Source organism: Micropterus salmoides, unplaced genomic scaffold (assembly GCF_014851395.1).
Source record: "Micropterus salmoides isolate LMB-PRFRI ecotype aquatic unplaced genomic scaffold, ASM1485139v1 Ms_hic_scaffold_11, whole genome shotgun sequence".
Lineage (NCBI taxonomy): Eukaryota > Metazoa > Chordata > Actinopteri > Centrarchiformes > Centrarchidae > Micropterus > Micropterus salmoides.
The window spans coordinates 31,777,783-31,921,961 of NW_024040152.1; the positions used below are offsets into that span (position 1 = coordinate 31,777,783).

Sequence of the window (144,179 nt, forward strand, 5' to 3'; positions counted from 1 at the left end):
TTTTATTCAGGAAACTCCCGTCTGGCACGTGCAATAATGACGCAGTGAATGGTGACGATTCTCTCTGACCAATCAGCAGTCTGCCACGTCACATTTTAGTATCACCTCAGCTCGCTTAGAACCTCGCCGGAGGTGGTACGAAAAAAAGTACCCGAAAGCAGGTACAGGTACAACTTTGACACAGTGGAAAACCAAACAAAGCCGAGCCGAGTCGAGTCGAGCTGAGGCGAGCTGGTACTGTGTAGTGGAAAAGCGCCATAACTGAAATTTTCACTTCACAGGCAAGACTTTAAACTGACCTCTGCAAGTGTGAGGTTGTTTTTCCAGCGCAGGGTGTTGCAAAAACCCTCAACAGAAACCTGACACTCCAGTGACAGACAAACAAAAAGCTCTAGCAGAGGTATGGAGAAGGCTGTGTGGGGCTTGTCGGCTGTTGCCGGCCAGAGACCATACCTGAGCAAAGTACAGGTTTCTGGTTCACATGCACACATATTGACTGTGACGGTGCAGAGCCGTCCTGCCAAATAAAAAGAGGGAAATATATATATTAGAAAAAACATAAACAAGTACTACTATAGAGACTACCATATCAGCATAGACTAAATCACTTGAGTGTGTCACCTATAACACCATAAATCAGCAAACAACTTTTTTTTAACAAAATTGTATCAGAAATTTGATTAATTCCTTATAGGAAATCATTACTACACATGTATAGGACCGAATTCCTTAACCTGTCAAGAAAATTAAATACATTAAGATTCTGTATCATGTAAAATGACAAACCTGTGCTGACAATGACCTTCATGTCCTTTGTGTACACAGCATGGGTGCTATGGCCTTCAGGTAAATATAGGAATAACCCCAGGGAGGATGGCTCATAGTAGACATTCTGTAAGAAAGATTGATAGCTCTAACAATCTTTTTAAAACTACAAACTTGTGACACTAACGGTTGATAATACATAATGCTAGAACAATTTGAAGTATCTAATAAATCTGTTGAAATTACTGTAAGTTTGTTGCCTGTGTGTATGACTGCATGGTATTGTTCTTACATTCCACTTATCAGAAAGATGCAGTGAATTTCTGTGAGTCCTCTTCAGACAACCCTCACAAAACACTGCAGTGCTGCTGCACTCAATGCACCTGTAATCAGCATGTTCTAGACAGACAACACACTGGGTAGCGATTGGTGCTGAACATTCAAATGACACCTTAAGCATGTCATCCTTGACTGCATCCCAGGCATGTAGCTCTCTCTTCTTTGCCTTACTGTATGCACTCTCAGAACAAGAACTACAGCTCGGTGCCACATCATCGGGTTCAGCCTGTTGAGATGTAATAGTCGGGTCGGTCTGTTTGGAGTTGGGCTGGGGAAGACCTTGACTAAGGTAAGAAACCTTTGCAGGGCCAACGATACACCTCCTCACCACCTTAATCTTCACGCTCCTGGAACGTGTGGTCTTAATTGTTTTTCCCATATCTGAAATCAAAATATTTGGCAATTATTACATAAAGCAAAGTGCAACCTGTACTTCTTATCACAGCCTAAAAGACAGAAACACATCAGTGAACATGGGATGCAGACAAGGGATATGTATTTGGTGCCATAGATATGTCAATAAAAGTAAGGTTAGGCCTATGGCTTCACTGAAGCGTTAACGAGCATACAATATTATGCAATAAGCCTTACAGTGTGGAAAAAGTAATTTTTACAGGCTAACTTTGCGTTTAACTAGAAACTAAATTTCCCCATTAGCTTCATACGTAAAAACATACTTATTAGCAACGTTAATGCTCAAATAAAGCAAGTAAGTAACGTAATGTTGGGCTAATAACGTAACGTAATAGGGCCTAACGTTAGCCTATATAACGTTAGCCAAAATAATCGCAATACGCTTATCTCATGTCAACACTCATGTCACGCAACATTAAAACACATTTTATGTATTGTTTTCCCTTATTGACTAATTAATTTCGGTTTAAATGCTCGGTTTTATCATTTAAATGTTCTTACCTGAAAATATCAAGCGCGAAATATTGCGACGTCGCTGCGTCATTCAGTAGACCTCCGATTACCGGCGAGCTGGATTCCTCTGGTATTGGATCTGGAGTCTTCTCTTGTATTTGTCGGTGATTAACCATGTGGATGGATGATAACAGCCTTCTGAGCCTACCAGTAGGCGCAGCAGGCCCCTGCTGGCCCTTATATATGAGCTGATAACCACTGATAACGCCCATTCAATCGAGTGATAACATTCGAAACGGGTGGAACTTGTGGGTGTTACTAATCTTTATTAATAAAAAGGGAAACACAAAATTCAGGTGATGATTCCAAATATAACAGACTATAATGCAGTAAAGCTCTCAGGCACTCTGTGTTGCTTTTAGATATATGCTATCTTTTCTCCTGTCCTGTCATTTTACAACACAAGGCTGCTGTATAATGAAACAAAAGCTTGTAGTCCCTTCATGCTGCACACACAGAACTTGAATACACATTAAATGTACATTAAAATATTTTCTCATGTCTTTGTCTTTGTTTGGGGAAGTAACCTATGGCTGTGGAAAGAATTTTTGTTTCGTTTATCCACCTCCTCCTCCCAACCAGTAGTACCTACAGTCGGTTCTGAAGGGGCCAAGTCAGCAGAGCAACATCGCAGGCTTATGCACAGCAGAGTATAGAGCAGGTAGACTTAAAAGATAGTATTAATTCTCATAAATGATGACGTTGTTCTCATAAAATTACGACTTTTATTCTGGGCCTGTCAGAGAACACAGATATGTGCAGAAATTTTCTGAAACACGCGAGCTAAAGTGCAGGAGTTTTGGTTATCAAATGGCAAGTTTGAAATATGTTTTAATGATAATAAAACATTTATTTATCATGTAAATATATGTACAACGTTTTGTTATTTATAAAAGACAGTAATAAAGTGTGTCTAACTTGATCCCATTTAATGGTTGACCATAGACTTTGCATGGGCCCCCCCTAGGCCTTGGGCCGGGGTCATCTGTACCCTTTGACCCCCTGTGACAGCGGGCCTGAGAGCATACCACGTGCCTCTTTTCCGAGCATTTTGTTTGTTGCTGTTTGATGTGTTGTAGGAATATTTGTTTCGCCTCGTGATAGAGTAGATTACAAGATATCAATGTCCAAAGAAATTCCATTTCGGCATTTCCTTTATTTTTCCATGTTGTCCACATTGTCCGAGTGGCACCCGCAGAAGCCAACAGCAAAGCAGCAGCTTTATTTTTTTTTTTTAATAAAGCTTTATTTATTTATTTTCTTTAATAAAGCTGCCCAAAATAACAACGCAATTCTCTTTCCCAAGCTGCAGCTTATAAACCGTGTTGGTGTTTAGAAGTAGGCTAATAAATAGTGGGATGTTTTGAAATGTTTTTTTGAATGAAAATAAATCACAAATTTTAGAACTTGAACTTCTTCACTGCATTTGCAGGAATATTTTAATGGGCTACTTTAAAAAATAAACTCATCAAGGTGCCTAGTCTGATGCAATAGACAGTCCATTTTTACTCTGATAGCCATCTTGATCTTTCATCATGAGGACACACAGGGGCTGTGATCCTGCACAACAAAACATCCCCACGCTACCATGGATACTAGTGGTGAAATCCCTGGTATGGATCCCTTTCACACGGTCCGGATTGATTACAAAGTTTATGATGATTTATCCTGTTTGACCTCTCAAAATATCCTTTATTCTGGAAATGTCAGAGAACCCAGCTAGATTCTGAATGTGCAGAACTTTGAACATGTGCAGAAAACCTGCTGAAACACAGGAGCTATTAAAGTCCAGGAGTTTCTAACTGAATTAAAATGATTTTATTTATTATTGATGAGGTAAAATGGTGCCACATGCACATTTAAAGAGTTTACCTCAATCAGTCACGTCTGCGTGTGTGTTGATTCAGCAGTGATGATATTAAAAGTTGATCTACAGGAGAAACATATCTGAAAGCTGAGAGCTGCTCTGCATTATGTTCTGTTACAGTTTTAGATTTTAAATTGTTTTATTATACCTTTATTAAACCAGAAAATGAGTAAAGGCCATCTTCTATTATCTCTCCAGACTCTGTCAGGCTGCTGGACGGGACTAGTCTGTGCTCAGGCAGACTGGAGGTGAAGTCTAACCAGTCTAACCAGTCTAACCAGTGGTGGTCCTCAGTGTGTGAAGCTGACTTTGACCAGCAGGATGCAGAGGTGGTCTGTAGGGAGCTCGGCTGTGGGGCTCCTTCAGTCCTCCAGGGGGCGCTCTATGGAGAAGTGGAGGCTCCGATGTGGACCAAAGAGTTCCAGTGTGGAGGCCATGAGTCTGCTCTCCTGGACTGTAGAAGCTCAGGCTCAGCTAGAAACACCTGCTCACCTGGAAAAGCTGTTGGGCTCACCTGCTCAGGTAGAAGAGGAGCTGCAGCTTTGATTTGGTTCATTTCTGTTCTGATGAAACTCACTTTATTGTTTTACTGATGACTCTCTGGTTTCTGTTCAGAGCCTGATGATGTCAGGTTGGTGGGAGGAGCCAGTCGCTGTGCAGGAACACTGGAGCTGAAACATCAGGGAGAATGGAGACCAGTGAGTTACTATTTCTCTGTCTCTGACTGGACCCTGAAGACAGCAGCTGTTGTCTGTAGAGAGCTGGACTGTGGCTCTGCTGTTTCTGTAGGAGAGAGAAAGGAGTCCTCAGACAGACCTGTGTGGAGGATCAGGTCTGACTGTGTTCTGTCTGGATCTGCTCTGAGGGAGTGTGCAACATCAGGTTCCTCTCCCTCCATCCTGGATCTCACCTGCTCAGGTAAGCCCCTCAGTGACATCTTCTATGACATCATCTCTGACAGTAATGTACCCAGGTTGACACACACTCAGCAGCTAGAATGGCGAGAAGGGTCTGGCTGCGGACTGTAGCTTAGGGGGCGTGGCGTGAGCAAGGGGGCGAGGGCCGTGGCGTGAGTGGAAAACCACACTACAGGCCGATCCAACTTTGATGTAATGTCCTTAAAACAAGTCAAAATGAGGCTCAGTAGTGTGTGTGGCCTCCACGTGCCTGTATGACCTCCCTACAACGCCTGGGCATGCTCCTGATGAGGTGGCGGATGGTCTCCTGAGGGATCTCCTCCCAGACCTGGACTAAAGCATCCGCCAACTCCTGGACAGTCTGTGGTGCAACGTGGCGTTGGTGGATGGAGCGAGACATGATGTCCCAGATGTGCTCAGTTGGATTCAGGTCTGGGGAACGGGCGGCCCTGTCCATAGCATCAATGCCTTCCTCTTGCAGGAACTGCTGACACACTCCAGCCACATGAGGTCTAGCATTGTGTTGCATTAGGAGGAACCCAGGGCCAACCGCACCAGCATATGGTCTCACAAGGGGTCTGAGGATCTCATCTCGGTACCTAATGGCAGTCAGGCTACCTCTGGCGAACACATGGAGGGCTGTGTGGCCCCCCAAAGAAATGCCACCCCACACCATTACTGACCCACCGCCAAACCGGTCATGCTGGAGGATGTTGCAGGCAGCAGAACGTTCTCCACAGCGTCTCCAGACTCTGTCACGTCTGTCACATGTGCTCAGTGTGAAACCTGCTTTTATCTGTGAAGAGCACAGGGCGCCAGTGGCAAATTTGCCAATCTTGGTGTTCTCTGGTAAATTCCACACATCCTGCACGGTGTTGGGCTGTAAGCACAACCCCCACCTGTGGACGTCGGGCCCTCATACCCCCCTCATGGAGTCTGTTTCCGACCGTTTGAGCAGACACATGCACATTTGTGGCCTTCTGGAGGTCATTTTGCAGGGCTCTGGCAGTGCTCCTCCTGCTCCTCCTTGCACAAAGGCGGAGGTAGCGGTCCTGCTGCTGGGTTGTTGCCCTCCTACGGCCTCCTCCACGTCTCCTGATGTACTGGCCTGTCTCCTGGTAGCGCCTCCATGCTCTGGACACTACGCTGACAGACACAGCAAACCTTCTTGCCACAGCTCGCATTGATGTGCCATCCTGGATGAGCTGCACTACCTGAGCCACTTGTGTGGGTTGTAGACTCCGTCTCATGCTACCACTAGAGTGAAAGCACCGCCAGCATTCAAAAGTGACCAAAACATCAGCCAGGAAGCATAGAGAGAAGTGGTCAGTGGTCAACACCTGCAGAACCACTGCTTTATTGGGGGTGTCTTGCTAATTGCCTATAATTTCCACCTGTTGTCTATTCCATTTGCACAACAGCATGTGAAATTGATTGTCAATCAGTGTTGCTTCCTAAGTGGACAGTTTGATTTCACAGGAGTGTGATTGACTTGGAGTTACATTGTGTTGTTTAAGTGTTCCCTTTATTTTTTTGAGCAGTGTACATGTCTGCTGCTTCAGGAGGCCCCGGGGCCAACCACCAACCAGCCTGAAAGCACTCCTCCTTCAGCTTGACGGCTTTCTTAGCCACTGGTTTCCACCAGCAGGGTCTTTGGTTGCCTCCATAACAGGCACCAATGACCTGCCGGCCACAACTTTGAGCAGCTGAGCTCAGCCGGGAGCTCGTCAGTATCTCCACACCCACGTGGCGTCCTCCACCCTGGCAGCTCCTTCAAAGGAGAGAGTCCAGCCCCTATCCCTGTTAGAGCTGTTGGAGCATTTTCTAAGCAGCTTTTTCTTCTGGGTTACAGATCTTCATAGAAAATTAAGACAGAATGAAAAGTGTTGAACTTCTTTGTGTGGAGAGTAAAGATTGTGGAGTACCTGAGCAGAAGGAACAGAGCAGAGAAATGTGCAGATGATGATGTTGTGCTGTTGTTTGGAAACATGTTGAAAGTGTTCAAACGTGGAGAACAAGTGTGACAGAGTATTTTATGGAAATGTGCTGGTGAACTTGCTGCAGTCTGTGCTGTTAGAAAGATGTGTTCTGTTGTTAATGATGAACTGATGTTGGAGTTGTGCTGAGTCCAGTTTGAATCACTGAATTGTTGTTTCATGACATGCTTTTCTTTTGTGTCTGGTGCTTTATCTCTATTTCATCTTCTATTATCTCTCCAGACTCTGTCAGGCTGCTGGACGGGACTAGTCTGTGCTCAGGCAGACTGGAGGTGAAGTCTAACCAGTCTAACCAGTCTAACCAGTGGTGGTCCTCAGTGTGTGAAGCTGACTTTGACCAGCAGGATGCAGAGGTGGTCTGTAGGGAGCTCGGCTGTGGGGATCCTTCAGTCCTCCAGGGGGCGCTCTATGGAGAAGTGGAGGCTCCGATGTGGACCAAAGAGTTCCAGTGTGGAGGCCATGAGTCTGCTCTCCTGGACTGTAGAAGCTCAGGCTCAGCTAGAAACACCTGCTCACCTGGAAAAGCTGTTGGGCTCACCTGCTCAGGTAGAAGAGGAGCTGCAGCTTTGATTTGGTTCATTTCTGTTCTGATGAAACTCACTTTAATGTTTTACTGATGACTCTCTTGTTTCTGTTCAGAGCCTGTCAGGTTGGTGGGAGGAGCCAGTCGCTGTGCAGGAACACTGGAGCTGAAACATCAGGGAGAATGGAGACCAGTGAGTTACTATTACTCTGTCTGGACCCTGAAGACAGCAGCTGTTGTCTGTAGAGAGCTGGACTGTGGCTCTGCTGTTTCTGCAGAAGAGAGAAAGGAGTCCTCAGACAGACCTGTGTGGTGGATCAGGTCTGACTCTGTTCAGTCTGGATCTGCTCTGAGGGAGTGTGCAACATCAACTTCCTCTCTCTCCATCCTGGATCTCACCTGTTCAGGTAAGCCCGTCAGTGACATCATCTATGACATCATCTCTGACAGTAATGTACCCAGGTTGACACACACTCAGCAGCTAGAATGGCAGCAGACTGTCTCTGGCAGCCATGACGGAGTCTGATGAGCTGCTGCCTCAGTAAATCAGGAGCTGAATGCACCAAGATATATATATATATATATATATATATATATATATATATGAAACATGTCTGCTGCTTCAGGAGGCCCCGGGGCCAACCACCAACCAGCCTGAAAGGACTCCTCCTTCAGCTTGATGGCTTTCTTAGCCACTGGTTTCCACCAGCAGGGTCTTTGGTTGCTCAGTGCCCAACTAACACCAACATCCCACAGTTGGCAGTAGTTGGTTTCAATTTCAATTAAATTTTGTTTATATAGCGCCAGATCACAACAACAGTTATCTCTGAGCACATTTCATAAAGAGCAGGTCTAGACCGTACTCTGTAAAGATATTTACAGAAGCCCAACAGTTCCCAACAAGAGCAGCACTAGGCGACAGAGGCAAGGAAGAACTTCCTTTAAGAGGCAGAAACCTCAAGCAGAACCATGACTCAGGGTGGGCGGCCATCTGCCTCGACCAGTTGTGAGTGAGAGAGAGAGAGGTGAGGGAGGCAGCCTACACAATATCCAGACAGAGGTATTGAAAGTAAAGGTGAGGAGGAGAGAGGAGGGGGACGAGAAAGCACAAGACTATGGGAAAGGGGAGAAGTCGAGTTAGTAACATGCATTAATGGGATGAGGTTGTATACAGACGGAGAGAAAGAAGAGGAGAGAGGAGCTCAGTGAGAGCAGCAAACATGCTACCAATCAATACGCTTACCGCCACACGTCAGCACGCCCTCTGGAGTCTTTAGTATGTTCAGAAAACCATCTCTCAGTTCCTCACTGCCCAGACAGACTTTTGTAGCCTATTTATTCTTATTTAAGCCACAGTTCGAGGCTGTGGTCACTTTTTGGCCAGTGGAAAACTACCTATTACTGGCTGTATTGGCTCTTTAAAGGGATTTCAACAGGTTAAAAGGACTGGGTGAGCTATGATCAGCCATAACTCAAATATAACGCTCATGACTGAAATCAAGTCATTTTGAGAACCTTTTAGTCACAAGTTGTGAGGTGGAATCAGTTTTTTGGCAAGTGCTAAACTGCATAAGCTCTATGGGCCGTATTGGCTATTTAAATGTATTTCAACTGGTAACAATTTCTGGAGAAATTGCGGTGTGAATGCTGGCTGTTGAAGGCTGATGCTAAACTGGATTGCTAAACGTCATGCAAGCTTTCATTTCAGCCTTTTAAACAAGCAGTAGATGCTCCTGTCACTTTAAGACCCAAAGAGGACACAAACAGAAAATAGCTTAACTTCAGTCCACCAATCAGAACAGAGGACCCAATCCTTTGAACTTTAGCCACTTGGAAATGGACTGACCCGATACAGGGGACATAATCGATTTTTGCTGTTCTAGCTGTTTTCCTTCCAAAAACAGCGGCGCTTTGTGTCAACAGAGACCGTCTGGCGTGCCGCCTTCTTGGTGAGGTCGCCATAGCTCTAAGTTTCATTTCTGTGGTCAAATTGACCTACAGAAGAAGAGTTTGATTTGGCGGAGGCGGTCTTTATCGGCCTCTATCGGCTGTGATCCCAGATTATTTGTCTTTAAAATTTCTCTCTTTATAATACCAAACAGCTGTTTCCTGTGGAGGTTTGCCTCATTTCCCGTTTGACATTTCTAGTGTGTTTTCTTGATAAAACGTGTTTGGAGACCATCGTTGGGTGACAGAGCCGCTGTCAGCTCGTGTAGTGTGTGACCCCCTGTACCGATCAGTTACGTAGTGTGAACGCCACAACGACTTCAAGAATCCCCGTCGCAAGACGTTAAGTTGTGTAGTGTGAACGGCACGGCAAGTCGTGTAGTCTTTTTCTTCTGGGTTACAGATCTTCTTAGAACATTAAGACAGAATGAAAAGTGTTGAACTTCTTTGTGTGGAGAGTAAAGATTGTGGAGTACCTGAGCAGAAGGAACAGAGCAGAGAAATGTGCAGATGATGATGTTGTGCTAGTGTTCAAACGTGGAGAACAAGTGTGACAGAGTATTTTATGGAAATGTGCTGGTGAACTTGCTGCAGTCTGTGCTGTTAGAAAGATGTGTTCTGTTGTTAATGATGAACTGATGTTGGAATTGTGCTGAGTCCAGTTTGAATCACTGAATTGTTGTTTCATGACATATTTTTCTTTTGTGTCTGGTGCTTTATCTCTATTTCATCTTCTATTATCTCTCCAGACTCTGTCAGGCTGCTGGACGGGACTAGTCTGTGCTCAGGCAGACTGGAGGTGAAGTCTAACCAGTCTAACCAGTCTAACCAGTGGTGGTCCTTAGTGTGTGAAGCTGACTTTGACCAGCAGGATGCAGAGGTGGTCTGTAGGGAGCTCGGCTGTGGGGCTCCTTCAGTCCTCCAGGGGGCGCTCTATGGAGAAGTGGAGGCTCCGATGTGGACCAAAGAGTTCCAGTGTGGAGGCCATGAGTCTGCTCTCCTGGACTGTAGAAGCTCAGGCTCAGCTAGAAACACCTGCTCACCTGGAAAAGCTGTTGGGCTCACCTGCTCAGGTAGAAGAGGAGCTGCAGCTTTGATTTGGTTCATTTCTGTTCTGATGAAACTCACTTTATTGTTTTACTGATGACTCTCTGGTTTCTGTTCAGAGCCTGTCAGGTTGGTGGGAGGAGCCAGTCGCTGTGCAGGAACACTGGAGGTGAAACATCAGGGAGAATGGAGACCAGTGAGTTACTATTACTCTGTCTGGACACTGAAGACAGCAGCTGTTGCCTGTAGAGAGCTGGACTGTGGCTCTGCTGTTTCTGTAGGAGAGAGAAAGGAGTCCTCAGTCAGACCTGTGTGCTGGACCAGGTCTGACTGTGTTCAGTCTGGATCTGCTCTGAGAGAGTGTGTAGCATCATCAGGTCCCTCTCCCTCCATCCTGGATCTCACCTGCTCAGGTAAGCCCATCAGTGACATCATCTCCGACAGTAATGTCTCCAGCGTGTCCTCTCCTCTGTCTCAGTGTCTCAGTGGTTTCCATTGGACTGAACTGTAAAGTTCTCCAGGACAGTGACGTCCTAAAGTGTAGAGAGGTGGGCTTGTTTCTGTAAGCTTCACCTGACAGGACACACCTGGAGGAACCTGTCTGTCTGTCTGTCTCTGTGTTTGGGGACGTCCCACCAGGTAGATCCAGTCCCTCCTTTTACAGTCTGTCATCGCTCTGCTCCATGTTTGTTACCCGTGTCAGACCTGTGACATCACTTCCTTCTTCAGGGGCCATTTTGTTGAACGAATGTGACCTTTCATCATCTGTGTGTTTACAGACCTGCTGCTTCAGCCCAACATCTCTGTGTCCTCCTCCATGGACGGGGTCTCCGAGGCCCAGCAGCAGGGCTTTCAGGTGTCCAGGGGCTCCACCTTCACCATCAGCTGCTCCATCCAGCCACAGTACCCAGGAGGCTCCTTCCAGCTCGCCTTCACCTCCTCCAACACATCACACAACTACACCCAGCCAGCTGTCAATCACTCTGCCCACTTCCTGTTTCCTGCTGCACAGACCGCCCACCAAGGAAACTACAGCTGTGTTTATCACGTCCATGTTTTTTCTCATGACTTCTCCTCTGAGAGCCGTCGGCTGTCTCTCACTGTCTCAGGTAAGCTGAAGCAGAGCAGCTGAAACGTCACCTTCACAGATCTTCTTATTGATTTCACTCTTTATCATGACAGATTGGAACTTCATTACAAAGGCTGCAGAGATCTACTGATTAGTTTCTGATGACAGACTTGATGTCGCTGCTTATTCTGCTTCCAGACCATGTTCACCTGCTTCTCTCCAGCAACAACGATAAACACATGAACCCTCAAATAATCACGATTAACGTTACGTTAACTAGAAAAATTCACGGCAGAACATTTTAAATATATTATTATAAATATATATTTTAATGACTCAGAGACGCGTACCTGTCAACATCACTGCAGCTTGCAGCACACCTGAAGCTGGTAGCCATGACAACACTGTTCCACGGACCCTCCAACAGCTGGATTTGTGTTGCGTTTAAGCACAATAAATTATATTTGTTTAATGAACCCTCTTTAGAAACTGTGTAAAACATAAAAATCTGAGCAGAAAGTCAGGAACCCCTTTTCCACCACTGGTCCTAGTGTGGTAGGAAAACGCCCACATGTCAGCCCACATATAAAAGTCTCACCAGAGTCCAGTTTCATTTCTACAGGCCAGAATCAGATTCTTTCCAGAGGGCTTTATAATCTGTACAACAAATGACCCCCTCTGTCCTCAGAGCCTCGATCCAGATAAACAAACTCCACAAAAAGGAGAAGCATCAAGAGGATCAGCAGAGGAGAGATCCCTCTTTAGATCAGACAGGCAGGAAACAGATGTCGTCTTTACAGAGCAGACAGACGGACCAGTAGGACAACAACTATATGAACAAACTCAATGAAGATATCAAGTGCAAACATTTAAGGTGATATGAAGCGGAAGGGGCGGCGGTTAGCTCAGCTGGTAGAGAGCATGTCGAGTCCTTAACACAGCATCCCATCTCTCTCCCACTCTTTCAACTGTCCTATCAAAAAATATATAAGAAGTGAAGTTTAAGAGATGAGTCTGTCAGACCAACCTGGGAACCCATCGGCTGTAGACTGGAGCTGACCCCCTTTCAGCTGGAGGCTTTAGGCATTTGAACTGCTTTGCCCCTCTGGTTGCGACGGCTCTGCTTGTTTCTTGCCCCCAGATTCTGCGTTCAGATATAGAGCTGATGGTGTGTGATGTGATGACTGTCCATGTGTTTGATCAGATCCAACAGGTCTTCTCATCAAAGTGGTCGTCCTGCCGCTGACTCTGCTGTTGGTGATCGCTGCTGTTTGTTTCTACCGTAAGGTACTGACACATGTCTGTTGTTTAGAGACCTGAGATGAAGCACTCGGTCTGTGTTTACTGACCTGAAGAAGAGGAGGAGTGATGCACTAACTCACATGTGTTTGCTGTCAAGTCTCTCCAGGCCAGGCAGGAGGACATTGAGCTGGATTATTATAACCTGGGTGTTTCTGCAGCTGAAGGAGGGCCGACTGAAGAGGAAGGAGCTCAGGTAGCTGAGTAGGACCTCCGAGGAGCTCATCTCGGCTGCTTCACAACCCACCATCAGCTCAGTACAGGATTTTACACTTTTATACTGATGGATAAGTCTCTGGTTCTGGTTCTTAGAGGGCCTTCATAGAAACAGTTTGACTGCCTGACAGAGATGGGGACTCGAGTTTGAGACTCGGACTTGAGTCCGACTTAAGTCACACACACAGTGACTTCAGACTCGACTCGGACTCGAGGAGCGGGACTCGTGAACAATGTGCATTTTTAGGAAACATCTGATGAGCTTGCTGTTATTCCGCTCCCTCCGTTACCTGTAACCTGCCTAAGTAAAACGTACACGTAGTATGCTACGTGAGAGAGGACAACACACACCGGCAGCTGCTCCGCCATTCATCATAAACTTTGGCTTAAAAACTTCAAACAAGACCCAAACAAAGAAGCGCTGAACGCAAAATAACGTTAACTTGCTTCTTGCTTTAGTTACGACCTACAGTAGGTTAACACCGACTGTCGTTCGTTATGAAAAGATGAATGAGCGTTTCTTTACTTGCCAAACTTGTGGTGGTCAAACGTAATCAGTTACATCCCGCTGGCGGCCGTCATGTTAATTATTAACGTTGGCTGCAAACAGGCTACAGGTTGATTGTTGTTACGTTACAGTTTTATCTAGTTATAACGTTACACTGGTTTGAGAGTCTGCTGGTGTTGACTTACAGGAGTTAAAGCCACCCTCCAGATACATGATATTTCATATTTTTCTGAGTCATTTCCTTACAATGTTGATTACCCACATAGTTTGCCAAATATTTTTTGACAAATAGCTTGATTTTGTGCTCAAAGTTGCAAAAGTTGCTTACTTGTTAAAACCATTAATTCCCTAAGTCATATGTCATTGTCCAAGTTTCATGCCTCGTTAAAAAACTGTCACGCCGTCACGCGTTAAGTCTGAGCATCAAGCCGATTAACATCGCTGTGAGCTAGCTAACCAATTTATCATGTCATTTACTTGGAACTTACAGTAGGTATGTTCATTATGGCATCTGTGCGTGCGGTGTTGGAGGACAGTTGATGACAGTTGTTGGAGGCCGCACTTTCACCTGCCACCGTCTTATACATAGTCTGCAACATGCATTTTACTGACGGACGTTTTACCAATGCATCGGCGGAGGCACCCCCCCAACCCCGGGGTAAAGTAAGCGCACCATAAAACATAGTGGGAGTTATCATGTGCAGCGCGTGACAGGACCATCGACTGTATGACTGATAACAGCTGATAGGCGCACATTAATTTCTATCATAGGTAAGTAATGGCTACTCCTGCCAGACAGTAAAGTGTACTAAACTTTACAGTGGGTTCATGTTAACACAGCATACCGTTAGTGAACACTCCAGCTGGTCAGTTTTTGATTGTCATGGTAAATTAGAAAAGATTACACAATCACAGTTTGTTGAATCTACATGATATGTTTTATTCTTTGACTTGATATTTTTCTTGTTAATTTGTGACTAGAGCAAAGGGGTGTTGCAACTACTGGCAGGAAGTGTACGGTACCTATAAAGAAGAGGAAGGATGTGAGGTGAGAATGTAAGAACCAATCAGTCTGATGGCTAACTTATAGCAGCCAATGAACGTTTGGAAAAGGGCTGACGTCCTTCCTGACGATTATTATTTCAGTTGCTGACCCCAGAGCTCAAGAAGAATTAGGGGAAAATAAAGAAGAGGTGAAAGAGGAGAAAAAGGGGGAACTTTTGGGGGCTCCTGTTTTTGCATTTGTTGAAAATAAATCAGTTTCTCTTTGGGTGCACGCCTGAAGAAACTAGAAAGAGTTTTTCTTCTCTTTCTGTCTTAATTTTCTTCCTCCTCTTCCGGACTGGTAAGTTAGAATTCTTCTACTTTAACATCCACACTGCCTACATTAACAGCTCATTACAGATCAGCAGCAAACTGCTCCTTTAAGGAACTCTTTCCAGGTTATGTGTTCAGGGCCCTACTCTCCTGGAGTCAGACATTACAGACGGTCAGGCCAATACCTAGTACTAAAACTAGCTCATTATCAGAGGTCGCCCTTTTTCCTAAGTGCTATCTGAAGTCATAAGGGTGCCCGGAGTTGGTGACCCGAGAGAGCGGGGTTTCCTTGCAGAAGGGCCACTTGTCTCATTGTTTCATTTTAAAACTAAGTATCGGGGTCCAAACACCCGGCACAATTGATATCAGAGAAGAAACGTGTCCCAGAGCCTCCTGCTCCTGTATGTGTAGTTCTGGAGGCATCGAGGGCCGGTGACGCTAATTTGGTGCAGTTTGGAGAAAAATACAGAAGCGCAGAGATCAGAGTCGTGTAGCGAGCAGACAAAGTCCAACGTTAAAAATCAGAGGCTGTTCTGACTCCAGCTTCATCTGGTTAGAGAGACATGAACTTTCTGACTTTCCTTTAGCGCCCCCTTGTGGTCAACATGGCTCATTTTCTGTAGCGAGAAAGATTTGCTCCTCCAGGACCTTGAAAACATTTGTTCCTTCGATGGTTTGGCAGCAGGAGCACATTTAGCTCAGATCTGACTAAAAACCAGCACAATTATGAATTGAATCATTTAGTAATTAAGGAAGTCACTTATTTCAGAAGAATTTCCCTTTGCTTTTCACACTGAGTATGTGACACTTTCTCAAAGGTCACTTTGACCTCCAAAGAGGTTTTTAGCCATAATTTCAGAATGAATTGGGCGACTTCAGGTTTCACACATGATGACTGGGACGACAAAATGAGGAAACAATAACCAGCACAGTACAGGCTTTCCTCCATCTCCTCCATTCTGTCTTTCACTTCCTGCCCTGGATTCCTTTGGGCCAGTTTCGCCCTTCAAAATGGCGTCCACAGAAAGTGCTTCCTTTTGGTGCGGACAGGCTCAGACTGTTATACCAGATGTCTGACAGCATCATGGAAAGGATGGGAGTGACTCCCGCTTACATCCTTTGTTTCTAACAGGAAACTGAAGTCTCGCCAAGGACACTTCTGGCTCTGAAATCTTGTGAGAGGCGAATCTCACCGGAAAGGTGACGAGTTTGCATCCCTGAGGATTCTTCTTCCTGCAGAGCCACAGAAGAAATGCTATGTGAACAGAAACCCTTTCCCCTTAGTGCTGCTGCAGGGCCTCTGTGATGCCAGGGGCCTCAACTATGTGATGGTAAGATAAGTGATCTCTCTCTGCTGGAGCTGTGGCTGCCCTTTCAACAACAACATTTATTTATTTAATAAATAAACTTAAGGGGTTGTAAAAATATTATTGGTATTAAGGAAGTCACTGATTAACATTTTTTTTCAGCAGGCACTAGCGGTTTTAAGATTGCAACCAGGTGTGCGCTCGTACGCGTGCTCGCTTGAACTCATGAGGGAGCATAATCCAGAAACACAACTGCTTTCATACAGAAATCCTGCAATAAACGCAGGAACACCAGCATGCAGTCTGTGGCTTTTCTCCAGACATGTTCAGGCTCTGTTACTTAAACGTTCCCGGCTCAGAGGGAGCTCTTCAGCCTTCATGTGTCTTCAGCCTTTCTGAAGTTTTTACTCGACATCATCTGAATCTGTTTGGGTTGATGGGCATTCAGCACATAAACCTTTATTGTACTGTATCTTTACGTGGAGTCTGTGTTTTGCTGTGAGCTGGCTGTTTCGTGGTGTTAGTGGACTGCATGTCTTTAGCTGCGGTGTTAGTCGCTGTAGTCAGAGAGGCTCGGGAGCGCAGAGCTGAATCCGACCCGGTGTCCTCACATTAATAGCAGAATAGTGGCTGATGAAAGCAACAGGGAAAACAGGTGTGTGCTTCATTTCTAAGTGAGTTTTGACTACATAAATAAAAATCTAAAGCTTTAGGCTCTTTGTGATTCATTTGAATTTTATCATTCAGCTTTTTCACATGCTCATCCATTCATATCACTTCCTACTGGGCTTTGGAAAGAGAGTTATGTGCACACATGGGTCAATTTGATACTTGAGCGGGACAGCGCTTGTAGATGCAGCAGCTGGTAGCTCGTTCAAACTTTGCTACACTTCAGTTTTTTATCAGTTTTTTTCTACGACTTTGTTGCCAAAACATGCGTTACCTCTGATATAAATACAGTCATTGGAAAATGAAGACTAGTGATGTGCGATACCACTTAATTCCTATATGATTCAATATCAAGTAATACCCAGGCTGGTATTGCTGATACCGATACCAATACTTTTTACCTATTTTATTTCTAGTTTAATGCAACCTCCCTCCTCCCGTTTCTGTATTTATGAGAGAAATAAGGAGTGGGCGGCAGCCTTACCAATTCAAAATAATAGCTGCATAATTACAATAAAAATATCCTGCTCAGAACTGCCGCATCAGCATCATTACAGAGACCTGCCCCGTCAACATCCCGGATCAAGCACTTGGCAGGTGGTCCATGTTATGAGTTGTCAGCACAAGACTCTGGCAAGATGAGAGGAAGTGGACTTATTGTGAAGATGAAACTTTCATATTATCATCTGGTTGTTGCTGTTTACATTCACCCCAGATGCAAATTCAGAAAATGCACTGTGGAATAATCAGGGTGGATATGTGTCTGTATATATGTATATAAATGACTGCCTTGTTTTCTTTTCTTTTATATGTTACCATATTTTAATATAGGCCAACACTTAATTATATGTTGTGTGTGTAACATAAAGGAACTACAAATTTCGTTTCGTTATTCAGCCTTGTGCTGTATAATGACAAAAAAACAACCTTACCTTAAGTTGTGTGTTGGCCACAGGAATGTCCTCTCCATGATATACAAAGATTGAAGGATTCAAAGTGTTCATTGTCAAATGTTCAAGTTTCCCTGTACACTGACATTCTTACTTTGCTGTCCGCATCAAATGCCTAAAATAAAAATAAAATAAAAGTATAAATAAAATATAATAAAAATACAATAAATAGAGACATAACAATTATGTTCTCTAAATCTCTTATCCCCTAAACCCTCCTTTAGATGTTCCAGCTTATGATTGGAAGATTCACTTTGCTCTGGTAATTTTAACACATGTAGTGTCCCACATCTCTTTGCACTGAAACACGCTCATTTTTATTTAATCAGGCGTGACGTGAGTGTGAGTTTTTGTGATTTCCTGAATTTGTCTGTTTTTTAAATCAGGTGTGATGTTTTGATTTGGTCTTTACAGATCAAAGTCAAATAGTGACGTTGAACTTTCAAAATGTGATGCCACTTCCCACAATTCTTGGGAGTGAGTTCAATACTGAATGAGAGCTGGACAGGGGAAAACAAATTGTGCTCTATTTCAGTACATAGAACTTATAGAAATGGGAACAACATTAACTAAAGGGAATGGAGATTTTCAGCTTGAAGAATATGAGTTTCTATCAAGTAAATTAAGCAGGTACATGATAGAGACTGTACTGGGGGAGGGAAGTTTTGGAAAAGTGGCCCGGTGTATAAAATTAGACACCAAGGACACGGTGGCCGTGAAGATTGTGCGGAAGAATGTTGTCTGGGCTGGTTAAAGAGAGCTGGACGTGTTTAACAAACTCAGGAAGCTGGATCAAGACAAGACCAACCTGATCTGGTTTAATGAGCATTTTAAGGACACATGTATCTGGTATTTGAAATGCTGGACTTAAGTCTGTTCCACTTCATAAATCTGAGGAACTTCCATCCACTGTGTTTGTCTGAGATTAGAGTAATCACACAACAGGGCCCAGTTGTTCAAAAAGTTTAATCTGGATCAGAATGATCTGGATTTGGAAATCCCATGCTTTGCTATCCAGGATCATGTAACCCATCTTATTTTTGCGCCGGTTTTTCAAAACAACATTGGATTGGATCAGCCTGATCCAGGTTTGTGTACCCGTTGCTCATCACGCTGTCAGCGGATGTGTTTAGAGCTTCTTACTCGTGCTTCTGTCAGCCTTCCGATAATGGTGGATCAGTATCTCTTTGTTTGACTCTGTTGCTAATATACATCTGATTGTGCCCGACATGTAATCACAGGACTACAATGGTAGAGATCAGACTAAACAACTTCCTGTGTGTGGCTGCTGACAGTGGCTCCAGCTAAAATCACCACTGACTGTGACGATTACTTTAAATGCTGCTGCTGTGACTACAGTGTAGTGTTATCTCTGCTATCGCTACTGTACTAGTCTAACTGCTACTATTATGCTAATACTACTAGCACTACTACTACTCCTAGCGTCAGTTTGCACCTGTCATGTATTTCTCATTACTACATTATATTACAGTGTGATCATTACATTCAGAGTCATAGCTAAACATCAAGACTCCTCCTCCCTCTGCATCAAAAAATGTTTCTTCCTTGCTTTTTTGTACAATTGTTGAAAAATACAACCATGTTATGAAGTATTATTGGTTGGGTGTAGTAGAAAGGTATTATGGTAGTTGTTGCTGAATAACCGTCTGAAGAATTTACTATATCTTTCGAAAAAACAGAAGCTTAGCTTTAAGACAATGTTTTGATACTCATAAGGTGGTGCTATTATAATACTGCTACTACAACTATTATTTCTACTCTACTAGTAGTACTACTAACACGGCTACCATTGCTACTTCTACTATGGCTGTACTGTTGCCACTTCTACTACTGCTAGTATTAATACTGCTACTACATTTACATTTACTCATTTGGCAGATGCTTTTATCTTACATTTGAGGAACAACATACAAGCATTAATACAGCACGAGATCTACACTTTACCTTTTTGCCTTAAAAAACATGGCATTGCACCAATTTGACAAGTTCATTTTCATAAGGGTTATTCCAAAATAAAATATGATGAGTAAAAGAAAAATGTACAAAACAGAAACGTCAGAAATATTATAGTAAATGAGTAGTTGTTCCATTTTTAGAATGTTTGGTTCGACTTTATTCTTGACATACAGCTGGGACACTTTGAAATATATTTATCACCAACAAGGTCAAGAATTAGTACAACTCTGAGGTGTTTTCACTGTAGATTTTTCACAGGAGGCTACTGTAGGTTGATGAAGATATTGTAGCGGGAATCTCTTTAAGATACTCTGAAGATGATGAGACAAGAAATAATCTTTAATTAATGAATAATCTAAACTTTATTTTTTTTCTGTTCACCTTGAGAGCTAGCCTACTATGATTTGAAAAAATAAAAAAGCAAGTATTTTTTGTAGTTTTTCACAGACAGTAGGACAGTGAGACAGGAAATCAGGGCGAGAGAGAGAGAGAGACATGCAGCAAGGGTCAGAAAACCATGCAGGACTAACTACTGCAGAATTCTATGAAACAAGAATAAAAGTACACTCTTGTAGCACAATGATGAGGGGAAATGAGAACAAAAGAGCAGCCAAAACATGCAAAAATAATAAAGCGAAAGGACGCAAAGCTATCCCCACATTTCCGTGGGGACATGAATGCAGCACGGGCAGGTTGTGAAATTCTGGAAAGAAATGACGCCCTGAGTGTGAATACTTTCACTTCCCAAAACGAAAGGTTCTGTACTGCTTTACAGTGGGTACGCTGGAGATGTAATTTACATAAAGTATCGTAATGGGCATTTGTGGCATTTAAAAATAATTAGTTCCGTATAACGCTCGGTTTTACTTTAAAGTTCCCTGGTGGTGCTGACAAAACGCTATGGTAGGAAGCACTGCGTTTCTACTGGGGTGCACGCAAAACAAACACAGCTGATAAAGCCGATGATAATGACGTCTCCGTAGATGAAATCGGAGAGAAATCCACTCATTAACTTTGAAAGCTTGGACCACTGGAGTGCCAGCTGGAGGTGGCGTATCATTTTGAATTAAAGTCGGTTCCTCTTCACGGAGGAGGGCCATTTGGTAAACAAAGTGGGAAACGTTAAAAGATTGAGGAAACGGCCGTGGAAGAACAGAGGGAGAGTTTTGTGCAAATATTGGTAATTCCTTTACGACTAACCTAAAGATTTTAGCAGCAGTGACTTGTCATAGTGAGAAACCAGTAAAGAACCTTTGGGCAGCTGTCAGTCAAACTAAGTGCTTGATGGACGCAATTTATTTGTGTTTACTGAGATTAAGTACTTTTTTTGGGGGTGGGGCAAACTGATACTGCCAAGCTTTAACCAGTATTGATCAGACTTAAGTTTGTCTAATGAGTATTATTGTTCAGACCAAAACACAGTTAGATTACTGCAGTTATCACTGGGTATGAGAGATGAGGGGAATTACAAATGCAAAGACTGTATTCTTGAATTATCACTGTGGCTGGTCGTGCTGTAATTGAGTCTGGTGGATGTCTATTCTTCTTTTGCTTAAGCTGTTCATAATACCGTGTGCTTGTCCTCTGTTATCCCTCAGAGGTGACTGCTCTGCAGTAAAGATGGGTCAGAAAGGAGAAGCCAAGGTGTCTTGCCATAACATCCTCACCTACCACAGAGAGCTGCTGGTGTCCAGGTTGAGGAGTATTCAGTGCATCTTGGACAACCTGTCGGCCGGTGGCTTCGTCTGTGAAGAAGATGTTGAGATTGTGCAGCGAACGATCACCAAAACAGATCAGGTAGGGAAACCAAAATAACAAAAGAGGCAATTTCCAACTGTTTAATTTAAAGACATTGTATTATATAGTAAAAAATGAAGTAGATAGTTTATGAAAAACACATACAATACATATTCCTGTGTTTGTTTGTTTTTTGTAGGTGCGCAAAATCTTGGAGCTTGTCCAATGCAAAGGGGAAGAGGCCTGTGAATTCTTTATTTATATCATATACAAAGTATGCAATGCGTACATAGACCTCCAGCCGTGGTTGAAAGAGATTAACTACAACCCAAGCAATGATGTAACGGTGATGAAAGTGGTTAACACAGATCCCAGTAAGTATTACAGTCATTAATGCTGCTTTGCACTGCCAAGATGTTCTTTTTTATGCTTTATAGATTCCATTTAAGGGTGTTTGTGTCACTAGGAGGCCAATATGCTTGATGTCCACATGTTGGCCTGGTATGAAGAGGTAAGCCAGTTGTAGTTTTGCTCTGTTAGACTATGGTAAGATGTACGACTAAGAAATCAGTCACACCTGGCTCAGTTTATGGTTTCTTAGGCAAATGCTCGGTCACCTTTTGTTCTTAGTCTGGCTCCAGGAACAGACAGGAGGTCCTTGCCAGAAGATCTTAGGCCATGGGAGGGCTCATATGGAGTTAAAATATCTAAAATATAATCAGGAGCCAAGCCATGAATAGCCTTAAAAGTAATGAGTAAAATCTTAAAATCAATCCTAAAACAAACAGGGAGCCAGTGCAATGATGCTAAAACAGGGGTGATATGATCATATATTCTTGTCCTAGTTAGGAGCCGAGCAGCTGAGTTCTGTACGGTCTGTAATCTATTTAGGATTTTCTGATTATGGCAAGTGAAGAGGCTGTTGCAATAATCAATGCGTGAGGAGATAAAGCATGTATAACAGTTTTAACATTTAAAATAGGCCTTATTTTTGCGATTTTTCTAAGGTGGTAAAAGCTGGACTGGACCAGTTTAGAAACATGATGCTCAAAGCATAACTTACTATCAAATAGCACACCAAGATTTCTTGCAACAGGCTTCACGTGTTGTAGCAGGTAGCCAGAAGAGAGCAGAATTTAATTGCAGAGATGTTGGAGGACCTATAACCAGGATTTCTGTTTTATTGGAGTTAAGTTGTAGGAAATTATTCGACATCTTATGTTTTATATCGGTAAGGCAGTCCTGTAATGAACTCAGCATACTAAGGTTGGTGGGCTGTACAGGTAGGTATAACTGTGTATCATCCGCATAACAATGGAAGGAGATACCATGTCTGCGTATGATATCACCTAGAGGGAGCATATATATAGAAAACAAAATAGGTCCAAGGATTGACCCCTGAGGCACACCGTAGTTGGTGGTGGAGAAAGAAGATTTAAAATTATTTATAGAGACACAAAACTTCCTATTGGATAAGTATGAGGCAAACCAGTACCAGATATCCCCACCCAGTGCCTCAGTCTGTTTAACAGGACTGAGGCAGGATGCCATGATCAGTGGTGTCAAAGGCCGCACTTAAATCCAGCAGAAGCAGTATTGAACATTTGCCCGCATCAGCGTTCATTAGGAGGTCATTGGAGGTCAGTGCTGTCTCAGTATTGTGATGTTTACGGAAGCCAGACTGGAACTTTTCAAAGATACAATTGTTTTCCATTACAGCAAAGAGCTGCTTAGAAACTTCTTCTGTAACCTCTCAAGGGTTTTTGAAAGAAAAGGCAGTTTAGAGATTGGGCGGTAGTTATCAAGGATGTTAGGGTCAAGGCTAGGTTTCTTTAAGACAGGTTGTACACATGCCGTCTTGAAGTACACCGTGACACAGCCAGTAGATAATGAGCTGTTAAAAATTAAAAGCAAGTGTGGGCTAATATAATTCAAAACTTCTATTAAAAACTTTGCAGGAATCAGATCAAGAGAGCTAGAGCAAGGCTTCATCTTCAACATAATTTCCATAAGTTCTGCCATGGTAATAGAAGAAAAGGAACTCTAAGGATCCTGGGTAGGGTGCACAACATCTAAAAAGGCAGGGTTTGGGCTAATACTGGCTCTTAATAATTCCACCTTAGTGACAAAGTGTGTTAAAAATATCTCACAATCAGCAGAGGCACAGGGAGAGTCAGGGTTCACCAACAGATCGAGAGTCTTAAAAAGAAAACTAGGATTGTGCTGGTGGACAGCAATAAGATTTGAGAAATGGTGAGCTCTTGCATCTTTTACCAACCTATTGTACGAAGATCATCAGATTTCATGGCCGTGAAATGGACCTGGAGACCTGATTTTTTTCCATCTGCGTTCTGTTTTTCTGCATTCCCATTTGCAGCTTCTGATATCTGCATTAAACCAGGGTTGCTTTGCAGATTTTAAGTGTTGTTTGTTTTTGAGAGGCGCTATGAGATCAAGGGTTAAGGAACAGAGGGAATTAAAATAGTTGACAATATCATTAGTGGAGGAGATATCAGGGGGCACATGAACTGAAGAGGGCACCAAATTTAGAGGCGCTCTGCTCATTTAAACTGCGGTTTTGTTTTGATAAAGACTGGACAACACTACCAGCCTGTAGTTCACAGTGGAAATGAATGACATGATGATCAGATATAAAGATGTCCTTAATTTCTACAGCGGATATCTTCACACCCAAGCTAAGAACCAAGTCTAAAGTGTGGCCATAGTGATGAGTTTTGCCCGACACATGTTGAGTAAAATTAAAAGAATGAATGATACTTAAAAAATCAAGAGCAGGGAGATTTGAAGACTCGTACTTGAAAATTAAAATCTCCACAAATAAGGATTCTGTCCTCATATAAAACAAGATCAGATAAAAATTCAGGGAATTCCAGCATGAAGGGACCAGCTGGATTGGGGGGGCGGAAGATGACAGCAATTAGGACCAGTGGGGGGACACCAAGTTTGAATAAGAGCACTTCAAAAGAAGAGTAATCGATACACAGAGTTTTAGTGCATTTAAAGTGCTTTCTAAAAACAGCCACAATGCCACCCCCACGGCCACTCTCCCTGGGGCGGCTAAAATAAACATAATCCGGGGGGCATAATTCAATAAGATGACTGTGATCACCAGGACGTAGCCAAGATTCAGTCAGAAACATACCGTCTAAGTCAGAAGAAGAGATAAAATCATTTAAAATGAAAGTTTTGTTTGAGAGGGATCTAACATTAAGAAGAGCCAACTCTAGTGATCTATACTGTGGTAAAGCAGACGTAACGACCTGAGGCGAGGATAAAGCTTGTATCCTAATTAAGTTATTGCTATTGCTGAAACAAATGTGTCTGTCTCGATTTAACAGGCCTATGCGAAGTCAATACAAGGATTTTAGGGATGCATGAGGCAGCGATGTGACAAGCATGAACACAGGATAGAGATTGTTAGAGACTGTAGAGCCCTAGGACATGGGTATTCAAAGTCTGAGACGGTGGGCCTCCCCTCAGCTTGGAAATAGGCACCCCCTCACCCCCTTAGTTTACTTGCTTGGTTTCCCCATAGACTGTATAAAGGAAGTGGACATGGCCACCGTGACGACACCCAGCGGTTTGTGGACTGTAATTTTAAAGCCTTGAGTTTCTGGAAGCAAAACTGGCCAACTCAGCTGTGATTTTTGGAGTGCTGTACCATCCAGTGAGGTGTGTCTGCTATTTTGTCTACCTCCATTTAGATCAATGAGTACAGAAGTGGACTGCACTAATGTGTAACTAGCATTTTAATGTTGAAACTATTTGAGGTGAAGCTAAATTAAATATTTAACTTACCGTTTTTGGTACTTTTATAAGTAACTAGTAACTAACATTATAATTAAGTTGAATTATTTCCAGCTGTGAACTTCTCCTCTGATCACTTTGTGGAACAACAGTGTCCATCAAACAGCAAGAATAAGAAAAATCAATCTTTGAATATTATTAAGTCACAATAAAAGCATTAGGGTTTAAAGCTAACCTGCGTGTGGCCTTAATTATTTTTAAGGTACCAAATGAGATATATCAAAACCAGTTCAATAATGAATCCTTTCATGTTCTAGCAGAGTTATAGTCTGAATTGTTAACTTTTTTCATCAGAAACATTTAGCTCTTTCGAGATGAACTGTGGTGCCTTGTGAAACAGCTGAGCAGTGGTTTGTTCTTCTGCTTCAAAGCATGTTGTAAGCACTTCACTCCCTCTCTGCTTCACTCCCTAAAATTCTCACCGTGCTCTGTTCCAGATCTTTGTATATTTCTGGTGATTCATCCCATCTGGTATGTGTGCGCACTCGTCTTCTATTGGGTGTCAAATAACTGTAAATGAAACACCAAGCCTATCATGTTGCAAACCTTTCCAATCAGTCGGTCTTCACCTTTCCCTAGCCCACCAACGACTGGAATCCTGTCACCACTGCTGAGTTTATTTTCATATCATAGAGATTCTGTCTTATCATTCTTAAGGCGGAAGCTGCTCTAGCTGCCTCTAAAGCTGCTGAGGCCTGTCAAAGTGTGTAACAATAAGCAAGTTCTCTAGGATCATAAAACCCCCCAACACATCCATTTTTGGATTTGATAAAATGTGTCTGGTCCTGAATAGAAAATTATGAATCACTGATCCTAACTCTGTTTATAATTGCACCACTAAAAGCTTCTCTATTTCACTAATTTATTGTCTCTACCCCATCTAAGTCAGCAGGTACTGTGAGAAGTTGAGGCACGAGATGAGCCGGGACACCTGCTTCATCATGTCGTACGGCCAGCAAGAGGAGACCCGTCTGGAGGAGCTGTACATTGACACACTGATGGAGCTGTTGAACGACCGTAATGAAAGTCTGGGCTTCTTGGAGAGTCTGGACCAGCTCCTGGGAGACTCCGCGGTCTTCAATCCCCAAGGTGAAACCATCTATGTGATGGGGGATGCCGGTGTAGGAAAATCCATCCTCCTGCAGAAGCTCCAGAACCTCTGGTCCAAGAAAGAACTGCAGACGGACGCCATCTTCTTCTTTAAGTTCCGCTGTAGGATGTTCAGCATCTTCAAGGACACGGAACAGATCTCCCTCAGAGACCTTTTGTTCAAATACAACTGCTACCCAGATCACGATCCAGATAATGAGGTTTTTGACTACATCCTGCGCTTCCCTGAGAAGGTTATTTTTACATTTGATGGCTATGATGAGATTCAGGAGGATCTAGACCTGATGAATGTTCCTGAAGTTGTGTCACCAGAAGACAAGGCACACCCCCTCCAGCTGCTCGTCAGCTTGCTTTGTGGGAATCTACTCAAAGGCTCCCAGAAGGTGCTGACGGCCCGGACAGGGGTTGAGATCCAGAGTAGGGTGATCAGAAAGAAGGTGGCTCTGCAGGGGTTCTCCCCGGCTCATCTGAAGACCTACATTGATTTGCACTTTAAGGAACAGGAGCACAGAGAGCTGGTGTCTGTTCAGCTGGACGCTAGCCCCCACCTCTGTGGCCTGTGCTCCATCCCGCTCTTCTGCTGGATTGTATTCAAGAGCTTTAGACACCTGCACACCATGCACGATAGTTTTCATCTTCCTGAAACCTGCGTCACGCTCACTGGCATCTTCCTCCTGCTGTCTGAGGTGTTCCTCAGCCGCTCAGCCTCACCTGCACCATCACTGCTGAAGAAAAGAGTTCGGTGTGCCTCAGAGACATTCAAAGCAGGCCTCAGGCCGCTCGCAGCATTTGCCAAACTAGCACTTCAGGGTATGGAAAGAGGAAGCTTCATTTGCAGCCAAGAAGAGATCACTGTGTGTGGCCTGAAGGAGGAGGACCTGCCCCTGGGCTTTCTCAGACCTGTCAGTGAGTGTGATGCCAGTGGAAGCCCTGCTACTTTTGAATTCCTCCATATTACCCTCCAGTCTTTCTTGGCAGCGTGTGCTCTGGTGTTGGATGAGCAGGCTGCTGCCAGCTCCATTCTCAAGTTCTTCACAGAGTGCAGCAGGAAGCGAGATGCCTCCTGTCTGCCGTTTGACTTCTGTATCAGTGGCTCTTCGAAGCCCATTGAAAAGAATCCCTTTGCGAGCAATGAACACCTCCAGTTCACTAATCTGTTCTTGTGTGGACTGCTGTCCAAGTCTCACACGGGCCTCTTGGAGCATCTGGTATCTCCTGTGTTATTAAAAAAAAAACGGGCCTTGCTAAAATCCTACCTTTCCACCAGTGTCAAGTCCCACCTCCACGGCTTACCGCACTACAACGGCGATGATGGCAAGAAAGTTCACGTTTTGCCCAACTTCCTGTGGATGCTGAGGTGCATCTTTGAGATGGGGAGTAAAGACATCGCTCAGATAACAGCAAAAGGCATCACAGCTGGCCTCATCAAGCTGGGCTACTGTAACGTGTTCTCAGGTGACTGCACCGCCATCAACTTTGTACTGCAGCACCGTCAGAAGCTCCTGGGCCTAGACATGGACAACAACAACATCAGTGACTATGGGGTGAAGCAGCTGCAGCCCTCCTTTTGTAAGATGACTGTAGTGAGGTAAACAGTACAAACATGCTTTTAACTACCTTCTAATCTTTAGTGAGGGATATTCAGACTGATTTTCCAATGAACAGTTTGTAATTATCAAACATGGATCAATCTGCTCGTCTACAGATTGTGCGTCAACAACCTGTCTGACAGCAGCATTGAGGTTCTTGCAGAGGAGCTGTGCAAGCACAAAGTAGTGGAGGTCTTGGGGTGAGTAAACATGTCAGTGGTTCCCGTGTACTTCTGCATTCGTACACATTCTCAATGTACATGTGTTTCAGGGGTAACAGAAGTATTCGGATTGTTTTATTAAAGTAAAAGTACCAGTACAACAATCTAACTAGTACTCTGTTACAAGGTCTAAATTCAAAATCCTGCTTAAGTTAAAGAAACACAGTATTATCAGCAAAATGTCTTAAAACGCACAAGTACTTTATCCGCTGACAAATGTCCCTTGTGAGTGAAATATTTCTGTTCTAGATATGACATTATTACATTGTTAATACTGCTGCGTCAGTGTGAAAGCAGCACTTTACTGTTGTAGCTGGTGGAGGTGTACTGTATTTACATTTAGGTAGCTTTGTCCAGTGTTTCCCAGCCTAGGGTTAATGGAGTAGAAAAGAAAAAAAACAAAAACAAAGTTCTGCTGCTGTATACTTCTGTTGGACTCTTTTACAAGCGCTAACATCTGAAATGTGACAAGAGGCCCTAACTTGACACTGTTGGTTTTTTAAAATTTTTATTTTTATGTGCCAAAAATTTAAGGAATCATTGGTTTAGTTTCCAAAAATGCTTCTAAAAAAGATTATCATAAGCTTTTTGCCTGTTAATCGGAAGGTCAGCGGTTCAATCCCCGGCTCCTCCAGGCTGCATGTTGAAGTGTCCTTGGGCAAGATACTGAACCCTGAATTGCTGTTCCGCCAGTGTATGAATGTGTGTGAATGTTAGTTTTTGTTTGAGCACTTAGGCTCAGTGTATAAATATGGGGTGAATGCAGATGTAGTGTAAAAACGCTCTGAATGGTCGAAAAGACTAGAAAGGCGCTATACAAATACGGAGCATTTACATTTACTTTAAATTTAAAATCTTAATCTGAAATGTAGCTGTGAATTAAATGTATTGGTGTAAAAAGTACAGAATTTCCCTCTCAAATGTAATGCAGTACAAGCATAAAATAGTAGCATTAAATAGAAATACTCAAGCAAAGTATGAGTACCTCAAAGTTGTACTTTAACACAGGACTTTAGTAAATTTAGGTCCACTCAGTAAGCTGCTCTGAAGCTTTCAAACTAATCACTCAAACGTCTAGTTGGAGTTTAAACAGTTGTCATGAAATTGTATTTTCTCTAAATCTATTAAGGAGATCTTGTCCATGTTGGCTGATGTTGTTGACTTAAAAGTTCATTCTTGACTTTGGAAAGAAGGTCCTGAACTAACATACCACTGCTACCAGGGGAGGGACTTTTCTTTAAATGTTCTGATCATAGTCACAGTTTTAAGTCATGTTATTTCTAACGTGAAAAGTCGTATCCGTATCTTGTTTTTTATGTAAAATATATGGTTTCAGTTCCTGTCAAGAGTTTATGTCCTTTTTTGTGAAAAGAGGAATGTTTCCTTTGGAGTTTTGTGTAGTGGTAATATATAGTGGTTTGCATGAACAACATATGGAAATTCTTGTATTATTTCAGCAAATTATTATGTCACATCCATAAAGTTGGGTCCAGCTTGTAATGCGTTATAAATGTGTTGTCTCCAAGCCAAATCCAAGATAACCCTGAATATATAATCAGAAGAAGACATTATACAACTGTTACTGGCTGACCAGTAGTAGTTCTAACCATGACTAGTTAACCGAACCCCTCTGAGATAATTTATAATAGCATCATTTAAAGAATTAAGGTTACACTTGTAAAATGGTTCGGAGAGACACTGTGTCTGTGTAGATGACTTCATTGCTGTCAGGTGTGTGACATGGGAAACGTAATTGTATTTTTGGCTACACAAATGGTAGAGGTACAAAAATTCACTAGCAATTAAATAAGGGGATTCCCCCCTAAGAGTTAACGTGTCAGTGCTTAATGTTTTTCTGAGAGTGAAACAGAATCTTTAACCATAATTAGCATTTCTGTCCCCAGGCTTTACAACAATCACATCACGGATGTGGGAGCCAAGCTAGTTGCTCAGATAATTGAGGAATGCCCAAAGCTGCGAATTGTCAAGTATGTTTCTACAAAGAGAGAATCTGAATGTTATGATAATTATAATAATTGTACAATGAATATGTCATGGTCTTATGTCTATTAAATTGATGTTGACATTACTTTGTCCTCAGGATTGGTAAAAACAAGATCACTGGTGTTGGTGGGAGGTATTTGGCCAGCGGAATTCAGAAGAGCACATCTATATTTGATGTGGGGTAAGATTCCACCGCTGTTAAACTTCTCTGCTGTTGTAGATCATTTCCTCCAGAATATTCTTATCCCGCTGTGCTCATGAAAGCAGTGAGATCAGAAAGAGACGGCCAGTGTCCTATGTTAATTTGAGAGGCCAGGCAGGCTTAATGAAGGAAGGTTTTTTGATGGTACCAAAAAATGGGTTTTATCACCATCTCTCAAGTGACACAAAATATATGTAAGACATTATATTAAAGAAAAAAAATCAGGATTAAAATATGACAGACCAAATATTAGAATATGTCCATGTTTCCAGATAACTTGACAGGTTACCAGCTATAAAACATTGGTGAAAATCATATGGTAAATTGGAGGAGAGTTGTTTTAACATTTTAAATTAAAGCATGAAAACAGGCCATATGAATTGTCTCCTGGAGAGGATACTTTTGTGTTTTTCTATGCTTCCTGATGCAGATGACGGCTTTGATGTTTTTTTTTTTGCTGCAGAATGTGGGGGAACAGAATTGGCGATGAGGGAGCGGAAGCATTTGCAGAAGCTTTGAGACACCACCCACGTCTTACCAACCTCAGGTGAGAAGGCAGCTACTACAAATACAGCAAAAACCTACTGATTCAACCTCATTGAGTAAATAGTCGTTTTGCGTTTCTGGGTTCAAAGTCTCTCAGCCAATGGCATCACATCTGAAGGCGGGAAGTACCTGGCAGAAGCACTGAAAACGAACAACGTCCTCAGGATATTCTGGTAGGCATGCCGCTTAGTTTGAGCCAAATGATGCTGTTCTCACAGTGCTACTCTCTGTATAGAAGAACACGTCTGTGCTGTTGTAGGTTAGTGCAGAATGAGCTGACTGATGATGCCGCTGCACACTTGGCTGAGTTGGTCCAAGCAAACACAGGTTTAACACACCTCTGGTAAGGAAAACACACATGCATTAGCACACTCTGTATTTACTCGCATACCAGCATGGACGAGAACTTTGAATAGCCCGGTCAGACATTGATTGTCAGAAACTCACCTGCTTTGTATATTTGTCTGCAGGTTAATCAGCAACCAGTTCACTGTGGGCGGGATCAGACACCTTGCTGAGGCCCTTAATCACAACACAGCACTCAAAGAGATATGGTGAGGGTCAGGGGTTTTTCACAGCAACTTCAAATGGTGAAGATTTCCGAAAATGACAAAGCATTTTTTCAGTTGTATTAAATCATTCTACCAACGTATCACAGTTAAAAGTGAGACGATGAAACATTTGCTGAACAGCAGCCACATGTGACCTTTGCAGAATAATGCTAATACTAAAACATACTGAAACAGGTAGAAGTAGATAAACAAGTAGAAGAGAGACATGAAGTCAGTAAAATGCAGTTGTAGATCTCGTGCTGTATTTGATGCTTGTATGTTGTTCCTCAAATGTAAGATGCTTTGGATAAAAATGTAATGTAAAATGTTAGCAACAATATCTATGTCAAGTTTGCCACCATAAGTTATGGTCATACCAGACCAAGAAATACCAAAGCTAAAAAATTTTGGGTGTGGAAACTCAGAAAATTCTAAAAAATCTTGCAGATCAAAACATCAGAAATGTGTGGCGCGATTAGGAGACTGTAACCTTCCTCATATTAACACATGAAACAAACATAAATCCGATATTTTCAAAACGTTTTCTACATTGTTTCTCACCGTTTGAGGTTTAACTCGCACTTTTTTAATCTCGTTGCGCCTTCTTTTGTTCAATTTTGGGCTACATTTGGATGGATACCTAGCTAATTATTCGGACAGATACATTCCTTCAGTAAAAATGTTATCATACGGAGATCAGTCAACATAATACGTACTCACCTCTCTTAAGCCAGACATCATTCATTAATATCACAAACGGTCCACTGAGCAGTGCCGCATGAAGGCAGAACAGCATATTATACATTAACCACAACCACATACTGCAACAAATTAGCATAATACGCTGCTGAAGCTACATGTTGACAAGCAAACTGTTCTCACTGCAATAATAAAACAGGTAGCTCAAATCAAGCAATCTGATTGGTTCATAGTAGTGATAAAATGAGTGTATACAACGGGTATGACGTTGAATTTCTTCGCACAGATCTGTACCACTCCGCGACAAACAGGGTTCGAGTTATAGCCTAATCTGAGCTTAATTCTATTAAGGCTTATTTATTATTGCTCAAGGAGAGACGCAATTCCGCCCTTTCTGGTAGGTATAATAATAAAGTGTTACTATTTTACGCACTGCTGGCCGCCGGCACACAGTAGCAAGCCTTTTATCATATGGCTATATATAAGTTAAAGTTACCAAAGTCAATCTACTGGACAGTTTTTTAGTGGCTGCACAACAAACGGCAACGTGCAATTAGATAAAGATAAATAGTTCAAATTTTAGCCTTTGATATATGTTGCTTAGCAACCGTCATGCGCTATGTAGCCTGGTGGCATTACTTTTTGTTTTCATAAAGAAAATCTGTTGATGAAACTGTTAGCCTACTTTATTTTTGCCATACTTGGTAACCGTTTTATAAAAGCAATAGCTCACTTCACAGTTAAGGGGGTCAACGCCCCTTAATTGTGATATAACAAGTGTATATCATGGCCTGTTGTGAGCTATTTCTTAAACAAACCGCTCCAGGGTTCGTATGGAATCAAGCCGAGACCACCTCTTCTAGGCGATCTTGGCTCGGTTGTTTTGTTCGGGATCAGAGTGCGATTGTTGCGTTCACATAACGAGCCAGGCCAAAGGGGAAACGCCCCCTTGTTTCGGAACAGTGTCTCCAATCGATCCAGGTGTGAACGCACCTTAAATAAAATCTACTGATGAGAACTGTAGTGCATTTTTTGAATTTGCATCTGGAGGAATGTAAACAGCAACAGCAAAAACACCTGAGCATTCTCTGGGCAGATAGTATGGCCGGCCAATGATGATAAACATGTCTATCCACTTTGGCTGCGTTTAAGCACTAAGCATCATTTATGTAGACACACAGTCGCGCTCCCCTCGTCTTACTGGACTCCAGAGTCCTGTCTGCGCAGAGTAAACTCCTCCCATCAAGTGTTACAGCTTCCTCTGGTACGCTGCTATGCAGCCACGTAAAGATGAATGAATGTACTTCTGGATTCTGGGTGGATTCTTGGATGAAATCAGCAACTATAGTGCCGTATTTTGTTCTGAACAGCCAAGCTTTCTGAATTCACAACTGCTCTGATTTGAGCCTCTGACTCGCTGCTTCTCTATAGAAATGGTCAGATTTGTATTCCAACAGTGCAGACCAAGAGTACATAATGAAGGGGCACTGGAAAGCCCAAGCACTCAATGTATTAATTCTTCCTTTCTTTTATTAATTAAACAATACGTAGTTGTAAATTACAACAAGGGTTTGTCCCCCTAATGGTTATTACATTACAACTACTAATAACCATTAGGGGGACAAACCCTTCACAGCATCAGGGCCATTTCCATGTGTACTCGCTCTTTTTGCATGAACATGTTTTGAAGTGAATTAATGTCTGATCATGTTCCAACAGTGTGAAAGGGAACCAGCTGTCTGAAGAGGAAGAGAAACAGTTTGTGACAGAGAAAAGGCTGCAGTTCCACTGATTGGGCACCCATGTGAGAAATGAGTAATGTTTGTGTTGCAGAAAATATGTGGTGTGTATTCACAATATGCATGTATTATTGCGCCTGGCTGTGGGCACAAAGTCACACTATCTGCTTTAATGGACTGCTGTATATTCATTGTTGATGAAGCCATTTTTGCACTGAGGAAACTTTCTGTTTCATGTTTCTTGTATAGGGAATGTTTACGTGGAATTTTGACAAATGTTTGACAATTTTACATGCTCTGTTACATAAAAGGAAGTGGAAGCTTCCAGTTTGAAAAACAAGAAGAAAACTAACCCACAAATTTTGTATAGACTGTATGTGCATGTTTTCATTTGTATATAAAACAGTAACTTCATTTTATTTATTATATGACTGATACTCAAAGTGTTTTCCAAATCGCTGGTGGAATGTGTAGAGGTGCACTTCAGTGTGAAGAGAGTGAATGAAGGAAGACAGCATTATCATAATGGTAAAACATTAAACAACATCACAACATATTCTTGTCTTTATGTCCCTGAGCGTATGTTTCCCTCTATAGGAAAAGATCCAATCGTAACAGGAAAGGCACAGGCGGCAGAGATGATCACAAGTCTTTGAGCTAGGGCCCAAGTCAAGTCTCAAGTCTCTCATGATTATGAGTGTTGTATCACCTGATGCGTTCAATCCAGGCTCCTTAAAAAACTGCATAGCTATAAGGGATTCTGTAACTGTTACCTGTTTTTAACCAACAGAGCACAACCATGTAATGTGCAATGCAATTAAAGACACCTTAAACTACTGTAAGACAACACATGCTGCAGGCTCTCAAACCCAGTGTAACGTTAACTAAATAAAACTGTAACGTTACATGATCAACAATAAACCTGTAACCTGTTTGCAGCCAACGTTAATAATTAACATGACGGCAGCCAGCGGGATGTAAATGATTACGTTAATGGACCGCAACAAGTTTGGCAAGCAAACAAATTTATCTTTTCATAACGTCAGTTAACCTCCCGTAAGTCGTAGCTGAAGCAAGAAGCAAGCTGAGCTAAACTTGTTTACTCACTTGAGGTTACTAATCTATTTGCGTTCAATGCTTCTTTGTTTGGGCCTTGTTGTATGAAGTTTTAATGCCAAAGTTTAGGATGAATGGTGCAGCAGCTGTTGATGTTGTCCTCTCTCAAATGGGGAGGGAAATAAAATCAAGCCCATCAGACGTTAAAAATAAACATTGTTCACGAGTCCCCTCTTTTGAGGACGAGTCTCAAGTCGAGTCTGAAGTCACTCTGCGTGCGACTTAGGTCGGATTGAGTCCGAGCCTCAAACTCAAGTCCTCATCTCTGACAGGCGGAACTAAAATGAATAATGGCTCTGTCCCATTTAAGTGTTTCTACTGTATAACTGTAAGCCAGCATGGACAATAAGGCACCCTGAAACCCACACCTAAATGTCTGACGGCCATTATTCAGGTTGCAAATTACACCCGTGCTTTCTCTATTATATTTCAAAATGTCTGCTGTGACAAAGGCCTATTATTGTGCATCAAACTCTGGATCTGCATTTCTCATAGTGCCTCTCAATTGCATCTTTCATTGGAACCCCCCCGCCACTTTTTACAGGCTGAATAATACTACAAATGACTATTAAATTGACTTTTCCCTCTAAAATGCATGCAGTGCACCTTTTAATACTACTACTTGTGGGTTGTGGGTCTTGCTCTTTCTCAAGAGAGCATGCATAAAAGTAAAGGTATTCACTGAACTAAGTTTCATTTGACAGATACATATTTGTTAAATAAGTAGAACAGGACATTCTTCAGGTTGATTAGACAGCAGGATTTTTACTTAAAAATTTGGATTAGCATCAAACACAAAATATCATGGCATAAAAATGCAATAAGTACAAGAGGATGATTGGTATTCAAAGGACATCGTTCTACAGAAAAGAAATGTTATGTTTATGATTTTCTGTCATGTCAGTTACATTGAACAGCACACAGTCTTTGTTACATTTCATAAGGTAATGCTTGTTGGGGCTCACTGGCTAGAAATAAATTATGAAAACACCAAAAAGTCTGACTGATTCTAAAGTAGCTCATATAAGGCTCATAAGGACTGTATCCTCAGTACAGTTCAAGAATTAGACCTACAAATCTCCCGGTCCCTCCCAAACTTGAGCCAATACACAGTTTCTTTGAAATCACTTTGGCTCAAACACCTTTAACACTTACAGACAGGGGGTTTCTCTCTCTGTGTGTGCAAATAGGGGAAGATGGTGGTTGCAAAAGAATATGTAGTAGAACAGAAGAATCTGATGCCATCCAGTGACAGTCTTTACCAAACCCGGAGAGACGGGGGACAGACTCACTACAGTCATCATGACATCCTCACAATATATTGTATATGTTCTCTGTACAGATAGGATATGAACTTGTGTCTCTACCTTCATTTCTTGCTACAGACTGATTGGAAAGGTTTTCAGCTATTTGACAAAACATTCTCATCACATCATTGGTGTTTCGAAAGCTATCAGCCACGTCTTGTGGGTTTAGTTGGTTTTGGTCTTGTTGACGGACAGCTGATCAAAGTCATCAACCAGGAGTCAGCGGATGGCTGAAGAAAGATCAGGGGGACCAAAACTGCAACCGTCAAATAAAAACAACAATAAAACATCAACTTTAAAAACCACAAGGACAGAAAATTTAATGTTGTCATATCTATTAAGGCCAGATCTCTGTAACTTAATCCTCTAAAATTCACAATTCAAATGAAAATGAAAGGACATGACTAGTTGGTGTCACGCCTGCTCACAGAATCCAGCTGTATGATCAGATCAAGTGAGAGATGAAGGTACAACATGAGATGTCCATAAATCAGCCAAAGAGAGCATGATGAGAACTACAAGACTCTGTAGCACCGCTCTGTGGTGGGACAGTGTGTGACATGGCTCAGCTAATCTCCGTGTGGCTGTCAGGTTTTACAGTGTGATGAAACAGTAGTCATGAGTGTGTCAGGGAGGATCCCAAAACTCCAAAGTTCACTTGTTTGTTTCTTCCAGTGGCCCAGAAAGGATCCCTCAGTGTTATCCCAGAGAATGACATAAGTTGAAAAATAAAAAAGCACTTGTAGAGTTAAAACAGTGTAAACCAAGTCCAGTTGCCCTTGACTTTAACCTTCTTTGGATAACTACGACCTGGATGACTGAGTGTAAAGTATTATGACATATAGGATGAAGGTCCTTTAAAGGGATACTCCACTAATTTTATGTTGTATTTCAGTATTCCCTTTTATTGTTAAAAAAACAATTACATCAAAGATCAATACTTTGTTTTTTTTTGATGATTTGGAATTTGAAGTGGGGTGAAAATCGTATGGTGCCATCCGCTGCTACAGTCACCTTTCCCATTTCAGTCTGGAATAACAGTTAACTTTGTAGTTTTTTTTTAATTTAAAATAAGAGAGTGGCTGTTTACCATATTGTTTTGAGAAACTGGATAAAGTATATTGAAGTATTTCAGGGGGGAGGTCCAAAGAAAATATTAATCAGCCCCAATCCTCACTCGATTCCTACAGTCCCTACTTGACAGCTTCTTTCACGATGCCACGTTCATGTCATGCTGGATGGAAGGTAGAGATGGGAAAGATGTTTACATCATTCACATTGTCTTACAACTCAAAGGTTCAAAATCCTCTGCTTTGCCAACACAGCACTGTATCCAGAAAATATGGATATAATTAGTTTGAGCAACAGACTTTGGCTGATGTGAGGCATCCATTTGTTTGCTTATTCAGGCACTGTCATATGATAGAGCCATGTTGGATATAATGGAGCTTTCTGAAAACCCCGACTTGGATGTTAACATTAACTCTACGCACAAGTCGGAAAATGATAATTACACCCCGTTTGCAGGCTTTGCATTTGAAATTTTCTTCAATCCCCACCTCCTTTCCACATTCAAAGTGTACTTGGGCAAGACAAACTATGAAAATGATGGTGTCTCCAAAATAAAGCTCCCACTTTATTTTGCCTTACCATTCCCCCCATACCATGTGCTCCTACCTGGAGGCAGATTTAAAAAAAGAGGAATGGAGTGGCGAGAAAAGAAAGCAAGAGAAAGTGGAGGCCATATGGGACACATCTCTCATTAACCAACATTTTTGGCAGCTTCATCATGCCCTCATTAAGAACCTCCACAGGAAGCTGGAACTATACACGATTGCTTTTAAAGTTGCTGTTATGGAAGAAGTTTATTTGTTTTTCCAGTATGAAAATAGTCTTCGGAGTGGTGGGACCAGCCGTGGGCTCTGAGTCATAGGAAAAAGGGAGGTTTTGGAGGAAAAGGAGTTCCACTGGAGCTTTGGGATCCACACTCGGAGTTCATATCCTCTGGCTGATGATGAGCTTCAGTGAAATCAATTGAGATTGTTTTTCCACTGGATTAAAAGCCTGTACACTCGGTAGAGGTCTTCAGGCAAACCTGACCCCATGAAAACCCAAGAAACAGACTGGGTCAATGTGCCAGGTCCAGTCATCCCAGCGTGCCCTAGTCCTGTGTCTTGGCCAACTTTATTTGGTGCTGGGTCTGTATAAAAGCAAGCACTTTCCAGGACCCAAGAACCAGTCTGCTGTAGTTTAGTCAACTTATCCGCAGGCAAGAGAGTGAACGACTTCCAGCATGACGACAACCATAGAGGATTCTCCCACACCCTGTTATCACCATGGACTTTTAGTAGAACAAGTGGACCGAAAGTTGCTTGTTTCTACTAATGTCATAGTAAAGGATCCCTGCGCTCGCTCACCCTAGGTACGTTTAAACCAGCAAAATCTGAATTTCCAATTGATGATAAACTGGCTGGCAGTTTGTGGGGTGCCCTGGTGCCTCTTGCTTTCTGTTATCTCTCTACTGTCAGCTGTCAATGAAGGCGTAAACCCCCCAGCAATACTTAAAACAGTGTTTGAAGTTCACATCGACTTTATCTTGCACAAAAGTGAGAAGCTCACATGTTTCAGCTGAAGTCTCCAGTAACTGGCACAGTCCAGACTCCTTTAAACAGGTACAGTAAGCAGTGTCAGCTGCACACAACTGGAAGAAATCAAACCCTGTAACAGAAATGGATCACACAGAGCAGTTTACAAGGAAACCGTGTGAGATTACATTAAAGCGGTCCTGTGGAGTTTTTTTGTAAAGAAACTAAAGATTTGTTTACATTCAGTGTTACCCAGTTTGTGTGCGTCCCTGAGCTCTACCAAATGCGTCGAATGCATTTCCGTTCTCATGAAACATTTGCAAAACCAGCATTGTTTAAATTCAAGTTTGAGTGCTTGCACTCTATTTTTCTTTTTATAGAATAAGCTCTATAGTGCTACTAGAGGGGAAAACTCCACAGGGAACCTTGGAAATTTGGGTTTATGGAAAAACAAAGAATAAAACAAAAGAAATCAGAAGTTCTGGTATAAAAGAGGACCATGTTTGCTGCACAGATAATCCTCACTATCTCCAGGTTTTCTTATTTTCGGTTTCGGCAATCAGCTCTGTGTGTTTCATTTCTATTACAGCGCTTGATTCGTTCTAATTCTGTGCACTGCTCACTGCACCTGTTTAAAAGAGTTTGGACTGTGACACTGAACCTGCGCACTGACCAAAGGCACAGCTGAAATGTGACACAGCAAATGTGAACTTCCAAATAAGCTCTGAGTGGGAACCAGTTTCAACATATATGTAGCAACTCAAGTATGATCATCTTCTGTAATTTATACACAGCCTATTTAAATGATATCTGACTTTGACAAACAACGGCAAATTTTTAACCATGAAGTAACAGAAAACAGGTGAACGAAACAGACATAGCAGAATGGAGCAAATATAACAGTCACTTTCTTGTTTCTTGTTATGAGAACCTAATTATATTTTCCATGTTATGATATATTTATCTTATTACGACACGCCAACTTCAGTTCTAAGAACAAACATTATCACTTTATCGTGTCATGTCACAAAACTTTCTTGTTATTACAAAAAAAAAAATCTTTTAAACAAGAAAAGAATCCTCCACATTGTTATAAGTCACTGTAACATGAAAAATACGTTGTTCTAAAGTGAAAATGATCTTATTAAATCAAGAAAATGTTCTCGATATAACGACAAACTGAGCCAGTATTATTCCTGTCATTGGGGCGACGATACTCGACTGTAGGTTGAGGCTGGTAAGTCAGAGATCCCTTTCAGGATTGGGGACAGGTTTTGTGCCAGAGGACCTCTACTCTATGGTATATGATTAAAAAGCACTGATGATTGTGTGTGTGTGTGTGTGTGTGTGTGTGTGTGTGTATGACAATATTCACAGTTGATTGGCACCATTTTTGCAGCAGCTTCAGTTTTGAAAATGTGCGAGCCGCTTGTGCAGACAGATATTTCTGCTGCTTTCTCTGGCTTGTTTCTCCTGGACTGGTAGAGTGGCAGTGGTGGTGAGATGGTCCTGCAGGTCCGTCCAGTCGGTCCGGCTGGCTCTGCTGACAGTCTGGACTCCTCTGTACCGCCCTGCTGTGGCTGGGCATCACAATAACAAGGCACTGGTAGACACTGATGCTGAAGGAGGAGGGGAGGGACAGAGGGGGAGGTGATACTCCACCCCCCCACCCCCCCGAGCGCCCTCCGCTCCGCCCTCACCTCCAGGACCATGTCCCCCTCCTCCAGTGTACAGTCAGCTGACATCTGCTGTCCAATGGCCACTCAGGAAGAAGAGCCCTGCCTGTCAGGATGTCCCCGTGTGGCTTTGAGTGTCAGGGCTGGAGAGGATATGAGGTGGAGATCAGTCCGTCCAGTCCGAGACTGAGCGTGGATCGGCGACTCAAACATAAACACAAAAGTCTGTATCCCTGAAGATTGCTTAAATGAGATTTGGCACACCGTGGTACTACATTATTAGTTGGGGTGGGGGTGTGGGTTAAACTGATCACAGTGTCCAGCAGTCTCCCTGGATCCACACTTCATTTTGTAGATCCCTCTCATTGTAAAGTACCTGTCATCAAACAACCAACAGAGAATATTAAAAAAGAAAAATCTTACAGGGACCATCAAGAAAACAACCTGGGATGTTTGGAAATACTTCACCTGTGCAAAATAAAGCTTCAATCTGATGGATGCTCCGGACATGATCTGTTCACTTCAAACCACTCATCGATACAGCTGGAGGGTGGTGGGGGGGCAAGGAAGAAGACATGAGTAATAGATAATACAGTGTTCATGGTGACAACTATGGTGAAGGGTGACCGCATCAAATGTTTTCCATATCACACACAGCATTTGCATTTGAAATTAAACAATGTCAAACTATGTCACCCTGACCATAACCACAAAACTGATTCTTCGATGTATCGCGATGGAAGATTCTGACTCGATTAACAAATGTCAAAAAATGTATCGTTTAAATGTTAATTGATAACGTCATGTTGAGGCAAAGCAAAAGCCGGAACTCGGACCGTCTGTGGCGCGCACACATGAGAAACCAGTGTTCCTCCTGTATTCAGCACACCACCGCTGCGGAATGAATAACCACCCTACTTAAATGTCACACAATCATTAATATCAATGCTCTGTCCTGTATACATACTGTACATCCTGAGGACTGGTTGTTAAAGAAATGAGGGACCATGGAGCTGAGGTTAATGAAGTAAATTAGGGATGCAAACTAGTACTTTTAAGCTAATTAGGAGATTTTCTTATGGATTTTAATGCGCTAATTAAATGCTTAGGCAAGGCAAGTTTATTTGTATAGCACATTTCAACAACAAGGTCATTCAAAGTGCTTTACATAAAACATAAAAGCAACAGGGAAATATAAAAAAGTTTAAACGCAACATAGGGAAATTGAAAAAATACACATTAAAATATAATAAAAGTTACAGTGCAGTGTATAATCAGGGTTAAAAGAGTTAAATGGAAAATAAATACAGGCTGAGAGGTAGAGCAAATAATTGAGTTACAATTATTTTGAAAAGAGAATAAACAGAGAAGTACACTTAATCTACTCTCTCTAGCTAGTCTGTACTCGGGTCCATAGCAATCTTTGGGTCCACTGAAACTCCCAAAACCCCCGGACACTACAGAGAAACCAGGACATGTAATTATCCAGATTCTGTATAGAAGAAAATTATGCATCAAGATGCATAGGTAATTGTTGTAAAATCGCGTCACAGCCCTCTGAATCGTAATCAAATCGAATCGTGAGGTGCAGAGAGATTCTCACTCCTAGCATAACATTATTTAACACTATATTTCCAAATGTATTGGGACACTCCTGTCCCAATACATTTGGGAGGCTGTTTTTTCATGATGTGGTCTTTATTGAGGGAAATCTTAATGCTACAGTTTAGACAACAGTTGTTCCAACTGTTTCTGTTTGGCCTCTTCCTTTTTCAGTATGACAATGTCCCTGTGCATAAATCCAGCTCTATAAAGAAATGGTTTTCTCAATTTGGTGTGGAAGAACTTGACTCACCGGCACAGAGCTCTGACCTCAACCCTATCAAACACCTTTGACATCAACTGGAACAGAGATTGCGAGCCAGGCCTTTTCATCCAGCGTTAGTGTCTGACCTCACAAATGCTCTTCCGGATGAACGGGCAAAAATTCCCACAGACACACTGTAAAATCATTCAGAAAGCCTTCCCAGAAGAGTGGAAGCTGTTATGCTGTAAGGGGTGAGGGGGGGGGACTCCATGTTATTGCCTTTGTCTGCTCCCTCTGACAGTGAGAGTAATTACACAGTGTCACACGTGTTTCTGATGTATAGACTCTGCCACATTGAGTGGCTGCTCCCCCCTCTAGCTGTGGCAAACAAATCATTGCTAGTTGGTGTAAAACACATCACTATTGGTTCACCAGCATGGGAATGTTGTCACAGACACCACAATGATAAACTCTGGTATGCTGCGAATACAGAGATTTACCTGGCAGTGAATCAGCACACTGAACTCGTTTTGCGGTGGCTTTGTTCATGCATATGTAAAAGTATTGCACTCTAGCTTTAAAAAGAAATACAGGGATGCAGCGTTTTGCTAAACAGAGCTCCGTACCCTTTATGGTAGATGCAGAGGCAGGGCAGGCGAGCAATGGTGTCTCCCTGCACCAGCTCCTCCAGGCAGATTGCACATTCTCCTGCATCCTTGGTCAGGACATCCTCTGGAAGACAACAGACATTTCACACCGCAGGCATCAGTAAGGATTATAGGCCCCCCCGCAGCAAAAAACACATTTTGTAGAGCTTTACTACTTTAAAGCCTCTGTCAGACTGCATTTATTTGTTATCATATTTGGCTTTAAATTTATTGTTTGTTTACCATTTTCTGTCATAGACTCTGTTTTTATTACAACTTTTGTTTATTTATTTAGTTTGAATCTATTTATATGAAAAAATATAAGCCAGTATATCAATTGTCAGATTTGTTTTACTTATTAATCTATAATATCCAGAAATCCAGTGTGGAGCTGGTTCTACTTTTTACTTTGATTCACTGCAGCCCACTAGATGACAATGTTTGTGTACAAAGTTCACACTTCGTCCTGGGGGTGGTGCTACAGGAAAGCTCTGAATTTCCTCTTGTGACAATGACTGTCAACAGCAAAATTCATGGCAATCTGGCTACTAGAGATACAGCATGTTGCAATGAATAAAAGTGATGGATCAGGGGGGCGTAGGCCTTAACATTTGACATGGGCCTATCAAAAGAGACCCACATACACATGTCTGACACACACACACACACACACACACATACCACCACTATTAAAAAAAAAAATGGCTGATGCTTTTATCCAAAGCGACTTACATGCTATATCTGTCAGAGGTTGGACGCCTCTGCACCAACTAGGGGTTAAGTGTCTTGCTCAGGGACACATTGGTGTCTCACAGTGAGAATTGAACAAAGGCATGTGTCTGATCCACTGCGCCATCGCCATAACACCATACATTTAACACAGAGAAGGAAAAGTCCACATCTCCATTATTTGAGTCACATACAGTTTTGTTGAATAATTGAAATGAAGGTCAGATTTTGTAAAAGACTGGCACTAATGATGGTATGATGGTGTGTGTGTGTGTGTGTGGGGGGGGGGGTCTCCACTACTGCCTTCTAACTTATCTTGTTTATGTGTACTCAAGTTGTAATGCTGGTATTTCCAAAACTTCCCTGAAGGCAGCATTCATTTGTTAGCTCACTTTACAGTCTTTTGATATCAGTGTTAAAAAACACTTCTCTGAGTTAAATGGCCACCAGGAAAACTCTACGTCTGCCAAACCCCTGTATACAGTCTGTGTGTCAACAGCGTGTGTGTACACACTCAGCAGTTTTCATCTTTTCCTGCTCTGCATTTCATTGGTCCGGGTCTAAAGTGGAAGCGTGCGCACCATTAAACCCATCACCTGCAGCAAAACACAGAGTCATTAGAACTGGCCTTATGTAACAGTGGATTAACCCACATAGGCCTGGAAAAGCCAGTTATTATGGGCTTCAGTACATGGCATCCTGCTCAGCTGAGGGGAAAACATCTTTAACGTACTGACGGGGCAGGTCATTCATTCACACAGTCAGACACAGAAGGAGAGAGGATAGTTACACTGATGATGTGCGGATATTCACTATTAAAAATGTTTGTTTTAGTTGCCCAACACTGGTGATCTCCTCACACTAGGAGATACAGGGAGACAGGAGGTGTCATTTGTCTGTTTGTGGTTTCACATGCAGTCAGTACTGCATCTTCATGTGATGCACACCAGCCCAGAAAGACTTTTTCCAATTAACAATCACTGCGGAAGTCAATGATGCTACAGGGAATGATGAGGACAAATGCAGCACAGAGTTTAAGAGGTGGGATTATGCTCATTTTCAGGTTAAAAATCCTATTCAGGGGTTGGACCAGAGCAGGGTTACATGGTTTAATTTTTAAAAAACACTAGGGCTGTCCCCGACTTTTGTGCGCTGCGAAGCTGCAGAACTGCAGTCTCTATTCATTCAAACGTACAGTGTAAATTTCCAGCTAAACTGAGCTTTATTGAAGACCCTTCTCTCTCTCTCTCTCTCGCCTGCCATTCACTCGTCTTGTGCAGAGTTGCGTTCATGCCGTGCTGCCGACACCTGCATGCACGTCGTGGTTCCTCGCGGGTCTATTTGAAGGAGCCGGCTATTTAAAAACAATTTAACATTCCTTGTGTGGTTCATCAATGGTGGTAAATTATCCGAAAGTCCCGCGAGGTGCGGACAACTCGGCACAACACCAGTGAAGCTGGGGCTTCGCTCGTCTCTTCAGCAAGTGTTCCTCTTTTGCCACTTCACACATACACGCTACGCCTACACATTCGCACTGACGACCCAAGGTTAGGGTTACAATTTTGGATTTATTCACGCACTTTAAAAACATTTCTTGAAAGTTTTATTCTTTTTATGTTTATTTACAGCATTAAACGTTGAAATGTATATTGTAATAGGCTGTATATTAACTTATTGAGAGTATACTGGTAGTTTTATGTGACATCACATGGCCAAAATGGCGTGATCCTTGTTTCGCTGCTAAGCTTCAACTCTGAGATTGACAGTCGAATCAGGCTCCACCCATCGAAGTATCGAATCTTCGACTATTAGGGGTCAGCCCTAAAAACCACCATATTTTTTTTCCATACTGCACATTGCTGCAGCTCTTCTTTTCACCCTGTGACGTCACAGGGAGTAAAGGGAAACGGCTGGACTACAAACGAGCTGTTTTCAGGCAGTTCAGAGCAGAGTTTTTTCTGGGAGATGCGGTGGCTTTTTCACTTTGCAAATGTATTACAAAAAAGGTATATAATTCAATAAAGGAGAGGGGAAAAGGCAAAAAGCAGAATACCACCTCTTGAACTTGTAAAGTCATCATTTATCTTATTTTGGCAATCATATCGTGTCCTTGCAGCCATGTAGCAAAAGTTCTAGTGGCCGGGAGTCAGGACGTGGTTAGCTTGGTTTAGCATAAAAACTGGAAGATGAGGTGTGGTTTTGAACTTGGGACAGAGTCTTGCTAGCCGTTTCCCTCTTTCCAGTTTTTATGCTATGCTAGGCTAATCACGTCCTGAGAGGGATATTATTCTTTCCATCTCACTCTTGGAGAAAAATGTTGCATTTTGTTTTTGTTTGTTTGTTTGTATTTTATTCCACAGTTGTGTCTTTGCACATTGAAAATGATTGTGCAACCAACATGTTAGGCACTTCTTGGTTCTGTGCTCCCAAATGTGATACAGATGTAGTGCACAGGACTGTGGGCTTTGTTTGTAGCCATAAGTTGCTTTCCAAGCGGTGTTTTGCTTTTTGTAGTTGGACAGTGGGCTTAAATGTCTGCTAGTCGGTATCTACTGCCTCTGATGGGATGGAGGGTCAATTACATTTTATTTACTTAACTTTAAGAATGTCATTTTTACCATTATTTCATTTTACGGAGGACTTTTCCTGTCCCGTGAAGGTGTAAAGGCTTGTAAAGATTCTAGATTTTATTGGAATTGCTTTGTGTGATAAGAGTCAAACGTACCATTAAATACGGTCACAGATTGTGTATCAGTGCATTCAGTCTAAAAATAATCATGGTGGATCCTTTACAAAACCATTTTGGCAACCCTGTTAAAAAAACAGACGGCACTTGATGACCTTTGACCTGTGTGACGACCCCGGGGGGAAGGATCAGGGAGGAGGCTGTGCTTCAAAGAGTAGCTTTTACTGCGGCAGCTTGACCTCTGAGATGTGGTTTCTATGTGTAGGGTGTTTACTAGAATGTACAACTCGGCTCTGACAGCCTCATCAGTCTGTTTCACAGCAGGTTATAAATCTGAAATGAGGTCATGAAAAAATCTTGTGCTCTATAACGCAGTTTAATGGAAACACACACACAGACAGGGGGAGCTGTGATGTTATGTACGTATGACAGCTGCTGTTTGTGTGTGTCTTTGTTATGAACCAGCGGTGGATTTGTTTAGAGAAACCACAAGTCATAGTGACATGAGATTCTGGGGAATTTACACCTTTGTCGTTTCCTGTTTCTGCCGTGCTGGTTTCCAGCAGTATCATTCTGATTAACTCTGTCAATCATCACCACATTGTGTCGGCGACAGATGCTCCTCTTGTATAAAGTCTTGAGTGGTAAAAATATCTGACCAATTACAATGATGCAGTTAATACTTGACTAACATGTATATTCTCAAGATAAAACATAACTGTGATGTTGTTTGGAAATTGATATATTGCATATGCTAGTGTGTGTGTGTGTGTGTGTGTGTGTGTTACAGTGGAGGCCTGTCCTTGAACGGCCTAAAGCAAACAACTGAGAGGAACATAAATATGCTGATAACACATCTTGAGGGTCATATGAGTCTGTGTGCATGTGCGGCCTGAGCAGCCGATAAACGTATTAGAAAGGCCACAAACACAACAGAGCAGCTGTGACCACCGGGCTAACGGACCATGATATGGGATCACACAGTCTATGGATCACACACACACACACACACACACACACTTTGTGTTAACATGAACCGTGTTGCTTGTTAACCCTTCTCTCTAGCGGCTCTGTGATGCTGTGCATGTTAGATTAGTGTGTCAGCATGCAAACGTTTGCTAAGTACCACTAAACATGAACTACAGCTGAGGGTATGATTCCTTTCTAAGATATTTGGTCATAATATCGTCAACATGATTACTATTCATCCTGAGGGGCACTCAAAACGTCTGTACCAAAAAAAAACAATGATGTCTGAGCCACATGCTCAAGTTTGACTGCTGACAGACACTCTATTAATCTTCACCTCTTCTCATGAATTCTTGATGCTGATATTTAATATACCATTACAGTCAGATGTGAGCTCACACATACTGATCCATGTAGTGATTATGCAGCACATTCAGAAGCTAAACAAACACTCCATCAACTTAAATTCTTTTTTTATGGAGGCAAAAGTCACTTGTTTCAGATTTTGAGTGAAAGGTCTGGACTCTACCAAACATAAACACACACATACACCACTTCTTAAAACGAGCAGCCCCCAGATTCAACCTAAGAAGAGGCAACTTCTGTCTTTGAGAAAGTGTGTGGGCTCAAATACAGGTGCTCTCCATACTGTGGGGAACTGATCAGACCATGATCATCATGTGACTGATAGACAGGAAGACGGAGGAATCTGTGCCAGCTGAACAGGAAGTTGGCTTATGCGAAGAGGAACTGCCCCCTAAAACCTTCAGCTGACAGGGAAATGTGGAGGAAAGTGCGCATGTATAAGCTGAAATGTCTTTTCACTTGAGTGTGTTTTTGTATTTATGTTCTGAGCGCAGAGCACTGGGTCACGCTGCGGAGAGAAATAACTTTATCATCATGATAATAATAATACATTCTGAAACACAGACATGATGTGAACACACCAGAGATGCAGTTCTCTGCTGTACTGTGTTCATTTTCCTTGATGGTTTTGAGTCTAGAAAAAGGTTTCACTGCTGTCATGTTCCTATCCAGACACAGGGAGTAAAAGTAGGTTATCCATGCTGAGATGGAAACGCAGGACGAGGTGATTTGTAACGAATGATCTTAAAACAGAAGAATCCCCACAAGTCCCGTCAGATTCAAACCAAAGCCCGAGGTGAGCCTAGTGATGTACTTTTACCAACATGTACGCATAGACGTGCCGCTAAAACATGAGCAGCACTGTTAAAGTACATCCACTAGCGGGCGGATCAGGGTAGGATTCCTGGTCAACACTACAATATCTTCATAAGTTCAAAAAAAGTCTTATACTGACTCTTCATGTAGGTCTTCATTTCAGCCTCTGTCTGAAACAAGCTGTAGATGCTCCTGTCTCTTTAAGGGCCCCCTTCTCAAAGCCCACTGTCTTCTGATTGGCCAAGACCTGAAGCATGTTACCAGGCTGCTATTGTTGTTGCTAGGCAGAACAGACAGACCGAGCGTTGCTGTGCCGTTGCTGTGCGGGGCAAATGACCATACATGTAACACCGGCTCAGTCGTAGAACGGAGCCGTTGGTGTAAAAAGTTTAAAACAGAGCATTCAGGAGGAAATCTGAGGTTTTTGCTCACTGGGATTTCTTTTAAATGCTTTTACCTCATTTTTTTAAGCTTTGATCATGTTTAACATGAACATCCAACATTGTAGATAAGTCATAAAATGTGGAAAAAGTCATAGACTGTATATAAGAAGTGGACGTAGTCATCGTGACGTCACCCGTTGGTTTAAGGACTGCAATTTTGAAGCCTTGAGTTTGGCCCATAGGGCACTGCCATGTTGAGTTTTTGCAACCAGCAGCACCAGACATGACCATATTTGGACAAGACGGCTAACGGCCGTGCGCGGAGGCCATGGTAACGACCTTTCAATCATAGATAATTCCGCCCTGAAGCATACTCTGCTTTATGGTAAAATAAATGGAACCATAATTACTAAATGAACCATTATAATTACTAAATGAACATCATTTTGTGTTGAAGAAGACATCGAGACCATAAACTTATGAGGAATGTGTTTACGGAGGTAATAAATGAGGTGAGAAGTAGGACCATTTTACCATTATTTCTAATGGAGCTGGACTTCTTTTTGCAACCAGAAGTGTCGCCCCCTGCTGGCCGTTCAATAGAATGCAGATTTAAGAGACTTCCACGTTCGCATCAGATTGCTGGCCGGAGAGGGCTAAAGAGGTCTAGTAAACTCCAAGAACCCCAAGATTTTTTAATTTCCAAACTTGTAGTCTCCATCTCCAACTGATAAAGGCTTTATACAACGTTTTTCATATCTGCAGATGTACTCCTTAACACCTGAAAAAAGATGTGTTGCACCTCTGTGCTCTGAAACCCGTTATTCTGACGAATACCTGCGTGGCCAATAGAAATGGGGCGTCCAGCCAAGTACAGAAAGCAAAAGGAACAGGTTCTTCTGTCTGTGATGACACAAGTTTTGTTCATATGGAGACATCAAAGCGGTATCATGGAATCATGGATATCTGTATCAGTTTATATGTTGGTCAATAACTAATAACAGTTTTTCAGTACAGGGACGCTTTAGAAGTTTAGCCTGGGCATCAGACTGATTTGCCATTTTGGTTTCACTTCATTATTTAGTCTGTCAAGTTCATGTTAGTGGTTTCCTGATTACTTTGAAAAGGTTTATTCTGTCTAAACCAATCAGTAGCAAGTGACTTATCTGTCCTGCCAATGTTATTTTGGGTCGACAGGGAAGCTGTGGAAGAGTCTATCAGAGTTTTACAAGATAAATCCTCAAATAAAAAAACACCCCACAGATATTTAATTAACTGTCATAGAGGAGTAAAGAAATCAGACAATATTCACATTCACCTTTATTTCCCCTTTAAAAAACGACTGAAACTGATTATCAAAATAGTTGGCAATTAATTTCATAGTTAACAACAGCTCTACAGTTAACTTACGTCTTTTACTTAACGTCAAAGATTTATGAGTTATTATTTCTGTACGTGAACTTCTCAACAACCTCTACAACTGCACTGATCTCACCCACGCTTGTTGCCATACTTGATACGTGATATTTTTCTGGCTCTGGTACAGGAAGCTGACAACCCCATTTGTAATCTCCCCATTCAAAGCTCTGATCGGCAGCGTGCCGGTAGCACAACATCATAACTAATCTAAAATGCAGACAGTCAGAAATGAAGGCAGACCATGCTAGCCTAAAGATATGTTTGAGGCAATTTGGAAACAATGTCACCATTTCATAGTTTGTCTACCGGAGAGAACCAACAAGTTTGTGTTTCAACTGGAAAATGTCGCACTCAGTAGACACTGTATTTACCACATTTAAAGGATCTTTATCAGGAATGTTTCTGTTCTGCTTTCATTCTAATGAACAAATGTTGGCTAAACTCAATATCAGTATCAAGGTCAGCCATGTCACATTACAGGTGCTATAAAAAGCAGACCTAGAGGCCATATACTTTTATCATTTTACATGTCTAACTGGAGAATTCATTCTGCAGGTGATTGAAGACTCGCCTGTAAAATCTGCAATGAAACCAGACTGTATCATGCTGCATGATGTGGGGATTATTAAAATTACCTTTCCAAAACTGATACGCCTGCCCATATTTAGGTTGGGTCTCAAGAGCAAAAGGGCAAAAAAGGCCAGGGACCACCACCACAACAACAACAACAACAAAAACCTATTTCCACCAGTCACATTATCCATGGTCCTGGTGTCATTAAATACATACGAGATCACTGAAAAATAAAAGAAGAAGCTGCCTCCAGGCAACCACAGAGTTAGTCTACAGTTTTGGAAATAACTCAGAAAGATTACACAAGATTTTCACAGGGAAGCAGACTGCAAACAGAGGATCACATTGCATAATCAGAAAGCTGTGATTGTCTAGTTTCATGAGAAAGTTGGTCATTTTTTTGTTTTTTGTAACAGTGATGATCACCTATAAGATAATTATAACAATGTTTTCATGCATTTCTGCTCTGTGATTTGTTTCAGAATGACAGCACTGTTTTTGTTTTGCACCCCCATAATAAAGTAATATGGTGCATATGATTATAGTTTGTTTTGGATACAGAATTTTCAGTTATTTAACATAACACAATATTTTTTATATTACAGTTTTGTTCACTTATTGACTGTTCTGCAGCTACACAGTTTTCTCCTGTGCTGACCAGGCGTGCATGCCCTTGCCTTCTTTATATTACGTTTGTAAAGTAAGTTAAAAAGTCAGTCCTACCATTATATGTCACTCTGGGTTTGGTTAAGCACAGGACCAGGTGAAGATCCATCTCATCTGAGGACACAAACTTGGAGCACACAGGGCACTTGAAGCCTGGAAGAAAGAAAAGAAAACACACATTGAATGAGATAATCATACACGCAGTGGATAGCTGGAAGGTGGGGTGCGAGGGAAACTCCCTGTTTGATCAGAGTTATTCTGAATCTAAAGCTGAAACACCAATAAAGCGATACTGAGTTCTCAAGTTTTGTATTGGGTGTTTTGGCACTGCATATCTAGTGATCACGTGTCCGTTTGTCCAGCACTGCAGAGGAGGTTCTCTTGTATTTCTGCCTTGCTTCAGCAGCTATTGATGCCAAATAATTCCGATATTTATTGCTGACAAACAGGATCCATAACACATCACTATCAGTGGATTTAACCAAAAAAAAAAAACCCCGTAATATTATTATACTGGATAACTACTATCAAACAATGATATTACACAAACAGCCATTTATTTAGATTACAGACAATTCACTATATCATACCCCATTTTTATGGTTGTCATTTTTACATTTCATGTATTACATTCTGCAAGTACCTTCTCTAAGTACTCTCACCCCTCATGGTGCTTGCTCATGGTGGGATTCTGCAAATAATATTAAGTCCTGCATAGACCTGCTTTATATGAAAAGTGCAATGAGATAACTTCTGTTCTGTAAAACCCTTGAAGCCCCCATGAAGCGCCACTGCAAAATATATCAGAAATAAGCTACAAAATCCCTTTTTTTTTCAAATGCAAGTATTTAATATGAAATAGCAGAGGGAACATGTGCACTGAATAGGAAGGACACCAGTTATATCGAACAGTTAAACAGATGTTGCTTTATGGCAATAGGTTAATTCACCACTATATCAGTCAGTGACTTATTTATACAAGGTCCCGATAATTATTTAAATGATGATCCAAACATTGTCCTACCTAAATCCTTCCAGTTATAGCGCTGGTTGTAATTATCCCTTTGTTCCATTTTCCATTTCTGTTTCTGTCTCAATCTCGGACACAACATTAAATCCGGCAGTTTCCAGTGACATCATGGTGCCCTTTGTCACACATTACCTTTAGCAGCCCTCATCCATCATCCACCAGCTGTTAGCGCATAGGTCTGCAGCAGGGGGCACAATGTCACATATCACTGACAGACAGAGGAGTGTAAATATATGCAATGTGTGCAGAGCTTTCTACAATGGTAAAATCTGTCCACATGCTGTGATACTGATGGGATAAATAGATTAGTGCAGCCAGAAGCAGGCTGTCCACTGCTGGTCTGACCTATTTAAGTGAAACACAACACATTCGTGTACACGTAGGACGCCATCCCTCGAGATCTCCTGGCCATCTGCTGACAATTACAAATGTGTCGTCTGTATTTATTTGAAAGGGGGATGAGGAAGAATTCCAGCTCTGCACGACTCCACAAGTCATTCTGAAAAACGCTAAAAGCCAAAGCTGAGCGCTACCTGTGGGGCCGTGATGACTCATCCAGTATCGCCCTGTATGGGATGCTATCTCCAGGAAATTAAATTGCTGTGTGTCCTCCTGCACGTCTGTCTGAGGTCGCACCTGCTCTTGGTAGCATTTTAACGCTGGCCCCTAGTATATTTAGTATAAGTACATTTCTCCTAGAATCACTCACATAGGCTGGAATATATAAACATTAATGACGTGTTATTTCTAATCCTGGACCAATGTATATCTTTGTTTCCTCTGCTTATGCTGCTGTTGTGGGATTCATATCCACGGAATTAATGGAAACAAATGGTGAATAAAGACAATAGAGTTGGGCGACGATTTTCATATCGTCTAATCATGGCTACTAGGGGGCGGTGTTACGTTGCAGCATGCCAGCAAGGAATAAATAGGTTTATTAGCTTTAAGAGAAACCATCAGAAACAAAAGTTTCCCACAGATAAGTGCGTAAATCGCTTCCTGTATGAAAAGGCCTTTACCGCGTGGTGGTGCCCCACACACGGGGGCGTGCAATAGACTATATTAGACAATATTGACTAGCAGCTATGTACGGCGTGCTAACCTTGAAAGCTCAGCTGTTTTCTAACGTTAACATAGCTATCCTTATTAGCTGGGGTCCTTACATGCATGCTTATGCTCATAACTTATTTGAAGGTGGGTCCCTGACATTGACAGCGTTATGTTAAGAAAATAATGTGCGGCAATCAGCGTTGACATTGTGACGTGTCGTGTCGCCAATAATAAATCAATGAATGCGAAACACTGCAGTGGTTGAGTTGGTTAAAATCGCCTTAATATCGGCACATGAAAAACCATCCAATCGCAGATCGGAACAAACCTAAAAGACAACAAGGTGGCATGATCTCAAACATCTGCTGCCTTGAGGCACAAATGCTATGTTATAAATTCTGAACATGTTTGGGCAATGATGCAATATGATAATTATTAAAAAGGTTTTCTTTCTCTTGAGGCAAACAAACATCTGGTGAGGGTGTTAAAACTCAAATCATCATTATGATCTGACAAAAGAATGGGCATAAAACTCTGTTAAAATAGGAAGAATAAAAAAGGAAGTGTATGACTCATGTATGACTCAAAACAGTACTTGGGATGGGACAGCCTTGATTTCCGTTAGTTCCTGAAAACATGAACCTTTGGAGATGTGCTGCACATCTTATGTCACACTGTCAGGGCTGGGTATTGTTCAAAATGTTTCCATATCGGTACTGATACCATGACTTTGATATCTGTTCCTAAATCATAATTTTATTAAATCCATGGGGGGCTGGTTGGAGCTTGCTGTGAAAGACAGATGAAAGATGGCCCTGCAGGTTAAGGGCTTAGCATGGTCCATCTGCTTTGTGACTACGTGCACACTGTCCACAACAATTAATGTATTAGTGCAATAATGCATGCCATTGACGTCCCACACTGTAAAGGGTGCTATGGACAAATTTACAGAAACCAATTTGGAAGGCTGCTGTTCAGACCTCCAAAAGCAGGACGTGACGTCTCTTTGTTAAAACATTTACAGTGGCTGCGCGTCGCAGTGCTATTTCAGGTGTGTTGTTGATTTCTTCTACTTGCTCCGTCGTTCTTCTCTTCTTTAAAACGGAATCATCTGGTGTGTTTTGGAAGGAGCTGGACGCATTGGGTCAGGTGTACTACAGACCCAAGAGCCAGTCTTTGACAAGTAGATGAGAGCAGACGGCGTAGCTGCAGATGCGTTTTTTTTTGCTGTTGTGTGCTCAAGATTGAGAAGACCAGTGCTAGAACCATGCAATGGCACTTAGGCTAGGTGCTAACAAAGCTACTCAACAACTTCTGTTACAGTAACTAAAGACAGCTGCCGAACAAGCACTAGGCCTTCAGTAAATTCTCATCACTTCGGAGAACACCCAAGTAAACGTATGCCCACTCTGGTGAAAGCCAGCTGGGAGCCAGGGATGCAAATGAGAATCTACTAGCAAGATGACCTAATACCACCTTGATGTCCTGCAAATAAGTGACTGTTAGTGGAGTGGCTCTGTGAGTGACGAGTGGTGGAACTGCTTTCCTTCGGCTATTTGCTACATGAGACGAAGAGTTATCTCAACATTAGGCCAAATAAACACTAAGTAAGTATGCCCCCACAAATGAATGGCCTCGGGTCAGTATTTAACAAGTTATAAATATCTTATTAAGCCTCATTGCAAACACCTGCCAAAGCTACAGCCTGTTGTCGACAGCGGATGCATTTGTCCTGCTATTCAAGCCAAGAGGAAATCCCAGGGGTTAACCAAGGAATTACTGGAGGGACTATGTCTCCCAGCTGGCCTGGGTGACCCTGGGAATCCCTAGCTGGAGGAATGAAGAGCTAGACTGCCCTAACGGTTAACCCCTTCTGCCTCCAAAATCACCATCGAGTCGAACAAAAACCTTTTTGACACAATGTCAAGAACTACTGAACAATGTAAAAGCTCAGATTTATCGCTGCACAATACGACAAGGCAGCTTATTTCTCAGTTATATGGGATCTTGTTTTTGCATGTATTTTTTTTTCCTGGTTTTGACCAACAGTGTCCTTACAGAGCATGTGCATGTCTTCATTCACTGAACTATTGAGTGTGATTTTGCTTTAATCTTCTTAAAACATATCAAGAAATGAACATGACATGAAAGTTAAGATCAGACTTGAGCAAATCTATCTCCACATAGCTGATATATAGAACCTGCCAGAATCCTTCTTACTTTAGGAAACTGGAGTGATCCTAAAATCAATTCTTTTCTCCCTTCATTGTATTCTCTGTGCTGACAAAGGCCAATGTGACACTCGCAGTTAACAGTCCCCTGAAAGAGCTGCAAGTGAGCCAACAGCCACAGCTTAAAAACTTCACACTCCGTGTAAGCGCAGTATCTCTGCTCCCCATCTAATCTGCTGTTTGGAGAGCATCCCAGGTTACTGTGTTCATTATCCTCTGTCCTTAACTTAGCTCTCCTCCAGCCCCTGAATCAGCACATCATGGGCTCTATTAAATGGGATTTATGAATTATAATTTTATAGATCAGTTCCCTCATCATCAACAAGCCTGGCTGCACGCCACGCCTATAGCACGGTGCATCACACACAAACACATATAAGCCTGTGCACAAACGCAGGCACTTGGAATCACTTTCTCACTTGATTTTTATTTATTTATTTTTTACAAAGCAGGCAAATTCTCAAGTTGAAAATTGTCTGGGATAAGGAGAAGATAGATCGTTCAGAGGGCAGACATCAGTCAGGTATGACCACATCAGCGCCTCTCTTTCTCTTTCCGCAGTGCTCTTCTCTGTGTGCTGAGTCTTCACTACAGAGGAAACTGATTCTTGTTTTTGTGGCAGGGCTCGGACCATTTGGCATTTTCCTGGCATTATTCCTGAAATGTGCGCAGAGCACACGGTGCACAGGGTGCAAACAGGTGGGAGGTTTATTCAAAACCGCAGAGCGAGTTCTTGGTATTTTGGTGGATACTGACGTTACACAGAGTATAGAAGTCGCAGAACTCTCCGTTTCAGGCACGTCCCTCTGCTGCCAGTCTGGTGATTTTATCGACAGCAAACTAAATACAAATGCGCAGAAATAAGGGGCTCATAAATCCTTTGGGCCACAAACTCTTATCTAACGTTCTTTTTAGCAAAAATAGCATTTCAAGTTTTATTCTTGAAATACATTATGAAGCAAACCCTGTGTCACACTTTAAGATTTGATGCAACTATTTACAATGTGAAAGTAGATGCATCAGATCGATCATCAAATAATATCTATTTTTCTTATTTATTTCTGTTGTGACTGTACTAATTAACACGCTGTGGTTCTATTTGTTGAGCTGTTGTCATACTTCACTGTGATTGGATTGGCTATTTCAGAGCTGAAATAAACAAAGCCAGAGACCTGGACAGAAAGCTGGTAGACAGAAGAGCTGCATCGATGTTGGCGACAACATCCCATTGATAGCTGAGCTGAGAAACAGTTACCCGGTTGATTTATGTATAATTCACACTACTGGCAACTGTGCTGCACGGGTAAAAAAGGAAGTACAGGGAAAAAGAACAGGAGGGAGGAGGGAGGAGGGCTGGAGAGCAAAAAGAGGGGTATAAATAAATGTGCTTTCAGTAAAATGGGTTTAGGTAGAGTAAATGATGAGGTCATCAGCATCACACACAACAAAGCACCAGGAGGCAGCGGTGGAAAGACCAAAATATCCCACTCCAAGGTCCAGGAAAGGTGATCTAGAAAATAACACCTTCCATTGCAATCCAACACTGTCACCTCAAAAATGACAATAACCCCCCCCCCCCCCAAGCTAATAACAATTAGGTTCCCTCCTGCAGACACACCAGAAGCTTCTTCTCTGCTGCAGCTGCTGATTTGCCTCCTTTCTTTTGTTTTTCTGTTTTCGGGACTTTTTAACGTGACTTTTGTTCTTAATGTGGATATGTAGCAAAGTACAACTTGTAATAAAAAGTATTTATTATGATAACTAATAATAGTGATTAAAATTGAACCTTCGCTAAGCCACGCCCCCCTTAGTTACTGTTGCTAATTCCGACAAATGGTCGGCACTGCCACTGTCTATTACTGCACTCCCCGGAGAAATATTGACAAATCTGTTGGAAAAAGCGATCTCAGAAAGAAGCAGACACTTTGGCAGTTGCATTTTACATTTGAAGGTTGTATTCAGGCTGTCAGACTGACTCAAACAGACATGAAATGAATGAAAGATCCACCTCCTGGCGACTGAGACAAAAGACAATGATATTAAGGATCAACGCTGTTCCTGTAAAGCTGGCCTCTGTTCAGCCAAAAAAAAGCTAGAAAACAACTCTTTTTACATTAGAGTCAACGGAGCGCATTGGACCTCGGTTAGAGCGAGTCCTATACTGCGCTTTGATTGGACAGCTGTGTATTTGGGGTGTGGCTTAGCGAAGGGTCAATTAAAGAAAAAATAACATTAGTTAGTACATGCATTTTGTAAGATGAGAAGACCAATACCAGTCTGTGTGTTAAGTATGGAGCTGGAGGAGGACAGACAAGGCTCTAAGCTAAATTTAAAAACAAATGGAGCACACAAAAACATTAAGAAGCACAGAGAAAAATGTTCAAGTAACACAGTTTATTAAAAAACAATTTATTACATATATATTTATACTGTGTGTGCTCCTTTTCCTTGTGTGCAATTATTGTGTGAAACAAGTGGAGGTCTATGGAAGGTAAGACTCTGGACACTCGGCATGGGCCTTAAAATATTGACAAAGCTTTTTAAAACGTTGAAACAGATTTTTTGACACAGTGAAAACAGCTTTTAAGACATGGACACAGGTTTGAAAACACTGATCACTAATCATAGAAAACTCTTGTGGAATGTGGGACTTTTTAGTTTTCGAACCAGGGACGGATACACGATACACCAGCAGCCCCCCCCCCCCCCCCCCCCCCCCCCCCTCACAACCCACGCCACACTTTATGTGAGCAAGATTACTGAACAATATCTATAACAATAACTTTAGTAAAACAGATGTGAAACAGAATAAGGGGAACGTGTTGCTCTCAGGAGGCGGCGGCTAGAAGCAGCACATATTGGCATTATGGCATCCTGCCTCTAATTAAACCTGCATCTGTCCACTGCAGAGGCTCCATCCACAACCTGGAGGAGGAACTAGAATAAATGACTGTATTAGTGATATTATAAAATTAAATATGAAGTATACTGTTAGTATAATAGTTATATATTAATTATATTATGGTAGCATATTCATTATAATTTCATTTAACAGTATACTATATATCTTGCCACTAGTATAATATTAATTCCAGTTAATATAAACCAACATTTATACTTTTTGTTTCTTAATTTAATCCTTGTGCAAGAAAAATGCTCTGTGGGAGTTAGTCTCTAATTTGTTAATGCTAACCAGTGATGCATAACAATAAGTTCAGTATTTTGAAAGCTTGCTGTAGCACATCAATCTTGGTGTCCCACCCCATCAAGGTTGTGATTAGTCAGTTCACGAAAAATCGACACCGACAAGCGCATCGGCTTTATGAAAAGTTGAACATGTTTAAACAAAAAGGGGTCCATGGTTTCCGCTTCCACAATTGTGGTCAGTAAAGGTTCCACCAGGTGTTGTGTGCCATTAATCACCTGCCATCTGAGACTCAGCAGACGGACAGCAAACAAACTAATGGCTTTAAGAAGCTGCTAACTGGCTATTTGTTGTACACGTGGACGGGGCATGGCCGCATGAGTGTCACAACAGGCACTGAATGAACTCACACACAGTAAACCTAGCTAAATTAGTCTGGAAAATACACTACCCGCAGCGTTTTTACTGTGGTAGGTCAGGTCTTATCTGCAGGAGGGCTGTGCTGTCTGTACTCAACACAATGAAACTGTTGAAAGCAGCTGATTTTATGATAATCACAAACTACGAAAGCTTGTGTGGATCATAAATCAGACTTCCTCACAACACCACTGTAATCTCATACAAGCCATCGTTCTCACTCTCTCATATATACACCATTATCTTTCTAGCTTTATAGTAAACAGTGTACATGAGACACTATAGTTGAGAAAGAGTTGGTGACATGTTGAGAAGGATACTTTGAAAATGTGGCTAGTTAGCTGAAAGCAGAAAGCTACACAATGGATCAGGTGATCATGTGTAATGGCTCTGATGAACCCACTGTACAGTTAACGTGTTAGTGGAGCATTTAGCGGCTAATAAATGTGGAACAGAATCATCAGTGACCAAATAAAGTTTGGTTTCAGTTTCACTTATAAATAAATCTCCTTATATGCGGTTCATCAATAAATCAACTTCAGTTTAATTTAACGAATGAGAAGTTGAACGTGCATGATATGGCTCAAAGCAGTAGCCCACTTTTTATTTATAATTTTTCATTTTAGTGTCTTGTTGGCTGAGGGAGGAGGCAGATAGGATTTGGCGAAGAGTTTGGGACTGGCACCCACCCAGCTATCTTTCTCTCTACTCAAACCAGTCTGCTTGTTTGAATCAGATGGCACGGAGGTGCAGAATCTGTGCAGGAAGTGGAGCCACAGAAATCACTTCTGAGCTTTTCAAGAAAAGACAGAGATGCAGTGATGTGCTGATTGGTCGTGCTACCTTCCTATTTTGTGTAAAACAAACCTTGCTACTGGAATTTTTACAAGATACTGAAAATAGTTACGCTACAAACACTCCTAGGAAAAGTGGTTTAACTAATAAAGTCAGACGTTTGATCATTCAAATTGCAGTAAGTCACCTGTACCTCCTCATTTAACTGTATCCTACAGCATCGTCATCTATTTTTTCAGTTTCTCATGGCTGAATCCAAAATGCTCTGTAGCGTCTCTGCCAACTTAAAATCTGTGAAAACATGAAATTAAAGTTTATCACATCATGTAAACCACTGGCTGCAGTGTGATTATCACCTGATAGAGATTCAGTGTCATGCTGCCACCTCATGCGACACTTGAACTACTGTACATTTAATCAGGATTCCCCAATATGTATGTAAATAACAGTATATTTTGTTTAATTTATTTATTTGATGTTATTCTTTAAATTGAATTATTTGTTCTATGCGTGTGTAGCAGGAAGGGGCTACAAATTACATTTCATTATTTCATTGTTCAGGATCAGTGGATTTCCTCGCAGAAGTGAAGTACACTTGCACGGAGATTCAAAGTTTGGTGCCACTGACCAGCTGCAAATTATGGATGCACCGATCCAACTTTCAGTCCCGATACCGATATCAATACCTGGGATTTGGGTTTGGGCTGAGTACTGATCTGATGAGAGTGTAAAATTATAAGTTGGGTATCGCGTCCTTAGGCATGGTGCTTCTGGAGATGCATGATTAAGTTGGTTGTGCTGTCAGTGTGCTTCATTCAAACGGTTTGTTGGAGGGTAGAACAGCTAACCTCCCATGACGCTTGGCTTTTCACCCCGCCTTTGAGCGTTGTCGTTCGGCTTTGTATCTGATGCGGTGGGGCGACACGTCATACCAACCAGCTCTAGCATAACCCAGCCCTTAAGGTGTCCGTATGCTTCAGACAAAGTGCTTGTCAGATTGTTGTACAGTGTCCCCCCCACCTTTCTGACATCAAAATTGAAGTCATCAAGTCCCACAATTTTTGGAACTTTCCCAAAAAGAAAAATCAAGCTCGCTCGTTTGGACTAGGTGTACGAAAGGTGAGAATGTGCAAAATGTCCACACAGGGAGACACCAGCACACAACTGAAGGGACTCGGCAGCATAGATTAGGAGAGCAGGAAAGGCTTATCTCATCAAGATAGATTTCCGCTAAACTGGACTGACTCAGCCACTAACACCCACCATGGCTCTGCTCTGTGTTGCATGACTTCCCGAAACCTCGGACATTTCTCTAGTAAGACACAATGTCATTGTTCTCAGTATGAGAGTGTACAGGCATCACTGTGTCCTTGTTAATGAATAATGATAGCAACAGTACAAAACTGTCAGACAATCTGCCCCTATGAGAGCTCCAATCTAGCTTTAGCTCTTAGCAGAAAACAGACGAGCCACAAATCCATCCTCATTTTGCAGATGGACTACATCAGCTCCTCTGAACAATCTCATAAAGCAAAAGGAACAAAATATTGCTGTTACTGTTGGGAAAACAACAAACTACCAAAATGACTAAATGTTGTCACAGCTTGATCAGATGGGAGATTCAACTGATTTATATGAAAATAACTGCAATTGTGTGTGTCACTGTATTATAAAATGCGGAACATCCACCAGGGCAGATTTACAGAGGACATCTTCTGACTATTACAAAGCCTCTCCTCACTTTTTACACTGTGAAGTATTAAACTATGAAGTATTGAGACGCTCATATCCTGTATTAGGCTATTACATACCTGTACACAGGGGTGGACTGGAACATAAATTCAGGCCGGAAATTATACTCCATCCCAGGCGGAGTAAACCACTACACTGAGTCAGTCACAATAAAGAACAAAAACAAACAAAAACATTTAATTTAAGAGACATATTTGTATCACCCACTCCTGTCTCATACCTGTCTGTAAACTGCCTCTTTTGTGAAGCAACGTATACGATAGCAGAGGAGGGTTTTATAAAAGTGGATGATGAGGCACAGCTAGAGTATGATAGCTTCTTCTATTTTGGTCAGCACTGTCAACGCAGTTTGTTATTGGTCAATAGCTCAAATATACATGTTTTAAGTTTACCAAGGTCGGACTTGACACCAAAGATTTGAATGGATCTTCAGTCAGTTTCACTGTGTTGTTTGGTTGTGGTCTTTATATTGGTTTATTCGTGTCGATGTATCCGTTTCTGTATTTTGGTCCGGTCCCGTCTGTTCCCCCTGATTGGTGTCACCTGCTTGTGTGTTCTGCCATGGGTTACCCCACGGGGGTGGTGATGGCACAGTGAATAAGACCCATGCCTTTGGTCCTCTGGCCTCTGGCGAGACACTTAACCCCTAGTTGCTCCAGAGGCGTGCGACCTCTGACCTAAATGGCAATTGTAAGTCAACTAAATGAATAAATGTAAATGTTTCACCTATTCTGCTCCTGTGTATAAATGCTGGTCATTCTTGTGGTGGTTTAAAGTACGTGACTTTCGATTCCCTGTTTGTTTCTGCGAATTGTCTGTGCAGAAACACTACCTGCCTGTAACCGTGCAGAAACACAACTGTGCCTGTTTGATCTGGATTTCGTTCCTTCCCCGCTTGGATTATTGTTTCTTTGTTAGAGGAGTTTGGATTTTTTGCTTTTTGGAAGTGAGAGTTTTTGTTGGATTTACCTGACTGGGCTGTTTTCTGCTTGGCCTGTTTGAACTCTGCCACTTACATAGCGTGAACTTTCGTTAATAAATCATCAAACTCTGCCTGACGGTGAATCTGTCCTGCATTTGAGTCCTAAAACTCTGTATCTGCCTGAGCACACGGCACTATTGTGACATATGTTGCATTATTGTATATTATGTGGGTCACGTAAGTTAGGGTGTAGTGGGAATTGAACCTAGGTCTCCCACACCAAAGGAATGTGTCTTATCCACCGTTCCATCGCCACACCTTACATCATTTCTTGCAGCAATCTGACATAATTAATGATTAATGATTAAAATAATTTAATCATCTCTGTCCTCAGTATCTCTTCCTGTATGTTTTATACAAGCTAGCGTTAGCCAAATGTTAAAAACAAACTAAATAGAAAGCTGTCTGTCTAGAGCACAGACTGGTCTATAGTCTTAAAAACTCATCTGCTGGCTGAGACAAACCAGCCGCTTCTCTTTCTACCTGGTAACGTTACCTGCAGCCAGCGAGAGAGGAGGAGGGACTGATACACACTGATGTTGTTCTTTCTTAACGTTACTCACTACATGGGATGTCAGATAAAGTTATTGAGTTACTTTGCTGTTGTAAACATTAATGTTGCTGCTCTAGAAACAACATTTAGCTGTATTTAAAATATTAAATTAAAAACAACCAGGCAGTTAATATGCACACTTCAATATATGTTTATTTATCGCAAGTGATATGTCATCTCAATATTTAACGTTATCGCACATTGAATATTTCCCTCATACTGTGCAGGCCTACCTCAGGCCCGTTGGGTCTGGTCTTACCAAATAATCATCACTAAATAATAGTAAAGTATCGATAAAGAATCGGATCGTTAAGCAGTCTCAATAAGGGAATCAATATGAATAAAAATTAACGATCCCCATCCCTAGCGGTCATACTATGAAATCGATCCAGTACACCCATACACCCAGGGGGAAACTACTGCTCCTTCCACAAGGTTTTCTTAAGGCTGACCATATTGAGAAAAAGTTTAGTAGCCAGTGATATGGTTTGGTTTTGCTGCTAACCATCAGACCTTGTCTAAGGTGAGTTTATTCCACAAGAACAGAAAGCTGGTACTGTTTAACCACAGATCAAATAGGGACAAATGCTGCATGTGCTGTTTACAGTCTGGCCTTGGTCTAATAATCTACCTATTTCTGTTTTGTAGCTCTTAAAGGGATAGATCAGGTTTGTGCACTTATCCACACTCAGTGTGTTACTACCTGCAGTAGATTGCTGATGTAGATTTTTTTTCTGTGGGGCGTCTTTCAGGTGGCTAAAATGCTTTTTGCTGACCCTGTCCACAGAAGTACAGTGTAGGCGTCAACCAATATGGCTTTATCAGGGCCATTATGATACAGATTATTAGTAATCAAGGAGACCGGTGACCGATATTTGGAACCGATATTCTTTTATAGTGAAATGAAAGTATTGGTGTCAAAATTTACACAGAACTGTCACACACAACTTAGTTGAAATGCCTTATAGCGTACGTTGTATTAAAAGAAAACTTTTCAACATTATTCTAAAACAAAAAGTGCAGGGAGCTCCTGGCAGCATTTCTTATAAAATTTGATGAAAATCTTTATAAAAAAAAAAAGAAAAAAAAGGAGGCCGTTTGTCTGGCATTGCATCCATACATCTTTGTGCATAAACGTGCTCATACAGCGCAGATCATTGAACATGTTTATGTTTTTGGTTAACTGAACGTGTGTCTTTGTGTTAAACATTATGAAGAAAGGTAAAAGACAAGGTGTCAGGCAGAACTTAAGTTTCACTTTTTGGCCGAACTATCGGTGCACCGCTGAAGAGAGAGATGGCTGCATCAGAGCCAAAGTAGCACATCTTTACATTAATTTATCTTATCTGCGATCTCATTTATAAAATACAGATTCTGATAATTGGAAAAATTACTGAATATCTGCACGGATAATTAGCCAGGCCGATAATCGGTCGACCCCTAGTACAGTGCTTAACTTCCGCGCAGGTGCTTCTCTAAACTGGGGATACGCTGACCACCATCTACTGCAGGTAATACACTGACTATGGATAAGTACCTCATACAGCCTCACTTAAAAATTCCCAAACTATCCCTTTGAGGATTCAATCCTATAAGATATTGTAGCACTTTATGTGTCTTACATGATTTATTTCTCAGCATCCTCTTTGCATTATGACAACAAAAGAAACAGTACACAGTTGTTAGTGTAAGGTTCGGATTTGGAAGTTTCTGATTTCCCTTAAATGTTGGACAAATAGATTTCCTACACACAAGAAGAATGTGATACGCAACATGATTAAAAGGGGTAAAGCCTTACTAGCTCTCCTTAGATGCTGTAATATTCATTTTATCGGCAGTGCAGAAGTGGCTAATCTCAAACCTCCTCTCAGGACCGTGTGAGTGCATGCAGACTGTGCACGATGTCACTTTAATGTGGGTTTTGTTGCAACTGTCACAGAAGGACAAATTACACCTTTATCATTGCTATTAGAATATGGAGTCTGGTGACATCCCCTTCAGCCTGACGGAGGTCTAACCAGTCATAACTGAAAACGCATGTGTGGGTGTTCAGGGCCTTTAAAAGGAAGTGCTGTACTTGTTGAACAATCTCTGAAACCTGTCCAATGTTGCAGTCAAGCTACACTTTTCAAAATAGACAATCCAATAATTATACCCACGATACGCAGTGATTGGCCAGGTGTGTGGAGGTATGAGAGTAGGCGGGGCTGACCTCGGTCACTTTTCATGTGAACAACTAAGGGGAACACCATGAATGCAATGAACACATTCCTCGGGTCAAGACTACAAAGACACAGAAGGTTTTAAAGAGAGACCAGGGAGGCTGTGGAATGCAGCAGGAGGCTATGAAGGCAGGCGTTTAGGCTCACTTTCGAGTGTGGCCATTCAGATATACACGGAATATGTACGACGTAATTTGTTTCAAACATCCTGAATGTTCACGTGGCATTATGTTACACTCAGAAGTGGCATATGCCATTAAACAAAAGTACCTATAGCTACTCATAGCATCTCAGTGTCCCCCCATTATACAGAGAACAGGGTGGTGATAAGACGCCTGCCTTTGGTATGAGTAGAACCGGGTTCAATCCCCCACTGTGACCCACCATTGTGTCCCTGAGCAAGACACTTAACCCTAGTTGCTCCAGAGGCGTGCGACCTCTGACATGTATAGCAATTGTAAGTCACTTTGGATAAAACCGTCAGCTAAAGTTCTGCTGTTCTTGAATGTGTAACAGTAGTGGGGCTAAAAATGGAGTTTATTCTGAGGGTGGTGCAAGCATGGGGTCTTAAAATTAAAAATGGGAGCATGAATATGCTCAGCAAATATCATTAAAATGTCTGCCTGTTAGATAATGGAGTGTCCCCAAGGCTGACTAAAATGTTGCGTTGTCTCCACTTCATTTTCAGAAAACACAGAATAATGAGAGCAGGATAACAACACTGCAGAGGTGTGACCGACGGGGTCACTGTGCATCCCTTCATGGTTTTTGGCAGTTATAAAAAAAATGTATAGGAGGTCCTGTATGGAATGGATAACAGTTTGTGGCAAGAAAAACATTACAGCTGGTGTTGTTATTGTGTTAGAATACATTTTAGAGAATCTACAGCTCTGCACAACATTTAAGCCTGATTTATTAAACCTTTGACCCAGCTATAATTACTTTTCAGGGAAAAAGGAAGCAGCAATTTAGGCCCTTTAATCCAATTTCTCAGTCTGGACCCAGTCCATTATGAGCATATCCATGAAACCAGAAGTTTGGAACAATTTAGAACTCCAAAAGTGATAGGAAGCTATATCCATCCAAATCGCACGCTGACAACAAGAAAGCATTTCCATGATGAGCTTACAGCTTCCAGTGTAGCAGGGAGGAAATTCACAACAACCCAAACACAATGATTAGAGACTCTGGACTATGACATTGTCTTCCTGAACACACAGAGAGCATTTCCGTAACATATAACCTTATCCAGGACTCTTCAATTTCATGATTAGAACAAAATCTAAATCCCACACATTTGAAATATGGCTTTGTAAAATTGATATGGTAAGCAAACCAATTTACACATCCAGCAGACACAGAGCAACATTTATATTCATTTTGAGTCATCTTCATGTCCACCCATGCCAGGCCAATATTAACTCTCCTTTTAGCTCCGTTTTGGTCCCCACCAACTCCTGAGGGAACTCAAGAGCCAAAGTCATGACCTCATGTCTGGGCTAACCTCTCTTCCACTCGCTACTGTAATCTCTCACTCAGTCTGGTTTCCGAGGCATACTTGGCGCTTTACATGGCTCACTTTATCATAACTTTATCATTTTTATGTTTTATTATTAAAAAAGGACAATCATAAAGTCATCATAACTTGGTTTCGTCTTCAACTCACCAAAGCTCCCTTCTAAAGTTGCTGTAATCTCCGTTGTCTAAAAACGTCTACAGCATTCAGACGTCTGTGTCTTGCTGTTCTTACAGACATGTCTGAGCTAACCGCGACCCCTCGACCTGCTCATGGACTCGCCTCCTTTGTTGAGCCGTGACACTGAGCCCGCATACATCTAGGCCTTATGGAAAATGGTGTTCGTTAAAGGCCACTAAAAAACAGAAATGTTCATTTCGCCTCAGCTCTCTATATATCTGGCTCTTTTGCTCAGCTAATTGCTAATCATAGTGTACAGAAGGTTTATCAGACCTTTTCTACTGACAGCAGCTGCCTGCTGCATCTGGACAACCTGTTCTCCGAAGAGATGAGTTTTCAAGAGCTTCTTGAAGTTAGAGAGGCACGCCATCAGAGTAGGGGCATCCCTCTCTAACTTCATCTCAAAACTCATCTCTTCCGAGAACACTTCCTCTTATAACAACTCTAACTCCTAACATCTAACATGCACTTCTTCTTCTGTCCCCGCTTTTTGTAAACTCAAACTTCTTTTTCTAGGTACTTACCCCATTGATGCGATATGTGCCATTAGTGCTTACTAGTATTTGCTGCTTTTATGTATTGTCAGTTGTAGATCTCGTGCTGTATTTGATGCTCTGTTGATGATTGTATGTTGTTCCTCAAATGTAAGTCGCTTTGGATAAAAGCGTCTGCCAAATGAATAAATGGAAATGGAAACAAGGTTGATGAGAGCAGTAAGACTCAACTAAAATAGTCAAGTTGCAGGTGAGAAACAATGAGTTGACTGTTTGAGGACAACTGTTTATTGTGAAAATTCTCTGTGGGCTTTTCATTGTGCATCACAACACATTAAATCAATGTAACAATGTGAGCGGGTGCAGATTATCCCAGAGCAAATGTTTCCAGCTTGAGCAAACAATGTATGCTTAAGCCGGCTTCTGGAATCCAGTTCCAGATCCAGAATCCCTTTTGGCAGCCCTGCTACTTATCTGAGATCATGTCCCAGATCATTTGGGAGTTTTCCAGCCTTGGGGGAGTTTACATTCTACAAGTGTCGCTGTTAATTCACAGGACAGAAAGAAAGTGAAAGTAGAAAACGGTTAACAACAAGGTCTTTGGATTATCCAAATGAACAGGAAACGGTTTGATGTCGCTTATTTTTGACGCTGTTCTTGCTGTGAGCACCTGGGCAGATATAATCAAAACAGTTTATGGCTTGATACCAGTACAGATCAGTGTGAAGACAGCGAAGTAACCCTTTAAATTAACTGGATGACTATTACACAACAGATACTTTACCAACATCTGCTAACACAGCCTGCAGACACATATCTGTGTGTGTGTGTGTGTGTGTGTGTGCGTGCACTATTGATTAATCCGTGCACCATTAAAGAGGAAGGAAACTCAACAAGTTGAGTAAATTATTAGGCGCCTGTCTGCTGACTCACGCTCACATTAACAACCTGTATACACAACCTGCAGCATGTGTGTGTACTGTGCAGGCACTTGTTTGTTTTAGTAAATACACTCACTTGCATGCACACTGCCATGAATAGCCTACCGCTGTTTGTTAAGTGCTCAATGCAATATGATCAAATCAATGATGTGCCTTGTGTTCCTGCTTTTCCTCTCTCCGTCTATATATGTAACTGTGAGGTTACTATTGATTGATGTTTTGAATTTCTTTATTGTGAGATGTGAATGCGTTTAAGTTTAGATGAAATTTAGATGTATTTATATTGACCATCTAATGGGGTCCGTGGGCATGCTCCCCTGGAAAAAAACTTTGTAAATTTTAAAAGTTCAATGCATTAATCTGGTGCACTGTAAAAGCAAAATAAATAGGCTAGATCTATGAAGAACTTTCCACTCTGTTTTAAACAATTTTGTGCTCTAGTAAACTAAACACAACATATTTATTTACTGCTTTTACAGCAAGTAATTTCCCTAACATTTTATTGTCTTTTTAATTTTTAGTGGACATACTTCCTGTAAATATAATAAAATTTATCTTATTTCCTTGCTGTATATACCTTTTGTTAACACCCCATTTTGAAAACCGGACCTTGTCTCGTTCTCATATCGCGTACGGTGAAGAGTCCATAGCGTCTCTTCAGGTAAGACTGTTGTACTGCAACACTTGTCGTTGTTAAGACAGAAAATGTAAGAATAAACTAGCTACCCTGCCTGTCAGCTGCTCGGGTTCACTGCAATTACCATAAAGGCTTGAATACATGTGCACTCCAATTTTACCTGCGGCTAGCGTGCTTTCACAATCGAGTGACAGTGGAAACACCTCAAAGCTGTTCAATACCTTAACGCTACTGTAGCAACCTCAAAAGAAAAGTGGTCTTGTTATTGTTATTATAAAGAGTGTAATTTTTTGCTTTATTTTGAAACTGTGGCGGAACAAATTAGACTGTGGCGGGCCGCCATAGTCTCGTTAATTGTCACTGTTCTTTATATTGCTGGAAACTGTCCAACTTGACTGCAGCTTTATTTTTTTCCACTTCTCCGGGCTGCAGCCACCTGCTCTAGTGATGTGACGGTCGCGAACAAAGCACGAGAAATGAACAAATTACACTTATATTAATCATTTAAATATACAGCATAGGTCTGTTTAGAGTTGTCTAATTATTTATTAACCATACTATTTAATTACTAGGGTGTTATTTTTGCTAGGATGGTTTATCTTGACATATCCAACTTTTTAACCATGGATATGACAGATGATGATATTTCATCGTATTGCAAATGAAGAAACTTGCATATATATTTCTTGCAACAAATAAGAGTGTAACTTAGGCAGTGACCAGCAGAAGAGACGTTTGGGAGCCGAAAGGAACAGGGCCATAAGATCCGGGCTGCATTCAAAGAGCCATAATTCCCATCACTAACTACTTTCAAGACACCTTTTGAGCAGTATTGATTGAAGATCATTGGACAGCTGAAAATAGCCTTGCCATCTGATTGGATGACCTGAGCGTGAGATGAGAGCTGTGACTGACCTGTGGATGCCGCTGTAGAGTTGGTAAGGAGGGCTGAACAACGTCGAAATTGCAATATGGTATATTGGTTTGTTATATATAATATAAGTGCAATATCCAAATCGCAGGAGCTGCAGTTTTTTGATAAAAAGGTCACAACATCTCATTATAAATGAAGCAGTGTGGTGCTACAGAGACACCCCGGCCTACAACATGCAAAAACATAACATATTTGCATTTTTTTCTTTCCCACTAAAATCGTGAGTCATATCGAAGTCACAGTGAAAATAATCCCAATACGATTGTTTATTTGGGGGGTTCTAAGTGTCTGCAAAAGCAACAGACTGGGTCACTTAGTCGATCTTTGGACCCGAACTAGGCAAACTGTCAGCGAGATGGCTTCAGTCCTCGCAGCAGCCGTCGCGGTCGATCAATGAAATCAACAAGGAGACATTCACACGGAGGCTCACACTGTTTATCTTAACAATGTTTGGCTCAACTGGCACATGTGAGTCATCATCCTCACACATGGATGCCGTTAAACCCAGCGCTCGCTCACTGGCCACCATCTCCATCTTCAGTGTCTGTGTGAGTTACATCAACACAACTTTGTGTTGTCCTTGTGGATCTGATTATCTAACCTCAGCACTTTGTGAGCATGAATCAAGTGTGAAAAGGTGATTAAAAATTTCCATCAATGAATCGACTACTAGTTTCAGCAGTACTCATCCCCTGCTATCATTGAGGTCACTGAGGTCATATGGTGGGTTTTGGAAACTTGGGGAAGTTTATATTTTACAAAACTAACACACAGTAGATATTTTATTGGCTGATTCCACTATTTTAGGGTTGATATACTTAAATTGGACTATTTTAGGAGAGTGAATAAATTATAGTATTTCTAGGAAGAATTCCTGGCAGAGACAGGACTTTGGGAATTAAAAATTTAGCCAAACAGTTTCATTACACTGTTTTTTAAATGAATAAATACAACAATTCCGTTATAAATAAACTCTTTCCTTTTCTGTGCTGCTTTGAAATCCGTTGTATGTCCTATATTAACTCTCTTGCACACCAGTATTTTGGTAACGCTGGCCCGCATGTTAAACCACCTGCCAAGCGCTGCTGCTGTAAACAAGCGTGCGTCAGTGTCACTACGGTTCAGTGAGTCACTGAGCTGTATCAACACAACACAGCGGATCTGCCCTCTTACCTCCGAACAGATGAGGTGAGAGGTGTGCTGGTAGTGATCCTATCAGCAGCCGGCGACCTTCGTGCCCCCCGCCTGAGCGCTGCCTGTCCGCCGCCTCCTCCGGGCTGCTGCCTCCGGACTCCTGGGAGCTGTAGGCTCCGCTGCTGTTCGGAATGTTGATGCCGGACTGAGGTCTGGCCACGGAGCCTCCGGAGCCCCCCACAGACCTGGCCCTGGCTCCGAGATGCTGGCTGGTGCTGGACGTGGCTCCGGAGGCTCGGGACCCGCCGTGCGCGTGGTACCGCACACCCCCGGCAGTAGTCCTGCTGGCGCTAACGTTGCTGCCGTTGCTGCTGGAGGTGCTGGAGGGCAGGTCCGAGCCGGAGTAGGCTCTGGTCCGTCCGTTAGCAGCGGGGTTAGCAGTCGGGCTGCTCTGCTTTGCCCCCATGTTAACCTCCACTGAGTCGGCTGTGAAATATTAAAGAGGCGCTCTATGAGCCACTGCGGGACAGTGCGCCAGATTTACGTCTGGGGCAGATGGCTTTACAGGACTGGAAGAATTAAAAGCAGAACAAACTCTGCGTCGCTATGATCCCGTCGACATTAGGAAAATGGCAGAAAGTGGAAAGTTAAACCCGCCATCTGTGACAAGACAAAACTTCAGAAGCCGTCACCATTGTGTTCCCTCAGCGGTAACGTTAGTTGTGGCCGTGCTGCAGGTAAGTTAACGCGGATCCTTCCTGGTCTGAGCCGCTGCTGTGGACCCGGTGCGGTTCCTCCTCAGTGCGCGCTCCGCCATGGCTCCTGGGCAGCGTGAAGGAGTGAAGAGCCGAGCTCCTCACACCTCCCTGCCTGACGACACATTGCTCAAAATGAGGAAGTGATGGAGGAGAAATCCTTGGACACAGAACCGTTTCATCAGCGGCATCAAGGAGACTCGGTGCGCAGGCTAGCCGCCAAGCTAGCTGAGCTCACAAGCATTTCCGCCAAGAAGTTTCAAAATAAAGCAGCTGCGGTGTTTTACAGGGAACAGTCTATGAATTCCACCTAAAACAGCCCTGCAATAAATCCTACCATCTGTAATTTTCATTTTTAAAACAGTTTTAGAGAGGTGTATATGGTCATTTTGGAGGCTGTAATTCGGGTTAGTTTGTGTTGAAGGCCTACACGGTGAGTATTTCATTTAACTTAGTCTACCTTCATTTATATTTGGAGTAGACACCTATACCAACACCTACACTGCCAAGAGACTGATACAGTTATCAGCATGAATATACTGACCAGGACATCTCACAGTTGAAGATGCCAAGAGTCCACAGCCACACTAAGCGACTCAGTGAGGCTGCACAGCGGTGCTTCGAGCATTTAGCTTACATCAACATAGCCACTGTGCTCACATTGAAAATTAACATGCTGATTTTAAGCAGGTAATGTTTACCATGGTCACTAACTTAGTCAAACTAATATTTGCTAATAAGAGCTAAACACAAAGTACAATACTGAATCGAGATTTTTAAATCTGTTGTAGTGAACCACAAAAAACAAACATATTGCCATCCCTAGAGCCAGACTGCTTATTTTGTTGTTTGTCTATCTATCTATTTATAGACTATTTGTCAGTCCTCCCTGACTATGTAACAGCAACATTATTTCTACATGACCTCATAACTTTGATACTACTTTCTGGTTATTTATTGGCACCAACATAAAGACTGAGGATACAAATTTAACTGCAATAAGCTAACATAGTCTGATATATCATCCATCCATCCATCCATCCATCGTCAACCGCTTATCCTGCGTACAGGGTCACGGGGGGGCTGGAGCCAATCCCAGCTGGCATCGGGCAAAAGGCGGGGTACACCCTGGACAGGTCGCCCGTCCATCGCAGTAGTCTGATATATCAGCCAGGCTCTAATATCTTTATTACATGAACCACTTGTAACCTACACTGAAAATTATATTATGACTGCTTTTATAGTCGGTGTTACTTATCTTTTCATGTTCAACTCTTCCACACAACCATAACATAACAATAAAGCTGTCAAATAGCCACAATCCTATCAGAAAAAATCTTAAACACCATAAGCTTTGCAAAAATTTGTGTAAACCATCTGTAAAGTGGCTACAAAATACAACACTATTGGTGAAGATTAGGTTTCTATATTTTTTTTGTTGTTATAGGCCTACATCTGTAGCCTATATATGGAATCTAAAGATCCCTACTGCTACATCAAGTGACGATACAGTAAACCTTGTAATAAACTGCATTATGAAATCTTTCCACTCCATATCACCCTTTAAGAAAATATATTAGACCTGTACTATACTTGGATACTGGTTATGAATTTATTCCACTGAGTTTATTCCATGGAACCCAATCTGTAAAATCATTTTCCAGAACAGAAGTTATGCTCTTATTATGAAATCCAAAGGGATTTTTGTTGGTCTGATTGGGTATATATACGGAAACTTGATTTTATTTTTTGGATCTCCGCGTCGGGTGACGTCAGCGGCAGCACAGCAACGTAAATAACAGCCAGAGTCTCACGCAACATGTATGTCTTTCTCCTGAACTCCCAATTCTAATGTTGTTAAGTAATGAACAACATGCAGCATTCAAGCTTTAGTGGTATAGTGTTTTGTAATTATACAATTTTTTGTTTTGCTACTATCTTAATTAATTACAGCCACCAAATAATATATATATTTTTTTGCCATTCCAACAACTTGATTTTAAGTATTTTTTTAAGGTTCACATGTACAATGTTTATTTTTTTTTATTGTTTTGGTTTAAAGAAAAACTCATCTGTTTCTCATTCCAATAAAGCCCCAATAAAATGAATTGAACTGAGTTTTTCAAATTAGAGTGTTTTTGGTGAAATTCAGACACCAAAAGTCAAAATGAAAAACTCAGCATTAAACGTTTGAGCTGCCGAAAATAAGCAGTTGAGGTGAATATAATCAACCAGACCTCTGTCCTATCAGGTTATGTTCTGTCAGTCATGTGATTCAAGAAAGAATGAATTAGTGAAGTTGAAAACATTTTTTTTTTAAATTCCAAAACTTGAAATGACCAAATTTGGAAATTCAAACCACATACACTTAGATAGATGTTTAAATAGATAGAAATTTTGTCAAAACAGCCAGACGCATAATATTGAAAATAGTTTCTAGATGCAAGCAGCAGAGAAGGATGGCATGCTGCGATGCTCCATATACTATCCACTAAATTCAAAAAAGAGCACAACTTAGATAAAAAGCATTTACAGGAAACACAACAGGACAGCAAGTCTCCTGTTAGAAAATACTGCTCACTCCCACTGTGACAGGGGAAATACGTCTGTCAAATAGGCTTCACCTCCATTTTCAAATGACGAATTGATGGATCTGACTGATCTGAATTATGTTCTCAAGTAATCAAGGCTGCAACATTTCACATGTTCTTTATGGTTTATGGTTGACAGGGTCATGGTCTGGTTTCTGTAAAACATTGAACCATTACAGTTGTGTAAATTCATTGTGATAATTATGCAGAAAACGTCAATGATGGCTTTGAGGCTTTCTAATGGCTTTGAATGCAGAATGACTTCCTGTCAACAACAGCAGGCACATTATGTAGACAGATAGAGTTCACAGAGCCGGAGTGGAAGGTGAGTGGTTTCCTCACCCTCGACTGTGTTAATCCTTCTAATCTCCTCTGTCTGGAAATAGCCCGGGTTATCTGTTGATCGATGGCCACAACAGCCATCATCACCTGCATAATGAAGGGGGAGGACAGGGCAGCTCAGCAACCACACCACAAAATAACAATTACATTTAATGTCTTGCTTCTAAAACAACATTTAGATCATAGACAAACAAACTGAAACCCTCCACAACAACACTAATAATGGTACAACAAACTAATAAAAGTAATACATTTAATTATACTAATCTAATCGATCATCAGATCTAATAAAACAGCATCATTTCCATTATATTGCAGGTGGGTGATTTTTCAGTTTTGCACAGGAAAAAGTGACCAAAACAATATTAGTCTCACTCTGACCTTCTACACTCTCAGCTAATACAGGAGAAATATGATCTCTTTTCCTACTTCTTGTCAGTACACGTGCCGCAGCATTCTGAATCAGCTGAAGAGTCTTAAGGGAATTGCAGTAATCCAGCCTAGAAGTAACAAATGTGTGGACTCGTTTTTCTGTATCATTTTGAGACAGGATGTTCCTGATTGTTGCAATGTTTGGAGGTGAAAAAAGGCAGTCCTTGAAGTTTGTTTTATGTGGGAGTAAAAGGACATATCCTGATCGTAGATAATAGGGCAATGCCATCCAGAGTAACTATATCTTAATGTATCCCTGAGCTATATCTGATCTATAGATATAATTGGGTATCATCTGAATAAAAATGATGGCGTTTATGGCGTGTAAAGGAAGCCTACTATAAAGTGAATAGGAGTGCTCCAAACACAGAGCCTTGTGGAACTCCGTGACTAACTTTGGCATGCATGGATGGTTTATAGGTGACAAGTACAAACTGAGACTGATCTGATAAATAGGACTTAAACCAGCTTACAGTGGTATCTTTAATGCCAATAAAATGTTTCAGTCTCTGTAACAGGATATGTGTTACATGTGGCTAATGGCGGCCCCGGGTGCAGATACAAACGACAGGCAACAGAATGAAAGTTCACAGGTTTTACTACAGGGACACCAAGAATTAATGGTAGCAGGTTGAATCCAGAAACCAACCATGTTGTAGTGGAGCAGGTTCTTAAGTTATCTTGAAAAAGGCAGAAAAAAAAAGAGCAGGTCAGTGTAAAGCGTCAAAGTTCAACTCAACAAGTGACTCAAAATTACAATTAACTAGAGACTAGAAAGTTAGTAGCAAGCCTGAAGTACTCCAGCATGCAAGGCAAGGAATAATCTGGCAACAAGCCTGGGAAACACCCACACACACAAAAAGGGAGGGAACCCACAGAGAGGGGTACTTTTAGCATCCTTTGTGCTTTGTCCTTTTAGCTCTCTTTGTGCTTTTTTTCATTGAAGAAGCTCATGAAGTCGTTACCACTGATGGGTACATGGCGCAATAGAGCTGTGTGTCTCTGTCAGCCTCACTGGCAGCGCTGAAAGAAACCAGGGGTTGTTCTTATTTTCTTCAATTAATGGCGAGTAAGATGCTGCTCCGGCCTTTCTTAGGGACTTTCTATATGTTTCTATCTTGCAGTTTCTTCCAGATTGTTAGAAAATCATTTCCCTTCAAGTTTCTGCAACGTTTGTTTTAATTTGCAAGTTTGGGGGTTCTACCATGGAGCTAACCATCTTTGTTTTATAATCTTCTTTTTTAGAGGGGCAACAGAGTCAAGTGTCATTCACAGTGAGCCTGCAGCACTATCAACAAGATTATCATTTTGGGAGGGAATGAAGTTAGCATGAGTCCTATAGTTATAGTTAAAAAATAAAAAATATATATATATTTCTGTTTTAATTTGCTTTTAGGTTGATCTTAAATTAAGTGGAAATTGTTAATTTGTCTTTAGAACATAGAAAATATATAAATTCAGGTATGATGCAAATTAGTGACAACAAGCATAAATGAGAAACCAGTGCTTGAAAAAAGGTTCCCAGGTCCGTATCGAATATGCACAAACAGGCAATAGGGGAATACAAACGCTATCTCAGCTGCAGTCTGAAAGGAAGAGGTGTGATTCATTTAGGCTACCATATCCAGACAAAATAAATCAAGATGATAATCTGATGTTAAATAATTTACTTGCACAGCTTCAGGTGAGAGAGATCCGATGTTTAAGAGTACACATTAAAGTATTGTTATGTTTTATGCAGACCCCGGTTGTATGGGGTTTTAGGTGGGTGGAAGCAACTCTGCCTCCTGGTCTCAACTCTGGGTAGATTGTACTCGAACCCAGGTCATTTGACATTAATCAAATTATTTAAACACGATCGTTTTTATTATTCTCGCTCGCAGGCTGGTCCAGACTGAAATATCTGGATGTGGGGAAAATTTTAACAGACATCCATGGTCCCAAGAGGATGAAGCCATTATCACCACAAAACCTTAATTTACAATAATTGATGTTTGACAAAATAACTGCAAAACGAACGAGATTCCCATCAGCCTCACCTGGATTATTGCTTTTATTCATAGCAATGTAGTAATTACAATTAGGAAGGGCTCAATAGATCTGTAATATGTAGATTTAGACTTTATCTATGTTTATAAATTAATATTATTATGTTTTGAACTTTTTCTACTAATATGATTCCACATATTATATTTAATAAATAATAATAATAATAAAGCTGTCTCACTTACTATAAATTATTGAATACTGATCAGTTAATACATATTTATTAACTGAGCAATCTAAGCTATCATTACCGTTACAAAAATTATAATCTCACAATCAACACTCAGCAGTTTTTAAATACATTTCTCGCATCAGTATTGAATTTAGAAATTGTCGCCAGATCCTGTGCAAACAATTTAATCCAGGTCAATTTATAATGCACCAATTCATAATAAAAGCAAGTCTAAAACATACTCAAAAACAGCTTTGTAATGCACACATACTCTGTTTGCTCCTAATCAGCTCATTAAAGCAGAAAAATAGCATTTGGAAAAGTAGAATGAAGGTGTCAAGGAGACTTTAAACAACCAAGCATTTCGTCATTTGGAAGGATGTGGAATCACATCTTTGCAAATCCCACACTGATCCCATCATCTCTTTGACCAAATTGAGCTGTACTACTTCAAGGTGAAGTCCATAAATCAAGCACAGACTCGTTTTCAAATCCCTCACCTCATCAGCCATAGATCACACCTTGACTTTGAGGAAGACTTCAGGTTGCATCATGGACGACCCGTTCAGCCTGAGTCACAGCACAACATTACATCATCCATTCATCACCTAATGATCGTGTCTCAGCCCTCGTTTGCTTGGTTCAGTTCAGGAGATTCAAGTCACAGTCTCAAAACATATTTACTACTATATATGTTCCCAATATAAAGTACCACCTTGTAATAAAGTTAATCAAGTGCAGGTATTTATAAATACTGCTCCATTGAATATATTTTATTTCTGTTTACCATTTTTATAATTGCTTATATATATATATATTGTCTGCTACGTAGCAGAAGGGAGTTACAAAATCAGATCAAACACTGATTTTGTAACTTCAAATGTACAACAATGTACCTTGTATTTTCCATTTTTATGGAAATTATTAAGTTCCATGGCAACATTCCACCATGTAAAAGCAAAACGCTCACCCCTGCTGACCAAAAGAGGAGACTACAGGTGAAAGCTAAAAAATCTAAGACAGTAATGAAATATTCCAAGTATTTTTGAAAATACCTTTTCTAAAAGAGTTTAGTGAGGAATCCCATAGGATTCTGCCGGAAAATCTAAAAATGCCCTAAGATGTATTGACCAGGGGTTGCGAATTGATAAAGTCTTTGGGTACCCTAACCTGACTGAAACATAATAATACCAATATAAGTATGAGTAAGTATACTTAAGTGGATCTTTGTTAGTCCAACTCCTTGTAGCCCCTATCTGGACCACAGCTAATGCAGCATAATCATTTAATTTCTTCAGGTGGCTGTTTAACCACAGTACCATAAAATAATTCAGCAGGTAACATGACAAAAGATCTCACTTTCTCCAGCCCACCATCACCATGCTAACTGCTAGTAATCAAAGTAGAAATGGTACAAACTTTGTTACAACAGGGGTACAAAATCACTGGTGGTAAGTAATAACCCGAACAATGCAAATATTTAGAGGTCCGAACCCAGGGCAAATGGAAGCAGCGTGAGATACGAACTTGCAGGCACCAGAGCTCCAAGCTCCTAAACAGCTGCTCCAGGGGTAGTTCAAGGCTAGGTTTAATGAATGGTAACACACACTAACCTTTTCACCGTATTTTAGAATCACCATTTTTAAAAACCTCAGGTTTAGTCCCTCCTGCTGCTAAACCATCTAAACTTTATTTTTCTTACAAAAAAAATAAGCTTTTAGAGGAGTGTGTTATTGTATCGTGACCTAAATACTGTTTCACTTTACTCTCTTTTTCTCCTCATTTTAGCACTGTTCTCTTCTTGACTCCAGCCAGCTGTGTCCTCTAACAGATTCAGCCTGAGGCTGAGGTCCCAGATTGAAAGCAAACAGCTAAAACAAACATCTTTCAAGCTGTGGCAGTCAATAATCACACAGACAATACTACAGAGAGCGGAAAACACCCGATTGCAACTCATCAATGGTAAATCCGGTGACTATGGAAATATTTCCCCAAGGCTACTTACTTGTAGAATCTCATGTGCATGTTTTACTCATACACACCCCTGGGTGGCAGTGTTGCTTTGGTAAAATCAGCTCAGGGACCACAGGACAAAAGGGACTGTCAAAAATACCCAGCATTAGCAGCTATGTAAAAAAATGTTGCAATAGACCTAAAGACTGAAGATCAAATGTTTACACCTGGTTAAATGCATTTGTGAGTAGGCTACATAAATCATTTTATTATTCTTAATGCATGTGCAGGTGAGCAGAATATGTGGTCAGGTATTACACACTGAACTGTTCCACTCAATACACCAGACACAGAATGAGCCTATGTGGTGTTTTGACCTTTGGTTGATAATGTTATGGTATGTAGATATACAGTCATACACAAATAGAGGCTCAACAGTATTCTCCTTCCTTCAGCAATGTAACTTTATTCAAATAATTATTATAATTTACATAATTATAACATACACAAACTACACATTAGTGGAAAAAATTTAATGGAAATAAATCTTCTAATCTGCTAATACTTGTAAAATGTTATTTTACTAATGTAATACAACAAACCAAAAACAGTTTTGACTGCACCCTCCTTGAAAATAGTGCAGTCTTGGCAAAGTGTTAAGTTGCGACCATTTAACAGTTTCATGTAGAGCAAGGGTCTCAAATTCAAATGACTTAACAGCCACTGGCTCCAAGTTGTTCTCTCCTAGAGGTGCCACTTGAACACTCAGGAATAACTTTCAAATATATACTTACACTCCTTTGCCTCTCCTCTCCATCATGTCTCATCATATTGATCTACATGTTTAATGGAGTAATGACGCATTCTGGACCAGATAAGACACAAATTGTCTATTACCTACCTGTTGAAAGTGTCTCCATTTTTTGGTTCAGAAAAGTCACTTTTCATAATTGAATTTCATAATTCAATGTGCAAAATACATAAATAACAATAATTAGTGAAATTATTTAGGAAACTCTTAAAACTTAACTCATTAGTTACCTACTTGTACCTGTACAAACTAGCTAGGCTGGCTTGTGAGCTTGATTTTTATTACTCAGCATCAAAGTGAAGAGACAGTGTACACAGCAGCAGCTAGCTGCTCGTTAATTCAGAGTCATGGTGGGTGTGTTTTCATTCTAAAGATGTTCTGACAAAGACACACAACTCTGTAAAGGACAAAAACACAGTAAGTTTTTCCTCTGTGGTCACTCTAGCCAACAGGAGTTAGCTACCACTGCTACCACTGGCTCCTCACTTTGATGCTAAGCTAGTTAGCTGGCAAGGTTGGCAGCATTAGCAGCCTTGATAAGCTAAAGTTTAAAAGATGAAGAGGTGTAAAGTTAGTTACTCTGTCTACGCTCTGTGTTTATTTACAGCTACAGCCTCTAGTTAGTTGATTTAGAATTACTTTTAGATTGTTGTTGATCTAACCAACAGGAGCTAATTAGCTAAATTTGAAGCAGCAGTTGTTAGTCTTGCTATCTTAATTATAAACAACCAAGCATAATAGCCATTCATAATTGCAGGGAAGGTGATTGGCAAGCCACAAAGGCAGCTCGGTGATGTATTTGACAGGGCGGTACTCAGGAAGGTCTGCAGACACCTTACACCCGCTAAACTCAGAGTTTGTGTTGCTCCCATCTGGCTGTTGATTCAGGGTCCCAAGGGCGAACCAGGACATCTATAGGAGACTGTTTACTCCCCATGCCATACAGGCACTGAATGCAAATTGAAAGCACTTTTAAATGTGTTTCTTGTAGGTTGTAACCTACTTTATTTCCATCTGCTGCGCTGCTTTTTGTTTTCTGTTTATGGCACAATTGTTGTTGTATGTTGATGGTGGTACAGTGTCGTACTCTTGAGTGGGTGTATTTTTTTAATGTAATTTTAATTGTGGTGTCATTGTTGCATATTTGTTTGGAAAAGTCGAAGACAAATTTCCACTAAGGTAGATAATATAGCCTAAAGCCCCTTTTCCACTGCTCGACTCGCCTTGACTCTACTCGCCTTTGTTTGGTTTTCCACTGTGGAAAAGTTGTACCTGTACCTGCTACAAGGTACTTCTTTTCGTATCACCTCTATCCAAGCGAGCTGAGGCGATACTATAATGTGACGTGAAAACACAACAGACTACTGATTGGTCAGAGAGAGTCACTTCTCGTAAAACGGTCAATATTTGAAATCTACACAGCTGATTTCTCACCTCAAAACTTCTCAGAAGTGGATTTAGTGATGAAATAATGTATGAAAACTGTAAAATATACAATGTTCTGTTGCTGGCCTCTGTCAGGCGCACGCAATGATGACGCAGTGAATAGTTTTAATTTCCATTTCAGAAGAGGTATGTGACTTTATGGTAAGGTGACCAGATTTCTGAAACAAAAACCGGGGACATTTTTGTTTTGGTGGCAGTATGTCATTAAAAAATATACTATTGTTATACATGAAATAAAAAAGGGGGACGATTTCGTCATCTGTCAAATATAACTCTTCTGAAAGAAATCAAATCATTTTGAGGCACAAACTACCTTTCAGTCAATAAGCAGAGGCTGCAATCACTTTCTGGCAAGTAGAATACTGCATTTTATGTGTTGTTTTGGCCATTTAAAGGTATTTTAAGAGGTAAACAGTACTAGGTAAATTATAATCTGTCAAAAATAATTTTCATGAATATAATCAAATCATTTCAGGGCAGAAATAACCTTTCATTTAAAAGGTAGAGGCTGCAATCACTTCATGGCGAGTGGAATACTACATTTTATGTGTTGTTTTGGCCATTTAAAGGTATTTTTAAGAGGTAAAAAGTCTTAGCTGAGTTATAATCTGTCAAATATAACTTCTGAATATAATAATGCCATTTTGAGGCAGAATCTACCGTTCAGTCAATAAGTAGAGGCGGCAAGTGAAATATTGCATGTTATGTGTTGTGTTGGTCATTTAAAGGTATTTCAACAGGTAAAAAGTATTGGATTGGTTGGTACACAGCAACTAAAATAATGTAGAGTCATACGGATAAATATAAACAAGGATATTAGACATATGCCTACCAAACACATAATCAGCAACAACAGGCTTCAATTATCGCCTATAATCACATAAATGTCATGCCTGATTACGCTAAAAACTGCAAACACTTATTTGGCCGCAATTGTGTTTATTCCGTTAAAAGAAATTTTAAAGTATCACAAAGACATACCTTTGCTGTTACCATGGACATAAAGTGATGTTTATTAGCACGTTATGTCTGATTGACCCAGATAAAAGCAGCTGTAAAGGGACTGGGCTATATAGCTTCAATATACTCCCTCAGTTTTCGGCGAACAATCACTTTTCAGCAGGACACCTGTATGCTCTGCTGTCCAGTCTACCTGGTCACGTAAAATCTGAGGTCTGTTAACACCTTATACAGTCTATGATTAACACACAGTTAAAAATGGGGACATTTCCGGGGACAGCCGCCAAAACCGGGGACTGTCCCCAGAAAATGGGGACGTCTGGTCACCCTACTTTAAGGTGAGAGAGAGTTGACATTATGAAAGAAAAACAGACATTTAAAAAGGGCATTTTGAAATAAAATATCTATAAAGAAAGAAAACTGATATCCAGTAGAACTCTATATGAACTCTTTATGAAAATCAATGAACAATTTCATAATGACGAGTTAAGTAAATTAGTTCCATTTTAATAAATTCTTAAATCATTTCACAAATTGTTGTTTCATTCATTTATTTTACACAATTTATCAATATGATTATTTATTCAATAATGTTTTTTATTTATTAAAGATTGGACACTTGGGTAACAGAGTCATTAGAGGGGGTAAGCTTGATTTATAGCCAGACATTTATACTTGTTTGTTGGTGTCTCTGTCAATCTGCAATAACACCCCAAAACGCCAGTTGGCAGTAACGCTACAGCGTCCACTGTGTTGACTTTTGACGGCCGAGCAGGCTAACTTCCGGTTTAGCCCTCCGCTAACGTGAATGGGGGTAAAATTGTATATGTGCGGTTGGTGTAGCCTTTTCATCGCTCGGGTTGTGACGGTTAAATATATTGATCCACCGTGTTACAGCCGCCGTTTTGGCCGCTAGTAAAAGTTACCTCAAAGCACGGGCACTTCCTGTCGGCTCGTAGGCATTGCGAGACTACGTAGCTGACCAATCACAGAGCTTACGGTCTGCGTCGACTCAACGTGTAGTTACATTCTGAGGAGGTGCACGTCAGGCGATGACGTCGATTCAATGCAGGACGTCTGCGTGACTCCCATTTTTTTGTGACTAGGGCTACCAGGGCAGCAACTGATCTACTGCGCATGTGCGGAACGTATCCGACAGCTGAAGTTGTCCGTTTCTGCGTCCGGTCCTGAATATATTTGAGGCTTTAGGGGTTCCATACACTTTGTTGTCACTGAAAAGTGCTGTTGGTCACAGCTACAGTGTTTATGCTGACAAGTTGTGCAATCAGGTGAAGCTTGCTTAATGTTAAATATGACATTGAGAAGAAGCGTGAAGTGGTGAACTGAACACTGACTTATCTGAGACAATATTGACTGAGAGCATGGAGCGCACACCCTTGATCTGCCAATGGTGGACACCAGCTGATTCAGTTCAAAGTTTACACTTAGAATTCAACTACACTATTGCATGTCCAGATTATTTAATAAATAATTATAATTATTATAATTATTATATAATAAATAATTCATTCCAATGGTTCTACAGTGTAACAGATGGAAAATTGCAGAAGGTACTTTACCATATAAATCAATACAGACAGTTTGAGGGAATGATTGGTTTGAGACTCCTGGACTCTGTTCTTAAATGTGGCTTACAGTAACTAATTTAGGCTAACATGTATGTTGTTATCAGACTAATATTATCCTGTTAATTCTATCTATCTAACTTTGACTCATTTTATGTGTTCCCACATTGTTACTGTGGTTATTTTGTTGTACATGTGCTTAACAATGTCACTGGTTTTCACACGTTAATTGCTGTTAAGCAGTTAATTATTACCAGTGAATGTGGTTAGATTACGAGTGATGCTCCCTAACGGATGTGCAAGAGATGTTTCAGTCATATAAGCCTGCTATGAAAATACAGTAAAAATAAAGTACGTTCTGCAGTTACTCAGACATTGAATTATCCACATGACAACTTTTAGTTGAGTTCATGTCTTTTTGCTCACAGTATCTCAAACAGCATTTGGATTGTTTTTTCAGTGTACAAACTTTTATTTTATTTTACTTATTTGGGGTTCACCCTAAAACATCTTGGTCACGATCCAGCTAATTGTCAATCAGCCTGCACTTTTGCAGGTTTAGGCTTAAGGGCTTGTTGCTATGACAACAGTTCCAGATTAATTTTGAGCAGCTTCGAAGAACCAAAAAATCCAGACTCATTTCAAATCATCAACATTCTGATAACTAGGTTATCCACGTACGATAAACGGGGCCCTGTCTGCTATGGTTCTGCAGTTTCGGAGGTGACTGACTGTGCAAGCTGCACATTTTAATGCATTTTGGTTCAAAACAAGGAAGAAATAATTTATCGTTTGGTCCACATTACTGTTTGGTCCACATGTCACACTGTAATATCAACTCTACCCAGCTCACAAATAGACACAGTTTTCTAGAGACAGCACTGAATACACAAACAGCATGAACACAAAACAAATCAATATCAAAGTTATGATGTCTATTTAAATGCTGCTCCAATTAAAACACTGGAAAGAAAATGTGTGATCCTTTCTTCAGACCAGATTCATTTAAAAACATGGACCATAGCATCCTCAGACTTCTGTGAGTGTGTGTGTGTGAGTGTGTGCATGCTGGTCTGGTAGCTCTTTGGGTTGATGTGAATTCTGATCATGTGTCGCTCCAGTTTACAGACACATATTGTCCGATTACACAAGTGACCATTGACTGACCTCCGTAATGCACCAACACTGCCTCTGTGTGTTCTGACTCCAGCCACGGCACTCTGCATTCCACACAAAAACTTGAAAAGAAGAAAAAAGCTCTTAATTAATTGCCTGACATATTTTCCAGTCCTTCTCCCAGCCAATTTAGTGGGAGATGTCAATCAGGTGGATTAGGCTTGTTTTTCTGTTAGCCCTGTGCTGACAGTGGGAAATGATTAAAAGGGGAGATTATGTGACAGCAAATTTGTGTTGATATCATTAAACTTTCATCATGGACTGGGTTTAAAGCTCTAAATTGCTTATTAACTCAGCTTTTTGTGGCTGTTCGCCTATCAACACTTCAAATGAGCCAGATATTAGAGCAATTCCCCCCAACCGGCCACATTCTCTGCTCTTATTCGGCTGTGGAAACATCCTTTGTATGACTGGGATAAAACATGGAAACGTGCATGGATTTTCTCCCATTTCTGACCAGCTCTGTTAATCTGGCATTTTCTCGGTGGGTCGCTGCATATTGGGGTCGATGTAATTTAAATTTAAAATTTCTTTTTTGCTAATGACTGGCCCATAAAGCAGGGGCAGCCACCTACTGGTTCATTTTCATTTTCTATAATGACTCTTGCAGGGCCCACCTCTTCCCCTCTTTCCTCTCTCTTTCTTGTGTCAGATGCTGTGGCTCAGAGCCAAACATCTGGGGATGAAGGAGGGCTCCTTTGTCAGTTGTCAAGATGGATAGACAAAAATGAAAGCCGAGTGCTGAGAAGTTGCGGCCAAAAAAATGAGGAACCTAGATGCGAATGCCGCCAAATGTGCTAAAGTCACAGCTATGTTTGCTGCAGGAGCTGCAGCACTACCTTCAACATCTACGCCAAGAGCAGTACCATTATGCAGCAAGGAGGAAAGGTAGCTGGCCATAGCCAGTGGCAAGCAGAGGACCAGGCAGAGGAGCAGGAAGAAGAGCAGGCGGAGGAGCAGGCGTGTGACAGGGAAGAGAGGAACAGAGTGAGCAGGAGGAGAGTGTTGTTGAAGTGGTAAGCAGGGAGTAAGTTAGCATGCAGGCCAACAAGGACTCATGTGTGCCATGCCATGATGACAAATGATGATTAATTCAGTTAATGACAATGATAATAAGATAAGATAAAATAACCGTAACGCTATCATAAAGTGAGACGGTCAGCTACTGCTGGTGCTCACTCAGTCCGTCATTGTCAAATAAGCGTAAGCTGTTTGGCATTGTTTCTGTAGCCTAGTATGGTTCTCTAATGCTGTGACGACTATTGGCTAAGCAGACCTATGTACAGGTTGTATCAACAAAGCTGTCCTGTATTCATTTTCAGGCATGTGGTAACTATTATGATATATTGTATGGATTACTGTCATTACTATCTGTACTTTACTATCCGTTCTTACTATATTTAAATGTTATTCAATTATTATTTGAAATGATACTTCGAATTCTAGCAGAGCTTTTTCTTTGACAATTTCTTACTTACTTCTAGCACAAGTTGAGTATGGATATTGTGTGCTCCACGGCCACCTTTGATCGCCAGGGAGTAAGTAGAGCAAGTGAGTACACTGGTTCACTTGCACTGGTGCACTAGTCCACGGCACTTACTACTCAGTTTTGTAGTGGTTTGGGTTAATAGTAAGTTTTGCATATTTAAGGGGACCACAAGGGTGGTGTACAGGCGGATGGTTTTCCACCAAAAATATCCTAGTCCAGCCCTGTGTCTGACCCTACAATATACATACAGAGGCTTTGCAGTTGTCACAAATCAAACATGGAAATAGTTAATAAAACTGAGAAAGAGCACTGTCATTTGGTTGTTGATCTGTTCAGTATGCAAAATATGAAAATTGAAGTATTTTTCCTGCTCAGTATGGAAGATTATGGTATTTATGCAGGTCAGGGAACAGCTGATTCCATAATATCAACTTGGACTGTACATAAAATATGATAAATGCAATAATACTTACATGCCAAATGCACACTGCATCTATTATTGTTTAAACTAGCTGTCTCAACGTTAACTCTTTGAATATTATGTGGTTTGGTTTATTACATCAATAGAACAACACTATCCATTTGAAGTTGTTCATGATGTTGCTAAAATGACACATTGCCTTTCTTTATACTTTCTTTATTTAGAAGACTTGTCTGGCTCTTGGCTCCTGAACCACTCCATTGCTAAAATCAGCACTTAGTGTCAGAGTTGATTTAACTGTCCACTGTAGTTGGCTCCAGTCTGAACCCAATGCTTTAAATGGGTTAGAACCACACCGTATATTCACACTCAAATATTTTGTTTTTTTCTTCACCCAGTTTTGAGTTATATCAAACTCTGAAGCATAGAAATGTTTTTAAATGTTTATCTGACCTGACTCAAGTCTGTTTCAGTATCTATAACTTTCTTTCTATTTCTCTTTTCGCCTCAGCATGTCTTCATTCATTGCTTCACTATTGCACCATAACCTTTCTGAAGGTCAGTGAGCCTCGAGGTGGGAATTGTGGGGTCTCTGTAAATCATATTATAGAGCACAGTCTAGACCTGCTATACAATAATAATAATAATAAAAAAGCAAGAAAACACTTAAGAGACTAAAATACACGTTAAAAGTAAATATAAAATATGTATAAAGTAGAATAAAATAATCAAATCAGGAAAGGCTCTTCTACAACAGTATGTTTTAAGAAGGGACGTTAAAAGAGTTCACTGAATCAGCCAACCTGATTTCCTTGGGCAGGCTGTTCCAGAGCCTCAGGGCCCTGACTGCAAATGTTTTATCCCCTTTAGTTTTCAGTCGAGACTCTGGAACAGACAACAGACCTCTGCCCGAGGATTTCAAGGTACGTGCTGGTGCGTATGGGACTAAAAGGTCAGAAATATAACAAGGCGAGAGGCCATGAAGAGATTTAAAAGTGATCAATAGAATTTTAAAGTCTTCTAAAATATACTGGGAGCCAGTGTAATGAAGCTAAAACATGAGGTGGTGTGACCATATTTCTTACTAAGACAATGACATGAGTGCACAATATTATTATTGTTATTAAGAAAATTTATAAAAATACTTAACAAAATGTTTTCATGTGTCTGTAACTGTAAGTCAAATATACAGTAGTTGCCTGCAGAAAACAATCAGGTTTATAACAATCAGTAATTTTTTAACTTGCAGTCTCAATACTGAACATGTACAACATGTACTTATGAGGGCAAATTGCAGGTAGGATGAACTGCTTCATTGAGCCAAGCAGTTTTTACTTCCATTTATGTAATCCTTACTTGGCTAACTTGCAATTAGCTCTGGCTTGCCTGTATGGGAACACGCATTGTGTAGTGTGTTCATGCTGAAGGCAAGGCATCCTACACCATGGGAATATCTCTTTACCTTTGTTTGGTCTGTCAACACATCATGTCATAATTTACTTAAGACAAGAGTGCCTCAGACAGCAGCCAGCTCAACCTCTGCAGACAAGTTTTCCCAATGTTAAACACCATCTGGCTCATACACACACACATACACACACAGGAGGTGGGAAAGGCTGCTAGTTCATCCTCAGGATGTATGCAGAAACAATGTAACACTAGAGACAGGATAGGAAACTACACTCCTGTTTTAAAGAGCTATTATAGTTCTTTGAAACATAAGGAAGAGCAACAAAGAGCATTTGTGACACAGCACCCTGGTGACCATATTACAGTGCAAAGCTCTAAGGTTAACAATGAGTCTGAACAACTGATCACATTTCATCAACTGGGTTGTCTGAATAGAACTGAGTAGAATTTCTCAGCCTAAAAGCTGTTGTTGACCACTTGTGAACTGTATGTTTAGTCCTCTTGGTTTGTTTTTAAAATGTCAGTGTGAACAGGAATCAGATTAGAACTACAAGGCAACAATGTATGACTTGTTTCTTCTGCCCAGAACAAATGAAACAAACTACCGGTGTAAAAGCAACCTTAATTGTTGAAAGTGTCTCAACTCTGAGTAAGAAGTATGGCTAATGCCCACTTGTAAAGTCTAAAACTGATGTATGGTTCATTCACATGCTGGTAACTAACTAATGTGCAATACTCTGGTTTATTCTGTCCCAATACCACAATTTTAAAAAAATGTAATCCATTTCATCTCTCAACATTATCAGTACTCATTATTAGTACTAATATTTATTCATTACACTTCTGTCATATACTGTAAAATATTGAACATATTTCCACGCTCCTATTTATATTTTAAGATTTATATTTTTGATATAATAAATGAAATAATTTGAAATAATAAATCTATATATATTTTTTTATATTATTATTTCTGTTTCTTTAATGCCTTGATTACAGAAGTGGGCAACATTAACATTTTCACATGTTTCCTGTAAAGCAGCACAAATCTAGGGAGGTACTTGTCATGGACATAGATTGGCATTAGCCAATACCTAATAGGACATCTAGCTGCACAGCTAACCGAACTAACTAGCTAACAACAGATACAATTAAAGCTGTCCATCAAGAAACTGTTGCTGTATTTGCTGTTGGTCTTTAAGGCTGTGTTTGATTCTGGTCTGGCCACATTCACTGGGAGGCTTCCCCCCTGGGTCCCCCCATACCCTGGCCTGAAAACTTCCTCCTCCCAGCTGTTCAAAGCTCCTTTGCTAGAGTAGAGATTTAAACACCAACATTCCCCCGCTGCTCCGAACTCCCACTGTTGCAGGGTCAACTAATATGAACATTATGGCTTGCATGGCTAATTGAGCTAACTAGATAATGAGAGCTAGGTAGCTGCAGTTAGCAGTTACTTTAGCAACAAGTAAAGCTATCTGTCCATCAGGAAACTCTTTAAATCACAGGACAACAGAGATCATAAAATATGATCCAGTTGCACCCAAATCGGTAAATAAAGTTGTGTTTTTGTACAGTAAGTTGTAGAGTTGTTGTAGAGTTGTAGAGTTAAGGTTAATTTATACTTCTGCGTCGAATCTACGCAGTGACGTGAATGATCTGCATTCACCGTTCACTCACATTTATACACTGAGCCTAAGAGCTCAAACAGCCCAAACAGCTCAAACTATCATTCACACACATTCATACACTGGCGGAACAGCCGCCACTGTGATTGGTCGCCTGGGTAGCCTCGCCTCCGAGCCGATCGGAAGTACCCAGCGCTTTGAAGTAACTTTTACTATCGGCCAAAACGAATATATTCAATATCAATATATTTGAACCCATTGCAACCCGAGCGAAATGACTCGTTTCGCTATCAGAATGTGATCCATTCGCTTGGTAACATTTGAAAAGGCTACACCAGACGCACGTATACAATTTTACCCCCATTTACGTTAGCAGAGGGCTAAACCGGAAGTTAGCCTGCTCAGCCAGCAAAAGTCAACACGGTGGACGCTGCAGCGCTACCGCCGACTAGCATTTGGGGGTGTAATCGCAGAATGACAGACACACCTACACAAGTATAAATGCATGGCTACGTGCGTAGCCTATGTCGTAGGTACGCACGTAGACCCTACGCAGTAGTATAAACGGGCCTTTAGTGAGGCCTGGCCTGCCCACAGAAACACTGTGCTCTGGTGTTGTCATAAAAATTGAGAATGTTTTTCATTGGATGCTAAATTAATACATGCCCCTGAGAACGGGATGAGTCAGTTGTTGTCCAGGAAATGACAAAATACCATTAAAGGAGACCTATTAACAGGAGGAAATCTGAGGTTTTTGCTAACAGCGATTTCTTTTAAATAGTTTCACCTCATTATTTGAAGCTTTGGCCATGTTTAACATGAACATCCAACATTGTAACATTGTAGAAAAATGTGGAAAAGCATAATAGGTCTCCTTTTAAGAATACCTACAAAACTACTTTTTTGTCATTGTTGAGCCAGATAATGGCATATACAGTACGTAGGTGATATATTAACAGGCTTGTAGACTGATTGTAGATTGTTCACTTTGATGCATCAATATTCCAACAACAAAAAAAGCCATGTTTTTCATGTCTTATCAACAACACTGAAAAGTGAGCCTGTGTCATCCAGGTCATAGTTATCCAAAGAAGGTTAAAGTCAAGGGCAACTGGACTTGGTTGAAGATACTGGAAGACGTTTCGTCCCTCATCCAAAGGACTTCTCAGTTCTTACTGACTGGTAGGGAAACTCAGCTATTTAACCTCTGTGGGGTCGTTTGCCAGGATCGTCGATACCGCTGGTTCGTTAGTGTTCCTGGCTGTTATAACGACAGTCGTCATGGTTGTTAGGACTACCTTATGCCAAGACTGAACGACCATCGTTGGTATCTTCACCTGAGGCCAATAGGTTACGTTTGTTGAGTTTCCTGGGAAGTGATGAAAGGACAGCATTGTAAGTGGGGGATAAGTGGTGGCGTAGACCCCCTCCCCTGTTCAATGACGGCTTCTCAACCCTGGTATAGATGCTTCCTTGACACCTCTTTCAAACCATCCATCTTCTCTGTCTAAAATGTGCACCTGGTGTTCCTCAAACGAGTGTCCTCTGTCCTTCACATGACCTGAGGAGTTGGCCCTTCTGTGTTGAGCCATGCGTTTGTGTAGTGGTTGTTTCCCCAATATACAGGTCTGTGCATTCCTCACTGCATTGGACCGCAGACAACAGACTGCTGTACCAGCATCTATCTTAGCCTATTTGTGGATGTTGTGTTTGTTGAAAATCCTCCTGAGTTTCTCTGATACTCCAGACACGTAAGGAATCACAATGTTGTTGCGTTTGACCTTCTTTTCCTCCTCCCCTGTAGTTTTGTTCTTCTTGGATCTTGTGGCTGTTTTCACAAAGGTCCATTTAGGGTATCCACAGGCTGTAAGTGCACCCTTCAGGTGGTTCTGTTCCTTCTCTCTGGCTTGGGCGCTTGTTGGTATGTTTTCCACACTGTGGTGCAGTGTTTTCATGACTCCTAGCTTGTGCTGCAGTGGATGGTGGGAATCGAAGTGGGTTTTCTGTAAACACCAATCTGCAGGCTCCTGTCCTCTTCAGTGTGTACAGCGCAGTCCAAGAAGGCCAAACTGTTGTTGTGGACATCTTCTCGTGTGAACTTGATGTTACTGTCCACAGAGTTGATGTGTTCTGTGAAGGCTTGCACTTCCTGGCTTTTAATTTTGACCCAGGTGTCGTCCACATATCTGTACCAGTGGCTCGGTGCTGTTCCTCTGAAGGAGTTGAGGGCTTTGCTCTCCACATGTAGATGTTCGCCAAAATCAGGGATACCGGTGAACCCATGTCACAGCCATGCATCTGTCTGTAGAATCCTCAGTTGTACTGGAAATAGGTGTTGTTTAGACAGAGGTCGAGTAATTTGCAGTCTGGTCAGGGATGAGGCGAGTTCTGTTGTCCAGGGTGTTGTCTTGTGTTAGCCGTTTTCTAACGGTTTCTATTGTTTCTATGGTGATGAAGGTGAACAAAGAAGTCAACGATGGTCGTTCAGTCTTGGCCTTGGGTAGTTCTAACGACCATAACGACTGTTGTTACAACAGCCAGGAACACTAATGAACCAGCGGTATCAACGATCCTGGCAAACAACCCCACTGAGGTTAAATAGCTGAGTTACCCTACCAGTCAGTAAGAACTGAAGAAGTCCTTTGGATGAGGGACGAAACGTATCTTCAACCGAGTCCAGTTGCCCTTCTTTGGGGACACTGAGCAGTGAGCTCTCTGAACACATTATGGATCTATAGAGATGGTTACATGTCACAGCACATCACAAAGATGGAATAATAATACAGTGTTAGGCTGCAAAACATTTCTGCCTGACAGTTCTGCAACATATCATGGATATGTGAGAACATCTGCTAAAGGTGTTTTTGTGTTAGTGATCAGTAGGAGAAAAATGAGGTCTGCTTTCCCTGCGACAGAGACCAGCTGAGGGCAGGGACTCTACTAAGTGTGGACTGTCTCATTTGCATGCATAGATGGCATAGTATTAGCATAGTAATAGTGGGGAAAAAAGTGCAGAGAACTAACAGGAGATATTTGGCAGCTGATACTCAGGGCCCAATTACAAGCGTTCGCCTGCATTCTCCTTTACTCAGGGGCTTTCTCATCTCACAGCCCTCTGCTCTGCTCTGCTCGGCACAGTGGGCCTATCTTCAAACTGTCAGCCTGTTTAGAGCTGGAGATTGCTCTGTGTGTGTGTGTGTGTGTGTGTTAGAGAGAGAGAGAGAGAGGCAGAGAGAGAGAGAGAGAGAGAGAGAGAGGGAGAGAGGAAACAGACCAGCTCTGCACTAATGAGGACAGGGACAGAGACAGCTAGAATCCTCTCTACTGCTTCGCCTCTGCAGCTCTTCCCGCAGGATGGGGGAATGTAAATAAGCGTTCCTTTTCTCTGACTAAATGGGCAAGCTGGAGACCTGGAAGCTGTTCCAGAAAGGAGCCTAACTTATTGTGAAAAGCCTGAATTCAGTTAACCTAAACTGTTGATTGGTGTAAACTGTATTCACTACAATCTAATTACAGCAGAATGAATCATTTATGTAACAGACCTGCATGAGCTTCGCCAATTAAAAGGACAGATCTAATGCACAACACGTTCACATGAACAAACACATATTTAACACAGACTCCTCAGGCTAATCTTTGTGTACTGAATCATTATTGTCACTGAATGAATCTGTAGTTGTTAGCATTTAAAGGGGACCTATTATGCTAATTTCAGGCTTTATATTTTTACTCTGGGGCTCCACTAGAATAGCTTTGCATGATTCACAGTAATCTTCCACTAGCCTTTTACGCATCCCCTCAGTTCATCCTCTGTCTAAGCAAGCTGTTTTAGCTCCTGTCTCTTTAACTTATCTTGGAAAATAGCGATATGCTGCACTGGATTTGATGAATTTATTGTTTATCAGACCACAAATGAGACGAGGATTAGGCTGTAAAAACAGTAGATGCAGCTGGAGCATAGTGTTTCTGGGGGCCTTTGTAGATACCAAAGATGTTTGGCCAGGCAGATCTGCTTTAAGCCCCCATCACTAGTGACTGAAACCACTGTTGTCCCCTCAGCTGTGATATACAGTATGCAAGGTTCGAATTACGGGGAGTATTGGGGGGGGGGGGGGGGGTCTGACCCCCCTAAATAAGGCTTGGATCCCCCCAAAAGAGGCAAAAACAACAGTCCAGGGGGGTCTTTCTTACCTATATTTGTAAATATTACAATATATTTCCCATATTCATGCCTTATATTCAAGAATCTTAAAATACGATTTCAGACACCCCTAAAATGGAGAATACCATTTCCTAACTTTGACATTAGTCGAACGTCTTGTCTGCCCGCATCACTCGCAGCGGCAGCTTATCCAGTCCAGTCAACCTCACGCTGGTGGAGACACTGTACACTTAACTTTCCTACCTTCAGAGTTTCGTAATTAGAATTTCTATTACTTAAAATGAGCAATGTAATGTTAGCTAGCTGGTAGCCCATCATATCATTTCATTACCACTACATAAATATTTTATCTTATTGTCAGCTAACACTGGTGCTTAGGCAGGAGCAGTGAAATAGAGGATTAGTTATTGTAGAGATACATTTTGACATCAAAATAGAGTTTATTATTTCATTTTAAGTCATTTGTGATTCTTTTTACAATAAGCAGCCATGTTTTCACTCTGGAATTCAGGAGTTTTACCTGCCCAGATAAATGTTAAAATCCAGGTTTGTTACTTCAAATGTATTCAGTTTCAGTTTCATTTATGTAGTGCTAATTCATAACAAAAGTCATCGCATTGCACTTTTTATACAGAGCAGGGAAGAGATCCAACAATTCCCAATTCCCCAACAATGTACGACAACTGCTTTATTGAACATTGTATTACATTGTATTCAAAGTGAACATGAGAAATATTTGCTAAAAAATAGTAAGTTGAAATTTACAACTTAAAATGATAACAATTAGGAATTAGAGATTGAGAATGAATTTGATTTATCATCTACAGACTGATGGGCAGCACGGTGGCCTCCCCGTGTCTGCGTGTGTTCTCTATATGGGTGCTCCGGCTTCCTCCCACCGTCCAAAGACATGCGCACTGTTAGTTAGTCTATGTGGGGCCCTGCGATGGATTGGCGACCTGTCCAAGGTGTTCCCCGCATTTTGCCGGATGTCTCCGGATGAGCGGTTGACGATGGATCTACAGACTGATGACATTTGCTAAATAAGAGTTGATCCCCTTGGTTGTCATTGTATTCACACCCTGACCGTATGTTACTTTCTGGTTAACCCTCCCCCCAAAAAGTTCCACTTACTAGCTTTTTCTGGGGCTCTCAACAGTCTTCATTAGTGAGTAGACTACAGGCCTGGTCACACCAGTATTTCAAACAACAAACTTTTGCAGTGAAAATAATCATATCAGTGGAGGCAGGGTGTCATGGTACTGGTGTGGTGGGTGTGTGTTTTGAGTGTTTCCTGTTTTAGTTTGTAGATGCCTACCTCCAGTGTCGTTGTCTTGTTTTACTTCCTGTGGTTGTGGCTTACTGATTGTCTAGTGTTTTCACGTGTGTGTGCCTCACCTGCATTTAAGTGGTTTGCTTCCTTCACTCAGGGCTGGTTCATTGTAGTAGTCAGATCCATGTCTCTCGTGTGTTCCCGCTGTTTCATGTTTCGGGTTTTGGATGTTACCTTTTAAGGACTCCACTCGTTTTCAGTGGCTGCTCCCTGTGTGTATTTGGACTGCCACAATCTCAACACTTGTCAGTTTCACCTGTTTGTTCCAGTAAATCTCACCAACTGCATTTCTTCCGTTTTCTGTGTCTGCATTTGGGTCCAGACTCTGATACTCCGTGTAGCCTCACAGCTACTCGTAACACAGGGGTCACACCACTGACCAACAGAAAGCCATCTAGACAGTGCTGACCGCGGTCCAAAACAGATCAGCTATTATAGCATATTAGATATAACCCAGCCAGAGTACAAACTGCTCCACACAAGACAGTAATGAAACAGGAGTAAGTATGCTTTTTTTCTGATTGGTTACCCAGCTTGCTTGGAGAGCTGTTGTGTTAGAGGTTAGCTTGCTAGCTACAGTAGTTCACCAGCTAGTGCAACTAGTCACCAAGCCTCCAGCACTAGGTATTTCATGGATGTGGGGAAAACTTTACTGTGCCACCTTTTAGCGTGACTAGGGCTTAAAACAAGCCTAGAAAAGGCTGAATATTGTTTACATGCAAGTGTCGCTTTGTGTTGTTAAGTGTTGACTTACTAAATGTCAGTTTGTCTGTCAGCGTCAGATGAAAACAGAGCGTGTTGCAACCTGCTGTGACCCTGCTGTAGCCTTTTAAAAGCTTTGATGATTTTCTTTCTGTTGATGAGCCTCAGCTTCTCTCGCACCATTCAACAATGTTGTTATGAACCCTTCACCTCTCACTTATTTCAAATCCTGAAATTCAATTCAAGCCTCATCTCACACAGCTCTACAACCGTCTCAAACAATACATAACTGTTGGGTAACACGACCTTGCTAAACCAGAGGCAACATATCGACTGAGTCTAAGTTTGATATAAGACTCCACCAAGGACCCTGATTACACAAATAAAAGTTCTCCTCCACCCCATCTCTCTGGCATTGCTGGAGATTGGAGGTGTGACTACATGAGAAGAACCCAAAGCAGGGTGGTCTCTTTCAACATACTGCTATGCTGTGGGGTAAGTCAAAATCAACTCATCTGGGCAGAGTCACATGCAACAAATTCTCCATCTCCATTTGAACAACAAGAACAGCCCCTGCAGCTCCAGTGAAAAGAGACATGATTGAGTCACCTGGGATCTCAGTAAAGAACAGAGAGAGAAGCTCTCCCACAAGACCGCAGGTCAATATCAAAACAGACAACTGCTCCTATTTACACACTATAACCCGTAGGCAACATCAAACTGACCTAGAAAGAGAAAGCTGGAACAAAAGACTAAAAAAACAACAACATATTGAGTGGTATTCAGACTTACGGCTCTGTTTTAATGAAACTAGCAGCAAGTGCAAGCTCATGGTGCAATTAATTTTCCCAATCTTGATGGCTAGAGGCTCAAGTGCAGCTATGACTTAGAACAATGTGAGAAAAGAGCTGCTTACCCTGTGTCACTTTTCTCTTCCTGCCCAGTGTTTGAAACCTGTTTAACAATGTCTGCTTTTTTAGCAATGATGCTAGCTAACATTTCAATTGCTAACAGTAATGTGGCTTGTGAAATCTATTTATATATGCTTATAAATCCTAGAGCGTGGTGCACAAACATTTTTAAAGGACTGCACCCCTTCTTGCTCCAGGGATGGCAATGTAGCCTATATGAGTCACACACACAGGTTGGTCAGTCCACCACTTTGGTTCAGATTGAAATAGCCCAACAACTGTTTGATGGGTTATGAAATATTGTACAGACATTTATGTTTTTGTCAAATACTTTAGTGTATGACCAAAACATTAAATCTGCTTTGAATTAGCATGTTGTTTGTATATGTTGGCATGTTGACATTAGCATGTAGCTTAAAGTACCACAGCCTCACAGAGATGCAAACATGACTGTAGATTCTTAGTCTTGTTTGTTCTTGTCTCCTTAGGGTGGTTTTCTCCAAGGATGAGGCTTTATGGTGTGCAACAGCAAGCTTCACTTCACTGCAGAGTAAAACTGTACAGTCTGCTATTAGTTATTTTGGCTGAAGCAGGGTTGTATGGCGAGTAATACAACAATTTTTAGTTATTTCATATACTTTGATAACATAGTATCAAAATGAAAGCCATCAAAATGCACAGTAGGAAAAAAAATAGAACAAATCTTGCTGCATCCTTGGCCTGTCCTCAAGGCACCCAGGCACAATGGCACTTTGGTAACAATTGTGTTAGGAGATGTCTGCTTTTGTTAGGAGATTTCTTTTTTTGTCCCATAATATCTTTGCAAGCTAATACCAAACATGGATGGGTATGTTGTGAAAAGAGAATGTAGAAAAGTATAAGCCCATAAATCTTACATATCTACAGTAGGAATCTGGCAGTGAAATCAAAGAAATGCTGATGTCCAATTGTATCTCAATAAACAAATATTTATGAATGAATTGATTTATGAAAGGATGATACATTTTTGACCAGCCATTCCATTGAAGTATAGTTAAATATATTTCCAAGTAAATTTATACATTCCTTTGGCATGTTCCACATGCAAACATGTAAATTATATAAACAAGGAGATTTGGTCTTCTACTCCTGCGTGAAGATTGCTGTATGATTAGGAACAGATCATATTTTATCGAGAGCTGGGCTTTGGCTTTGGAGTATCACATATGTTCACAATTAGCCAGGAGACGAAGGTCCGGCTGTGGTTGGCCTGTGGGGAGGGAAATCATGAGTTCATGATCTTTAAGGGATTAAAGCTGTATCTTGGGAGAAGCATGTGTGTGTATGTGAGACAAGGGAGACCCCATCTGTTCCTACATCAGAGTGTCTCCATGTTTTCCTCAGGTCTTCCAGGCTATGTTGCAGTTCATCACAGCATGCTGTAATTTACAGCATAGGTTGCAACTGCAGCTCTTTTTTGCACTGCAGATAGGTTTCCTTGTGTCAGAATTTGTGTGAACAGTACTGCACAAATAAAATGATTAACCACCTTCTAGTTCTTGCTTTACACATGCAACTTGTATTTAACTGGGTAAAAATATATCCCCCCACAGCTTGCAAAAGGGAGTGACTGAAATGCATCCAGCTTATGTTTGTGACATGGAGTGGGTTAGGCATTGTTGAGTCAAAACAGGTGGAAAAAAACTCGACCTCACTTCTCAATGCCCTCAATACCAACCAAGGATCGTTTGTGTTGCAAACTTGAAGGTCCAGAGTTACACAAAGCCAAAGCTGAAAGTGACTCTCGGAAGACAGGAGAAACGCCCTGAGGGATTCAGTCATCTAGGATTACTGGGCCGGAGAGTCAGCATATCATATTGCCATTTCCTTGTATTTTCCTTCTACTCCTGTCAACAGAGAGCTGCTTCAACTGGATGTGCTGAGGCTACTAACTCCTATCTGTTTCTGTGCAATGTCAGAAGACTGAAATTCAAATGAGTTAGTTAGATTAGTGATGTGAAAGTACAAGTAAAAAGTAAAAGTTAGATTCAGTGGTTACTTTAGCCACGTTATTTTGCTCTTTAGATTGACCTAAAACTGCTAGCAAAGTCTTTCACAGTGAGAGTGAGGTAATTGTAATGTCAGTGTAAAAATGGTCTTTGATTTTCCTCTTCTAGTAACTGACAAAGACCATGATGAAGTGATAAACTGGAGCCGAACTCTGGAGCAGCTATACCATCTGAGGTGAAACTGCAAGGTGAAAGGAGGCAACAGTTACAACCTACAGCTTTCACTAAGGTCATCAGACAACAACTTGAAATTTAGATCAAAAGTTCAGTAGTAATACTAGCAATTCATACTGTGTGGTTACGGTTATAGAAAGATCGTTGTCACGGTTTAATATTAAAAAAATTCACTGAAAGTGTCACTCTGGTGTCACTGGTTGTAAACAGACCTCCAGGTTAAGGCTCCTTTACACTGTGTGACTTTGGGCTGTGTGAGATGTAAACATCCACCACAGTTTAAAGACCTATCCTTAATTCAACTTTGAACTATACCGTAATTGCTGTAGTTTTGTGCACTCACAGTTTTTCTGCCAATCACGGATTATTAATGATACTATGGATGTGTTCACTTTTCAGTTCAGTTCTAACGTTCAGTTTTACCTCCAAATAAAGTTGTTTAGATAATGTGGTAAAAGTTCTTGCTTGTTTAAAACCTGGTTGTTTCATGTTTCATGTTTCTTGACAGTGTGACTAAATATTGCAACATTAAGAGATCACAGCAAATACTTCGCAAAATTATTGTAACTTAAAGGACTGATGGCCAGAGCTACGCAAAATAACAAAAACAAGTTGTACAAACCATAGTTAGGAGGTCTTCTGTGGGTGATGGAAATCCAGGTATGACATACTGTCTCTGGTGATTATTCACAATTTATAGAATCGTAGCTACATTTGTAATACTTGTTTTCTTTTAAATATTAAAAGTCTTAAGGAAACTCAGTGTTGCTTATTAGTGAACCTCTGTTATTGATAAACACCTTACCCATATGCTTGTCAACCTCGAGACCTCAAAAACAGGGAATATTTCAAAACGTGAGTAGGCGGTCCAGGGGGTCCAGAAAAATTTGAATGTCAGATTTGTTTCTTCATAAGTACTCTGCAACAGCATATTTATGTTAAATACTTTGAATATTATTTTTTTTTTTTTAAAGAAAGAATATGGAATAATTTGCCCCTCTGTCGTGAACATGTCGTGAACATGTGTGAATTTCTGGCATTAACTAATCAGTTTTCATTAATTTGTTTAAATTATCTTTTACACATTTTCTTACTCACAGAGGGGGACGAGACATGAGCAACTCAACTTTATAGGCTACTCACTGTAAAATGCCAGAAAAAGGTTGTAACAATGAAAAGGTAAAAAATCTGTGAGATTATCTGTTGCTATAAATTGGGAGAAATACGGGAGAATTGTGACCCTGGTAGGAAACCGGAAGAGGGCAATGAAAAACGTGAGTCTCCCAAAAGAAATTGGGAGGGTTAGCAAATATAATTATACACTCCTGCACTACTCAGACCTTCACACCCTTAATTTTCACAGGGCTGTCACACCACTTCCTGCATGGACTATTGTCTGCTTGCACAATGTAGTGTGACCACATACTGTATAAAACATGGACGTAGTGTCCGTGACGTGAGTCATAGTTTTCTGAGGAGCTGTTGTTAAGCTCAATATTTCTGGGTCCCAGCGTCTTTGGCTGTTGCCATCTCGGCAGTAGTGATGTGTTGGTCGTGAACACTTTTAAATGAACAATGGGAGCCGGTGTTCTGACGATCTATGCTGCCTTGTCGAAAAAATGCTAACGTAGCGCAAATCGACAGCAGAGTCTATCGAGTCGCTCTGCCCTATCGAAAAATGCTACCTTATGGGTTCCCTTTTTCAATCCCATAAAGTTATAACTGTCACAGTATTATGACATATTCTGCTTTTTGATTATATTATAACATCATTTCAGGGGTAGCGTATTCTGATAGACTAATGATAGACTAATATCCCCTATCAAATAATGCTCCCACTACAGAATCATCTTATATTGCACCACTACTCACTCCTTTTCTACTGTACGGAGATGGGGAGCATGTTGAAATACTATATTATGCTATCTTTATTTAAGATATCAGGGGTAGCGTATTCTGATAGACTAATAATGATATTTTTTTTACTTACGGTTACTGACGATCAGCCTCTTTCTCGATTGCATTCCCAACAGCAAGGTTGCACAGATTTATAGACATGGTAACAAACCACGCGGGTGTGGGTCATACGCATGCGCAGAACCCCTAAGTAGCACATCTCGTTAGGTAGCATAAATCGACAGAACACCGGTTCCTATCCGAGATCCCCCACTCAGTTGTAATGAAAGGGGAAATTAGCTACAGACCAAAACAAAGTTTCAGCATTTTCCTTGCCATTCGATGAACCTCATTTTTCTGCTCCAGAGGTTGCCACTTGAGTATGGCATACTTGTTTACGGTATATGATCCTCTTACTTCCCGACAACTCTAAAGTAATGTTACCTTCTCCTCAAGCCTTAGTGATCACCTTACAGTGCTTTTAGCTCCTTAAGTTAGTCACTTCACAGTTAGCGTTGTTCATATTAATAGAATTTACAGTTTGTTTTTGATAATTTTGATCATCACCAACCATTTAGCAACATTAGCTAGTCACTCAGTGTGGTACCAACGTCAGCACAGCTTAGCTAGCTAAAGTTCGGTCGCTCGCATAGGATGTGCACGGCCCAGGACTCGCCCAAAGGATACTAAAGGACAGTACCCACCCCAGCCACAGCCTGTTCACCCTGCAACCTTCTGGGGAGAGATATAGAAGTTTCAGGTGCCGCACCACTAGACTACAGAGCAGCTATTTCCCCCCAAGCTATCAGACTCTTAAACTCTAATTCATCCTCAGCACTGCTCCATTAAATACAGTTTATTTACCATTATTGTAATTGCTTTTGTAATAATGTACATGTGTAATGTTGTACGTAGCAAAAGGGAGTTACAAACTACATTTCACTTTACAACCAAAAAAATCTACCTTGTACGGCTCTTTTTAATACTCTGTGCTTGGAAGAGCTGTAAAACTTATATACTTCACACTATATTGTGCAAGTACAGAATTGGCATTCAATATCACTGTGTACTCCTATACTGTCTAATACCAAACAGTATCCACACTTCTAACTGCACAGTTTCAACTTGATTACCTGATGTGAATCCATATCGGCCGTTATCAAACACGTTACCAGATTGCAGCATCTTCTTTGAAACAGGAGGCACTGGAGTTTCAGTTGGGTACACTGTGTTCCAGTGAATGAACGCAGCATCCCGCTCATACTCAGTGGGAAGAACATTTTATTCACAACCAGTCACAGCTGTTTATCAGGAACACATTTTTTTTTAGAAATCCAAAATGCTACACATACCATCTTTAACATCTTGTGATAATCAATTCAATCCAGCTTTATTGGCATGCATGTCAAACAACAATATTGCCAAAGCTTGAAATATAATACAAAAGAACAATTCATTTTATGCAGTTCATTAAATAAAAATAAATAAAATAGCTAGTCTAGATAGATAAATAGATAGTCTAGATATTCACTGATAAGGTAGACACAGATACACTTGTAGTAGACCATATAGGAATCTAACATCTTGGTCCCTTGCTCTGCATGTAATTACACACTCCTTGAAAACCCTCCAACTTTGTTTATGAGAACTTAAGGGTGCTCTCACAGCCTGCTAATGAGGAGACATGGGGATATGGTCCTAATACTGAAAATGTGGAGCGACACACATACACTCTGCTCTTCTCTGAAGGCCTCCTGTCAGAAGCAGAAAGCAATATAAGTTGCTGGACACCTGCTGTGTTTTAATGCCCGTCTGTTAAACGTCATGCAGGCTAGATATAGTTTAGCCACCGACAGTTAACAGACTGCACATTGCACTCAAGCAAAGGTAGTTAGGCTAACATTATGATAAGACACATAGGCCTGATGTAAATTTGCAAATAATGCTATGCAACCTATCATTGTCCCCCATTTCCAAATGCTACCCACTGTCCTTTCACTCTCTAAATAAAGGCACTAAAATGCCCAAAACATGTCTAAAAGAATAAAAAAGAAGAGTGTAAAGATTTTCAAATAAACTCCATTATATAAATGGAGAATACAATTCATCTACTAGGGAGCATGAATCAACTCAGTAAGACATTTACCCCTTATATTACCTTGCAATATGTATAGGGTAAATGATGAAGGGCCGTAGACAGGGCCAATATTAACCAAGCTCCACCAGTGGACGTGAGACTAGTAAAATATTATGCAGTCCACTGCAGTAGCTTCCATCTAGAATTGAATTCTTAAATAAAACATTAGCTAAATATATCACAGTAAACTGTAATAAATATTAAATATTCAGTATTCAAAGTTCAAGAAGTTAAATTAAATTTGTTTAACCTATTTCAATAATAATTTTACACTAACAGCTTAAGCAGCAGGGCTGGAGTATTGTTTGATTCCAATGTCTCATGCCACCGTAATGACAGACAGTATTGTGTGTTGGGGTTCAAAGCCATTTTAATCTATGGTCTGTGTGATCTTACAGATTGAAATGATGAAAATCAGGTTTCTTTGACTACTAATCAAAGCGAGACTGGTGAAAATGCTTTTACCATACATAATTATATACACTAGGCAGGGCATGGTAGACCTACTGTACCTTACTGTCGCATAACTAGACAACCACAGGATGTAGTACAAAATGATGTTACTTTGGCTACAAAAATAGCTTTAATTTATAGAAAGAACCCAAAAAAAAGAGTAGCCTTAAAAGGATCTCAGTGGCAGCTGAGGTGTAAATGAATGCAGTGTGCATTGCATTCAGAATACGATTGGGTAAACCAGACAACATCTGGAGGTGGTCTTGATTTAGGATGTTCCATGTTTATTTAAGTCTGTCAGCTCCTCCTGCCTACTTAAAAACACAGTCAAGATAATCAAGAGGGGATAAAGATAACAAGAAAGTTTAATAACGCCAAACGGCCCTGATCAGATGTCATTATCCAGATAATGTATCCAGATACAGATCACACGTTAATACAAGGTGAAAATGGGATCCTAATGCCCTGTTAATCTGCCTAATAGTTGTTGATAGTGGTTATGTACAAATGAAAACTTTAGCCCGATGGTGACACTAGACAAAGGTTCAGGAGGTAAGTGAAATAAGTAAACATCATCTTCTCGGGACAATAAATATTCATTGCAAATATTTTTTTCTTTAATTAAGAAGCTATCTTTCTCTGAACCAAAGTGTTGGACAGACAGACTGCTGGATGAACAGACTGAACAAATATTATCTTTCTTTTGTTCCACTGCTAGAAAGGCAAAACAGATAACATAACAATAACACTGACATTTTCTTCCTTTAAACAGTCCATATTTTGTGGGCTCTCACATGGCAGGAATAATCTGTCTCAGACCACCCGGCACATGCACACCGCAAGACCACTAATATTATAACCATTCATATAACTGTGCTTTGTTTCACTTTGTATAATATACTGCAAACAACAGGCAAATGTGATGCCAAATATTTATACCTAACCAACCATTAACCACTCCATTCCATCCAGGACAAAGTAATAACTTCACTTTAAATAGCTAGGCTTAGCATGAAACCACAGCAGTGTTGACAAGCACCATGTTTCTGCTTGTCTATATAGTAAAATGCCTAAATCTGTATAAGCTACAGCAGATGTTATGGATTTACCCCCCAAAATAAACATGCTGAGTACTGTGTAGAATCAAACCTGGGTCTAAAAGGTCTCATTGGTTTGTGCTTGTCTAGAACTTCTTAATCAACAAATTTGGACTTTTGTATGAAGAGTAATCCGGTGTTTGCTTCTGCACATTAATGCTCACAGTGCAATGAGGAACTGCTAGTAGCAGCTTCACAGCCCACAATTAACTCACTTCATGGCATCGATATAAGTCCTGTTTACATCCACCCAAAGTATGACAAAACCTTTAGTGGTAAAATCTAAAAATATATTCATCCTCATAAGAAAAAAAAAAAGTTAGTGAATTGACAAAATTCATGAAACTGTTTTTTTAAAGGCTCACACCAGCATTGCTGCAAAATCACTTAACTTTAACCCACCCATTCTGTGTGAATCATCCATGTCCACTTAAACTTTGGGGAACTTTGGGGGAACGAAGAGCCAGAGAGTCCAAAATGAAGGAAGCTATCGCAGCTTATTACTTTGTGCTATCCACTTTCATAAAACATGGAGTATAAATTGCTCCATGGTTTTCATGTCACAGAGTCTGTATAGTGTGTGATTCACTGTACAGTGGAAAATTTGGTCCTAATGTGATATAGTGCACTTGGCAAACAACCGAGCTTAACGACTAAAATAACTTGATATTTTATACTGTGCTAGATTTGAGCAGATAATGGTGAGCCAACTGAACAGTTCATCTGTTCTCTTCCTAACCAGGTGCATGTTTCTGTGTACTGTTTTTATATTATTATTGCTGGGAAACTATACCCAAGTGAGCTGGGACTGTATATGACGATATAAAGGATAAAGATATATGACGAACCAGTACATATATTCTTGTCCTATCCAAACAATACACTGCAGCACAGAGTCAAAGAGTGACCTAGCAGTTACGATGGTGTCTGGCTGAACTCAGTCACATCAAGATTCATAGACAGGTGGAGACAGGGGTCCCTGATATAAAAAGGGCTCTTAATAAACTGTGGACTTACTGTCCCGCGGTGTTAGAATGAAACTAAGTGCATTTACTCTCGTGTTGTACTTGTGTACTTTACTACTGTAAAGTAAAAGTTTCTCAAATTTGAACTTGAGATTTAGTTTTCATACAACTTATAACTTTGTGCAAGTACAGCTGAAACGATTACTAATTATTTAGAAAGCAAAACAATGTCATGGCTCCAGCTCACAAATGTGAAGATTTGCTGCTTTTCTCTTGAATTATATTAATAATTTAATTTTTTTTAAATGTTGACACATTTTACTCACATTTTACTCTGAAGATACTTAGATATTATCTGTACCGGATAATTGTGTCAGTCGAGTACTCGGTCAACTCTACTGCTTACATAAATACATGAGTAATAATAATCTAATGAGAGAATATATAATAATAAATCAGTCACAGTCAACATTTTTCTGCAATGAGTTCTTTAAGTACATTGTCCAGATTAAGCTATTAAGTACTTTTACTTTTTGTTGTAATTGTGAAAAGTGGTATGCGAAAGTATCATTTTGATACCAAGTAATCTATTTGAAAAGCTAATTTTATTTAGAAGATTATTACAGTACTACACTATTCTATTTTTTAGGCCATTTCATTTACAATAGTTTGTTATATTAATGTTTATATTAGAATGTGTATGAAGTTTTGTCACTGTTTAAAAACTATACAGCGAATAAGAAGTGGAATGCAAGTAGATGATACTGATCCTCGTCTCTGTGGTTTGATTGTTCAACTGGACTTGGTTAGTATCTTCAACCAAGTCCAGTTGCCCTTGACTTTAACCTTCTTTGGATATGACCTGGACGACTGAGAATCTTCACAGACATTTTACTTAAGTAAAGGCTCTGAATACTTCCTCCACCACTGTTGACTGACCAGACCTATTATATTACCAGGCTGCTAGTGAACTAGGGGTTAGCTCGCTATCAACACTTTTTTTTTTGACAGAACTAAGACTCATGAATAATTGAAGTCTGGACATACACACAAACAATCCAAATAATTTCAAATTGTGTAAAACTTAAAAGTATATATATTTTCAGACAAACTGTCCCAGAACTTGTAAAGTACCACTGACAAGCCAACTAATGGCATTTTCTGAGTTTTTTTTTTTAAACTTAATTACTTAGTAAACTTAATTTAGCTAAGATAAAGAGAGGGAAAATTGAGAAAAAACTAAAGTTAAAGCTAAAGTTTAAAGGGTTAGGCGTGGTTTCATGAGTTAATTTATTACTTTTACACAAGTAGCTCATTGGTTTGATTTCTACTTCAGCAAATGTTAAGCAGGACTTCCATTTCAGTAATAATGTTTTTAGAGTTTCCAGCCCTGGATATTGTGTTCAGTGAAATCCCAGCTTCCTTAGGCAGACTGAAGTGCAGTGCTAGGGCTCAGTTCACCTTGACAGACCAGCCCCAGAGAGAAGATCTGGGTTCAGAGAGCTGGAGAGGCAAACGCCACAGAGGTATGGAAGACAACAGGCCAACAGGGTGAAAGATCTGGAGAGGAGGGGTAAATTAAAGAATTGGAGTGAACCTTTGGCTTGCATTTGACAGCTGGCAAGCTGAAGTGAAACACAATACACCACTGGGAGGACCACAGAGGGGAAAAAAACATGTGAATGCACATGTATGGGTGTGAAATGCACTTTAATGAGTGCTTGTTGTTGGCTGTGAGTGTTTGTTCAAACAAACCCTTAGAGAATTGTATGCAAGTGTAAAAGTGATGCATGTGCAAGACACTAGATTTATAACTGTGGAGCTGGACAGATAGATAGTTCTCATGAAATGCACATGGCCACACGGAGCTGGCATCTCCACCAGGCTGTTGGAGCGCTGCATGCCATGACACACCTTTGAAGTCTGAGCTCAGCTTTTTCCTCACCACTGGAAAATCTCCCAGCCTCTCTCTCTCACGCACACATCATATCTCATCTGTGCACAGCAGAACACAGCAGCAATCATCACACCATCTCCCTGTGCAAGGCCTCACACAAGCATGAGAAATGTTATATGCATTAATCCTGCAGCAGCTCAGTCTGCTGTGCATGGGTAATCATTACATATTATTATCCATATACAGAGCAGCAATGCTCCATTTATCTGAGGACTGTATGTTATTTTGTGGCATTTGTCTGCCCCAGAATCACCAGGAGGAGTAGGTGGAGCATTGATGGCTATTCTGTACTCGCATGAGGACACCCAGATTTAATTTAGAGTGAGTGAACTCACTTGAACTTACAAGAGAAGAAGTACCAGACCAGTGTGAACTCTTTATACATAACTATGTGCTTCACTCTTGGATGCTGTATTATCTTGTTCTATGGTGGTTTTGGTTGCTTCCCCTTTTCCATATATATATGTATATATATATATATATATATATATATATATATATATATATATATATTTAAGCAGCTATACCTTTAAAACACTGCTGGGTTTACCGTTGTTGCTAACAGAGGCAAAAGGTACGCTCTGTGATACGCACATTCGGTTGCTATGCAACTGTTTGCTAACATGAAGTACCAATCTGACATTACTAACTGGAAGAACAAATCTGCTCCTCCAGGTGAAGCTTTTTTTTTTCCTTCTGTATGGTGTAGCATGCAACCATGGTGATGAACTTGGAGCATTCAGGGAAACACAACTAACTGCTGGATCTCATTTTACAACCCTGTTTTTAAATGACAAATATATTACCTGGTATCTTGCACCTTGTAATACCGCACAGTAATGTGGCAAATTCATATGCAGCTTTTATGGTGATAACAAGATTTTATGCAAATGTAGGTGACACGTGGATTTTTTATTGGAGTTTTTTTATGTAATTATTATAAATAACTACTATATATTATGTAAAATATACATAATATGTATGTATTACAGAACACAAAGAGAGTATCATGACAGATTCAAATTAATTGTGATTATGAGACCTTCTATAAGGGCTGTTTATTTAAGGGGATATCATGTGTTTTATTGAAACTATTTGGTGACATTGGGAGTTAGTAACTGAAGATTATGAGGTGGGGAAGAATGTTGTGCATATTTATAGTGACATATTGAGTAAATGTAAATGCTCCGTACTTGTATAGCGCCTTTCTAGTCTTTTCGACCACTCAAAGTGCTTTTACACTACATCTGCATTCACCATTCACACACTGAGCCTAAGTACAGAAGAGAAACTAACATTCACACACATTCATACACTGGGGGAACAGCCTAACAGCAACTAGGGGCAATTCGGGTTTCAGTATCTTGTCCAAGGACACTTCGACATGCAGCCTGGAGGAGCCGGGGATTGAACCGCCGACCTTCCGATTAACGGGCAACCCGCTCTACCTGAGCCACAGCTGCCCCGGCATTGAGCTGACTCTATACTAAATTCGTGTTGTTGATGATATATTGTATAATCTATATTGTATGTATGAAGATTGGGAGGTTGCAGGATAAAGGGAACTCCTATGCAGGGTTATGTTGACACAGGAAATTTAAATGTGGAAGTGATCATTCAAATTCAAACAGTGACTTCTATTTGTGAGTGTAAAATGAACAACCAGCGGTGCCAAAAGACACCTTGATGTTCTTTTCAGTTCTGCGGTTTTGAGTCGGCAGCAGCTGAGTTTATTGCAGGTTTAAATATCCTCCATCATGGAATGTTTTTCATCCTGTTGTAATAATACCGTTTTAGATTTATGCAAAGTCCAGAAAATTTGTCCGTCAGCTGTTTATTCGAAACATAATTGCACACACACGCGCATGTAATCTGTCGCTTGCACAATCTTGGTGCTAATGAAAAGACCACATCTCACAGCAAACATTCATTTGCAGTTGGACGGGGTCAATTTAATTAGTGTAGTGAAATGCCAAGAATCAAACAAAAGATCCTCACACTGTACCGGCTGCTCCCATCAATTTTAATTGAGCAAGGTCAGCCATTGTCAAATCACAAAGCCGAACAGGTAATACTGTGTATAGGCACATATTAAATCTAACACATAAGATGCTGAGTCAAATATATTTTATAAATCACATAAATCATCCAGAACAAATACAATACACATCCAAAAAAAGACAAAATGGGAAAATTTAAAGTGATATATTATTCATCCCACCAAATTTCAGCCTCACAACTGGCCAGAATTTACAGTGATACCTACAAAAGAGAAAACACAAACTAAAAGAAAATGAAAAGGAAGGTGCATGAATGGATATAAACTTTTGTGAGAGACAATTCGGACATATTAAATAAGACAACTGTTAAAGTAAAGTGTAGGGTCTGTCAATCATGTTTTGTTTGTTCCAAATATCACCATTTACAAAAAAGGTTTAAGATCCAAATCTAAATTTGGCCCAGTAGGTGACAGAGTGTAAAAATATAAACTGTCTCTGTTTTCAAAAGGATTTTGTTGAGGTCCCTTTCCCTTCTGCGGGTTTTCAGATGTTCAGTCCCTGTGTATCTCAGTGTGGGTGGGTTGTGTTTGAATGAGCTGTGGTGAAATAATACTGTTAAATAAAATACAACTCTTGCAGTGGTAACAAATCACTACTTGCTGATGATGTTTACTAAATGGTTGTCTCTTATGTGAGGCTGCAGAAGAATCAAAGACTCATGGAGGAGCTATGGAAGCTCACCTGGGAATACAGACCGCACCATCCTGTGCAGAGCTCACTGAAACTCGTGTCATTCTAATAGCTGGTATACATTTAACAACTTTTGCACAGCTGCAGCATCAGAGTTAGAGCCAGCACATCTAACACAGTGTTGAAATTACATGCCCGTCACTCTCTGAGGTATTGCGATGTGTTTGAAGTTGAGCAGCTCCAAATTGTAATTCTGTTCTACCGGAGAAAATCCTTGTCCCTGACATCTTTAAAAGTCTCTTGAACCATTTTTTAAAAATAATTCACAGCATGATAAGTGAGCCACGCGCCTGCATCTCCCCCTCTTACCTACAAAAAATATATCCTGTAATTTATCTGCCTTCTACACATATGCACACCTTTTCACCTTTTTGAGCGCTACCACTGAGAGTCATTACTCAAGACATGCACTGCCTCCACCCGCCTCCCCCCCAAACCCCCACCCCATCCCACCCCACCCACCTCCACGTTTAGCCCTGGGGCTGGATATCTATAATTCATCTTTTATCTGGCACTCACAGTCCTGCTTGCTGTTCCACACAGCCGTTGCCCACTTCACAGGGTAAAGCCGCCTGCTGCTGCTCGCTTTAATACAAGTCTCACAGGGCACCTACATATTGATTGTAATCCAAGGTAAACAGCCTGGTTTGCATAATCATGCGTTTCACAAGTGAGCATCACGGCAACCCAGGCTGCAGCGCTCAGGCTTTGGTTTCAGGGGGATATGGCGTGCCAGACTGGCACCAGCACCACTGCTTTATTGGGCCTTAATAGCAACAGGGGGCCTGACCCCGGATCATATCAAAGGAAGAAATGTTGTTAAAGGAAAAACTGTGAAAACGTGCATTTGAGTGTGGAAGTTAGAGCTGGAAGAAGAAAAAGCACAAAGCTTGACCGTGTGGAGCAGGGGTCTCATTTATAAAACTGTGTGTAGAAACCTAACTTCAAGTGTACTTGCGCCCAAAAGTCAAAAATGGCGTATGCCAAAAAATATTGAGACCTATAAAACCGTGCTTATGCACATGCAAATTCCCTTTATCAATCACAATGAACTTAAAATGTGGCGCATGTGAGGGAGCGCCATGTCCGAACCTTCAAACGCCCATAGTTGCCTATAAATGCTCAGTGAAACGCCCCTCATTAATATTAATAAGTACTGAATGCAGGAAGAAAAGGAGGCAAATTCTGACAGAAAAGCTACAAAACAAAATTTAACTCAGTGTGACGCTGACGTTCCTTTTGGTGAAGCTGAAGTTGTTTGGTGGCTAAAAAATGCACTTTCATGCAACGCTTGTGCACGGAGGAAAAGGGGCTCCAGAGCTCCACCCCTTTATAACCAATCTGCTGGAAAGGGCCTCCCTCCTGAGTAGTGATGTCACTGGCTGGAGGGGGACACACAGACGGGATGACCCAGGTACTAACTTGGATTCCCCCCATTTGAAAAGAGAGTAAACCAAATGCATTCCACCTGTGTTTAAACATTTATTTAGGCTACACAAACACTCCACTCACTTAATGAGGCTGCCGATGAGTTAAAAGAAATATGACTTGTTGTTAATGACAATAAAATAGTGTTATTTTTCCATAACATGTTTTAACAAGCAGCGCATCACATCCACACGCTGGCGCACAGCGTTTGGCTCGATAAGGCAACGAACATGTGATAATAGGGTAAACTATGCACTTGTATTTGCTGGACTGACGCGCTGAAAACGGCATCAATTTAAATGTAATTTGTCTTCCTATTCACCTGATCACCTGAAGAATAAATTGCACTGCATGCAAGTATTAATCAATATGATTTCTGATTGAACTGTACAAAATATTTGAGGTGTTCTTTTACGAAACAGATTTCTTCATTTGTGTTTATTATCCTCAATCATGGTTGTTTTTGTGCGCATTCAGGGAATCAAACGGGATTATTCAGAAAGGCTTTAAGCCTAAACTAATCAGAGGTAATATTTTGATTTGTTTTGCACAATAGTAGGCCTGTTCATTTCAAACCGTTTCATCCTTCTGCCATGTGAGTCGCCGTTTCTCATTTCTCCTCTTTATGTGCGTACACATGGTTCAGAGTTTACTTACAGGACGCACATTTTCCCGTCAAGTTTGTTTTTTATAGATCACAACCTTTGCTTTGGAAGTGGCGTACGCACCTTTCCAGCCCTGTTTTGTACGTACGCACCGATTATAAATCAGATCCCAGTTCATGACTTTTCCAGCTCAGGAAAAAGGAGCAGTCTGCTGAATGCAAGCCAAGTGGATGAGGTCATTCTGTGTACTGTGTATCCATTCTGTACACATTATTTATACTCCATCATGTTGTAGAAAGAAAAGAAGTGCCTAATGTGAAGAATAATTCTGCAACACTCTGACTCACTGAAAGAGATTTTTCAACTGTGTTTTGAAACAGGGCCTTCTCTGGGGTCTGTTACTTGAACGCCTCGTGGACTGGTGATGTTGGTAACTGTTACTGAATATTGATTTTATAACTGTATAATGTCTCTCTCAGTATATATCTTGGTCACAGTTACAAAAGGAAAAAACCTAAAACAAATATAAGGGATCGGGATAGTTGTTTATATTCATAATAAAGATATATTATAACAATCTGCCAATATATCGTTATCAGTATCTGCCTCAAAAATCTGGTATCAGTCAGTATGTAGTTGATTATCTGTTTATATCATGTGCTGAGTTATTATCAACATGCTTTAATTATATAAATAACTGTGATATGTAGTATGTGTTCTCTTCAGATATTTTTACGCAACAAATTACTGCCATTACACAAGACTGTCTGTCCTCTATTCCTATTTGCAATGTCACTGTATGATGACTTTTGCACTTACTCACCCTACAAATAAGAGGTATTACCAATAGCACATTCATCAGTCTACTATTTTAATTAGCCGAAACTGGTGGCCCCATCAACATTGGCATCCTCTTCTGAAAGAATTTCACTTTGGTATTGTGATTATAACAAAGGCTTTTAAATTTTTTTATTAGATGCCTGCTGCCTTTGATTTTTTTTTTTTATCTCTATCCTTTTATAGCGAAGGACCTGTCATGAGCAGTGAAGAAAAACAACCTCTTTGCCTTCTTGTCCATCCTCCGCATCTAACCCCACATGACTTGAATTCATTACTGAGCCCAGTATTACAACAGTTAGACAACTGGACCAGGCCTCCCGTCTTTCTCATGGGTCCCGTTGCAGCAGTTGGGAGGAAAATTCTGGCACAAGTTAATTGTACATTTAATATACGCCCAGTGTTTCCCAATCTCACTGACTCAACAAGCTGGACAGTGCCTATTTATAATCTTCCTGCAGGAGAATAACGGCTGTATCAGTTTCCACTTCTTTCCGATTTCTCTATATTGTGTATTTCACAAACGTTGCTAAACATGATATTTTGGATAGATATAGATATAGATAGATAGATAGTGAGAACAATTGTTAGTGTTCCTGAGTGCGAAAGCCGTTGTGAGTTCTTTTCCATTGACCATTAACAGCTGCATAGATTTCATTTAGAATAAGTTTAGATCTGCATGTTCCAGTGATCCAGTGTTCAGGGTTTCTGTCTCAGACCAACAATTAATGTTGGCTTTCTGCTGAAATTTCATCACGATGACAGACCTTTAACTCAGGCACTGAGCACATTAACGGCCATCAGTTGTGTGTCACCCTGCTGTCTGCCAATCCCAGTATGTTTGTTGTGGTGTGTGTGTGTGTGTGTGGGGGAAACTGCTGCTTCACTCTCCATCTCACATCATCACTCAGGAGCCACAGCGAACATCAAAGACATGTCTCCACTGACCAAGGGCTTTACTGCCCTTTATACAAGTCAAAGCTAATGGAAAAAGAAACCTTAAGACTAATGAGAAACCATGGTACTGTAGGTTTAGAATTACAAATAATATGAAGGTTTTAAATAATATTACACAACATAATGGGTCCTTCTATGGTATCTACTGTGTAACAGTGTATGTTGTGTAAAATGTACATTTGAAAATCCAGATTAGTGTTAGTGGAGCCTGTTGAGGTTTCATGGCGGAAGACAGCACTGGGACTCTTTGCTCCAGCTGCCTAGAAACCATGACCTTGGGTGGGCTAAGTTGGTTTCTGTTGGCGTAGTTTGTTGCAGCGATCAAGTCTTTCTGAACTTTTGCCAGATCAGTTTGACACCCTAACCCCTTCAGTGACTCTGGCTTTGTCCTTCTGCTGCCCTGCGAAGGTTAGATGAATTAGCACATACCTTTCAACTCCACAAGGGTACAAGTCATGGCCTCAGTGCTATTTCCAGTACCATGCATTGCTGCCATTGTCACACGAGCACTTGTTGATAACAAGAGTGCAGAGTGTGACAAGCTGACAGTGATAATATCTAAACATTTTATGAAATTAACACAAACTGTGAAACACAATTCTTATTGAATATTGTGAAGATTATATTCATCCACCATTTAAAAATAGCATTAATAAAAGATTGACTTCTATTTGGCGATGGTGCAGTGAATAAGACACATGCCTTTAGTGTGAGAGACCCGGGTTGAATTCCCACTGTGACCCATCCACCATTGTTTCCCTGAGTAAGACACTTAACCCCTCGTTGCTCCAGAGGCGTGCGACCTCTGACATGTATAGCAATTGTAAGTTGCTTTGGATAAAAGCGTCAGCTAAATGAATAAATGTGAATGTACTTGACTGACACGTGAAAAGGTTGGTAACACTTTACATCACAGCCTGCAAAATACAGAGTAATTACTCCAGAGTTACAGTGTAATCTTTTTATGTAGGTGTACGTACCAATACATATATGTGTGTACTCGGTAACAAGCTATAAAGTTATGGAATAAAGGGGTAACAATTACAGATCTTACAGAACTACTTGGTACCTACTCTATTATTACAGGGTATGTATAACCTACTGAGCAATTATCTGGCCGAACTTAGAGAGGACATGTTCAGTAGTTATTATGCTTCTGGGTACCTATTCTGTTATTAGTACAGGGTACAGTACAATAAAACTGAGCAAAAATCTTGAAGTTTCAGGGATTTCTGCATCACTTAATAAATCTGATGTGATTTTATTCCAAATTTACAGTGTTATCAACAAACAGGTAAACCACATTGTTGCTTAATAATTTTAGAGTACCTCCTAGTGTATCAAGAGTTTACAACCTTAGTGTTCGCGGGTCAAATTTGTACCGATAATGAATTACGTTTCAGTCCAGTTTGAAAGACAAAAAGTTTTTATGGTGCTAACTACTTTATTTTCAGTCGGTGAGGTAAACAAGTTACAAAGTAATCTACAACGAATTTGTCCTTCCATGCGTGCAAATTGGTCCATGCAGAACCTTGCTGGATGTCTTCGCATTGTAGCAACAGTTGAGACTGGTTCAATTTTTTTCCAGAGAACATGCAAACTCCACACAGAGGGTTAAAACCCAGGACCTTCTTGCTGTGAGGCCACAGTGCTATCCACTGAACCACTATGTCGCCTTTTCTTTATAGTAACGAGAAGTATATCAAGGGGGAATCACTGCTAAGATTAGCAAGTTAGGCTACCTAGACACCTAGGTACTCCCCAAATGTTAAATATTGTATAGCGACCGACAGTTTAAAACACTAACATATGACAGCTAACACTAGGCTGGTTGAAAAGGGGACAGTGACAGCATCTTATTGGAACACCTCAACCACTGCCATGGGAAACACCCATCCAGAGTCTAAAGGTATAGTCACATTGCATTCTCGTCTGATGAAAGTTTGCTCTGTCTCCTATTTTTTTTCTTCTGAAGCACGGGTTTCCTGTTTCACTATGATCTCCAGCCGGCTCTGGCAGACTCGCAGGTCAGATTTCACTTTTGTTCAGCTTTGACTCAGTGGAAGAGCTCGGTCAGCCAGCATAGAAACACTGATGCACTGTGTAAGGAAATGTAGAGTTCATTATTCTAGCATCTTTCATCACCGTGTTTAGTACATTATGACACCAATTCCTTTGTCTTGGCTGTGTGCGGGGAAACTGACTGGAACGGTAATGTGACCGTACCTACAGACACTTTCCACAATAGTGTGCAAACTGTCTTATCTTCTTTTGAAAATTTTCAAAATATGCACACTAAGTGTATCCCAGTAGTGTATATTCCCTGAGACAAACATTTAATTAAATTTAATTAAAATATCAGTTTGAATTGTACTACAGGCAGTTCAAGCTTCATGGTATATTTCTCCTTTAAGATATTCTGCAAAGTCTATGAACTGCTGCGAGACCAGGCTGTTATTCAACTGACTGATCTGCTTCAGTTCAACCTTACAGTGCATGAACCCACATTGACCGAGTTGAATAACACTAATGAGACCTGAACTGAGCCAACTGGTAAATAAATCATGGCGCTCAGGTGTGTGGCACAGAATTTTTATGTCCAAGCTGCTGCATAATAAAATTTTTTCCAATTTCAGATGGACTTATGTATGAATTAACAATAACCTCTTGAACTGAGACACAGGCTAAAACTGTCCCGAAAGATAAACTGATGAGACACACGTGACATCTTCTATTCCAAGCACTCTGCTTATTGGGTTAGCTCCCGTTGTTAGAACATTGAAGAGCAGGATGTGATTAAGAAGGGGCAGCTTAAAATTATACCAAAACTAAATCAAATCTCTGCACGACACGTTGCTTTTTATTCTTTGTAAATCTAAAAAGATTACTGTCATTATAAATCACACCTGCTCTACACTCTGTCTGTACATAGGTTAGAGAGTTTAATGCCTGACGGATAAAATCTCATGAGCGTGTGTGTCGTCTTGGACAGAACTATGTCTCTTACAGAAAAGCCATGCCAGAGATTTAAAACTCAACACATTCCCTTTGAAATGTGTTCCTTATAAAAGAGAAAAGAATGCAAATATAATTTTAGAACTCAAATCGAGTTAAGTGGGTTTAACTTCTCTTGTACACCGAAAACCATAGCAAATCCTTGTCAATAGAGATGTATAGATAAAGAATAAACATCGAAGAATGCTTACATCAAGTTTGCATATTGACCCTGGTGTGTGTTAGAAACATATTGCTGTGTTCCTGCAGTAGAAGCCAAAAGATGCATATCGAATGCGATGTAACCTCATGAGTTGTGATGTTTATGCAGTTTATGTTTATTAAAAACAAGCAGCCAATGTACAGAATGTACGTCAGCCAGCTGTAGCTTACTAGCAAAGAGGGAAACGACAACTTTTTTTGTTGCTCTGGCCATTGGTTCTGCTGATTATGATAAGAATGTAATCCCACTTAGGTAAACGCCAAGATGGCTGACACTGCTTAAAATCATCGACATCGGACAGGGCAAGAAACACGAGCAGTCAGATGATCAGAGAAGTGGTAAATATACTCCAAAGTGTTTATACCATTATTACATTTCAGGTGTAAAGTGGTTTAGATCTTGCTAAACTGTTTGATCATCTGACTACTCGTATTTGCTGCTCCTTTGGAACTTTTTTGGTGATATTGCTGCTTTCCAATATCTCAGCAATTACTGAGAATAATGTTATCATTACTGATAAAAGCGATGGCCAGAGTTCCAACAAAGTTGTAATAACCTGGAGTTTTCCTTTAAACACTAACCATGTGTTTGTGTGACAGACCATCTATAAACTAGATTCAGGCTGAACACCATTTAAAGGAGACCTATTATGTTTTTCCATATTTTATTAATTATCTATAATGTTAGTGTTCATGTTAAACATGTCCAAAGCTTCAAATAATGAGGTTAAGGTATTTAAAAAAATAAAATAAAATCCTAATCCTCAGATTTCCTCCTGTTCTGAACTCTCTGTTTTGAACTGCTTTTTCTGCCAACGGCTCCGTCTGACGAATCACAGAGCTAGACAGAGCCGGTATTCCATACAGTATATGGTAATTTGCTCCGCACAGCTACGCTCAGTATGTCTGTACCATAGACTGTATATGAGAAGTGGACGTAGTCATCGTGACGTCACCTGTTGGTTTGTGGACTGCCGCTGTGAAGCCTCGAGTGTGGCCGATAGGGCGGCGCCATTTTGATTTTTTGCAACCAGAAGCAGCAGACGTGACCATATTTGGACAAGACGGTGGTGCTAATGGCCGTGTGTGGAGCTAGCTATCTTGCTTAGCTAGGTGCATCTGTAATTCACATCATTTTAACAGGGCTGACAATTTTGCCTAGTGAACAACAGGCTTAAAACTAAATGTATTCACCAGAGAAAGTGAACAGTCAACTCCTAATAAGCTTTTTCAACGGCGCTGGTTAAATTTACACAGACAATCCCGCCCTGAACCATCCTCTGCTTTATGGTCTATTTGCCTATTGAGACTATAAACTCATTATGAAAGTGTTTACTGAGGTAATTATTCAGGTAAGAAGTAGGATCATTTTACTATTATTTCAAATGGAGCCGGACTTCTTTTTGCAACCAGAAGAGTCTCCCCCTGCTGGCCGTTCGATAGAATGCAGGTTTAAGGGACTTCGGCATTCGCATTAGTTCGCTGCTTCCCGCTTGGTCTGTACTGCTCAGCGGCAAGAACCGCCTGGTGACATGCTTCAGGTCTTGGCCAATCAGAAGACAGTGGGCTTTGAGAGGGGGGGCCTTAAAGAGACAGGAGCATCTACAGCTTGTTTCAGACAGAGGCTGAAATGAAGGCCTACATGAAGAGCCAGTATAAGATAGAAAATTATTTTTTTGAACTTTGAATCATGCAAAGCTGCCATACCGGAGTCACATGACTACAATATCGGACTGGAAAAGCAGTATAATAGGTCTCCTTTAAGTATGATGTCATTCTGTTGGTCTGTCTGTCCATCCAGATGTTTGATCCACTGTTCAAAGTCACCAGATGATTAATCCGGAGGATTTTGGTTACTCACATTCCTTTGTCCTTTGCTCTTAGGAAAATGTATCGTATTTATACTACTCTAATTGGCAGATTGCCAGGAAATTGGCTGAGGATGGACATGCTCCCAAGAGAATGAACTTTTTTTATTAAAGTGACTCCTACCTGCACTACCTTTTGGATTAACTGTACATGTTTGCCTTACTACTGGTAAGGCCATACAAATAGCAAGGTCGTCAGTATCTTATTGAAAGTACTAGGCTCGTCAGTAATGAACACTGAAGCCTCTAGGGGCCACTAGCGGGCCTTCAGTTTTATACTGGAGATTCTGTGGCCCTTGTTCCCTGTCTTTTACTATTAATGCCATATTAGTGTAAAGTATCTCTGGCAGAAGGTGACCTATATATATATATATATGTACCACAAGGGTAAAGCTTAGTGACAGCCAGGATTGACTCCTATAGTGCTCTAGGGTTGAAATGTATGCTCACTGCATATAATCCCCTGTCATATATGTATTTTCTCATCTCAGTCACAGTTATGCTCTTAATGGACATGTCCCTCCTGTCCAATGTCCAGGTCAGGTATCTATTATAGCCTTGACCTGTAAGCTCTCAGGCTCCTTCCAGATGTACCGGTGTATATGTTCATACTGAAAGAGAAAGGCACAAAGGTGGAGAAGGAAGCCAGTATGTCATCCATCCAAGTCAACCTAGCAGCTGAACTAATAGATCTGCTGCCAGATAGACAGGAAGGCTGGATCAGTCATTCGGCTGCGTCTCTACATGTGCAGCTGGGGCTGAGAAGACAAAGAAATGTTTGGACTCTGCAGAGGAATAAACGTTTCCTTTTGTCGGTTTTATCAAAGGGAGGTCTGGATAAAAAATCTGGAGCGTATACAAGTCACATCTCCAAACAATTTTCAAATGTTGCTTCATGTGATCACACTCTTTACATTTGTCTTTCCAAAATGTAATCCATTACAGGTACACACATTCAGCTGCTTAGAGATCAAAGGGTATTTGATTAGGAAAAATTGAGGATGTAATGATGCCTGATTTGTACAATAACACAGTGTACATGCACTGATGTGAGAGGCCATAGGTTGAAAAGGATCATGGTTTATTTAATGTGATCATCATGTGTTTGCTAGACAGGAGAATTTGTTGGTTAGAATGCCTCTTTGAATAAAGACTTAAAACTGAGTATTATCCAGCCACTTATTTTCATTTCAGAGAAGGGAATGGTTAGCTCAAACAAACATTGTTTTCCTATTCCTGGATCTATTGACTGATAAGTTACCTTGGAAAGTGTGTGTTGCCACAGCAACATGTGCGCACCTTAAACATCTGCACGCATGTCAAAATGTTGTGGAGATGCCTTTGAATTATAGATTAAAAGCTTAAGCCCCCAACAGTGATTGATTGTTTTGCCATCATTAGTGAGAACCATGACAACATACATGAGCACATACGCACACAGGTTAGAACACAGACAATTCCCTGTTGGTTTAAAGAGGTCAAGGGGTTCTTTGGCTTTTTCCCTCTCCTTTTATTGAGTTATACATCTATTTTGTGCATGTAATAGGTTTGCAAAGTGAAAAAGCCCAAAGTCCAGCCCAACGGAAGTTCCCATCTCCCACAGAAAACTCTGCCCTGAACTACCTGAGAACAGGTCGTTTGTAGTCCAGCCTTTTCCCTTTGATCCCTGTGACGGCAAAATGCATGTCAGAAAGCTCGCCAAGCAGCTAGTCAGACACGCCCTCAAAAACACCGGTGGAAAAAACACAATGAGCTGCAGCACACAGTGACAAGACGTCCGCCTGCTGCCTCTCCTCTCCCTTCCAAACACTAACTACCCTCCAGGCAGCCAATGGACATGATGTTGTTACTGTGATGTAGAGACAGAGCTCAGTTACAACTTTATGGATGAAAGATACACTTACAGATTAATAATAATAACTCACTCTGAAACTTGCTCCAGCTAATACGAAGCATTCAAAACACAGGGTGAAAAGAGGAGCTGCAGCAATGTGCAGAATGACAAAATATGGTGTTTTTTGAAAATGAAAACATGTAAACCTGTTTAGGGGTACTACCCCTAAGTAATATTTTGAACCTGAAAATGAGCACAATATGACATCTTTAAGTCTTTTTACAGATTATCACCAGTGTTATTGTTTTGAATATCAATTTAATGGCTAAAATGTTACAGCAGCAGCATCAAAAATACACAATATCACGCTAACTCAACAGTGTGTAGAGTAATGGACGGAGGCTAAAGTTTGTTGATCCACATAGAAGACCTAGATATAAAAGGAGCAACATAGTTGGTAGAGCTAGTTAGCCCTAAATAAAAACAAAATCAGGCTGATGCTTTTCTTTTTATCATAACCCTGTTTGGACACATCCCATAAAAAAGCTACTTGGATGAGAAACATACATTTGAGAAACAGGCTTTACTTATGGTAAAAATTAATGTGTATTTATGAGTCTGCATATCTTGGAAGAATTCTTGGTGGTGATGGGGGCAGTTGTACATATAAAAGGGCTTTAGTATTATTGGCTTCATATATTGCCAAAGAACACATTTACAAACAGTGCTCTCTTTTCAGACCGTTAAAGGTTGGAGTTTCATGATCACAATCAGATGTGGAGATTGGTTTCATTGGTTTAGCACACTCGTAGAATTGCTTGCCAATATTATTTTTATTTCATGAGTGATGACACACAGTTATGCTGACTGTAGTGAGTCAATACCAATCACATCACAACTGACAAAAACACCACCTTGGCTAATAACACACAATAAGAAATATGAAGGTAGCCTGGTTTCAATCATCAACACATCTGAATCACTGCCCACATCTCAAATTTTTCAGCTTAAGTTGGTAAACTAAGTTTGAGAATCCGAACATAACCGAATCCAAACAAATGCGCCAGTGTGGATAGAATTGATGCACCTGATGTAAATCTACTTACTGAATTAAAGCATAACGCTGATGAAAATCCATTTGTTTGTATAAATTATATTTTTTGGCAACAAATCACATGAAAAGACCAAAATTAACAATGCCTTAGTGTGTCTCTTAATACTTCTTGGGGCACTGAGCCCCAAACCCATTCGTTCCTATTGAAAATGTAAATCTTGAAAAACAAACAAACAGCTGTTTCATAAATTTTCATAATAAATAAATCTAAAACAGCTGGGCTCTGTAGTTCTTAGCAAACATTACTAGATCAGAAGGAAATAGTGTGGATTAATCCACATTTGGTGCTCTGGTGAGTATTTAAAAACAGCAGAACATGTATGAGAGATTGAGTCAAAATAAACTAAAATGTGTGTATGGAGCCCGTTCCCATCTCAGGGCATCATATACCGAGGTTTGAGAAAGAGTGACAAAGCGTAGTTATTTGACGTTAAAGGTACCATTTTGCATTTGTGTGAGACGCACCAGGTGCCGGAAGTGCTAGTTAGCTAGCGGTAGTTAGCTAGCTACTGCCACCTTTAGCGTATCCTAATCCTTACGCTTTGTCCTTATTTTTGTCTATTTTACTCTTTGTCATTACAATATTGTTTTCGCGTCGAAAGCATCTAACTTACTCACCGTTTTACTGCTTCTTTGTTTTAGGCTTGTGGGAAATGCACACCATTCCTGTGTGAAGCATGCCAAGTGCCCCTCTGTGTTATTCTGGACAGAGACTGTCACAAGTATTTTCACAGCTAGGGTGGCCTGTGTATATGTAGGGGTGCCTTTCTGTATGTTTAGTTCTGATCATGTACATTTTTCTTTGTTTTTTTTCACCATTTAATTGTTCAGTCAACATTGCTCTCAAAAGCAATACGTTATCTTTTTGATTATACAAATTTGAAGGCACTCTATTCATGTGTAAGGCACCCTCACCTGTCAAGTGTTATCACAGTCTTTTTGCATGTTCAGTTCCTATAATGTACAGTTTTTTAACCACTTAATTGTAGTGTATAGTGTATTATTGAATATATAGAGTAGTGTAATTGAATATTTGATAAGGACTTCTTCTGTTTTTTACCACTTAATTGTGTAATCAACATTGCTCTCAAAAGAAATGTATCATCTGTTTCACTACACAGCTAAAAATCGTTAATTGGACTGTTTATAAAAATGAATGTATCTTACAAACTAATTTATGTACATAGTTCAAATCAATTGTGTGTTGTTCTAAAGTGTTTTATGGAAGTTTTTTACACTGACAAGTTTGAGGTTGGCATTTGTTATATTTATGTATTTTGAAAAATATATTGGAAATTAAAAAAACGATTTGAATTTTTTTGGGTGTTTATTGCAATTTTCAGCTATTTATTGATTTATTAGTAATTTATTACATACATAGTCTTCAAATTGTGGTTGTAAGGATTGTATTGATGTATGGCATATGAAAATGCTCCAAAGATTGACGTCCAGCATGAAAAAATACTTAGATATGCTCTGTCGGAATTGTTCTATGGCAGGTCATAAATGGTTAATAGTTTTAGTTTTTAACACTGTCCACTTTAACAACAGTGGAAAATGACTCAGTCCATAGTACACAGGAGAAGTCCAAGGTGCTCTGGTATTTTAGATGACTCCCTCAGGTTCCAGGCTGGTGGTCATCATGGACAGTTCATGCAGTATAACAGTAACACACCTCTCAGATCCAGATGACCAGGTCAAGAAAGCTTCCCACTGCGCTTGGATGAGGTTTCTCTTAAAACACTAAAGACTTTGTTGTTTTGGTTAAAATGTCTCCTCAGTGTTGCAGGAATTTCAAGAACATTTCCTTTGGACTTGGTGGCAGTCCGCTGAAAAGTTTAGACCACCACACCTTCTTGTGGTAAATATCAAAATATTATTAATTATTAAATAATCACCCGATGGAGGTCTGTGTACTGAAACATTGTTATTAAATATCTCTGACTGTAAGTGAAGGGGAATATGCGGGAATCTTTCTTCTGTGTTGTCAACCCATGGTCTTCTCCTACGCACCTGTCAATCTACAGGGGTGCAAAAGTTCTGCTGTTTTATTAGGATTATAAAACCCCACATTGTGTAATTTGTTAGTGATTAATTCATCTGTGGTACACAGTGGATCTTGTTCAGTAACAACAAAATAGTTTGGCTGACAGGCAGGGTGTCTTCGGATCTGATAACAATCTGAGCTGGCTGGAATTCCCAGGAATTCCAGTTGGGGAGACACCGAGGAGCCATGTCTCACTGGGCAGGTTTCTCTGTCTCCCTGTCAGTGACTGGCTGTGCTGACAGATCCCATCAGTGCTGCTCTGCTTTCCACATCCTCAGACACAGACACACCGTGAATGTACATACATACACTCACGCTCAATCCTTCACCATCCTCTGACTGCCATTTGGTCTTATCTCACACAGGTTGTCATTAGGAAACTCTGTGTGTAGTGTAATGTAATATAGCACTGCATGTGAAAGCGTATGAAGTGCAAAACTCAAACTTGGAGACTTGGAGAGGCTGTAATGCGAGTGGTTTGTGTTTGTGTTGTTTTTGCTTTAACTGACTCTCCTGCGTGTTTTCTCACACCCTTGGCTTGGTCCTCTCACTGTGCTGTATCTTTTCTTTCTTGTTGGTGAATTCCTATCAGGTCAGCCAAACATGTCAGAGTATAGTGATCTAAGACATTTGTTACTCTGCTCGGCGAGGCTCAGCAGGACTGGAAGAATGCAGCCCCTATCGCTCTGTCGTCAGTGATTACAAAATGCCTGTGTGTATGTGTGGGTGTAGGGTTGGTTTTGAAAGCAATAGATATTGTTGTCTGTTTAAATGCACAAGTGGCATAAATATAATATATCAGTGCTTAACAATACTATGCTATGTGCTTTATTAATGTATAATGCATGATGTGAGTTTGTTGTTAAAAAATAAAATAATGAATGTAATGATATCAAAGCAAAAACTTCCCCAGTGGATTTGGCTGAGGTTTCTTTCTTTAACTTCTGTAGCTTATTAAGTGTGTATCTTTCAACACTTGTTCTCATATTGTGCCTGGAAATGTTTTGAGGCCAGGTCACATCAGAAAGTTGCACAGCAAAATTCATCGTGTTCTCATATAAGCGAGGTAGAGGCTACTTCAAGGCTAATTGGATGGCAGGTTAGCCAGCCAGGAACATGTTAGTGCCAGTCAGAACACCTCCCCAATTGCTTGGTTGCTAGCCAGACAAGAAGTCAACACAGTCACACCAACGTATTCAGGAGTGTTTGTGACTCCTGTCTAATAACTGTCTGCAAACCATACATTCTTCATTGGGGCAGTTCGCACTCCCATAGGGCAGGGTTATATAAAGTGGTTGGTGCAACAAAGCTAATAAGCTCTCAAAGCTTCCTCAGGCTACATCTACATTGCTACGTTTTGCTATGTTTGCACCTCCCAACCAGACTAAAACGGTGCAAAAAAAAATCTCTTCAGTCGTTTTAATATAGACAGAGATAAATTCTGAAAAGCAGCTAACACGCTGGAGTGGACGGAGATCGTTTTGGTTTTAAAACTCTGTTTTTAAGCAAAAACGTAGTAGTGTGGACGTGGCCACAGTGTTGGACGATCCTGTTCTTTGTCTGCTATTGCTCAGTGTTACAAATTTGCTTGTCACTGTTCACCAAAGTTGAAGTTGATGTGAAAGATTTGCGCAGATTTACGCAAGTAAGGTTGTTGTTTTAACGCAAACCATGATCTTTTCTTATACCTAACCAAGTACTTTTGGTGCCTAAGCCCAACCAAATCGTGCCGTTTCACAATGTTAACCAATAGTTTTGTCTAACTGGACATTGCACATGGATACTTGCTAACTTGACAGCAGAGCCCTACATGTGAGTGAGTGAATGGGAGTGAAAATCAGGTACTCTGGCTGTTCATGCAGATTGTTTTGGTTGAAGTTTTTGAATCCTGCGCTGATTCATAACTTATTGTTTAACTGGTTGAATTTGATTTTCAACACTGTCTAAGAAACTGTACACTCCAATGTTGTCTCACTCTATTTTACTTGTGTTTTGGGAATTTTGGAAGACAAACATTATGTAACCACCAGCAATTTTATAGTGGTGACATGGAGATGGCACTGTGTAGAAGTTTAGCAAAGCAGTACATCTCAGTTTTTTTATTCAGCCTTCCGCCCTCAGACTCATTTAGTCAAAGTAATTAGAGGGTTGTGTCAGCTGCACTTCTAGATTGAGTTATACACTGTAATTCTGGTCAGTAACTTCTCTCTACTCTCACGTGACATTTGCCACACACAAAGCCGTACACAATTATGTTCATGCATGCACATACACACATTGTGGTTAAGCCACTGCACAGTATATCGCCAGACTTGTCTGGTTTCTGTCCACACATGCAATCACAGTGTGACTGAGAGACTGCAGTCATTTTGTCTAAACACACACACACACACACACACACAAAGTAACCTGTGTGATGAGGGTGCCAAAGAAGTCCAGCATTAAGCACATGAAGACCGAATTTTGATTCAGTTCCACGTAAAGCCCAGATTATCCCCGGCCATCCAAATAGAGGACAATGTCTAAGGACAAGGACAAAAGGAAAACTCTTAAAATATTAAGAGTCTCAGACAGTCCCTGTTCTTTCTGGCTATAGCAGTTGGACTGCAGGCTGACAGTAATTGGGCCTTAATCACAGCAGTGATACTGAGCTGGACACAGTAAGACCATTCGGTCTGTTCTGAGGAAGCCAAAGGAATCACTCATAACTTTAAAGCTGAGCAGAGAAGATGAACACATAAGGTTCAGTGATGTGTTGCATGACCTGCTGTCAGTCAAGAGGATCAATAGTCCTGATGCCACAACTGTCCAATTAATAAGTTACATTTCACATGACTTCATCCTTACAGCTGTTTGCTTGTAATAAGACTGTGAAAACTAATATGAAATATCCTGACCTTTAGGTTAAGTTTCAAAAACTCTGGGTCCCACATTTGCCATAATGCAACCAACGTAATTCTTTTGCTAAATGCCAATGTCTTTCAAATCCCACACCCTCCCTTACTTTAATAAATTTGTAGTCTCCAAGCCCAGGCTAAAATAATCCTGACGTCATCATCAGGGTTATTTTCTCAGTCTTGGCAAAGTTTCTCCAGAGCCACATAACACATTATACAACTGTTTTCACAGGCTGAGTAGTATTTCCCATGACTATTAAACTTACATTTATGTGTGAAACTGACGGAGTACCCCTTTAAACTGCAGTATGTAGGCCAAGTTATATTTTATATTAAAATAAGACAAACAAAGCCTATAGGGGCTCTATGAAGTTGTGCTTCATGAAGTTGGGCATGTTAAATTACCAAAGTTATTGCAATTCATCTTGAGGGGAACATGGATGTCTGTATCAAATTTACTGGCAATCCAAAAGTTATAGTTTCTCTGCGCTATTAATGATGAACAGGGCTGTGTCCAGGGATTGGCCCACACAGCACCAGGTCACTCCCTGGACAAGCAATAATTCCAGACCGTTCTCATCTCAGGGCATCCAATACCAACACTTTCAGAAAAAGAGAAAAAGTGTATTATTCGTCTGTGTGAGACGCCCCGGGTGTGTTTCTAAGAGACGCTCTGGGACGTCTCATACAGACCCGGTAGTGCTAAAGGTGTTGACAGCCCCCCGAAGCCCCCTACCCTTACCATAACCATCACAACTGTTTGTACCTAAATCTAAGTCAGTGACCTTTAGCGTTAAATAATTATGCTTTGTCACGCTGTCTGAAAGCGTCGGTAATGACACACTGAGATGAGAACGCGTTGATAATTTTGTTATTATGTTTTAGTCTGACTGTATTTTTGAGTGTGCAATACTTTTCTTTTGTATGTAGCCAACTTTTGGAGATACAATTTAGTTTTTGTTAGGTCTATTTATCTCTTTAATAAACTTTTAAACACAGGACTTCATGCCACCGCTGCATAAGTCAGTGCCCCAACTGGGCCAAACCAAACAAAAAAGTCTGGACACACCACTGGTGGTGAGCTGACCGAATGACTCCAGGGACTTGTTGCCCTTAAACACAAATTAAAAACCCGCCTTGTCACTCACAATGACAGTTCTTATAAGCTTCCTGAGGGAACAGCATGGCATCATGTATTAATGCAGCTCTTGTCACTCTGTCATCACATAAACATTCTTGTGTAAGGCTTGAGTTAAGGAGCGGAAAGTCTCTAACAAAGAAGAGAGAGCTCTGCATACACACGTGGGAAGCAACAAGGAAATACGGTGTAAGTGAAAACAAAAGATCAAGAAAAGTGGCATTCCTGCCACATAAGAAGAATATCATATTAGAGGAGGTAGACAATTAGGTTCAAGTTACTTTGACTATACAAATAGATAATTACAAGATGACAGTCACACGTTTTTTAATGCCCTATATCAACATTAATATCACATCAATTTAATTTAAGATTTCCAAAAATCTTTCCACCCCAGTTGCCTATGCTAAGTTTTGTTGTTTATTGTTCATGTTGGGTTAGATCATCATGTGAAATTCATAAGCCATGTAGTATCAAAAAGAAAGTATAAAATATGGAATAATTAAAGATGGAAAAGTTCACTGCTCCTGGCTGTGTGGAGTCTGCATGTTCTCCCTGTGTCTGCACGGTTTCCTCCACAGTCCAAAGACATGCAGCTAAGGTGAAGTGAAAACTAAATCAGATGTACACTCTACACTACCTTCTTATCTCTGTACAGGAGCATTCCACAAGCTCCTGTCAGCACCAACAGAAAAAGAACAAGTTCCCCCTCTCAGTGCTGAGAAACACTGATTCTGAGTGTCCTGAGTCTCTCGGCGCCTCTTTGATCCAGATGTCATATTAGTGAAGGGGCTGAACACTGGCAGGTTGGATACGCCAACTTGAATGTAATCAATCGCAGTTGTAACTTCAGCACTGCCTTTTTAATTCATTGCGTAATGTGTTCTTCACTTCCTGTTGATAGTTACATTTGATCGTCAGGCAAAGGGGCTGGGAACCAAGCAAGTGAGATGATATACGGCAACATCTGCTACACATCTTTCCATCCTGGAAGAGATTTTGTAATTTTCTAATACACATCAAGGGTTTAAGGATAGGGAGTATAATATGTTGGACAAGGTGTAAAGCCAACAAAACTAACTTGTGATTTGTACTATATAAATAATATGGAATCCAACTGGATCAGCGTGTCACGGCCGGGACCCGATAATCCTTGTTATTCTTTCAAATAAACTTCCATCTGTCTCCAGCACATTAACTCATAGAGCACCTCCTGTGCATGTTGAGGCCGACACACCCTTCTCTATCAGCAGTAGCCAAGTATCTAGTCCAAGTCAACACTGAGTCCAACTGAGCAGGAGACCAAGTCAAAGTGGAGACCAAAACAAAACACAATGATTTAATGTTCTTCATACTATTGTTAAGTAATTATCGTTGGTATGCTGAGTAGATACAACTTAATTTGCCTCAGAGAGAGAGGGGTTTGTTTCTTCACAAAAGCAAATGGTGATAAATGTAAATGTGCTAAATGTTTGCTTAAACAGAAATCATTGGATGACACCACCATCACTGGGCTCATCACTGGTGGGTATGAGTTCGCCTACAGGTAGGAGATTGACCACCTGGTGACCTGCTGCAGTCAGAAAAAAACTGGAGCGCAACACTCTTTTTTACATTTTCTATTTAAGCCCTTTTGACTTACAGTATTTGCATCATCTTTATTTATATTTTCTACATACTATTTTATATATATTATTGGTATTGGTATTATTGGTATGCACCAACATACCAAAGCAAATTCCTTGTGTAACCTACTTGGCAATAAACCTGATGATTAAATTGTGATTACAATGGTGTAATACTAACTTAATAAGTATATTAGAAAGAAAATGGGCACAATGTTAAAGCAACAGACACAGAATGATCTCTCCCCACTCAGTTCTACTACATGTCAACCAGGCTAAGAGTCTACAGCCATGCTAGGGCTGCAATGAACAACTATTTTCATCATTGATTAACCTGCTGATTATTTACTCAATTGATTGATCAATTGTTTTGTCTATAAACTGTCAGTAAATTGTAAAAAAACAAAACAAAAAGGCCATTATTCCCATAGCTGAAGGTAATTTATTCAAACTGCTATTTTTATGTGACAGATAAATATTCAAAAAGCCAAAGAAATTCCATGTATGATCACATATGACTAAAAAACATTAAATTCTCATATTTGAGAAGGTACAAAATCCAATATAATAGACAAAAGGTCAAGATCAGACTTGATGATGAAGATGAAGACGACTTGAGTTCTCCAGTCTTGAATATTTACAGTCCCTTTATTTTGATTTTATCGTTCTGAGGTGTGTCAATAAACCTTGACCCGATGAAGTTTTTATTTTGTTCAAGAAATGTTCTCTTTCTTTTAGCACATTTGTTTCTGCTTGGGCTGCCCACATGGTATTATTCTCTCTATCTGTGACTGCTTGAGCTCAGTTAGTTTCCCATGAGCACATTCAGAGAAGGAAAAAGTAGGACGAGCAAACAAACCATTCAAAACACTAAAGTGTTGTGCAGTTTTACTTTAGTCGTCACTCGAGTGTATACATAGCTTTCAGTTGGGGTTTGAGTTCCTGTCTTTAAGCTTCCAAACTCCAGATATTCTCTGAACATGGATGTGTGATGTAAAACAATCATTTACCGACGCATCAGGTACATACTGGATGAGGACTGTCTGAGCGCAAAACCTCTGTTGAGCCTGGGGAGCACACAACGTAAATAATTCACCACACATTGACACCATTGTATTTTACCTGATGATAAACATGTCACATTTTGCGGTTTATCTTTAAAGTGATGCCCTGTTTTTACTTTATAATGGCCATCAATAAATCATTAACAGATATCTATTCACTGACAAACAGTTGTATGCTGGACAGATGAACACTGAGCTGAAACCATAGATTGTATAAAAGAAGTGGACGTAGCCCCCCTTCACGTCACCCATTGGTTTGCGGATTACCATTTTGAAGCCTCGATTTTGGCATTAGGCCGTAGCCATCTTGTTTTTTGTAACTGTGATAATAATTGGAATGCTAATTTTGAACAGCTTAAAAGAAAATGTACTTACTGACCGCTAACCAAGATTTTTTAGGTGGCCAAAATGTTAACTTTCATGAACTGAAAACACACTGTTCAAGGGTTAAAGTTCTTAGACACCAACTAGTGTTGTGGTACTCGAGTACGATCTTGGTCTCGAGACCGGTCTTAAGACCACTTTTTGATGGTCTTGGTCTTGTCTCGGTCTCCAGTCAAGATCATAACTTTGGGAAGATCAATGTGGATCCTTCAGATCAGTTTGAGTACCTATGATCTCGTTCCACATATTGTGTGTCATGTAATGTGGGGAACTGGTCTTGGCTCGGTCTCGCCCTCCCTCGGTCTTGGTCTTGACTACAACACTAACAGCACTCAAAACAAAGTTCACGGCTAGTTAAATGTACACTGTGCAGTGGATACGACTCACCTCTATCCTGATAGACAGGTTGTCTTAGTGGGGACCTGTCCATCAGAAGCATACCCTGCTTTATCATCTAAATAATACCTTAGTTTACTTAATGAATGAATCATTTTGCGCCCACATTTGAAGATAAAATGGCAATGTTGGATAAAGCCTACACTCTTTAACACTCTAAAGTTTGCAGTATGACTGCATTTTCAGTTGTGGACAACAGAAAAGAAGCTTTATTGATTCACTAGATGTGAGGCTAATAGTTTAGCACTTACCCATTTCACAATCACAAATAAATCCACCACATACAGGAGTCATCTTCACAGGAACTGTTGCAAAAATGTTTTGGTCATATCTCATAACTAGCCAGAAGGAATGAATCAGTGCAGAATAATCAGAACAAATGACAATTTACTGGACTTACAGTTCTTTTAATTTATATTTGTGTCTGTCTAACGGGACAAGGGTACACACACACACACACACTGACCTTATGTTTGAGCCCTGTATCTGTACTTGATGCTGCTGCAGCAGTCCACAGTGAATTGAGAGAGGACATAAACAACATCAAGTGAAACAAAACGCCGGGCTAAATCTAGGACAAGCCTTTCCCACAGGAGCCTACTGTGAATGATATCATTCAACAAAGTACAGACAACACTCCAGTATGTTCAATATACTGTACTGGTAAGGAGTGCTAAGCAACAGTGTTGTATCATAAAATACAAACACAAAAATATTTGACAACATTTTAGGTAGGCAAAATATCAGACTGTATACAGTATGGTAAATAGTTGAATCACTATGTCACAGGCCTTTAAAGTTCATGATCATATCTAGTCTTGCCTGCAGCTCGCCCTGTCGAAGAAAAACAAAGACACTTGCCAGATGCCTCGTGGCAGTGTTTCACAAATATTTTTCCTCTGTAGAGCAGGGAAGTTAGAGATTCAGGCAACTGTTTGACTATGGATGCCAATATATCTTGGTCAGTCCATGTGTCCAAGTATCTGGTATTGGTCACCTCTAACCCTAACCCATCTCAATTCTAGTGACCTCCTGACCTTTACCTGTGTCATCGTCAGGACAAAAATATAATTGAAAAAATAGGCAGATTGTCATGAAGCACATTTATGCTCCCATGAGGAGGAACCAATTCTCAGCCTCTAGGGACTACTATTGTGGCTTTAAGGGCTCGGTATGATTTAAACAAACTCGGTTGTACAACATGTTATCTAACAGAACACGTGTTATATCTGTTTTGAATGGTACACAAAAGTTGTTTGTTGGTTTCCCTTACTAGTTTTCGGCATCAGAAATGGGAGATTAGATTCTGTTGAAGCATGTCGCAAGACTATTTGGTGAAGTACTGAGGCTGGCAAGCAAACTGCTAATGCACTTGTGTCAGCCAGTCACTTTAGTGATACAATACGTAATAAAGGAACAATAAGTGCATTCAATTTATACAAGAGATGTCCTTGTGACTTCTCAAACTGTCGAAAAACATGTCTGTTTTATGGAGTTTTTATTTATAAAAGTAGTGGCGTAACACAGCTAATAAAGTACAATAGCTGGACTCAAGATTGTCAAGATGGCTTGCTGTTGGTCGACGTTGCAAATCTGTGTGTTAAAGTGGTCATATTATGCAAATTTTCAGGTTCATCATTTTATTTAGGCGAAGTACCAGATCAGGTTTACATGGTTTCATTTTCAAAAAACACCATATTTTTCGTCATCATGCACATTGCTGGACCGCTCTATTTTAGCAACCAAGTGAAGCATCTCACTTCTGTTTCATTTTTGTTGAGAGTTGCACATGTCTAGTCCCTAGTAAAGGACTACTAGCCATTTAGAAGCAGAGTAGGGCGGGTCCTGACAAGCTGGTGACCACAGATTCGGTTCAGCTGTACATGTTCCCAAACCAGCTTAGCAACCTAGACTGGAGCAAGAGTTTCAGACGGGTAAGTTATTGTATTAAATGTATCTTTGCTACATAAATGTACCTATGTATGTCTCTATATTACAGTAACAACTTTATGTCCATTGACTGGAATCTAACATTCTGTAGGGAGGGTGTAGGTGAGGGGAGGCGGCAATCTTGTTACCGTGTGAGCTACAGCTAAGTGTGTCGGTTATGGAATTAAAGGCTGGACTACAATCACGCTGTTTTCAAGCAGTTCAGAGCAGAGTTTTCGGCGGGAGATGGGAGCTGCCTTTGGGCTTTTTCACTTTGCACAAAAAAGGTATACAACTCAATAAAAGGAGAGGGAAAAAGCCAAAAAGCACAAGATGATTTCACCTTAAGTATAACTCAATGCAAAATATTTGCATGGATTTCCAGTTCCATTAATATTAATTAGATTTTCCCAATTTCACATTTTTAAATGAGTACTCCACTGATTTGTCATTGCACTCCTACAACACTGCCTGACTAATGATGCACAGCTTAAAAACCTGGTCAGAAGAGTTTCCCTTTAACAAAGTTTTTATTACGGTAACGATAGCAACAAGGCCCACTAACCTTAACGTTAAAGAACCTGGGTTTGATTACATTATCAAATAAATTAAAACTCACAAGGAGAAATGCTTTCTCAGTATATCACAGATCACAAAACACAAACAATGAATGCTCCACACAGAGTGTGTATTATGTACTCAGAAGAACAGGTTTGGAAGTTGGTCTTGGTAGATGGAGAAACAGTCTTTTGGCTCGATCTCTATAGTTTGACAGGATGATGGATTGTTGCGTTGTAACATGGAGAGTTGAGCCCTGGGGGTAAGCGCCACAACAGAGCTGGATAAATCACTGGCAGGATAGGATCACAGTTACCTCAGACACTGATCTGCCTCTATACAGGGGGAAAAAACGTCCTCGCTTACAGTATTCCTTCAGTTTACTGCTGTACTCCTCTCCAGGCCAGCTGCAGAGCCTCACATGTAAACATATGAAAGGACATATACATACATACACACATACATATAATTACACATGTTCACACACACACACACACACACACACACACACAGAATCCAGTGTAATTAGAGCGCAATTACAATAGTGGAAGTCCGTTATCATCAGCCTACATCTATAAGCTCTTAACACAACATCCTGCCTGCGGTCTCATCTCCGGAGCCATGAGGTGGTGAGAGACATATACGCCTTTATATACACACACACACACACACACACACGGAAGGCTTTTCTTCCTATATGCTGAAACATCCGGCACCGTGCTGTGTGATACGGATACTTGTCATTGCAGCGAGCCCAGAGCGGTGGGATGAAAGATAACCTCATATCCAGAAGTCCTGGGGGTTACTGCCTGAGGCCTGATCAGAGGAAGGAGAGCCGTGAGAAAAAGGGTTAGAGAGAGGGGCGCGGGCCAGTGAGAGGTGTGGGAAGATGAGGGCAGGGTAGTTACACTGCTGCAGTACGCATGCCGTGGAGGTGGTACAACAGCTGCGAGCAGACACGCCGCCTGCTCTAAATGCAACTGGAAGGATTTAACCCTGATGGCCCACTGATGGTTACTGCCCACCTGTTTATGCCCTTATACAAACATTCCTTTTGATCAGTGCTTCCCAAAGAGGAAGGTCCCAAATGGGTCCTGAGAGGGCAGTTCAGGGGGTTTTAGTGGCATTTTATAGAGTTTAGAGAGATTCCAGGAGTCCCAGAAGGGGCTGCAAGGGTAACAGAAAGGTATTCCAAGAAACATGGGTCGTCATTAGGTTCCAGGTGTTTACCGCCCACTGTTCCAACAAAAATACCATAATATAGACCTTTTATGATGGACTTCTATAGTAGCATGAAAGTTAGGTGAATGAGCATGTCATATAGTCATTTTCAGAAAGAACCTGTAAAAATAAAAATATAATACATCACAAAGATACAACAGAGGTTTAGTGTGTTCATTCTAAACATGTTAACATGTGCACAGTGTTCTCATTTGGTTTTTAATAGAGTTGCACTATTATGCTATTACAATATCACACAATGATTTTGATATGAACTTCTTTTGATCCAACCAAACCTTTTCCACCCTCGATGTCTGCATGAGGATCAATGAATCAGATGTAAACGTGGTTAGTCTTGCTTTTCGTGACATGGGCGAATTCAATCTCAAAACGGTTTGCAATGTTTTTGGATTGAGCGACACGTTTTCATGAAACTTTCCACAACACAGCTTCGAGGCATGTTTCCCTCCGTTTGGTGGGCGTGTCACAGGTGTTACCAAGTTTATACACAAAGTTTGACACAGAAGTGTAAAAGAGGCAGGAAAATGCAGTGGCCGCTGCCGCTGAACTCTGATTTGACACTCTTCCCCTGGCCTGCTGACTGATTCTGGTCTGCTTGTTTCATGTGTTTTACATTCCACTTACAGACACTGCATACATACCAATCTGACAGACACCTACAGTTTACCTCATTTACTTATTAAAACATCTAGTATTATTTACAGACTGTGTGGCTTCCCTCTTTTGTCACTTACTGTTGAGCCAGGTTGTGACACATGCTATTGTATTAGTAGATCACCTTCCCAAAGATCGTCTTTTTAAAATAGATAGCAGCAGCGGATTTGGTGAAATGTAACTTTGAGAAATGTATGTAACTGATTGCGATTGAACCGATCAGAATTGAGACTGCTGGCTATTATTTACACTCTGTTATAGCCAAGAAAAGCGACTGGAAGTTAAGCAACAAAACTGGAAATTGAATGAACTGAAACAAATGGGTGGGTTTGCAACACAAATGAACTGTAGTGTTCCCCTACCTTAGCCAACTAACAGTTTCCTAAAACTTTGAAAACCAATCCATTTGTTTGTATTTAGCCAGACCACCCTTGATCTGTGGGGTGGGTGGTAAAGGGTTAAAGTAGCAGTAGTGGGCTGAGATAGTGAAGGGGGGTCTGAAAAGACGCTGTGCCCGGTGACCTCCTGACCCCTTAATCCATCCTTGATCTTGCTTCAAGCCAGTAATTTGTCACGTGTTGATTAGCTTGTGCTTCTGCTTACTGAGACCCAAGACTGAGGGGGAAGAAAAGGGTGGCTGAACTGAGTGCGAGGCACACTGGATGGTCTGAATCACGTATTAGTCTTCAGAATTCTATTATTAGGGTGACTATACGTCCTTTTCCTCTTAAAAAATGGATCTGGTCATAATTCCTAAATCAGCCTAAATGTCTGGGGCTGCGTGCATTTTTGCATTGCTTTGACCTTCTTCTTTAGGTCCCGCCATCTCGCATTGGTTGGTGATGTAGGCCTACACTTCCTTCACACACTTACACTGCATCTCAGTCATTACCCTCAGCACCACAGCAACAGCCAAGAGACCGATCAGCAGCTTGCTTTTCAAAAGTGTCACATAGTAAAAAATACCCAAACGCAGTGCTTGAAGTGGGGCTGGTACTCACCGGTACACAGTACATGTACTTCTACATTTACTTTTTCTTGCATACTGGCAATTCTCACAAGCTGTAGGTACTCTTTACTGCCCTCCCCATCGGCGTAGAGTGAGTAGGGGGAAGCTCCGGTGCTGTTTTTATCCAAGTGTGTGTATAAAGTTGCGCCTCACTGTCACTTTTTGTGCACCGACCAATCAAAACTTGGATGGGGAGGGACAAAAAAAGATTGATATGGTGCTGACTTTTGACATGTTGAACTCATTCTGCCTGAATGCTTATGATCATTGACAAGTTAGCTCTTAGCATTAATGAATTTGAGACCAACTTAGTAGACCAATTTTCTTGGATTTCAAGAATGAGAACAGCGTACCTTAATGAAACTGCTGCAACTGGTATCACAATTCACTGGGAACAGAGGTTTGGACCCAAAATGCAGACAAAAGCAGGTATTGGTGAGGTTTATTGCAAACACACCGTGAAACTTACCGGTGAGGAGGTATAGCAGTCCAAGGTACAACTGGTGTAAAATCCAATAGAAAGTAAATCCAAAGAAAATCCACCAAAACACAGGAGGCGGGGGAAACACAGGAGAACTCAGGCAAGGAAGACAATGAATGAACAATGAAGGAGTGAAAAAAAAGACAACCACTTAAACACACAAGTGAGGAAACTAATTAAACACAGGTGAACCCACTGAAACAATAAGAGACAAGCACAGGAAGTAAAACATGACAACACACACTAGGAGTAGACTAAACTACAAACTAAAACATGAACCATGAACCAACCTCACAGAAAGTCACAAAATCACAAAATAAAACATTCAAAAGCAAGAAACACAGACAGAAAAACAAAATGAGAACACACCAGTGAAAACCCAGAAACTACATAAAAACATAGGAAACAACTGAAAATTGGCCCTAAACAAACCTTAACAAGACAGAAAACTGTTTTAGGGATCCGTGTGAAGCGCAATGCATGACCCGCAAAGCTGGTACCTACGTGTCAGTGTCAAATAAAGGGGCTACAATCTAGAAGCTCACATGTATGCCCTATTAAAGTTCAAGAACATAGTTGCATGGTTACCACTCTGTAAGCACTTTGTAGGTAAATTAGAGCACTATGTGCGATAATGAATGTTTAGCCACACTGTGTTCAGGGAAACTTCAGACAGTTCAAAAATTCAAACCAACAATCACATGACCTAGCCCTGGCTGTTCTAGGGTTAGAAATGTCAGAGTGCAGCACAGTAAAGCAATGGTGTCTGATCTCACTTCCACCTACAATCCCAATCATTCCTCCCCTCCCCAATGTATCCACAGTGAAGAAAACTGTTCCAAATGGTGGGCTGTAACCTGAGTCTGGCCAGCTGCGCTCTGTTGTGAGGTGAAGGCAATTTAACAGCTTACTGCTAGGTCTGAGAGAGACCAAGAGAGTGCAAGTCATTCTGCTTTATAGTGATATATATGAGGACAACAACATAAAAATGTATATTCCTAATTCATAATAAAAATGTAAGTTGATCATAATTTACCTGATGTCACAGACAATTTATATTCAAATATACAGTACATACATAACGTCATCTGTTGCTCACTTTGCAAAAATGTGTGGATTGTATGGGGGCTCTGTTTGATTCAGAGAGTGCAACAGAGAGTACAACCATTACTAAAGCTTCAACCATAATACTTTAACCCAACAATAAGCAAAACTGGACAGAGCCTGTGAAGTAGTTCAGTTCACTTGTTGGGCCTTATGCAGGCTGCAAGGCTTCCACGTGCGTATAATTAGTCCCTACCAATATCCAGTGACTGCTGAATTGTCCTTAACAATTAAATATAACCACTGTTGTCCATCAATGTCTAGTCAATGTATTTTAAATGGCTAAAAGCTCTTGTTCTCTACTACCAATAGAGAATGCTTTTTTAATTTTGAGAGAGTGTGTCCTCCCACTGCACATGCTTCACAGTGGTTTCTAGTGGCAAGCTAGTGAGTTCTTCCAACCATCAGGGGAAAGTGAGAAACATACAAAAGTCTATTGTAGGCTAATTTATTCCCCTGAATGCTGCTCAGAGTTATCTCAGTCAGAGGCTCTCCCTCTCCTCTGCATCTCTGTCGCTCTGAAACTTGATGACACCACAGGAGGAGAACAGGGAGACACCACAGGAGGAGAACAGGGAGACAACACAGGAGGAGAACAGGGAGACAATACAGGAGGAGAACAGGGAGACAATACAGGAGGAGAACAGGGAGACAATACAGGAGGAGAACAGGGAGACAATACAGGAGGAGAACAGGGAGACAATACAGGAGGAGAACAGGGAGACAATACAGACACAGCAGGACACCAACTCGTTCTGAACCTGTGTTGCTAACTTGACAGCAGAGCCCTACACGTCTAAAAATAAAGGGGTACCCAGGGGGTTAAAAAGTGACACCAAGAGGTGCTGACCAAGCGTACATATGTGACGAGCTGGGAGTGAGAATGTGTTGAACAGACAGACACCAAAAGAAAACAAAGGGGTGGGGTGGGGGGGGGTAGATAATAGTAATAATAATAATAATCTTTATTTGTAGAGCACTTTTCAAAAACAAGTTACAAAGTGCTTTAACAAGTGTAAAGACAATAATACCCAAGAGACAATAATACAAAAACAATACAAGATAAAAGCATGAAAACATTGAAAAGACTAAAATACAGATAAATATAAAATTAGTAGAATACAATAAAATAAAAGGGATAAAATAAAGTCAAATAAGATCGGGAAAGGCTCTCCTATAAAAGTATGTTTTAAGAAGGGACTTAAAAGAGTTCACTGACTCAGCCGACCTGATTTCCTCGGGCAGGCTGTTCCAGAGCCTCGGGGCCCTGACAGCAAACGCTCTGTCCCCTTTAGTTTTCAGTCGAGACTCTGGAACAGACAACAGACCTCTGCCCGAGGATCTCAAGGTACGTGCTGGTGCGTATGGGACTAAAAGGTCAGAAATATAACAAGGCGAGAGGCCATGAAGAGCTTTAAAAGTCAATTCTAAAACACACTGGGAGCCAGTGTAATGAAGCTAAAATAGGACTAATGTGGTCATATTTCTTTGTTCTGGTTAAAAGCCTGGCAGCTGAGTTCTGGACAGTCTGGAGTCGATCAATAGATTTTTGGGTTAAACAGGTGAAAAGGCTGTTGCAATAATCCAGGCGTGATGAGATGAAGGCGTGTAAAATGGTCTCGGTGTCCTTAAAAGTTAACATAGATCGAATTTTAGCTATATTTCTAAGTTGATAAAAACATTATTGAACAAGCTTTGTGGTGTGCTGCTCGAAATTTAAATTACTATCAAACCAAATGAAAAGAAATGCCATGTTTATGGATAATATGTCCAAGGGGAAGCAGATACAAGGAAAACAAAATGGGTCCTAAGACCGACCCCTGAGGCACACCATATTTAACTGGACAGAACGAAGACACGCAAAACTTCCTATTTGACAGGTAGGATGAAAACCATTCTAGGGCAGTATCAGAGATCCCCACCCAGTGCCTCAGTCTGTCTAACATTATGTTGTGATCAATGGTGTCAAAAGCTGTCTGGACACAATACTTTCTAGAATTTTTGCAATAAAAGGCAGTTTTGAAATTGGTCTATAATTTGGATGGAGGGAGGGATCTAAACCAGGTTTCTTTAAAAGTGGGTTCACGCAAGCCGTTTTAAAATAATCAGGGACACAACCAGTAGATAGGGAGCTGTTGAAAACAGAGATCAAATGGGGCCCAACAGAATCCATTACTTTCAGTAAAGATTTTGTAGGTATTACATCAAGTGGGCTGGAGGACACTCTCATTTGTGATACTGTTTTTAAAAGCTCAGACAAGTCGATGGGATAAAACTAGTTAAAACTCTCTTGTTGCTGGTGAGGAACCTCTGAGTAAGAGGCCGCGGGGGTAATAGAGGCTCTGATTGACACCACCTTATTGGTAAAATAAGATAAAAACAGTTCACAGTCATCATTACTTCCAGCTGAGGCACAAGGAGGGGTTGGGTTTACCAGCTGATCCACAGTCTTAAACAGAAACCTGGGATTGTGTTTATGTGTAGTAATGAGTTCAGAAAAAGAGTGTGTTCTTGCATCCTTAACCAAGTTGTTGTATTTAAATGATAAATGAATCACGCGTGCTACCAGATGCATTAGCCTTATAATTTTTGTGCACATTTATGATGGTAAATGCTCAACGACCTTTGGTGGTTGATTTAAATTTTTTGAAAAACCTATTTTAGTGACCGTGCTGCTTTATTTTACCATTGACTGCTGACTCCTCACTCCTCTTAACAGGCTGGTTGGTAAGTATGTTAGTTAGGTCAGTTATGTTATGTGCATATGTAAGGATAATAAAAATTATGTAATACTGAGTACATTGAGTATGTGCATCTGTTGCGCTTGCAGTTTCAGTTGTCTTTATTATCTTTCAGTTCAGCAGAATAAAAAAACTTTCCGCAACAGGTCAAACCAGCCTCGCATCATGTATTTTATGCAAATCCGATGAACTGCGGCTCAGCTAATTTACATGTTTAAAAAAAACAAAACATGTACAAGCTTAGGCAGTCCAGGTATTTTTGTAGTATATGATGAAATTTTATGAAAATAATAAAATCCAACAAAATGGCTTCAAGGAGATTAAAACCTGAAAAAAGAATACTGTAATGTGACTGTTTAAGTAATGTTCTATGTAACGGTGAAGGTAGGTTTGATCATGTGCTTCCTACATGTCACAGTAGATTGTATTGTCATGAGCTGTAGTCACTACTGCAAATCACTTGGGTATAGTGTTTTTCACTATGCAAGCAAAGCTCCTTTGAACTAAGTGGAGAAAGGTAGAAGGGTGGTGGGTGGGGAGGATGTGTCTGAAGTTATTATGGACAGGGGAGGAAACAGGGCAGTGCGAGGGAAGGAGGAGTAAAGGAGGGGTGAAATAAAGGCTGGGACAGAGCGTATCAGATGACAGGGCTTACTTCAGCAGGAGATGACCTGTCTCAGAAACCACTCATTTCGGCTCAGGCCCTTCACTCTTCTCTGATAAGAGCCTGCTGGTGTCAGTGACTGACTCCCAACACCTGTTCAGTCAGGCTGCAGAATGGAAGACAGACATCAACAGACAAGCATGGACTAGCACTGACTGCTGTCAGGCCTCACTTACTAATATCAGGGTGCAGTGCATAGGTGGTCACAAATTGTACTGTACTCTCCTTCCGCTTTGTAATACTGTTTATTTTCTGTCTGCTCAGCCACTAATGATAATGTAACTGCAAACCCAGCATGCACAAGGACAAAACAAGGACAGAAATTATGACTTTTACACATAGCATAAGTGTGCGTAACACCTATAAAATAATGTGAATTTTTTGTTAAAATCTTATGTCATGTCTAGTCCAGGCTGAAATGAAACCATACTTTGTGTGATATTTAAAAAGGTACCCTGTAGGGTATTTCACCACTGTTAGCCGCTATGGAGCAGTGTTTTTACACGTGGCTCCCCGTTTTGTTTGATGGACAGGCACATGTTTGAACACGCGGTTGATCATTCCTGCAAATGTTTCAATAAAAAAAGCAACAGGAGAAAATGTCTCCATCCACAATTTCACCTTGTCTATAAATTGCTTTATCAAAACTGTGGAGATGATCCAAAGAAGGTTAAAGCGGCAACTGGACTTGGTTGAATATCTGAGTATGAGTATCTTCAACCAAGTCCAGTTGCCCTTGACTTTAACCTTCTTTGGATAACTATGACTTGGATGAATGAGAATCTTCAGACATCATGTGGAGATGATAATCAAATAAAACTTCAGATTTAATTTTGTTATCTCTGTCTTCAAAACACCTGCACAGCTGCGAACATCTCATGCACACTTGTTTTCATTTTCTGTTATTTTTTTAGTGGCAACATGAATTTCATCGCTGCCTGATGCCCTCTTTGGGCGCA

The 144,179-nt window shown here is 40.8% G+C and overlaps 4 protein-coding genes across 6 annotated transcripts in view; 2 read left to right on the forward strand and 2 right to left on the reverse strand.

The window, feature by feature from the left end:
• The window catches only part of LOC119898352, a 7,294-nt gene extending 5,811 nt beyond the window's left edge, over positions 1–1,483 (reverse strand). Inside the window, exons 1-3 of the mRNA XM_038712562.1 lie at positions 1,058–1,483; positions 787–892; positions 300–517 (exon numbers count right to left, since the gene is read on the reverse strand). Of these exons, the coding sequence (XP_038568490.1) occupies positions 300–517; positions 787–892; positions 1,058–1,483 (750 nt within the window). The remainder of the gene's footprint in view (positions 1–299; positions 518–786; positions 893–1,057) is intronic.
• Positions 1,484–7,518: 6,035 nt separating this feature from the next.
• On the forward strand, positions 7,519–12,920 carry LOC119898353. The gene is made up of 6 exons (XM_038712563.1): positions 7,519–7,528; positions 7,743–7,855; positions 10,451–10,742; positions 11,109–11,438; positions 12,603–12,685; positions 12,798–12,920. The coding sequence occupies exons 1-6, from the start codon at positions 7,519–7,521 to the stop codon at positions 12,903–12,905; spliced, it is 936 nt and encodes a 311-aa protein (XP_038568491.1). The 3' UTR covers positions 12,906–12,920.
• Positions 12,921–20,401: 7,481 nt separating this feature from the next.
• nod1 (nucleotide-binding oligomerization domain containing 1) lies at positions 20,402–34,423 on the forward strand. 3 transcript variants are annotated; one of them, XM_038712291.1, is made up of 12 exons: positions 20,402–20,419; positions 21,240–21,438; positions 21,578–21,752; positions 26,092–27,904; positions 28,022–28,105; positions 30,031–30,114; positions 30,228–30,311; positions 30,796–30,879; positions 30,968–31,051; positions 31,138–31,221; positions 31,349–31,432; positions 33,848–34,423. In XM_038712291.1, exons 2-12 carry the CDS (start codon positions 21,262–21,264, stop codon positions 33,918–33,920), a joined length of 2,826 nt encoding a protein of 941 aa, XP_038568219.1. In that variant the 5' UTR covers positions 20,402–20,419; positions 21,240–21,261; the 3' UTR covers positions 33,921–34,423. The 3 variants fall into 3 exon arrangements, with proteins under 3 accessions (XP_038568219.1, XP_038568218.1, XP_038568220.1); XM_038712290.1 differs by lacking the exon at positions 20,402–20,419 and adding an exon at positions 20,426–20,821; XM_038712292.1 differs by lacking the exons at positions 20,402–20,419; positions 21,240–21,438 and adding an exon at positions 21,845–21,889 and having other exon boundaries at positions 21,624–21,752.
• A 1,299-nt stretch (positions 34,424–35,722) lies between these two features.
• znrf2b (zinc and ring finger 2b) lies at positions 35,723–72,825 on the reverse strand. Its single transcript, XM_038712293.1, has 5 exons — positions 71,668–72,825; positions 51,670–51,765; positions 42,985–43,090; positions 41,020–41,094; positions 35,723–40,927 (listed from the first exon to the last, which is right to left on the reverse strand). Exons 1-4 carry the CDS (start codon positions 72,092–72,094, stop codon positions 41,037–41,039), a joined length of 687 nt encoding a protein of 228 aa, XP_038568221.1. The 5' UTR covers positions 72,095–72,825; the 3' UTR covers positions 35,723–40,927; positions 41,020–41,036.
• Between the last annotated feature and the right edge of the window lie 71,354 nt (positions 72,826–144,179).

Excerpts from the sequence above, each read along its gene's own strand:
- LOC119898353 (XM_038712563.1), top strand. Across the intron at positions 10,743-11,108 it reads CCTGGATCTCACCTGCTCAG|ACCTGCTGCTTCAGCCCAAC; the intron begins GTAAGCCCATCA and ends GTGTGTTTACAG. Across the intron at positions 11,439-12,602 it reads GCTGTCTCTCACTGTCTCAG|ATCCAACAGGTCTTCTCATC; the intron begins GTAAGCTGAAGC and ends GTGTTTGATCAG.
- nod1 (XM_038712291.1), top strand. The coding sequence starts at position 21,262 with ATGGGTCAGAAAGGAGAAGCCAAGGTGTCTTGCCATAACATCCTCACC. Across the intron at positions 30,115-30,227 it reads CCAAAGCTGCGAATTGTCAA|GATTGGTAAAAACAAGATCA; the intron begins GTATGTTTCTAC and ends CTTTGTCCTCAG. Across the intron at positions 30,880-30,967 it reads CCACGTCTTACCAACCTCAG|TCTCTCAGCCAATGGCATCA; the intron begins GTGAGAAGGCAG and ends CTGGGTTCAAAG.
- znrf2b (XM_038712293.1), bottom strand. The coding sequence starts at position 72,094 with ATGGGGGCAAAGCAGAGCAGCCCGACTGCTAACCCCGCTGCTAACGGA. Across the intron at positions 43,091-51,669 it reads ACCCAGAGTGACATATAATG|AGGATGTCCTGACCAAGGAT; the intron begins GTAGGACTGACT and ends GTTGTCTTCCAG. Across the intron at positions 41,095-42,984 it reads CTCTGCATCTACCATAAAGG|CTGTATCGATGAGTGGTTTG; the intron begins GTACGGAGCTCT and ends ACCACCCTCCAG.